The sequence below is a fragment of the Oryx dammah genome, unplaced genomic scaffold (genome assembly GCF_014754425.2).
Source record: "Oryx dammah isolate SB20612 unplaced genomic scaffold, SCBI_Odam_1.1 HiC_scaffold_2, whole genome shotgun sequence".
NCBI classification, from domain to species: Eukaryota; Metazoa; Chordata; class Mammalia; order Artiodactyla; family Bovidae; genus Oryx; species Oryx dammah.
This window is the reverse complement of record NW_024070186.1, coordinates 27,552,400-27,675,136: the sequence shown is the minus strand read 5'-3', so window position 1 is coordinate 27,675,136 and position 122,737 is coordinate 27,552,400. Positions and strand designations below refer to the sequence as shown.

Sequence of the window (122,737 nt, the reverse complement as noted above, 5' to 3'; positions counted from 1 at the left end):
AAATGAGCTCTGAGTGGGCAGGGAGGGGGAATAAAGACCCGCTGCTGCTTCTCTACCGGTGTGACCGTGAGTGCAGTTCTTAACCTCTCTGAGCCTTGTTGTGGCACGTAGGTAGACTAATCCTTGCCCACCTCTCAAGGTGCCATGCATCTTTGTACGATCAGGCCACTCAAGATGCCCCTTCTCTTTCTCTCCGGACATCCCCTGCCCGACTAGTGCCTGCTGCACCTACGCCCTCCGCACAGGATTAACCTTCCTGAGTGCTTGCCTCAGGCCCTGCTAGTGGTTGTTTTTATCAAAGAGGCTGTGAGGAGCGTGCCCCTCTGCTGGTTTCCCTGGTAACTAATGAGCCCACCTGACAACAATTCCCCTATAACTGGCAATCCCCCTTCCCCTGGGGAGCGAAAACTGCTGCCGTGTCCTGCCTCCGCTGCACACAGTGGGGTGTTGCTGTAAGTCCTTGCTTCAGATCTCTATTGCTAACTCTGGGCTCTTTCTTTGGTCTTGCAGCTGGACAGCTCTTGTGGGCCTCCTGGGTATAGCCTAACAATCTTCAAGAAGCTAGAAGATGTCATAGTCCTAAAATTGTGGGAGTGCTTCCCCTGAACTACGGTGAGGCATGTCTCTGTTAGGACATGCTGGGGAGTTGCTTGCCCACCCAATCCACAATTCTGCCCTGCGCACCTCCTAGTTCAGTCTCAAGTTTGTTCTGGGGCCCACTCAGCTCTAGGGAGAAACTGTGTTATTGATTCTGGGGCACCCTAATTGGCCCAGTCAGGCTGAAAGGATTTACATTTCATGACTGGGGAAGGGGACTCTTGCATTCATCCCCCACCCTCACAAGAAGACAGAGACTAGCCATTTTCCCTGCAGCCACCTTGAGATTCTGAAGAAAAGCATCGTGGGGGGATGTCCACAGCAAGGATGGCAGAGCCCGCAGAGCCCAGACACAAGGACAGCCTGCATTCTTGACGACATCACTGAGCCACCTGTAGTCCCTTGCGTGTGTAGCTGAAATTTGGCCTCTGTATCCCGACTCCAAACTGAATCTCAGAGACAGAGTTTGGGGTGAAGTAGAAAAGAATAGCTTTATTGCTTTGCCAGGCAAAGGGAGACACTGCAGCCTAATGCTCTTCAAAATTGTGTGTCCCAACCTGGAGTGAGGAATGAGGAGTTTTATAGAAATGGTTTCAAAGAGGGTGTGACCAGTTCATGGACCTTCTTCTGATTGGTTGGTGGTGAGGTAAGTGGGAGTTAGCATCATCAACCTTCTGGTTCCAACTGGTCTGTGGTCTGTGTGCTTATGGGCAGCACAAGTTAACTTCTCCCACCTGATGAGGGTTTTAGTATCTGCAAAACAACTCAAAGATATTGCTGTGTGTATCCTTCGATGGGAAACCAGGACCCTGCCCCAAGGCTGCACTATTTCTCCTTTGTGTCCCCACATCCCCTCCCTTCCTGATTAACAACTGTTTGAACCTGCCTTGGCACTCAGGGAAGGTCATGAAGGCTGAATGAAACCTACCTGTAATAAAAGAAACCTTGTGGGGTGAAGGGGGGAGAGGAGCAGAAAGGCTTTCACGCCCAGGAGCCCTATGGGGTCCTGCTCAGTTCCACCTGGAGCCTGCCTTCTCCTGTACCTCTAAAATTGTGAGAAAACAAATAGCCTTATGTTTCAAGCCTATTTGAATGGGAGTTTCTGTGACTTGCTACTTAAACATCTTAACTGCCACGGTGATGGTGTCTTTCCACACTAGTCACTGAAGCCATCCCGGGTGCTGCTGGAAACTGCCACACGTTTCCACACACACTAGGATGCAGAGCAGTGACGTGGTGGTGGAACAGAGCAAGGTCACCATCCCCCACCCAGGATCAACGGTCACTCTCAGGTCCTGCTCCTACCTAGGTCACCCCTCCTGCCAGCCTGCCTTAGGTCCTGGAATGCCTGCCCCAAATCTCTGCCCCCATTCTGTTCCTGAGTCTTCTCTAGACCTGGATTGAACCCTGGGCCCTGATGCATGAAGGCCCAGACCCTTGCCCTAGTGAGAAGGCTTCCCCCTTGGGCCCATATACTTGCTTCTACTCCAGACCCAGGAGTCCACATGACTCAGAGGGACCCTCCATCTTGCAGGAAGCCCCCACTCCTATCCTGGGGTCAGTGGCAGCCACTGAAGGGCTTCAAGTACTACAAAAGACATGTTTTTATAGCTCCATGTTTAGAAAGACCCTGCTGGTGGCCATGTGGAGGGTGGAGCATGGAGTGGGCCCAGTGGGCCTGTGTCTGGGCCTCCAGGCCCCAGGGTCTGTGTAAGGCTGTAGATTGATGGATCCTCTCTGGACTTAAAACTTTGACACTGAGCTATCCTTTTGAAAGGAATAGTAATATAGTAATAATTTATAGTAATATAGTTTATAGTAATATAGTAATAGTAATATGCCATATCATAGTATGTTATCTAGTGATAAAGGCTACCATTTCTGAGTACTTATATCTGAGGCACAGTGCTGGGCCTCTCCCATCCATTCCCTTACTGAGTCCTCACAATAACTCAGTAACCGTTTTTGGTCCCCATTTTATAGACGAGGCTCCCTGCTGTTCAGAAAGTTTAAGTAACCTGTCTAAGTGCCTCCAGCTGCAAAGCAGCAGACCCTTCAGTAAACCCAAACCCAAAGCGCCCATTGCTCTTAAGCAAGTGCTGGTTGCAGTCCTGTACAGCAACAGCACATTTCATAGTGTAGGAGAGGAGAAGTGTTGGCCAATGGGGCTTTTTGAGGAGCACACTGCCACATAAGCCTGCATTTGTTCACTGTTAACTGGGTGCAGAGCTTTCCCTGAAGAGGTCTCAGGGCCCTTCAGAATCCTGACCACCCCCTCCCCCGCCCCCGCCCGACCGCCCTGCGCCCTGAGCTCAGGGATGTGAAAGTGATACATGTGGGAACAACCAGCCCCTTTGTATTTAGGTCATGCTCTCTTTATGGGTGGGTATGATGCAGCCGGGAAAGGATGCCAAAAAGTCCTGAGGCTCTTGTGTATCCAAGAGATGGGCCCTGGGTGAGCAAACAGTTCAGTCTACAAGCAAGACACCTGCAAACACAGAGGAGGAAGAAAAGTTTACAGGTTCTGTCTCCTTCTGGATTTCTGAATGCCAATGGGAAATTCTGCTAAGAATCCAGCCAGACCTCAATCAGTAATGCTGTTAGCTCTCTAGAACCTTAGATTTTGTTTACATTCACTTGTCTTTTATTTTTGCTCATTTACCACTGTGCTTTGAAAATTGGTTCCATCCCAAGTCAAGGAACTGAGATCTCACATTTGACAAGGCAACTAAGCCCTCAAGGTACAACTACTGAGCCCATGAACTGCAACAAAGAGCCTGCATGCCACCAAAGACCTGATGTGGCCAAATCATAGTTCTTAATTTTTTTAAAAGAGAAAAGAAACCTGCAGCTGATTGCACAGCAACATCCCTGATCAGCCCATTTTGGCCGGGTCCTGCCATCCCCTGCAGTATTTCCTCTGATTCAGAGGCCAGGCAGGCCACCCCCTAGCCTGAGAAATCCCTGAAGAGTCTAGCTGAACCCACAGCTCCCAACCACAGGCCTTTCCCTCCCTGGTTTCAACTTTGTTAATTAAGAAAGCAGACCGGGCTTGGTGTGAGGGAGACTATTGTGCCTGCCTTTCAAAAGCAAAGGCACCACTGTAAGAACTAGTTGGCATGGCGACTGAGCCAGGAGGACGCTTTCAAAATGGGCCATTTAATTTAAACAATCATTGCGTTTTTAACTAAATGTCACATTCCCATAATTGTGAGGGCGGCTAATTGGGCAATTAATTGGAATCTTTTATTTCTGTTCTCTGGGTCCACTTAACGTCTGTGCATGTGTGTGCATGCATGCACACACACACACAGACACACTCACAGTATAGGCCAAGTACTAATCCCATATGAGGAAAATTCTGAAGAGCTCAGTCTCAATGATTGACCATTTGATGGTGGTTGATTCATCAGTGTCATCACTTCCTAATCATGTTCAACCCAAGACATTGCCCCTAGAAGCCTCAGTCCCCACTTCCCATACCAAGGATGTTGACGAGGGTCAAGGTATTGTCAAGCCCCGCTGCAAACACACACCCACTGGACAGAGGTGAAATTTACCTGGTGGAGGGACTTGGACTTGTAAAGTTATCACCTGGACCTTCATGCAATGTTTAATTCTGAAGCCCTTGGGCTAGGTACACATCTAGGTTAACTTGTATAGCCATCTTTTTAAATCACTGCATGCATGCTCAGTCACTCAGTTTGCCCAGCTCTTTGTGACCCCATGGACTATAGCGCACCAGGTGCCTCTGTCCGTGGAATTTTCCAGGCAAGAATACTAGAATGGGTTGCCATTTCCTTCTCCAGAGGATCTACCTGACCCAGGGGTTGAACCCACGTCTCCTGCATTGGCAGGTGGATTTTTTTACCACGGAGCCACCGGGGTAGCCGGTGGCTACCTCAGAAAAAAAAAAATGCAGATATTGTCCTCTGAGAGAGAAATTGCCTGGACAGTGTGCAGGTATGTTATTTGCTCTGGTGAATCCTGGATTCCATGGTTACAGCCTTGGGACCTGAACTGGAACTTAGCCGTTTGAGTTCACTGCTTTGATATAATAATTCCCATAAAATAATCTTTGTTTCGCATGCATGTTCAGTCATGTCCAACTCTTTGCGACCCCATGGACTGAATGTAGGCTGCCAGGCTCTTCTATCCATGGGGTTTTCCTCTGCCCATACTATATGGGCAAGAATACTGGAGTGGGTTGCCTTTTCCTTCTCCAAGGGATCTTCGGGACCCAGGGATCAAACCCACATCTCCTGCATTGGCAGGCGGATTATTTACCACAGAGCCACCTGGAAATCTTTGTTTTAAATGTTTCCAAAACTCTGATCCAGTGAACAACTCTGTTTTGCTGGGTTCCTGAGTAAGCTGACTTCAGAGGGAATATTTTCACCATGCCCTGCCTGAGACAGACTCTCCCTCCTAAAACAATGTGGAGCGCTGGTTCACTCATCTTAACTATTTTTAAAAATTCAAATTGCTATTCTGAATAAGCTAGAAGGAGCCAAATGTACTCAACTTGTGTTTCTGCCCAGGTCAGCAGGCTGACTCTGCTGTTTAATTGAGCTGAAATCCAGAGATGAAGAGGTGGGAAACAAGAGTCTATCACCCCGAGGGAGAAATGGAAACACTATTCACTTGTCTCTGATGACAAATGCCATTCTGACCTCTCAACATTGATTGTGAGCCTTTTCAGTGCAAAGCATCCGCTTTTGTTCTGATTTCCTGACAGCTGTTTAATCATAGTCTATTCATAGAAATTATAGTAGAAATCTCTTGTTTCCCACATATCAAACAAGATAATGCACAGGGAAATCAAGTTCTGGAAACAAATAATTGAGTTGAAAGTCTCCCATCAGGAGTGAAATCCTAAAGTGTGTTTAAGGCTAGATATGTGGATACAGACCAGAGGACAGGGAGAGCATTTGTCCTCCACAAACATTTCCACATAAATTTACCCTCAACCTAGGGTCCAATTATCAATAAAATAAAAAGAATCTAATTTTAGTGGCACAATGGAAAGACTTTAAAGAGGGAAACTGACATGTATTGAGTATCTCTCATGTAAATTATTTTATCTGATTCCTACAATGACCCTATAGCATAGGGTCTATTAAGTGCATTTTATGGACAGAGGAGGGTTTCTCAAGTGGTGCTAGTGGTAAAGAACCTGCCTCCCAATGCAGGAGACATAAGAGACATGGGTTCGATCCCTGGGTTGGAAAGATACCCTGGAGGAGGGCATGGCAATCCACTCCAGTATTCTTGCCTGGAGAATCACATAGGAGAGAGGAGCCCAGCAGGCTATGGTCCATAGTGTCCCAAAGAGTTGAACATGACTGAAGTGACTTAGCGCACACATGCACTCATGAACCGAGGAACAGAGGCTAGAGAGGAGAAATAATTGCCCAAGATTGCCTGCCCAACAGTTTCTGGGTTCTTTCTCTTTTGCTACCCCATTCTACTTTCCAAAACAATTCATCTGCCACAAGTCCAATGTCCCAACAGGCGTCTGCCTAGCTGGCCATCAATAGCTTTAGGTCAAGCAGCTGTTGCTGAAACTTCCCAAGGGCTTGGGGCTATAGAACTGTCCTAAGGCCAGACAAGGTGTTTGGCAAACTCACTACAAAGCAAACATTGACCTGGTCTCATTCTGTCTAGTCCATCTCATCCCAGATGGCTACAGGGACCTTGCCAGTCCCCTGAGCTCAAGAAAGGCAGAAGAGTGTACAAGCTTTTTTAAAAAATAAAATCAATACATATATGATGTAAAAGAAAAAAGTCAACTCAATACAGAGAAGTGCAGAGAATGAGAAATGAGAGTGAAAAATGAGAAATCCTATCATCCAGAGACAGCCATTGATAACATCTTAGAAAACACTCTCTTGGGCACTTTTCCAAATGTAAGCACACAACAGCAAGTACGTAGAATGTCATCAAAGGGGTCTTCCTTGGGAATTCCCTGGTGGTACAATGGTTAGGACCCCACACTCTCATTGCTGAGGGTCCAGGTTTGGGAAACTAAGGTTCCAAAAGCCACTCAGAAGGTTCAAAAACAAGGCAAAGAGTGTCTTGCTTTACATGTTGCTCCATATCCTAATTATTTTCACTCAGAAATGTTTTAAAAATGCAAACCCCAATAGTCAGTCTCAACATTGCAAAGTATTCCACTGTATGAATTTCTACCATTTATTTAACCAATTTTTGACTCTATAAATTATTTTTGTTTACTATTATAAACAACAGTAGAACAAATATCCCTGAATATATATTGTTTTTGTTTGCTGAGGGGCCCTTCTTTGAGTTTGTCCTTAAGCATGAATTGCCAGAAGTAGAGGGCTAATCAGAGATCTAAGACATTTTCTTCTTGTCTTTTTCTTTCATTGTTATAAAAATATGGTGAATGGCCAACTGGACAAAAACAGCTGCCTCAAAATGGCAGGAGGGAATTTTCTTTTATTCCTTGGGTTTTTCTTCTAAGCAATGTTCTTCATCTCTCCTTTGCCTTCTTCATGTTGCTTGCTTTCATATTTTCTTTTTATTTTGGTCATTATAATGTAGGCACCTCTGACAAAACTTCATTTGTAAACTCTGTCCCACTGTACCCAAAGGCTGTTTGTCTTCTCCAAGCTCTAGAAGCTGGGGTAATGCAAGTCTCTTCAGTCTTATGGGTACAATAGAGAGGAGGACTCATGGATGAGTTCCATGAAGGCTGGAGGATTTCATTTTTCTCTCCTGGGAGTTTATTTAAGCTATAGGCATCTCCCCTAAGGCTTTAGAATGGTCCCTCCTATACCCACTTCCCTGGTGGCTCAGACGGTGAAGAATCTGCCTGCAATGTAAAAGACCTGGGCTTGGTCCCTGGATGGGGAAGATGGCCCCTCCTCAAGAACGGAATGGCTACCCACTCCAGTATTCTTGCCTAAGAAATCCCATGGACAGAGGAGCTGGGTGGGCTATAGTCTGTGGGTCGCAGAGAGTCAGACATGACCGAGCAACTATCAATTCCACCCCTTCTTCATAAAGGAGCCTAAGAAATGTTGAGTCCTATTGCCAACGAGACCTTTCTAGGGTAGTTAGGGGCTTGTTTTTTAATACTCTACAGAATATCTGCTCATGATCTCAGTCTAATGTTGCCAGATTTAACGATAATAATAATAATGATGCCAGGAGACCCAATTAAATTTGAATTTCATATAAACAAAAAGTAATTTTTAGGATAGGTATGTTCTAAATATTGCGTAAAATAAAAATTACATTGTAATTTTATGAATTAAAATTATATTGCATAGATGAAGAACTATTATTGTTTATCTGAAATTCAAATTTAGTTAGAGATTCTATATGTAAATTGGCAGCCCTGCCTTGGTCAGTCTTGCTCCAGATAGGGAATTCTCAGAATTTTATTCACTCTGGAAAGTTTCCAAGTCATGGCAAGTCAAGTCATGTTCCTTGACCACCACTCTTTGGGCTTTTGGGCATGAAGTTGTACCCCTTTCCTTGATTGGTGGCTGCTGATTTTTATTTTCAGGGCGAAGATAGGGTGGGTGGCCGAGGTGGTTTTAATTCTGTGATTCTTTCATTAAGTATTCTGGGAAAGTGAGTTGTGATCCAACTTCATATTCTCTAGAGCTCAGGAGTTATATTCTTTACTAGAACCTTTAGAAAAAAACAAAGGTGAATCCAATCCATAATCCCCAGCAAGTCTCCTGGTAAATCTGTTTTCTCTGTTTCCTAATTCTCTTATATTCTACTCTCTCTGAAGCCCCTCACTAGCCAAAATACCCTCAAAAGTATGTCTCTCTACCTCCAGACTTTGAAACTTTTTTTTTCATCTCCTCCCTTCTTTCTGTCAACTCTTTTTACTCTCTTGGTGTGGAGGTAGAGTAGGGAAGGATTGAAGTAAGGATAAAGTGAAACCAGGTAGAAAATTAAAAGGGAGTGGGTTCTCTTTGGTGGGGTAGGGAAGAGAAATATCTTGAATATCTCCAAGCTAATAATTGATATCTCATCTCAAATTCAGTAGAGATCTTTACAGTTTAGTGATCAGGGAGCTTAAGTTGAGTTTTCCAAGGTCACATAGCTAGTCAGGGATACAGCTTGAACACACCTTTGGATTCCAAAGCCTGGGCAGTTTCTATCTCACAACCCTGCTTATCTTATATTTTAAGTGTACATCATAGTAGTGATATTTGTGTAACTTTCATTACCTAATGGCAGATATGGTGATCAACTCCCTAACATTTAGTCCACCTCTATTTTAGTGTGCTAGGGCTGCCACAATGAAGTACCACAAAGTGGGTGGTTTAAACAGAAGAATTCATTGCCTCATAGTGCTGGAGAAGTCCAAGGTCAAGGTGCCTGCAGGGTTGGTTCCTACTCAGGGCCATGAGGAAGAATCTGTTCCCAGCCCCTTCTTGAGCTTCTAGTGGTTTGCTGATAATCTTCGGGGTTCCTTTGCTTCTGCTGCATCTCTGCAATCTCTGCCTTCATCTTCACGTGCTGTTCCCCTGTGTGCAGGTCTGTGTCCAAGTTTCCCCTTTTCATAACGATAATGGGCATATTGGAGTAGGGGTTCACCCTACCCCAGTATAAGCTCATCGTAAGTAATTATGCTTGTAATGACCCTATTTCCAAATAAGGTCACATTTTAAAGTGCTGAGGGCTAAGAATTCAACATGTAAATTTGAGGGGTGGGAAATAGGGATGTAATTCAACCCATAACATCTTCCCCCAAATCGATATGCCTTTGCTGAGTATGGACTGCAATATCAACTTGGCTCCTTCCTCATCTGTATTGTTCATGATGAGTAAGACATCACTTGTGGGCATAAACTGCCATCCAGGGAGTGCTTTCCCAGGTGTCTCCCCATCCTCTGTCAGGCCCCAGGAAGCAGTACCTTATCTCTGCAGTGAAAAATGAAATGCTCGCTCATCTAGGGGGCTGGGCTGCTCTGTGATTTGTTCTGTTCTGCACACTTCTTTGTGTTGGCTTATTCTCAGTGTAGGGGTATTATGGCTGCAGAGTCCCTTGGACTGCACGGAGATCAAACCAGTCAATCTTAAAGGAAATTAACCCTGAATACTCATTGGAATGACTATTGTTGAAATTAAAGCTCCACTACTTTGACTACCTGATGGCTTCCAGACTCACTGGAAAAGACTCCGATTCTGGGAAAGATTGAAGGCAAAAGGAGAGGGGGTGGCAAAGGATGAGATGGTTAGCTAGCATCATCGACTGAATGGACATGAATTTGAGCAAATTCCAGGAGATAGTGGAAGACAGAGGTATCCAGCATGCTACAGTCAATGGGATCACAAAGAGTCAGACATGGCTTAGTGACTGAACAAATTCAACAATTCTAGATGTCATACCCAGACTTGTCAAACTGTGATAAAGTAGTCTATTTTTTGTGGCTCTTTCTTTAAGAACTAGGAAGTTTTTTCTACAAGGTCCTGGAAGGCTTCCCTCTGAGTCTCATTGACTGTTTCAAAACTACATGCCCACTTGTAAACCTGTAACTAACAAGATGATGCAGTTCCCACTCAGTGAAGACATACTAAATGTGCAGTCCCCAGCCAAAAGGAGGCAATTAAGTTAGATTGGTCTTTATTGTTGTTGTTCTCACTGCTTTCAGCTTGATGGAACTCACAGGAAAACTAGAAATTCAAGAAGGTGGGTTGCTGCCAAGTACCATTGTTCATTGGAAGCTACTGATGGTCAGCTGTTCTGGGGAAGAGAGCAGGTCAGTGCCTCTAGACCCTCAGGGTCTGAGTCCTGAGAAATGATTTTCCTCTAAGAAAGGACAATGTCCCCACCCCACCCCCCACAACACTTTGCAGGGTCGGGGGTTGTGCAGGAGGGGAAATAGGAACCACTCTAAATTCACTATCTGTCTCCTCTAGACTCCAGACGGACTCTTCTTGAAGGTCCTCTTTCCATTCAGAGCTGGACTACACGTCCAAGTCCAGGGCTCTAGAGAATCTGTCTCCTCCCTTTGATATTTATATACAACTACAACTCCTTCTTGACTTCTGCCATTTCTTCATTCCTGGACTGATGGAGGAGCTGAAATTGGAGCCCATGGCAACTATCTAGCTCAAGTCTTTCATTCTGGAGAAGATGCCCAGAGAAAGAATTTGACTTGTCCAAAGTTTCACAGGATATTAATGACCAAGGTGTGCTGAAGAAAAACCCTACTGAGGGCTGGTGTTGGATAAAAGCTGGCCAGGAGACACGTTTTAACCCAGCTCAGGTTTATGCTTATATTTCTTATTGAAGAGAGGCAGAGGGAAGGGTTAAGATAAATGTCACTTGAGGGGCAAGGCAAAGAAATACCACCATGTATGTACAATTATGTGTCTGTCTTCTTCCACTCCCCATGTTTTTAAGAGTCATTCAGGTTTTGTGTGTTCATACCTTTTTTTTTTTTTATTGTTGCATAGCATTGCAACTCACGTCCATCGAGTCAGTGATGCCATCCAGCCATCTCATCCTCTGTCGTCCCCTTCTCCTCCTGCCCCCAATCACTCCCAGCATCAGAGTCTTTTCCAATGAGTCAACTCTTCGCATGAGGTGGCCAAAGTATTGGAGTTTCAGCTTCAGCATCATTCCCTCCAAAGAAATCCCAGGGCTTATCTCCTTCAGAATGGACTGGTTGGATCTCTTTGCAGTCCAAGGGACCCTCAAGAGTCTTCTCCAACACCACAATTCAAAAGCATCAATTTTTCGGCACTCAGCTTTCTTCACTGTGAATTAAGCTGCTATAAACATTCACCTACAAATGGTGTGAGGAGGACTTATGCTTTCATTTCTCTTGGGTAAATGTTTGGATAAATTTCTCTTGGGTAAATAGGAGTAGAATTTCTAGAAATTAAATTAAGTATATGTTTAACTCTATAGAACCAAACTGTTTTCCAAAGTGGCCTTATGGTTTTACATTCACACCAATAGTGTGTGAAAGTTTCAGTTGCTCCATATTCTTGCCAAATCTTGGTATTGTCTTTTTAATTTTAGTCATCTAGTGGGTGTGTGATAGTATCTCACTATGTTTTTGACTAATGTTGAGCATCTTTTCATGTATTTATTTGCCATCTGTATATATTCTGTAGGAAAGTATTTGTTCAAGCCTTTTGCTCATTTTTAATTGGGTTGCTTGTCTTATTATTGAGTTGTGAGAAAGCTTTCATGTATTTTAAGTCCAATCTATTGTTAGACATACACTTTGCAATCATTTTCTACCAGATTAGACCATGATATTTCATTTTCTTAATAGTGTCTTTTAAAGACTCTGTCTTTAATGAAGTTCAATTTAATCATTTTTTCTTTTATGATTCATGCTTTTTGTGTCCTATTAAGAAACTTTTGCTAACCCAAGGTAGCTAAGGTCTTAGTTTATATTTTCTTCTAGAAGTCTTTTAGTTGGCTCTTACATTCAAGTCTATGATCAATTTTATGCTAATGTTTGTATATAGAGTCACATAAGGGTCAAGAATTGTGTTTTTACATAAAGATATCCAATTGTCAGTCCTTCTATTCTTGAGGCTCCTGATACTCAAAAAAAGAAGCTACACCAAAACAGAATTTTAAAATATTTTCACATATTTTAAATGTTCACATTAAATGAGTTAGTACTCAACCTCAAATTATGAAAGGACAGTGATTATATGTATAATCTCACTTGCTCAAATGATCTCAAGGTCCCTGAAGACAAGCCCCACTTGCAAGCTTGTTTCCTTCAGCCAACTTGTAGCTTCTCAACTTGTGGCTGTTCACACTAGCTGAAAAGTGAGATGCTACCCTTTTACAGTTGTATAACAGCAATGATGATAATCTAAAGTATTGACTGCTTGCCAGGAGTTGGGGGAAGTTGCAAAGAGTCACCAGAGAAGTTTAGTCCTCCATGACACTTTGGTCTAGGAGTTGCCAGGTAGAAGTGGAGAGAGCCATACCTCCCAGCCTTCCCAGGACTAGCTGAGCCCTAGGAATCAGAAGCGGGAGGGATGCATGAGGTCACATGAATTTCTTGGTAACAAAGGTTGTGAAATGTGGAGACGTAAAAGGTCCATTGGCAGGGAACAGGACAGGCATCCAGCAGACCTGGCTTCTAAGCCCAACCACCCCTAATAGCAGCCTGCTTTCTTGGACCTTCCTCCCAGTACACAATATGGGATATACCCAGGTGATCTCTATGTTTACCAAATATGACCTTATGCATGCATGCTAAATTGCTTCAGTCTTGTCTGACTCTCTGCAACACTATGGACCATAGCCTTCCAGGCTCCTCTCTCCATGGGATTCTCCAGGCAAGAATACTAGAGTGGGTTGGTCCTCCTCCAGGGAGCTTCCTGACCCAGGGATCCAAATGACTTTATGGAAGGCTCAAAAAATGGAGCATGTGATAAGAAGCACAATCAACTTAAAGGCAACCCCATCGATCAAAACTGAAACAAAATGAGAAATAACTAAAGTAAGAACTGTATTATAAAATAAAATAAGTATACATGATTCCATATTAATATAAATTTTTATTGCATAAGTAAATTAAATGAGAGGAAGGGATGACTTTTCTATAGGGAAGAATCCCAAAAAATAAATGTAGAAGAAATGAAAACTGTAAAAAAAAAAATCTTGTAAATGAATTTATACTTCAATTTTAAAAAATAAATGTAAAAAAATCATGATTAGGAAAGCACCACAGCAACAGTTATTACAGGCAAAACCTACTGATGGATGCTCAAATTAGTATGAGAAAGTTTGAGGATAAACAGAATATTTGCATAGTTTTGAAGTATTTCCCCCAAGATATCTATTAGTTATAAAGGTAAAAATAGAAATTTTACACTAGAGAAACCCAGGAGACACCCCCTCAACCAACTGCTCAAGGTTAATTATCACCAGTAATAAGGCATATTGACATCATATACCTCCAGATATATATACTGAGAAGGTCACATCACTCTGAGCTATTCCTGTCAAAAATCCATAACCTCAGTCTAATAGTGAGAAACTTCCAATAAACCCCAAATGACAGATAATCTACAGTATAACTGACTAGTGTTCTTTAAAGTAGCAAAGTCACAAAAGACAAGGAAAGACTAAGAAACTTGTCACAGATTAGAAGAGATTAGGAGGCCTGGCAACTAAATGTAATGTGAGCTCTACTTTAGTGGAAGAAATTCAGATCAGGCCTATAGTTTAGTTAATAGAAATTAATAGCACTAATAATCACATTCATAGTACCAATGTCAATTCCATGGTTTTGATCACTGGACTATGGCTAGATAAAGTGTTAGCATTTACTTTCGGGGGAACTGAGAGATGGGGACTATTTTGGCAACTTTTCTGTTGCCAAAAATTTATTTCAAAATAAAAAGTTTTTCAAAAATACTGCGGTGTACTTAAGTGAAGCAGAAGTTCCCCTAGACACTGCAGTCTGAGGGACACAGGTAGGAGTCCCCTGTCTTTCCCAGTTTCCTTTGCAGCCTGTCAAGATGTTGAAAGCCCATCATTCAGGATGCACACCTTTCAACTAAGGTTTTGAATCCCATGATTCAAGATGCATGCCTTCCAACTAAGATTCAAATAGTCATGTAGCAGACATTTGTTAAGCACGTTTTACCCCCGGGCACCTGCCAGGTACTAGGGATAAGCAGTGAATAAGACATGGGGGACTTCTGTTCCCTTGGAGCTTATAGTCAGCCATTAGCATCTTAGTGTGAATTAGCTGGTTTGAAACCAGGCTACTAAGGAGGGGGGATATTTTACTGAGTAAAAGAGAGAAGGCTCAGAGCAGGGAGCAGGTGCCATGTGCAGAAGGTAGGTCTGCACAGGGGCTTCTAGAAGTTCTAAGATCTGCGTATGGCCCTGAGACAGACAGGATGGGGCACTGGGAGGCAGTTCACCCCATACCCTGCATGTTAAGGCTGGCTATGAGGCAGATTCCTGTGAAGCCTGAATTGAACCTGAAATAATAGGAATAACAACATCTGGTGGAGAAGGCAATGGCACCCCACCCCAGTACTCTTGCCTGGAAAATCCCGTGGACGGAGGGGCCTGATAGGCTGCAGTCCATGGGGTTGCTAAGAGTCGGACACAACTGAGCGACTTCACTTTGACTTTTCACTTTCATGCATTGGAGAAGGAAATGGCAACCTACTTCAGTAGTCTTGTCTGGAGAATCCCAGGGACGGGGGAGCCTGGTGGGCTGCTGTCTATGGGGTCGCACAGAGTGAGACATGACTGAAGCAACTTAGCAGCAGCAGCAGCAGCAGCAGCAACAACATCTGGAGAGCACTAACTATGCAGCATGTATGCTCTCGTGACTTTAGTGCTGATGACGCATTCAATCTGCCTAACAACCCTGAGGTAAGGTACTATTACTATCCCATTTTACAGATAAAGAAACTGAGGCACTAGAAGTTTAGAAGTTTGCCCAAGTTCACACGGCAGATGTGTGGTGGATCTGGACCACAGACTGGGGCAGTTTAGCTCCTGAGTCTGTGCACTTAACATTCATTCTCCAATGCTTCTCCCAGAGCCAAGGGGAAACACAGGGAAGGAAGATGAAGAGTGGCACAGAGCCAGAACGAAGTCCTTTTCTGCCTCTAAAGGAACAACAACAAAAAACCCCTGAATCTTGTTTTGTATGAGTGCCTACAATGTTTTAGACAAAGCTGCCTAGGGCTTTCCACATATTAGGCATGTAACATTCATACTTCTGAGGGCTATCATTCCTAATTTACAGATAAGGAAGCTGAGGCTTAGGGAAGTTAAGTATTTTTCCCAAGGTCACATGAGTCTGATATTAGGGCAATCCAGAATTTAGCCGATTTGTGGAAAGTTTTAGACTTGGCGACTATCAGTCTCACCCATGGCTTGGTACTAAATAAGCCCTCTCTTCCGGTCTCTCCCTCTCTTTCTCTCCTCCCCTTTTCTTCTCTCTCTCTCTCCCTCCCTTTCTCACAGGAAAGTTAATTATTTAATGCCCACAGTATAGATCTTGAGTATGGCATTTTGCAGCGCTGAGCTTTAACAGTGCAGGTTTAAATACATTTAATCCAATGAATATTTCAAGGTAATTAATCTCCACAGGGTGAGAGAATGCTCAGGTTTTCCAGCACATCATAATACATCTGAATCAGCTAAGGAAATGATCTGCGTACTCCGCAGTAGGTTGAGAAAGATTCACTTCAAGACTTTTAGAGCTGACTCCCCGTGGTTAAAGAGCAAAAATGCTGCCACTGAGAAGTACTTAGGCACCGCCTAGTGGCTGAAAGTATTTATGCAAAGAGAGAACATGGCTAACAACTTTAGGACCAGATACCAACTCTTTAGGGCTACAAGGTGGTGCTAGTGGTAAAGAACTCGCTTGCCAATGCAGGAGACATAAGGGGTGTGGGTTCAGTCCCTGGGTGGGGATGATCCCCTGGAGGAAGGCATGGCTATCCACTCCACTATTCTTGCCTGGAGAATCCCCATGGATAGAGGAGCCTTATGGGCTACAGTCCTGGGGGTCCCAAAGGGTTGGGCTTGACTGAAGGGACTGAGCTTGTTTGGAGATTTTTGGAGGGGTTGCCCTGAAGCTATCTGTTTTATGTTATAATATAAATATATAATATATAATATTTTGTATTATTAATTAATATACGATTCAGTTCAGTCGCTCAGTTGCGTCTGACTCTGCACAACTCCATGGACTGCAGCCTGCCGGACTTCCCTGTCCATCACCAACTCCCAAAGCTTTCTCAAACTCATGTCCATCGAGTTGGTGATGCCATCCAAATAATTGGAGAAGACTCTTGAGGGTCCCTTGGACTGCAAGGAGATCCAATCAGTCCATTCTGAAGGAGATCAGCCCTGGGATTTCTTTGGAAGGAATGATGCTAAAGCTGAAACTCCAGTACTTTGGCCACCTAATGCGAAGAGTTGACTCATTGGAAAAGACTCTGATGCTGGGAGGGATTGGGGGCAGGAAGAGAAGGGGACGACAGAGGATGAGATGGCTGGATGGCATCACTGACTCGATGGACGTGAGTATGAGTGAACTCTGGGTGTTGGTGATGGACAGGGAAGCCTGGCGTGGTGCGATTCATGGGGTCGCAAAGAGTCGGACACGACTGAGCAACTGAACTGAACTGAATATTATAATTACTTTTATAAGATAAAAATAGTATTTTATTATGTATATAATATATCAAATATACATCACCATTTTTCATGGGAATGACAGTGGGATATGGATAAGAATGAGTGAGAATTATGGTCACACACCCATGTCTCCCTGCCTGAATCCTGTGAGCTGTTGAAATAACTGTGTTTGTTGAAGGCTGAGTTTGAGGCCATGGAATTCCAAGCAGCTAATAGACCTTCAGTGGTCTCCAAATCATGACATTAGTAGTCATAATGGCTGCCATCAACTGAAGGCTTTTGGTTGTGACCCTGTGTGTATATAGGTATGTTGTATGCCATATATACATAAATGTATATGAAAGATTTAAAGCTTTTGTCAGTCCTGTGAGAATTAATATCATTATCCCATATTGCAGATAAGCAAACTGAGGTTCAAGGTCACACAGCCTGTCAAAACCAAGCCTACTAATCTCCATATTACACTGCCTTTGTAACACATATTAGATTTCAGTAAGCTTGTGCTACCAGCATCCAATCAACTAATATGCATTTGTATCTGTCCACCTGATGCATGATATTGTGCTTGGTACTGTTGGGAGAATACACACACACATAGAGTATGATGTCCATCCTTGAGAATTAAATGATTTTATTGCATAATGTTAGAGAAGGAAATGGCAACCCACTCCAGTACTCTTGCCTGGAGAATCCCATGGGCGGAGGAGCCTGGTAGGCTACAGTCCATGGGGTCGCAAAGAGTCGGACACGATTGAGTGACTTCACTTTCATTGCATAATATAATGCATAAAGGCTTAAAAATTAAGTAATAGCAATATATATATACTCATATATATTCAAGCAGACAAAACAACCTTAGAAGATAAGACATTAAAACGATGCATTGGCTTGTTTAATTGCCAAATAGTATGACAAGAGGGCTTCCCTGGTAGCTCAGCTGGTAAAGAATCCGCCTGCCAGGCAAGAGATCCTGGTTCAATTTCTAGGTCAGGAAGATCCCCTGGAGAAGGGATAAGCTACCCACTCCAGTATTCTTGGGCTTCCCTGGTGCTCAGACGGTAAAGAATACACTTGCAATGCGGGAGAACTGGGTTCAATCCCTGGGTTGGGAAAAAGCCCCTGGAGGAGGGCATGGCTACCCACTGCAACATTCTTGCTTGGAGAATCCCCATGGACAGAGGAGCCTGGTGGGCTATACAGTCTGTGGGGTTACAAAGAGTCGGACATGACTGAGTGACTAAGCACAGCACAATATGAGAAGAATTTCCATGGAAAAGTTCACGAGGGGGTCTCTGAAAGCTGGGTAGGATTTAGGTGGACTGTTGGGGGACAGGTAGCGCTTTCCCAGGAAGAAGCTACCCCAGAGGGTCATGAAACATGGTGAGGTAGCCACAAGACAGTGGGATGGGGGCTCAGAGACCCAGAGACTCAGTCCCTGGCTTGCTGGGCACATTGAGACCAAGAATCCTTCCCTATCTGTCCCTCAGTTGGCCCACTTGTAAATTTAGGGTGTTGGCTCCTCTAGGAAACTCGTTGGTCTGAAACTCTATCATTTCACAAGTCTGGAAGTTTGAGTCTCAGTCCATAAAGAACTGCATGATGTTTGGGAGTTTTATTGTTGTTGGAGTGGCTGTATTCCTTCCGCTGCTCATCACCTCCAGGTGATGGGAGAGGCGTCTCCCCACCCACACTCATAAACGTGCCAAGGATGCCCCCTTGTGGTCATTGGCAGCACACCCTTGGGGTGGTCTGGAAAACCAAAGACATGCAGCATCATTACCCAGATGGTGGGTATGGCATTTCATAAAAAGATCATCCCAGCTTGGTGCACTGCAACCCATGTGTAAAAGAAGGAACACAACACAGTACAGAAGGGAGCCCCACCTGACAAGACAGCCGGTGGTGCGTACTTTCCCATGAGCGTTCTGCAGCTTCCAAAATGCACGTGCTTACATCTATCTTCAGGCTTTGAACATGCTGCTGTTTCTGCTCAGAACAAACCACACATTCACACATTCACACACTACTAGGCATATATATATACATATTTGTTAACAATATTCGATGACATATATTCCATTATTACCAACGGGGATGAATTTCAGCTCAGGAGCATAAGAAATGTAATCTTTATTTTGCTCTAACTCAAAATAGATTTGGGTCTGAGGCCCTATTCTGCTAGGTGGAGAGCCAATTTGGACGGCCCCTTGAACACCCTGATTGCATCTAGATGTGGGGGCAAAATGATGGGGATTTGTGTAATATCTTGGACATTGCCTGTTCGTGCTGACTGAGAAGTCTCCTGACCTCTAACCCTTGAGTTGCACAAGCCTCTTTGGACTTATGTGGTTTTTCCCCCAGGGACACTTCTAAAAGTTCAGGAGGGAAAGGACCTTGCTTCACAGGACCCAGCAATAGCAGTGAATTCTCCCACCACCACCCACCACCCCTTTCTTTCCCTAGGAATCCTTTCCAAATTTCAGAAGCTGAAAACTTTCGATGACTTCACAGCACAAGGGCCCAGTCCAATCACAAGAAGATAGGCCTGCAATTAGAAACATTCAACAACAACAACAAAAAAAAAAAAAACTTTGATTTTTGGTGATGTCAAGATCGTGAACAACAAGGAAAATCTGAGGAACAGTTAGAATTAGTCAGAGAATAGGGGAAATAATAACCAGATACAACATGGGATCCTGAGCATTAACAAAAAACTGAATGGGGTCTTCAATTTGGTTAACAGGATTGTAGCAGTGTTAATTTCCTTGTTCTGCTAACAACAGATGTTTATACAAAATGTTAATAATTGGGAGTGTATAGGTGAAGGATATATGGAAACCATGCTATTTTACAATTTCTCTGTGAATCCAGAGGAAATTCAAAATAAAAAGTTAAATAAAAATCTACTTGCTTAAACTTCTAGGACAATAGTTCTCAATTAAAGTAAGTTGCTTTATAAATAATAAAAAAAGAAATTTTCTTGCATAAAGCACTGGTACTTTTAATTAAGCTTTTTATTTTGAGGTAATTGTAAATTCACACGCAATTGTAAGAAAGAATACAGAGATCTCATGTGACTTGCTCATTTTCCCCAAAGTAACATCTTGTAAAACTACAGTACAAGATCACAACTGGGATATTGGTATTGATACAGTTGAGATATAGAACTTTACCGTCACCACAGTGATTCCTGCTGCTGCCATTTTTAGCCACACCTCCCTTTATCGCCCCCATGGTCCACTCGCTCCTGGCAACCACTCATCTGTTCTCCATGTCCACAAACTTGTCATTTCATCCACACATACTGTAAATAATACAGTATATAACCATTTAGAATTGGCTTTTGAGCTCAGCATTGTGTGCACATGCTCAGTCACGTCTGGCTCTTTGCAACCCCACGGACTGTAGCCCACCAGGCTCCTCTGTCCGTGGAATTTTCCAGGCATGAATGCTGGAGTGGATTGCCATTTCCTCCTCCATGGGGTCTTCCCAGCCCAGGGATAGAACCCGCTGTCTCATGTGTCTCCTGCATTGGCAGGCAGAGTCTTTACCACTGCACCACCTGGGAAGCCCAGCTTCATTCTCTGGCAGTTCATCCAGATTGTCATGCGTGTTATCAGTAGCCCCTCCATTTTTATGGCTGAGTAGTGTTCCATGGTGTGTATGTGCCACAGATTGTTTAACCGTTTTCATGCTGAAGGACATCTGGATTGTTTCCAATTTGGGAGTTAATACAAATAAAGCTGCTGTAAATATTTGTGTACAGGTTTTTTTGTGAATGTAAGTTTCATATCTTTGGGATAGAATCCTAGAAGTACAGTGACTAAATTGTATGGTAGATGCATGGTTAGTTTTTCAAGAAGCTGCTAAACTTTTCCTGAAAAGTCTCATTATTTTACATTTCCATCAGCGATGTATGAGTGGTCCATCTTCATCAGCATTTTAGCCATTCTGACAAGTGTATAGTAATATCTCATTGTGGTTTTAATTTGTATTTTACTAATGGCTAAAGATGAACATCTTTTTATGTCTTTATTTCCTTCTGTATATTTTCTTTGGTGAAAATCTCTTTTAGCAAGATTCTCTTCATCTTTTTTTCCCATTTTATAATTGAATTATTTGTTTGTTTTACCGTTGAGTTTTGAGCATTCCCTGTATATTCTAGTCTTTTGCAAGACATGTAGTGTATAAATATTTCTTTCAGTCTGTAGTTTATCTTTTTTATCCTCTTAACAGAGTCCTTCACAGAGCAGAACATTTTCAGTTTTTATGAAGTCCCATTTATCAAATTTTTCTTATTTGGATTACACTTTTGTGGTCAAGTCTAAGAATTCTTTACCTAGCTCTAGATCTGCAGACTTTCTCCTGTTTTTTCTTTAAAAAGCTCTATAGTTTTACATTTTACATTTAGGTCTATGATTCATCCTGAGTTTATTTTTATGCAAATTATGAGACAGAGTGAAATTCTCTTTTTCCTCTCTAGATATCCAACGGCTCCAGTATCATTTGTTTAAAATCCTGTATTTCTTCAATTGAATCGTTTTTGCACTTTTGTTAAAAATCAGTCCAGCATACTTGTATGCGTCTATTTCTGGGTTCTCTATTCCTGTTCCACTGATCTATGTGAATATACTTCTTCCAACGCCATGTGGTCTTGTTACTGTAACTACATAACAGGCCTTAAAAAGATTATTCCTCTCACTTTATTTGTTTTCAAAATGGTTTTATCCATTGTAGTTCCTCTATCTTTCCATACAAATTTTAGAATAATTTTGTCTATATGTACAAAATACTTTGCTGGAATTTTGACAGGAATTGCAAATATATATAAATCTGTGCATCAGTTTGGGGAGAGTTGACATCTTTTCTATGTTGAGTCTCCTAATCCATGAGCAAGGATTGTCTTTCTATTTATTTTAGTTGTTGTTTGGTTGCTCAGTTGTGTCTGACTTTTTGCCACCCCATGGACTGCAGCACTCGAGGCTTCCCTGTCTTTCACCATCTTCTGGAGCTTGCACAAACTCATGTCCATTGAGTCAGTGATGTCATCCAACCATCTCATCCTCTGTCATCCCCTTCTCTTCCTGCCTTCAATCTTTCCCAGCATCAGGGTCTTTTCCAGTAAGTCGGCTCTTCCCATCAGGTTGCCAAAGTATTGGAGCTTCAGCTTCAGCATCAGTCCTTCCAATGAATATTCAGGGTTGATTTCCTTTAGGATTGACTGGTTTGATCTCCTTGCAGTCCACAGGACTCTCAAGAGTCTTCTCCAACAGCACAGTTCAAAAGCATCAGTTCTTCGGCACTCATTTTTCTTTATGGTCCAACTCTCACATCCATACATGACCACCGGGAAAACCATAGCTTTAATTATACAGAGCTTTAGATCTTCTTTATTTCCTCAGTGTTGTGTAGTTCTCAGCATACAAGTTTAATTTTTAAAGCAATTATAACTGATAGTTTGGGCTTCCTGGTTGGCACTGGTGGTTAAAAACCTACCTGCCAATACAGGAGACATAAGAGATGCAGGTTCAATCCCTGGGTCAGGAGATCCCCTGGAAAACGGAATGGCAACCTACTCCAGTAGTCTTGCCTGGAGAATCCCATGGACAGAGGACCATGGTGGACTACAGTCCATAGGGTCACAAAGAGTGGACATGACTGAAGAGACTTAGCACACAGCATTGTATTTTTAATTTCACTGCCCCTGTGTTCATTGCTAGTATATAGCAATCAATTGTTTTGTATGTTTGTCTTTATCATGCAAACTTGCTAAAGCCACTCATTTGTTCCAGTTCCATGGAGATTACTTGAGATTTTCTACATAGACAACCATGTCATCTGTAAATAGGGACAGTTTTATTTCTTCCTTTCCAATATGCATGCTTTTTATTTTTCTTTTCTTGCCTTAATGCATAAATTAGAACGTCTATCACTATGTTGAATAAGAGCAATGAGAGTAGATATTTTTGCTTTGTTCCTAATCTTGGGGGGAAAGTATTCAATCCTTTACCATTAAGTATAATGTTACTGAAGGTTTTTAGAGATGACTTTTATCAACTTAAGGAAATTCCCTTTTATTCCTAATTTTCTGAGAGATTTTATCACGAATAGGAGTTCAAGTGATATCATCGTGTGATTTTTTTGGTCCATTGATATGGTGTATTACACTGATTGATTTTCAAATATTGAACCACCCTTGCATCCCTGGTGAATAAACCCCACTTGACTCTGATGTATAACTATTTGTATGGATTGCTGAATTACATGTGCTAATATTTTGTTGAGGCTTTTTATGTCTAAGTTCTTGAGGTCTTTGGGGTTTTTATTTTTGGTATTAGGGTAACACTAGCTTTATAAAATGATGTGGAAAATTCTGTTTCCTTTTTCCTAAAAAAAGACTGTGTAGAATTTGTGATAAATCCTCTTTAAACATTTGGTAGAATTCTCTGGTGAAGGCATTTGAGCCTGGAGACTTCTCTTTGAGGAGTTTTAAAATTATAAACTCAATTTTAAAAATAATAATAAAGGTATTTAAATTGTCTACTTACTGGGCTGGGTAGCCATTCTCTTCTCCAGGAGATTTTCCCAACCCAGGGATCAAACCCAGCATTGCAGGCAGATTCTTCACCATCTGAGCCACCAGGGAAGCCCTTAATTTCCTTAATAGTAATAAAGTTATTCAAATTGTCTACTTCATATTAGGTTAGTTGTGTATTTTTTAGAAATTGATCCACTTCAGCTTCATACTCTTTTTTCCTCTCCTTCCAGGACTCTGATGACACAAATATTCTTCTTTATGTATTTCGTTTCCTTGCTGAAACTTTCTTTTTTCACTTTTTATTTGTTTCAAGCATGTTCATAACTGCTCACAAAACATTTTTAAGATGACTGCTTTAAAATCATTGTCAGATAATTCTAGCAATTCTGGCATCTTGGTGTTGACATCTATTGATTGGATTTCTCCATTCAGTTTGAAATCTTTCTGATTCTTTGTATGATGAGTGATTTTCAATTGAAATCTGGACATTTTTGGTATTGTGCTTGACTTTTGACCTTATTTGAACCTTCTGTTTTAGCTGACTTCCTCTGACATGCTCCAGTGATGTGGAGAGAAGAGAGGCATCTCATTGCCAGATGCAGGTAGAAGTTCAGGTTCAACTACTTAGCCTCCTTTGACACCTAAGAGCAGTATGGGGGAGCTCCTTGTTACTATTAGGTGGAGGTAGGAGTTACAGCTCCCCACCAGACCTCCACTGACACCTGTCTAGCTAGGAGGGGTAGGAATGTATCATTGTTTTTCCCTAATGGGCTCCACTGACATCATGAGGGTCAAGGGGACAGTGGTCCCCTCACTGCTCACTCTCCGTTGATATCACTCCAGCAGGATGAGGGACACCTCCTTACTGACACACAGAGGGGAAGTCCAGGCGCCTCACATGGTCTCCACTGACACTGTGGGCGGGGGTGGGCAGGGATGAAGGATCCAGCTTGGCGCTGGCCTTCCCTGACACCACCACAGCAAGAGGGTTGGGACACCTCGTTATGGTCTGGCCTGGGTACAGCCTAGGCTCACTACTTGTTCTTTGCCAGCATGAGTAGGGTGGGGCAGCATTTTTTTCTGTAGTGTTTGGCTAGAGAAAAGTGATTATCATCTAAAGCTTTTCTGTCTTTCTAGACTTCCTATTTCCTAATCCATTGGTTAGTAAGAATAGGCTCTTATTTGGACTTATTTTTGTTTGTTTGTTTGCTTGCTTGTGCCCACTGGCATTTCCAGATTGCTGGCTTTTTCAGTTGCAAAGAAGCTGATGATACATAGTGCAAAAAGGCCATCCAGGGAACTCACCATTGTGTCATTATTTGGGTCTTGGGTCCCTGGCTGGTCTGTTATACTTAGGAAGAATAGTAGGGAAAAGTCTGTCTACTTAATTTTCCTGGAAGTGGAAGTCAAGTACTGATATTCACAAATTTTAAAACATCCAAATTGTTGAATTCTCTAGTCTATGTCCTGTGTCCTTTCTTTCCTCTCCTCACCTACTCAGTGACTAAAGAGGACATCTCATAAGTCTGTTTTTTATACAATACATATTACCCCTGGGGAAGTAATCATAAAATAGTTGACCATGCATGAGGGGATGGGGGGAGGAATTTTAGTACACACAAAAAAGGAAATATGAGGTAAAAAAAAATTGGGTCAATATTTTAAAAAATGGTAACCTCATTTCAAATGTATTATTTTTATAGCACCTGCAGCAATCCATAAGTTAGGTATTATTATCAGTTTACATTGAAAAGACTGAGGTTGCTAGAGGTGACAAATTTCCCCAAGGTAAGAAGAAAATGTGAAGAGATTGAGTTAGCTATATCTGCCCCTTTATTAGGAAAGTGAAGGCTTTCTCAGAACTCATACTGACTTCCACTAGCATATCATTGGTACAATACTATGTCACAGGGCCATTCCTCACTGCAAGTAAATCTGGAAAAGCTAGTCAGCGTTTCAAGTGGATAACTATAAGGAGAAGGTTGAGAATGGCTGTTGGGTCCACCACCCTGCAGGTTTAGCCATAATCCATAACTGTTATCCAGGGGCCTCTCCTTATGCTAACCGGCCCAAATTTCCAGGGGATCTACTTCATTTTAAAAAGTATATTCAGTATGCTTTCATATATGGGAACTTTAAAATAAATAATAGGTTGAAAAACTTTAACTTAACATCTTCCTCACCTCTGGGAATCTGAAACTATAATGACCTATATATGGTAAGGGAGAATTTTTATATATAACCAAAGAGAACATAAATTTAAGCAGATTGAAAAGTCTGATAACAGAAAGTGAGCACCTTGGGCACTATTAAGAGGTACCATCTGTATTAATCAGGGATCTTTATGAAACAAAGCATACTTATGTATGTGTGTATGAGTGTGCATGCATGCTTAGTCGTGTCCGACTCTTTGAGACCCCACGACTGTAGCCCACCAGGCTCCTCTATCCATGCAATTTTCCAGGCAAGAATACTAGAGTGGGTTGCCATTTTCTACTCTGGGGGATCTTCCTGATCCAGGAATCAAACCTATATCTCTTGTACCTCTTGCTTTGGCAGGTGGATTCCTTACCACTGCGCTACCTGGGAAACTATGTGTGTGTGTGTGTGTGTGTGTGTGTGTGTGAGAGAGAGAAAGAGAGAGAGATGGGCGGGGGGGGGAGGGGCGGGGAGTTATTATGAGGAATATAATTATGGAGGTTTCAAAGTCCCAGACTTGCCATCTGCAAACTGGAAACCCAGGTAAGTTGGAAGCGTGATTCAATCTGGGTCCAAAGGTCTGAGAGCCAGGGAAACCAATGGTTTCCATCTCAATCCAAGGGCAGAAGACCGACATCTCAGCTCAAACAGGAAGGGAGCAAATTCTCCCTTCCTTCACTTTTTGGAGGAAAGGGAGGCCCTCAGCCGATGGAATGATGCCCACCACGCTGGGGAGGGCCACAAGCTTTACTCAGTCCAACTCAAACACTAATCTCATATGGAAATACCTTCACAGACACCTCCTCCCTACCCAGCTAATGTTTATTTAAATAGCTGGGTACCCGGTGATCCTGTCACATTGACACATAAAATTAACCATCATATTACCCAAAATGGGCCTTCCTAGTGGCTCAGATGGTAAAGAATCTGCCTGCAGTGCAGGAGACTCGGGTTTGACCCTTGGGTCCCCTAAAGAAGAGAATGGCTACCCACTCTAGTATTCTTGCCTGGAGAATTACAAGGACAGAGGAGACTGGCAGGCTATAGTTCATGGGGTCACTAAGAGTCAGACACAGCCTAGTGTGCGACTAAAAGTGACTTTCACTTTTACCAAATACCCTGAAAGTTATAGGGGCTCTAAAGGCCATATACAAAGATGAATTGACTGCCCTCTTTGTCAGCATCAGCTCATCTATTGAAAGGGGTCAGTGAGTTCTCTGGACCTGTCTAGAGTCAGGATGTAAGTGGTCACAAACAGTTTTGTGACAGTGTCACATGTTCCTGAAGTGCAAGGAAGACCCACAGAGGGAGGGAGAAAAGAAAACATATGCTGTAAACCATGGCCAGAGCTAAGGGCCTTGTTTGGTTATGCTTTGCTTCAGGGTCACTTGGCATAAACAGTAGTCAAGCTCAGGATTGGAGGAAAAGCTCTTCTACTCTACTGGATCGCTAACTGTCCAAGGAGTAAAGCACAGTAGAAATAGCAGGCAGATATAAGACTCCAGATGTTGGTGATAATTGTATTTAACCTTTCCTAAAGGAGCATTAAAGAGGCTTTAATGCTTTGGTGGGGGTGAACCCCAGTGTGTGAAAAAGGAAACAGCAATTGCTGACAGGGTCACTTTCCATCTGAAAGAACCATGCCAGAATCAATTTCTGATAGGAAGGAAGGGCCATGAGAGTGCACTGTGGATTACGGTCACGTTCAACATCACATGCTAAATCTCTAAAAGCTTCTCTGGACAGATTGTAAATTACCCTGACCTTAAAAGAAAATGTTCACATTAAGGCTTTGGTTTTTTGAACATTCCACCTGGACAGTCTGACCTGGCTTTCAATGAAATAAGAAACGAGCCAAGAAACCAGCTGAGTCACACAGAACCAAGGGTCAGGCTTGGTTTGATGATTGATTCAGACTGTTTCCTTGCCACCCATATGTTGAGGACAGAAAAGAGCATTATTTCCATAAATGATGACCAAACCCAGGGCTAATTTGGAATGACTACTTGCTACCCTGGGCTTCCCTGGTGGCTCAGGGGTAAGGAACCTGCTGCAGTGCAGAAGATACAGGTTCTATTTCTGGGTCGGGAAGATTCCCTGTAGAAGGAAATGGCAATGAACTCCAGTATTCTTGCCTGGGAAATCCCACGGACAGAGGAACTTGGTGTGAGTCAGACATGACTGAGTGACTACACAACAATAACAACTTTCCTCACCAAATTTGCTGCGGCTACTGTCAAAAATCAATGTGGGAGGAGAACAAGATGGTGGAAGAGTAGGTGGACGTGGAGTACATCTCTCTCCACAGATACATCAGGAATACACCTTCAGACACAGAAGTGCATGCAGGACACCAGCTGAGAGCAGGAGTACCTGACCTGTGAAAAAGAATATATAGAACCTTGCAAAACTCGGTAGGGGGAAAAACAGGAGTGTTAGTAGGACTGGACCTGCCCTCAGCAGGTGGAGGAACTGAAGCAGGGATCCGATCCCCACATGGGGCAATTGTCTGAGTCGGAGGAGAAACATTTAAGGCTGAGAGTGAAACAGTTGACCCGTGACAGCCTATATGGAATGAGAATCAGACAGTCCTTGCTGCAACCATACGTACCCCAGACAGGGATGCAGTTGCCCTAGAAAGCGCAGTGGCTGGGAGCTGGAGCTGAGGGATTGTGGAGCAATCTCAGGGTTAGGGCTGCTGTTGACTGTGGAGAGATGGATTGAGGGGGTGTGAGGGAGGAGATTGTGGTGGGAAATGCCATTGGAGGAAAGCCAGGCAGCCATGGAAGCAAGGTGATACTGCTGAGTCACGCATAGAGGGTGGAGCGAATACCATAGTCTCTCTCTCCCCACTCGCCATTATCTGCAGCTGAACAATAGAGAGGCTGGCCTGATGCACTGAACTACAGAGTAGGACCCCAACCAGGGTGCCCCTTTAAGTGCCTGATTTGCTAATCTACAGAGTAGGATCACAGCCAGGGAGGCCACTCTATGTACCTGCTGCATCAAACAGCAGAGAAGGACCTCAGGCAAGGTAGCCTTCTAAGTGCCTTAACGGGTGGAGCTACGGAGAAAGACTGGCCAAAGAGACCTTCTGATCACCAGCTATAAGAGCCTCAAAAAAGACTCTGATAGGGCCATAATTCCTGCAGCAGAGAAAGTCCGCGTCGCTGCACACTGGACACCACCAGGATCCTGCAAGCCAAGCACCTGTGCCATCTTCACGCTCAACTCTCACTGGGGCAGAGCTACCACAGGCAAAAAAAAGTCACATCTATGCATGTAGGGTCGCTTTGGTAGTGTCCAACTCTTTGCAACCCCATAGACTGTGGTCTGCCAAGCTTCTCTGTCAGGGAGTGGGTTTCTCCAGGCAAGAATACTGGAGCATATTGGCCAACACTTGTTGCCATATCCTTCCAGAGCATTGTATTTTCTGCTGCCTTAGCTGCCAACTCCCCTGAGTACCTGGTGCTGCCAGAACCCCTGTGACCCAAGCAGCTGCACCACCTCCACACCTGGCCCTCACAGGGGCAAACCCAAATCCCCCAGGGCAGCCTCAGGAGCAAACCCCAGTGGACGACCCACATGCAGAGGTGGAAATAAAATCACAATTGAAAGCCAGGGGCAGTGTGGCTAAGGAAGAAGACCTAAAACCTTCCCACCAGCTGTACAAGCTGCAAATTAAATCCACATGATCAACTAGGCAGATTCTTTGTCTATGGAACATATACAAGGTCATTGAGAGCTCCCATAAAAGAAAACACACTAGTTCTGATAGCTGTGGACATTGGAGGCAAGAACACACAGAGGTAGGACCAGATTAGAATCTGAGCTGCCTCCAAAGCAGGTCCAGAGATCAGCACAGTGTTTGAGGGCATCCTAGGGAGGTGAGATGGACTGTGACTCCCAGCAAGGGAAAGGACTCTGACAGCAGTGACTCAAGAAAAACATGTATTATTCATATGTTTTGACTTGTTCTGTAGATTCTTTTGGATTTTTTCTTTTTTTTCTTTCCTTTTTATTCCCCCCTCTATTGTAGTTGTCGGTTTTATTGGCACTATGAAATCTAATTAAGCTTTTGAGCTTTTTTTTTCCTCAGTCAAGTTTTTTTGCTATTGTTATAAACTTCTGCCTCTATATTGGGCTTTTGCAGTTCTGTGGAGTTTTCCTTTGCTTTCTTTTTTCTTTTTTAATTTTAATGTTTTAAGCCTATTATTATTTTTTATATAATTATTCCTTTGTTTGCCTTTCCTACTATTCTTTTCCCCTTGCACTTCATCTTTAATGTATATAAATCTTCTTCATTTACCTCTATTTAATTTTGTATATCTAGTCTCTCTTTCCTTTCTTTCTTTCCTTTTCTCTCTACATATTTGTTAGTTCTATTTTCATTGCTTTATTCCCCACTTGGCACCTTGCTTTAGTTTTGTTTTCCAGTTTGTGCTTTAGTTACCTTTGCTCTTAACTGGTAAATATAATTTTTGATTTCCTTTGTTCACTGGGTCAATCTACTGTACTTTACTTTTGTTGGACTGTTTTGACTTTGTTCATGGGTGCATATGTATATGTGTCTATTTCATTATTTTAATTATTATTTACCTGATTTTGTAACTGCCATGAGTCTGGGTTTCATCTTTCATTTCTCATTTTTGGATATTTGTTTCAATCTAATCACACTAGGACCACAGCCTTGTCTAACTCAATGAAACCAAGCCATGCCTGCAGGGCAACCCAAGATGGGTGGGTCATGGTGGAGAGGTCTGACAGAATGTGGTCCACTGGAGAAGGGAATGGCAAGCCACTTCAGTATTCTTGCCTTGAGAACCCCATGAACAGTATGAAAAGGCAATATGATAGGATAATGAAAGAGGAACTCCCCCGGTCATTAGGTGCCTGGTGATGAATAGGGAGGCCTGGCGTGCTGCGATTCATGGGGTCGCAAAGAGTCGGACATGACTGAGCGACTGAACTGAACTGAACTGAATGCCATAAGGAACCTCTTGTGGAATCTTCATTCCTGACCAGAGATAAAGCCCTGAGCCTTTGGAGTGGGAGCACTGACTCCAAGACCCTAGACAACCAGAGAACTAGCCCTAGGGAGTATCAGATAGTGAGAACTCACACAAACAAAACCACCTGAACACAAGACCCAGCACTACCCAGCCACCAGTGGCACCCTGTGCAGGATGCCTCATCTAAACAACAAACAAAACAAAAATACAAACCCAGTCATCAGCAGACTGGATGACCACCTCACTCAGCCTTGCCCATCAGAGGAAAAACAAACAAAAACTCAGCACAAATCTCACCCTATACAAGCTTACACAAACCACTGGACCAACCTTAGGAAGGCAGAAACCAAAAGAAGAAAGAATTCAACCTTGAAGCCTTGGAAAAGGAGACCTCAAACACAATAAGTTAAAAAAATAATAATGAAAAGGCAGAGAACTTCTACACAAATGCAAGAACAAACTAGAAACACAGAAGTCCAAATAAATGAAGAGGAAATAGGCAAACTACCTGGAAAAGAATTCAGAATAATGATAGTAAATAAGATCAAAAACCTTGAAAACAAAGTGGAAAAAATGCAAGAATCAATTAACAAAGACCTAGAAGAATTAAAGAATAAACATACAGAGACAAACAACACAATTATTGAAATTAAAAATACTCTAAAAGGAATCAATAGCAGAATATCTGAAGCAGAAAAACAAATCAGTGAGCTGGAAGATAAAAATGGTGGAAATAACTTCTGAAGAGCAAAATAAAGTAAAAAGAATGAAAAGAACTGACAATAGTCCAGAGACTTCTGGGACAATATCAAATGCACCAACATTCGAATTACAGTGGTTTCAGAAGAAGAAGAGAAAAAGAAAGGGTATGAGAAAATTTCTGAAGAGATTAGAGTTGACATTTTCCCCAACATGGAAAAGGAAATAGTCAATTAAGTCCAAGAGGCACAAAGAGTACCATACTGGATGAACCCAAGCAGAAACATTCCAAGACATGTACTAATTAAACTAATAAATGCTAGACACAAAGAAAGAATATTAAAAGCAACAAGGGAGAAGCAACAAGTAACATACAAGGGAAACTCCATATGCCTAACAGCTAATCTTTCAGCAGAAATTCTGCAGGCCAGAAGGGAATGGCAGGATATATTTAAAGTTCAGTTCAGTTCAGTCAGTTCAGTTGCTCAGTCGTGTGCAACTCTGTGACCCCATGAACCGCAGCACACCAGGCCTCCCTGTCCATTACCAACTCCTGGAGTCCACCCAAACCCATGTCCATTGAGTCGATGATGCCATCCAACCACCTCATCCTCTGTCATCCCCTTCTCCTCTTGCCTTCAATCTTTCCCAGCATCAGGGTCTTTTCCAATGAGTCAGCTCTTCACATCAGATGGCCAAATTATTGGAGTTTCAGCTTTCCAATGAACATCAGTCTTTCCAATGAACACACAGGACTGATATCCTTTAGGATGGACTGGTTGGATCTCCTTGCAGTCCAAGGGACTCCCAAGGGTCTTCTCCAACACCACAGTTCAAAAGCATCAATTCTTGGGCGCTCAGCTTTCTTTATAGTCCAACTCTCACATCCATACATGACCACTGGAAAAACAATAGTCTTGACTAGGTGGACCTTTGTTGACAAAGTAATGTCTCTGATTTTTAATATGCTATCTAGGTTGGTCATAACTTTCCTTCCAAGGAGTAAGCGTCTTTTAATTTCATGGCTGCAATCACCATCTGCAGTAATTTTGGAGCCCAGGAAAGCAAAGTCAGCCACTGTTTCCGCTGTTTCCCCCTCTATTTGCCATGATGTGATAAAAGGGAAAAATCTACAACCAAGATTACTGTACCCAGCAAAGATTTCATTCAAAATTGATGGAGAAATAAAAAGCTTTTCAGACAAGCAAAAGTTAAGAGAATTCAGTACCACCAAACCAGCTTTACAACAAATGTTGTAAAGAGACTTACATATATTTAATATACAAATGTTAAAAGGACTTAAATAGTCAAGAAATACAAGAGAAGAAAAAAGATCTACAAAATCAACCCCAACAATTAAGAAAATGGCAATAGGAACATATATATTGATAATTACTTTAAATGTAAATGGATTAAATGCTCCAACCAAAAGACACGGACTGGCTGACAGATACAAAAACATGATACAAAACATGGATACAAAAACAAAACCCATATATATATGCTGTCTACAAGAAATGCACTTCAGAACTAAAGACACATATCGACTGAAAGTGAGAGGATGGAAAAATATATTCCATGTAAATGGGAAGCAAAAGAAAGCTAGAGTAGCAATCCTCATATCAGACAAAACAGACCTTAAAATAAAGAAGATTACAAGAGATAAGGAAGAACACTACATAACGATCAAGGGATCAATCCAAGAGAAAGACATGACAATTGTAAATATCTATGCACCCAACGTAGGAGCACTTCAATACATAAACACTGCTGCTGCTGCTAACAGACATAAAAGGAGAAATGGACAGCAACACAATAATACTAGGAGACTTTAACACCCCACTCACACCAATGGACAGCTCATTAAAACAAAATTAATCAGGAAACACAAGTCTTAAATGATACATTAGGTGAGATGGCTCTCATTGATGTCTTCAGGACATTCCATCCAAATGCAGAAGAATACACCTTCTTCTCAAGTGCCCATGGAACATTCTCCAGGATAGATCACACCTTGGGTCACAAATCAAACCTCAGTAAATTTAAGAAAATTGAAATCATATCAAGCATCTTCTCCAACCACAACACTATGAGACCAGATATCAATTACAAGAAAAAAAAAACTAAGAAACACAAACACATGGAGATTAAACAACACATTTCTAAATAACCAACACGTTGCTGAAGAAATAAAAAAAATTCTAGAAACAGATGACAATGAAAACATGACAACTGAAAACCTATGGGATGCAACAAAAGCAGTTCTAAGAGAGAAGTTTATAGCAATACAGTCCAACCTCAAGAAACAAGAAAAACATCAAATAGACAACCTAACTTTACACCTAAAACTGGAAAAAGATTTTTAAAAAATTAGTAGAAGGAAAGAAATCATAAAGAACCAAGCAGGAATAAATAAAAAGAAAAGAAAAAAAACAGTAGTAAAGATGAATAAAACTAAAAGCTGGTTCTTTGAGGAGATAAACAAAATTGACAAGCCTTTGGCCAGACTCATGAAGAAAAAAAGAGAATAATCAAATCAACAAAATTAGAAGTGAAAAAGGAGAGGTTACAACAGACAGTGCAGAAATACAAAGGATTATAATACAAAGGATTATAAAAGACTATTATGAAAAACTATACGGCAATACTTTGGCCACCTCATGTGAAGAGTTGACTCATTGGAAAAGACCCTGATGCTGAGAGGGATTGGGGGCAAGAGGAGAAGGGGATGACAGAGGATAAGATGGCTGGATGGCATCACTGACTCAATGGACATGAGTTTGAGTGAACACCTGGAGTTAGTGATGGACAGGGAGGCCTGGCATGCTGCGATTCATGGGGTCGCAAAGAGTCGGACAAGACTGAGAGACTGAACTGAACCGAACTGATATGGCAATTAAATGGATAACCTGGAAGAAATGGACAGTCTTAGAAAAGTTCAACCTTTCAGACTGAACCAGGAAGAAATAGAAATTATGAACAACCTAATGACAAGCACTGAAATTAAAGCTGTGATAAAAAAAAATCTCCCAAAAAACAAAAGCTCAGGACCAGATGGCTTGACAGGAGACTTCTACCAAACATTTAGAGAGGTGTTAATGCTTATCCTTCTAAAACTCTTTCAAAAACTTGCAGAGGAAGGAACACTTCCAAACTCATTCTATGAGGCCACTATCACCCTGATACCAAAACCAGACAAAGACAACACAAAAGAAGAAAACTGCAGGCCAATATCACTGATGAACATAGATGCAAAAATCCTCAACAAAATTTTAGCAAATAGAATTCAGCAACACATCAAAAAGTTCATACACCATGATCAAGTTGGGTTTATTCCAGGAATGGAAGGATTCTTCAATATATACAAATCAATCAATGTGATATACCATATTAACAAATTGAAAGATAAAAATCATATGATAATCTCAATAGATGCAGAAAAAGCCTTTGACAAAATTCAGCACCCATTTATGATTAAAACTCTTCAAAAAATGGGCATAGAAGGAACCTACCTCAACAGAGTAAAGGCCATATATGATAAGCCTACAGCAAACATTATTCTCAATGGTGAGAAACTGAAAGCACTACCCGTAAGATCAGGAACAAGACAAGGGTGTCCACTTTCCCCACTATTATTCAACATAGCTTTGGAAGCCCTAGCTACAGTAATCAGAGAAAAAAAAGAAATAAAAGGAATCTGGATTGGAAAAAAAGTAAAGCTCTCACTGTTTGCAGATGACATGATACTATACATAGAAAACTCTAAAAATAGTATCAGAAAATTACTAGAGCCAATCAGTGAATTTAGCAAAGTTGCAGGATACAAAGGCAATACACAAAAATCTCCTGCATTTCTGTATACTAACAATGAAAAATCAGAAAGAGAAATTAAGGAATCAATCCCATTCATCATCACAAGAAAAAGAATTAAATATCTAAGAATAAACTTACCCGAGGAGACAAAAGAATTTACACAGAAAATTTTAAGACACTAATGAAATAAGTCACAGATGACATAAACAGATGGAGAGATATTCCATGTTCCTGGGTAGGAAGAATCAATATTGTGAAAATGACTATACTACTTAATGTGATCCCTATCAAATTACCAATGGCATTTTTCACAGAACTAGAACAAAAAATTTCACAGTTCATATGGAAACACAAAAGACCCTGAAGAGTCAAAGCAGCCTTGAAAAAGAAGAATGGAGCTGGAAGAATCAACCTTCCTGGCTTCAGATTATACTACAAAGCTACAGTCATCAAGACAGTATGGTACTGGCACAGAAACAGAAATATAGACCAATGCAACAGGATAGAAAGCCCAGAAATAAACCTGTGCACCTATGGGTACCTTATTTTTGACAAAGGAGGCAAGAATATACATTCTTGGGGCAAAGACAGCCTCTTCAATAACTGGTGCTAGGAAAGCTAGACAGCTACATGTAAAAGAATGAAATTAGAACACTAACACCATACACAAAGATAAACTCAAAATGGATTAAAGACCTAAATGTAAGGCCAGAAATATTAAAACTCTTAGAGGAAAACATAGGCAGAACACTCAATGACATATATCAAAGCAAGATCCTCTATGACCCACCTCCTAGAATAATGGAAATAAAACAAAAGTAAACAAGTGGGACCTGATTAAACTTAAAAGTGTTTGCACAGCAAAGGATTCTCTAAGCAAGGTGAAAAGACAACCCTCAGAATGGGAGAAAACAGTAACAAATGAAACAACTGACAAAGGATTAATTTATAAAATATACAAACAGCTCACACAACTCAATGCCAGAAAAACAAACAACCCAATCAAAAAGTGGGGAAAAGACCTAAACAGACATTTCTCCAAAGATGTACAGATGGCTAACAAATACGTGAAAAGATGCTCAACATCGCTCATTATTAGAGAAATGCGAATGAAAACTACAATGAGGTATCACCCACATCAGTCAGAATGGCCATCATAAAAAAGTTTACAATAAATTCTGGAGAGGGTGTGGAGAAAAGGGAACGCTCTTGCACTGTTGGTGGGAATGTAAATTGATACAGCCACTATGGAAGATGGTATGGAGATTCCTACTAGGAATAAAGCCACCATATGACCCAGCAATCCCACTCCTAGGCACATACCCTGAGGAAACCAAAACTGAAAAAGACACACGTATCCCATTGCTCACTGCAGCACTATTTACAATAGCTAGAACATGGAAGCAACCTAGATGCCCATCAACAGATGAATGGATAAAGAAGCTGTAGTACATATACACAATGAAATATTACTCAGCCATAAAAAGGAATGCATTTGAGACAGTTTTGATGAGGTGGATGAAACTAGAACCTATTATACAGAGTGAAGTGAGTCAGAAAGAGAAAGAGAAATATTGTATTCTAACACATATATAAAGAATCGAGAAGAATGGTACTGAAGAACTTATTTTCAGGGCAGCAATGGAGAAACAGACATAAAGAATAGATTTATAGACATGGGGAGAGGGGAGGAGAGGGTAAGATGTATGCAAAGAGTAACATGGAAACTTACATTACCATATGTAAAATAGATAGCCAATGACAATTTGCTGTATGGCTCAGGAAACTCAAATAGGGCCTCTGTATCAACCTAGAGGGGTAGGATGGGGTGGGAGATGAGAGGGAGGTTCAAAAGCGAGGGGATATATGTATACCTATGGCTGATTCATGTTGAGGTTTGACAGAAAACAACAAAATTCTGTAAAGCAATTATCCTTCAATAAAAAAATAAAAAGGAAAAAAATCAATATGGGACTTCCCTGGTGGTAGAATGGATAAGAATCTGCCTGCCAGTGCAGGGGATGTGGGTTTGATCCCTGGTTCATGAAGATTCCATACATCATGGAGCAACCAAGTCCGTGTGTTCCAACTATTGAAGCCTATGTGCCTAGAGCCTGTGCTCTGCAACAAGAGAAGCCACCACAGTGAGAAGTCCATGCACCACAAAAAAGAGTGACTCCTGCTCACTGCAACAAGAGGATGCCAGTGTGCAGCAAGGAAGAGGCAGAACAACCAAAAATAAATGAACTAACTTAAAAAAAATCAATGTGACATCTGGAGCTTTCTTACGGCTTTCAAAACTACAGTTGAGAGCACCATACCATCCTTCATTTGTGGCCCAGTTACTAGATACTATATAGGTAGGGTTCTAGATTGAAAACAGCAGACACTAACTCTAGGTATGTATTCGATGCATATTGTCTGGGGAAGAAGGCCAACCTATGTTTCTACCAGGGATCTGTGTGTGCAGCACAGTGCTATGGGCACTGCATAGGCATCACAGACCTGCATCCCATCCATTGGTGCTACTTGCAGCCCATCACTTTGGACATACCCTCTACACCACTGGATTCCGCTGTGAATTATCACCAGCTGACAAGTCTCTCAAGCTGCAACTTGGACAGGAACACCTTACAGTTGGTACTGAGACCACAGGGCCATGCTTGAGTTCAAGCTGCCAGGGGGTGTGCAAGTTCCCCACATACGAAGGATATATTAGGCAGTCAAAACAACAATGCTAACTGCGGATTTGAGGTCCAGGTCTTTCATATATTGTGATCTTGAGAAGTTATTTAAACTTTGTAACCGCCAGATTTCTCAACTATAAAATGGAGATATTTTCAGGATTGTTGGCTGAAGGACCAAACTCTGTGACACAAGGCCAACAGTTGTTACTACCCATCAGTTGAAAACTGTCCCAGTCTTAAATGTCTCCTCCTCCCAGGAGAGTTTCTCAGTCTCCCAAGGGAGCTGGTATCCCACACTCCTCCTTTTTGTCTTTGGTTTTCACCTTCTCTGCAGAGCTCAACACAGGCAGTCCACACTATTGGATAGCAGGAATCTTTACCATATCCCCAGTAGCACCTAGCAATGCCTTGCACACAGTGGGTCTTCTATAAAAAGTCATTGAATTGAAATAGTCAAACTGAATTCTTCATGGCCAACTATCCATTTAACAACCTAAATGTGCTAGTGAGTTGTCTAAATTGCTTTTTCTCAACAGTAAAAAAGGAGATGGTTTGTACTTAGAGGCACACAAGCAAGGTTTGGATTCTCCATTCAGCATATTATACAAAATCATGACGAGATAACCTTTTAAACACATCCTTTAAAAGTAGCCATGCTGGAGATCTACATACAACCTTGCCATAAATCTAAAACAGCCATTTCCACTTTGATTTCTGAGTTAAGAACTACAGGAGACAGATGGGTTACATTTAAGGACACGTGACAGAAAACTCACCTGTTTTTAAATCCCAGAATCCCACAAGAGAGGGAACAGGTCCTCATCATACGTATAAAGGAACTGAGATGTTTGGAAGGAACAGCAGATTCACTCCTGGTGTGTGTTCATTCCAAGAGAAAAAAGATGCTGTTAATATTATTTCTTTATTTCTTTTTGTTTGTTTGTTTTATGTTTTTATTTCTCTAGGGTATATACTAGGTGTAGAGTTGCTAGTCACATGGTAATTCTATATTTAACCTTTTGAAGAACCATTAGACTTTTCCAAAGCATTGCACAATTTTACATTTCCACCAGCATGGCAGGAGGGTTCCAATTTCTCCACATTCTTGCCAACACTTGTTATTATCTACCCTTTATTATTATAACCACCCTGGTGGGTGTGAAGTGTTTTTTAAAATTAGTTTGTTTATTTTAATTGAAGGATAATTACTTTACAATATTGTGGTGGTTTTTGCCATACATCAACATAAAGCAGCCATGGGTGCACATGAGTCCCTACATCCTGAAACCCCCTCCCCCCTCCCACCCCTCCCCATCCCTCTGGGTTGTTCCAGAGCACTGGCTTTGAGTGCCCTGCTTCATGCCTCAAACTTGCACTGGTCGCTCAAATAGTTGAATTTGTAGAGATTTAGATGTATGATGCAGTTTTGGTACATAGTCACAGGCTACAGAACTCACTCTATCTTAACTCCCTGTTGAATCCTATTCAGGGTTTTGTTGTACACACTAACCTTCCAGCAAATTGCAAATAAGAATGGCAGAGAATAAGACGGAGGGAATAGATTTGATCTGAAAATGTTCTAAAGCTGTGTTAAGAACCCTCCTCATGGTAATCCTGATTATTGAAAGACATGGCTAAATTTCTAGGCTTCCTGCCTTCTCCCCTAACACCAAATACAAGATTGATGTTCCTCCATACCCAGGGTTCTTAAGGGCTGTGAGTAGCTTGCATTTCTCATTGGTGTCACATGGATGCCCTCTTACCACTGCCATTGGTCCCAGCTCCCTATGGGAACATGGCCTTCCATGTCTAGGGCACAGGGGTGGAGCCTCTTGTGTAAGCACTGCTGGGACCTGTCAGGTGACCACTGCACTGTGTCCTTCGTTCTTTACTTATTCACCTGTGGCTACCAGTCACTAAAATCTATAGCTAGTCCCCTACTCCTTCTCCTGTAATTGGATTTATAATGCATCCAATCTTCCTGGGTTTGGGTTTCTTTAAAACACAGGCAAAACAACTGTATAGAATCCCTTTAAACAGTGCTCACCCTGGATATGTTTGTGAGGACAATGTTTTTATTACCACAGTATGCTCAAGACCTTTAGAATAGGGATGGTATCTTTTCTATCTAGATCTAGAACTCGACATGATTCCTAGCACAGAACAGGTCACCAAGAAATACTTGTCGAATTTGCATTGTCTGTATCGTAGGCTTGGTGCTTGAACTTTTTACATGGGTTCCATGAAGTCTTGAAACTGTATGAAAAGTATATACACATACACTCTTTTCCCTTTGGGAGAATATTCCATCCTAATCTGGGAACGCCAGTGACTTCTGTGAACACTTCCCTCAAATACTGATCCAGGTGAGGAAGGCAGCAGTGTTGGAGAGAATGGAAGGAGAACCTGAGACAGATGATTAAACAGAAGTTGTTGGAGAGTCAAGCTGAGAGATGTAGGGAGAAAAGAGGCACATGAAGGAATGTGGGGAAAATTCTTGCCAAATATGTCAAAATGTTATCCTGCCACAGCACTAGAGATGGGGTCAACTTTCAGAAGCACTGTAAAGGGTGCTCTCTCACCTCCTTTGAAAGAGTAGATTTGGTGTGTGCTCCTTGCCACTTCAGCATACAACTCTTCTCTCCACTGTAAATCAGAATGACTTACCACCATTATTGTTTTTCATACTCAAAATGCCTTCACTAAGACCCAATTATAAAATCGCTCAAGGCTTCTGGTTTCTGTTAATAGCAAGCTGGTATACTCAGATAAAAACTCTTGATGAGAAAAGAACAAATACCATATATTAATGCATACATATGGAATCTAGACAAATGGTACTGATGAACCTATTTGCAGGGCAGGAATAGAGACACAGATGTAGAGAACAGACGTGTGTGCACAGTGGGGGAAAGAGAGGATGGGACAATTTGAGAGAGTAGCATTGACGTGTATACACTACCACAACCATGTGTAAAATAGACAGCTGCTGCTGCTGCTGCTGCTAAGCCACTTCAGTCGTGTCCGACTCTGTGCGACTCCACAGATGGCAGCCCACCAGGCTCCCCCGTCCCTGGGATTCTCCAGGCTAGAATACTGGAGTGGGTTGCCATTTCCTTCTCCAATGCATGAAAGTGAAAAGTCAAAGTGAAGTCGCTCAGTCGTGTCCGACTCTTCGCAAACCTGTGGACTGCAGCCTACCAGGCTCCTCCATCCATGGGATTTTCCAGGCAAGAGTACTGGAGTGGGGTGCCATTAAGTTAAACACAGGGAACTAAGCTTGGTGCTCTGTGACGACCTACAGGGGTGGGATGTGGGTGGGCAGTGAGAGGCAGGACCAAGAGAGAGGGGATATATGTATACTTATAGCTGATTCACGTTGTTACATGGCAGAAACCAACATATCATTGTTAAGCAATTATCCTCCGATTAAAAAAGTGAACAAAAACAACCTTGGGTCAATATCTGAATGAAAACCTTTACGGAAATGGTAGGAAGGAAGACTATGGGATGATCAGAACTCCTAAGATCATCTGCCGTTATTGCTGTGACCAGTAGGAGCTAGATGGGCACATGTCAAAGCCTGAGACCCACCGAAACTGAAGTCTTACAGGACACTTTCCCCAAATCAATACACACACAGATTGAGGATAAACCAGATGTAAATCTGCCTCCTCCTACCCATCAACCTCAGGGGACTGCAGGAAACCCAACCATGGCTATAAGCAAGGCAAAAGAATTAAAAAGAAAAGGAACTAAATGTCTTCAAGGGGTGGCCACAGAATACCCTGTTGTGGATTTGTACTGTGGGTACACTTGACGTTGGTGGGACAGAGGCATTTAAGTAATGAATTTGGTGTGAATAGATGTCAGTTGCTATCAGGTGCATGGCAAAACCAAATAAAGCCTCTCTGAAGGGCATGCATCTAAACTAGGCTTCAGATATCCCCCTAAATAATTTAAAAATGGGCTTGCCTGGTGGCTCACAGGTAAAGAACCTGCCTGCCAATACTGGAGATGCGGTTTGAATCCGTGGGTTGAAAAGATCCCCTAGAGAAGGAAATGGCAACCCGCTCCAACTATTCTTGCCTAGAAAAGCACATGGACAGAGGAGCTTGGTGGCCTAGAGTCCATGAGATTGCAAAAGAGTTGAATACAACTTAGCGACTAAACAACAACAATTTAAAGGTAGTGACTAGTTATCCAATCAAAGATAACTAAGCATCAAGGGAACAAGAACCAGCAAAAAAACAGAGAGAAGAAATAAACCCACACATACTTCTGCTATTAAAGCCAGATTTAAAAACCAAGGCTTCCATGTTCATGGAAATAAATAATAACCATGAAAATAACTACTCAGAGACTATGAAAAATTATATACTATATCTGAAAAAAAGAACCAAACTAAAAATAAAGATAATAATTGAAAATTTAAACTCAATGATCACATTTACAACATAGTGACACTATGAAGGAGACATGAAGAACTGGAAGGTGGGGTCAGAGGACCTTATACAGAACGCAGGACTGAGAGAAGAAAATGGAAAAATACACACTGGCAAAAGAAGTGTGTAGAAGCCATGGAAAATGTGGTACAAGGTTGGTATAAACATTGGCATGCTAGGAAGATATAAAAGAGCGAAAAGCAGATGGAGTTGAGAATTTTTCAGGACTGATGAAAGATACCTATTCTCAGATTTAAGAGACTCAGTAGATTCCAGAAAAATAAAACCCATTCCTAAACAGCTCATATTAAAACTTCATAAAGTCAAAACATAGCGAAAACCTTAAAACAACCAGAGGAAAAAAAGATTAACTTCAAATAAGGAACTGACAATGGACTTTTAACAGCAAATCAGAAAAGGGAAGACTGCTTTAATGTGCTCAAAGAAAATTAGTGCTAAACCTATAATTCTATACAAAACCACAGATGAATGAATTTGGGAAGAAAAGAAAAAAATGAACTTGGTCCCTTTCCCTAGAATGTGGTCCCCTATAAAATTCTTGACACTCTGAGAGGGACCCGAAAAACCCATGTTGATTGATTGCACTTTAATATGATGGGCTAGGTGATGAGTTTTGTTTGAGAAAGTCATAGAACAAGGCCCTGTAATGGCACACAGAGTTGGTAGGAAAGGGAGGAGAGGATACCTGAGAGGCTGAAGTGGCTGCGAAAGACCAAACAGGCTTACCTTATAATTTAAAGTACCTGCTTTCTCCTTTCATTAATTCCTCAAATAGATGCAGCAAGGACCAGCTCATTATCCTTACCTTACAGGCAGAGTTGATACTCAAAATACTAAGGCATTAGCACTCATCAATCAGAAGAGATGCCTAATACCAGACCAGCTGCTGGCTGTTGCATAAGTTCAGGGGTGTATGTAGTTACTCCTTTAGTGGCTACAATAGGGAAAAACTCAGGGGAGACACTTGATCAGCTTCAGCTAAGATGATGGAGACATTCAAGGTAGCAGCTATCTAATAATTGGTATATTAATACATTTGTTGGCATCCTAATACATACCTGCTAAATATAACCCTTCTAGCCCTTCCACCAGGCTCCTGAGTGGGTCTCATTCTTCCTCTCCTCCCTGATCACTGCCTCACCTTGCCCCACCCCCACCCACAACTTCAAACGTTTCAACAAAGCTGCTTCCATGTGTTCTATGAAGAATACACCTTAGCAAAAAACCTTTCTCAAAACCCTCAGACAGATATTGCATATTCTGCCTTGGCAACTGCCTGGGTATGACTATACCATTTTGTTGCAACTCAAATGGACTTTATAAAATGAAAAGCAAGATTTATGCAGAAAATAAGAGGTATTTATTTGCTTTATAGTCAGATTCAAACTAAGCTTCTTTCATATGACAAGCTCCTTTGTTACATTTTATATTTGCATAAAGTAACTTATTTTCTTTATTATACAGTTTACATTGATAAAAGTTAGAAAATATGAATAACCAAAAACACCTGTAATTTTTTTCTATCTCCCTCAGATATTGACTTTACCTCTATATGTACATACATCTGTATATATGAATGGATATATATATATGTGATTCAATTAACATTCACTTTATATGTAAATCTTTTCAGGATATAGTTATATCTGTATTCATTGTCAATGTCAGAGGCACCAAAGTATGGCCATATTTAGCAAAGAAAACACTTTCTTCTATTTGGATTTTAGTGAATGGATCAAGCGAAGTTGCTTTGACATCAACTGCAAAGTCCTGTAACAGTGCAGCTCAATGTGATTTGGATTATCATCTTCAGGTACAAAAACATATCCTGAGTTCAGAGCCCAAGGACTTCATTTTTAAACCTTGGGGCTTGAACTACATTTGAATTCAAATTAAGTAATGCCCTTAGATCAACTTGAGCTGACAAATTCTTTAGAAGTAAGTGGAATAAGGCAATTTGATGGAAATTATACTGTGCAGTGCCTTGTCACTCCAGATATTTCACCTTTACATTAAATTTTTTTCAATTAACTTAAAGGTAACTGCTATATGCCTGATATTCAGGCTATCTGTCATTTATTTATAAGCAGAACTATCATTTACAAGGACCTAATTCTTAAGGAAACATAATTGTTCTTAACTGATCAATTTGCTTATATAAAACTTTGTAAAATCTTTCCTCTGGAAAGAAAGTTAAACACTGGTTGTCAAAGCATGTTCCCTGGGGATCCTCAAGTTTATACAGCATTGTTCCAAGCATAATAAAGCTTCAACAAAAATTTGCTGACTTAAGGTGATTTCCTGAAAAAAAAAAAAAAGAGCAATGCATGCTATAAAATATGTAGAAAGAGCTACTTCACTGGCACCCGAATGAAGTAAAAAAAAAAAAGTCTATTAATATATGCTGCACCCACTCCCTTCACCCATTTCATTTGGAAAGAATATAGAATCACAGACTTAAAATTCTAAAGAAACTAAATAGAAAGGGAGTTTAGAGTTCATTTTTCCAAAATAAATGTATTTTGTAGGTAACGAAATTGAGACCCAGAGAGTTCATTACACAAGACCACCCTGAGCCAAAAAGAGTCTCCAGAACCTGCTGGTCATGACTTAACCATGGGTAGTCTTAGCACCCCACATATGAAGAACTGATAGAAAGTCTAATGTGTGGACAGCTGTACAGGTCACTGAATGACAAACTCCCAAAACTCTGCTGCCATATTTTCAATGTCTAGCAATTCCCACCTATGAAATCACCCCCTTTATTCATTCAAAGCTCACTTTAAACTCTGTCTCCTCTAAATATGTTTATTAAAAAGATATGAAAGTGAAAATTGAAAGTGAACTCACTTAGTCATGTCTGACTCTTTGCGACCCTATGGACTGTAGCTTACCAGGCTCCTCTGTCCATGGGATTTTCTAGACAAGAGTACTGGAGTGGATTGCCATTTCCTTCTCCAGGGGATCTTCCCAACCCAAGGATCAAACCCAGGTCTTCCACATTGCAGGCAGACACTTCACCATCTGAGCCACCAGGGAAATCTAAAAGATATGAGGTAAATGCAATTTTTAAGAAGGTAAAGCTATACTTGTATCAAAACATGACTTACGATCTGGATATTTATGCTTTCAGGTAAACAAAAGAAAGCATTCCATCTACCCCAAATCCCACAACAAGCTCGCATGGAGTAAATTTAATAAGTTTTAAAATTTTGGAAGGTAATCATACTAAGTGTACAGCACACTGTAGTCGAACAATGCTTTTGCAATCAGTCGAAACTTTGCCTCTAGTGTCAGGCAACCGTAAGTTTCATTCTTCTTAGAAGACAACTCAGTGGTTCTCCAACTCAATTTAGTCTCCTGCTGGTTAGTATGTGACTATGTGGTCAAGACTCTCATTCATTTCATGAAGAAATCCACCTGAGAACCTTAACATTTCCTTTAATAGGGAAACTAACTGACATGCAATGATGAATCAGTAATAGAGCATGACGATTACCCTACTTGACATTCTTCAGTGGTTCCCTAGAGCCTTCAAGGTAAAGTCCTGACTTCTTACAGTGGCAGTCAGGGACTTTCAGGATCTGAGCTTCATCTATCTTCCTAGTCCCATTTCTCAATCCTCTCCCTTCTTACTCTTTGGCCCAAGCACGCTTAACTACTTTTAGTTCTCTGGAAAAATCAAACTCTCAAGTCCTTCCACTTAAAATGCCCTACATATACCCTCTTGACATTTGTCTTGCTAGCTCCTACTCAATATCGTAAAGGTTTACCCCATCCGTGTGGAGTAGTTATCACGAAGTAATTAATGTCAACTACACCCCAAATACAGGAACAATCAATCTACTTTCAGTGAGACATCAACATTTGTCTTTTCATGACTAAATTTTTGGTAAAATATTTTATACTCACCACTTTCACTGCTTTATCATCCAATCATTTCTTAATCCTTTGCAAACCTATTCCCCCTAGCATTACTTGACTGAAAAAAAATTTTTTAAGGCTACTAGTGTCCTCATAATCATTTAGTTCACCGACAATAGTTTTTTTCCCCAAAAAACCAAGTTTCCTTAAATTCTCTAAAGCCATCTAGACTATTGTCAATGAACTAAATGATTATGAGTCACCCATTATATTCTACCTCCCTTTCCTTCTGTAGCATATAGTTTTTCTTGCTGTCTTATTCTAATTGTGCCTTTTCTGTGTCATTTTCTGGCTCCACTTCTTCCTCTAATTAAAGATATTCCTCTTGGTTCACTAGATTCAAAATATTATCATTAGAATATCTCCCAATCTCTTAACTTCAAAACAAAGTCATCATTTGTCTATCTTTTTGATTCTAACTTCTTAGTGAAAAAGGAAAAACTCATAGTCCAGTAGAAAGAGCGGTCATTTTGGAAATAAACTTGGGTTCAGATCTCAAGTATGTCACCAGCTCTTGAGCAGTGTGGCACAGAGCTTATTATTTAACCCATTTGGGCTTCATCGTCTCATGTATTGGGGGCTACCCTGGTAGCATTAGCGGTAAAGAACTGCCTGCCAGACATAAGAGAATGGGTTCAATCCCTGGGCTGGGAAGATCCCCTGGAGGGCATGCTAACCCACTTCAGTCTCATCTATTGGGGTTCCCTAATGGCTCAGACAGTAAAGAATCTGCCTGTGAAACTATAAATTGAAGAAAATAATGACTCTATGTTAGTATTACTATATAAATTGTAGCATGCAAAGTGCATATTTCAATTATAAAAGTAAGCACTCAATGAAATCTATTCAATATTACTGTTATTTCCATACCACTTCCTCCAAACTTGTCTCACTGTTCCAATCCATTTCTTCATACATAACAATGAAAGATAAATCATACAGAGTGCATACATAAACATGTTTCTTTTCTGGCTTAATTGTTACCAACTGCTTACTGAATCAAAGTCCAATTCCTATTTCAGTAAATTTTCAGATTTTAGCACCATCCTTTCTTTCTAGCCATCTGCTTCATGCAGATGCTATGACCAACCTAGACAGCACATTAAAAAGCAGACATTACTTTGCCAACAAAGCTCCATATAGTCAAAGCTATGGTTTTTCTAGTAGTCATGTACGGATGTGAGGGTAGACCATAAAGAAAACTGAGCACCAAAGAGCTGATGCTTTTGAACTGTGCTGTTGGAGAAGACTCTTGAGAGTCCCTTGGACTGTAAGATCAAACCAGTCAATCCTAAAAGAAATCAGTCCTGAATACTCATTGGAAGGACTGATGCTGAAGCTGAAACTCCAATACTTTGGCCACCTGATGTGAAGAGCTGACTCATTGGAAAAGACCCTGATGCTGGAAAAGACAGAAGGCAGGAGGAGAAGGGGACGACAGAGGATGAGATGGTTGGACGGCATCACCGACTTGATGGACATGAGTTTGAGCAAGCTCCGGGAGTAGGTGACGGACAGGGAAGCCTGGTGTGCTGCAGTCCATGGGATCACAGAGTCGGAAAGGACAGGGCAACTGAACTGACTGAACTGACTTCCTCATTAGTAACATGGAGATAATTCAGATTTGATGTGAAGAATTAGAGAGGAAAAGTATTCTGGCACATAGCCGAAGATTGATATATAATTATAAATGAATGAACAATGCGGTCGATGCTCAACAAAAGGAGATCCTGCAGGCCCTGATGATACTCCTATCTCCTGGGGAGCTCCAAAGCTGAAGACTCTTCTTTGCTGCCCTCCGATCTCAGAAGTATGAAGCTCAGCCCTGAAAGTCACCCACATCTTTCCAACAGAAATCGGTGCCCCAAGCAGGGCCGGGAAAGGACTACATGGGCCTCATTCTCAGGTCGACCAAGGTCCAAGTGGGCTGAGAGCCTCGCTTCATCTTCCCTTCTCTCCTCCGCCCTCTCCCTCGGACAGCACTTCTCAGCTCCTGTGACACAACTCCACTGTGGGGGTGTTTCTCCGGCCGTTAGCACTCGAAAGTAGCATTTCGCTTTTTCTTATCGTTTTTAACTCTCGGTTTGTTTCTACTCCACTCTCAGCTACCCCAGGGCACTGCAAAGGATTCTAGAGGCCACACCCCGCCTTCTCCCGAGGCGCCAGGTCGGCTTGGGGCAGTTCGGAGGCCCTGTTGCCTAGGAAATTGGGGCGGGGCTTAGGAAACCAGCCCTGCGCTGACTTTGCGCAGGCGCTCGCTCTGGTCTTTACTATCGCGAGAACTTCTCCCGGAAGTTCCACGTCAGTCAGTCGCCTGGTCAGCGGGTCGGTGGGTTTCTCCAGGACTTCTTGGTCTGTAGCGAGTGAGGGCGCCCGGGCTCGGACCGACGGAGCCATGGTAAGTCCAGGCCTTGCAGGAGGCAGTGGGGCCCTATGTGGCCAAGGGGCTCCTGGCCTGGGACCCGCAGTTGTCCGCGGCCTGGGTTCCCGCTGCAGCCACCACCTCAGGCCTTGAGGGGTCCTGGTCCAGTTTGAATTCTGGAAGGAAAGAGGCGGCAGGTCGTTTGGGGAGACAGTGCCTGGAGCGTCCCTGATTTCGGTGCTTACGGCGTTTGCTAGAGCTTCTGCGGTCTGCAGTGGGGTCCTTGGTGTAGGGAAATATAGGAAGCCGAAAATGTTGAATTCTGTAGAAGGTTTTGATGAAACTACCTCATTGTGCCTTTAAAACGGTGACAGCTGATTTTGCACTCTTCTGCTTGTTTTGGTATAGTATGCCGCAAACTAGGAACTTAAACAGGCAGGCGCCCCCATCCCCCCGCTTTTCGAACTGTGAATGGATCCTATAGAGTCAAAAGTGGAATTTCAGATGCTTTGGAATCCCAGCTTAAGTGTCAAGGGAGAAGCGAAGAGTTGGGACGTATTTTATAAAACTGGTTGGCGTGCTTGTCTTCATTTGCAAATATAGTGACTAAGAATGACCCTGAAAAGATCCTGATGCTGGGAAAGATTGAAGGCAGGAGAAGAGAGCGACAGAGGATGAGATGGTTGGATGGCATCACCGACTCAATGGACATGAGTTTGAGTAAACGGGAGTTGGCGATGAACAGGGAGGCCTGGCGTGCTGCAGTTCATGGGGCTGCAGAGTCGGACACAACTGAGAGACTGAACTGAAGAATGACAGTCACACAGCATTTTTGACAAATGACAAATCATCACACCATTTTTTAATTATCACCCCCAAATATGTGCTAAAGTATTTTTGCACTTAAGTTAAAATAGTAAGAAAAACAGTGCGATAGTGTGAGAATTTCTTTCCAAAAGCATGTAAGAGATTGTGTATTTTGTATTTAAACATTTTCTTACCTTTTTTTTTTTTTTTTAACTTGTTAAGCAGCACAGGTTCAGAGATTTTGGAGCTTGAAGATCTTAGGGATTAATAAGTCCAGGTCCCTCACTTTGCAGTTAAAAGGGGGAAAAAAAGTTTAAGGCTAATTGCTACAGAATTTTAACTGCAGCAGAAGTTGATTCCCTGGGGAAACTTGTGAACGTTATGAATATTTCCATAAAAATGCATAGAGAAACACAACATTGCATTAAAATTTAATAGGCTCACTCACAGATACTCTCACCCACCAATACTCATTCATGAGCTTTCTTGGGTCCCCAGATTAAGAGCCCCAGAACAAAACTTAAGTCCTACTACCTTGTATTACCAAGGACCTGCTCTGGAGTGTGCTTTGGTTTTCAAAATGGACATTTTTGGAAACAGCCCCTTGCATCTGCCTAATTTTGTTTTCTTTTGAGATTTTTAAGAGTATTTTTATAATTAAATATTTCATTCTTTAACACATTTAAAATCTTTTACACAAGATTTTAAATGTAAATTTGTTCACTCATTTACCATTGAGTGTTTACTGTGTGCCATGGATTTGGCTAAACATTTGCTTCCTAATTCTCATAGCAGGTGGGAGAGTGAGTTATAAATGTTCATGGAGTGGTTAAATTAGGCAAGGCACTGTTCTTACTGCTTAATACTGAAATTAATTCTCATTACACTAAGGGATAGATAATAGTCAATAGTTTTATATACATCAAACCTGAGGGAAGTTAAGTAAACTTGCCCACTGTCGTGCATTTGAGATGAGCTATGGAACTGAAGCTTGAGTCCATCATGATTCTTTAGATCTTGATTATCCTCTCTGTTCTTAAACCTCTTTTGTTGTTCTTTAGTCATTCAGTCATGTGACCCCACGGACACACCGAGGCTCCTCTCTCCATGGGATTTTCCAGGCAAGAATTCTGGAGTTAATTGCCATTTCCTTCTCCAGGGGATCTTCTCAGTTCAGGGATTGAACCCATGTCTCCTGTATTGGCAGGCAGATTCTTAAGTGCTGAGCCACCACGGAAGCCTCCCATACCCAAATATATAAAGTGCTGAATATTGCACATGAATGGGCTCTTAAGGAGCATCTACTCTAGAAACCAAAAAGAGACATGTGCACAAATATTAAACGTTAAATTCTGTAGGATCCTGTAGGAAAGGATACTTCTGGTAGGGTAATCCAAAAGATTATATGATGGCAGTAACATTTAAGCTAAGTCCTAAATGCCTTCAGCCTTGGGGAGATACAAGGAGATGTTTAGAGTTAAGGCTGCAGTATGAGTATCTTCCCTGATAGCTCAGTTGGTAAAGAATCAGCCTGCAATGCAGGAGACCCCGGTTCGATTCCTCGGTTGGGAAGATCCCGTGGAGTAAGGGAAAGGCTACCCACTCCAGTGGAAAACTCCATGGATGGAGAAGCCTGATGGGCTAGAGTCGGACACAACCGAATAACTTCACTTTCATTTTCACCCACTCCAGTATTCTTGGGCTTGCCTTGTGATTCAGCTGGTAAAGAAGCCGCCTGCAATGCTGGAGACCTGGGTTTGATCCCTGGGTTGGGAGATTCTCTGGAGAAGGGAAAGGCTACCCTCTCTAGTATTCTGGCCTGGAGAGTTCCATGGACTGAATAGTCCATGGGGTCGCAAAGAGTCAGACAAGACTGAGCCACTTTCACTCACTTTTATGAGTACCTTACTCATCTTGGTATTCCACAGTCCCTAGTACGATGTCTCATTCAAAGTAGGCACTAAAATATTGGGAGAAATACAGCAAGAGCCCTTGGCTGTGCTTTCAAAAACTGAGATTGTGCATTAGGGGCATGTTGTTATACTGGTGTTGCTTTGTACCTTGGGCCACCTTCACTTTTACTCAGTAATCAATCATTTAAAACATTTTTTAATGGTAAAATATGCATAGTTTAAAAGTGTACAATTTCCTCATTTGCTGGAGAAAAAGTATGAGATATGCTGGCTTATGTTAAACTCCCACCATGATTCCTGGCATATAATAGACACATCGTGTTTGCTAACTATGGAGAGACCAGAAAAAAAGTTAATATTGGTGAAGGTACTTAATGGGGCAATATTCAGAAATAGATGAAGTGAAAAGTCCTGCTTCAGGAAGGAATGTGAAGATAATGGTTTGAAAGTAGAAAGTTTGAGATGGAGAAGATATTTTTGCGGCGATTTTGAAGAGCCAGAGAACTTAGATCTTTTAAAGGAAAGTAAGAGGGGGAGGTTGTTGCCAGAAGTAGGGGAGGCATTTATAGAAGTGAGAACCAGGTTCGAAGTAGTCAGTGACCCAGATTTGATAGATGTCCGAAACAATGAATAAGAGCCTTGTGAGGTCTTTGCTTTGTCTCCGGAAATTACCTCTGCTGAAATCATTTAGCAGGCTTCATTTGTGTAGAAAAGTAATGTTAAATTTCTCTCTCATTCATGAACATCATGGAAGATAGCAAAAATAAAAATTTATTGGTAACTCAACTTGCCAAGTAAACTCTTAGGTTGTGTTTAAAACCTGCTGAAGGAGAAACAGGTTTTAAATCAGTCTTCCTCATATCTGCTTCCAGGAGAGAACTGAGACTACTGCCATAAGCCATCAGTGTGTATAATGAATTAACTTCTCTCCTGAAAAGCCATCCTTGGAAGAACTGAGAAAATAGTTATTCAGATCATTTTTTTTCCTGTGGTTTGGATGACAAATCCAGGTTGAAAAATGCTGTTTTAAACTATTAGTATTTATGACAAGAGAGAGTATTTTAGCTTTGGTTCAAAATTCTCCTAATTTCCATTTGGTTATTATAACTTAAATCCATTAAAATATTATAAACATTCCCATTTGACTCCAGAGCCCTTCATGGACATGGCCCTTAATGATCCCACATTACATCATCTAGCATTTACTATTAATAACACTATTGCCGAAATAAATCTACTATTCTCTGAAGAACTCAATTTTAAAAAATAGTAAAAGTATAATTGACATTATATTAGTTTTAGGTGTCTAATATAATAATTTGATATTTATATATAATAAAACAATCACCACAATAAGTCCAGTTAACATTTGTCACCATACATAGTTACAAAATTGTGTGTTTTTGTGTTTTTTTCTTGTAATGAGAACATTTTAAGATCTGCTCTCTTAGCAACTGTCAAATATGCAACACTGTATTAACTGCTTTGCTGTACATTACATCTCCATGATTTACTTTATAACTGGAAGTTTGTACCTTTTGACCCCCTCTACCTATTTCTCCCTCTTCTACACTCCACCTCTGGGAGCTTCCAATCTGTTGTTCTCTGTATCTATGAGCCAGGTTTGTTTCTTTTTTTTCTCATATGTCAACCAAAACAACATATCACAACATATTGAGGGCCGAAGTAGATACGAGAAATGAACTGTCTTCTGTTAAGTCAGAATTTCAAGAGTTCTGAAAAACTGTAAACATTGCTACTCTTATCACTAAATTTCTTTCAAAGCTGTAGTTATTTATTTAATTTAACGTGAATAGGTTTAGTTTGTTTTTGAAAATGAATTAATACATGAATATTTTAAAGTTGTCTCAGTTTTAATTTTTAACATGATAAATATTAATAAATATAATCTACATAAATAAGGTGGCTCAAATGTAAAGAATCTGCCTGTAATACAGGAGACTCGGGTTCGATCCCTGAATTGGGAAGATCTTCTAGAGAAGGGAATGGCAATCCACTCCAGTATTCTTGCCTGGAGAATTCCATGGACAGAGGAGCCTGGTGGGCTACAGTCCATGGGGTTGTAAAAGAGTTGGACACAACGGAGCAACTAACCCTTTCACATTTTACCCTTTATATAAACAGAAGCTTTTTAAGTCCTCAAAAATTAATACTATAAAAGTGTCTGTAAACCAAAAAGATTGACAAGTGCTGCTGTAAGTTGAAGTTTTTTAAATACTCGTATTTTTTGTATTGTATGAGTGAATAAGTAGGTGCTTTAGACTTTAAACTGTGGCTGCAGTTTCGCAAAGTAAAAACTGAATTGTTTTGTAGGCATGTTAATGCACTGTTTTTACTTAAGATCACAAACATGTTTCATTTGACGTAGCAATATAACATTTTGTTTGCTTGTTTTTCATGTTGTTTGTCCTTAGCCGCTGCGACTTGATATCAAGAGAAAACTTACTGCTCGATCTGATCGAGTTAAGAGTGTGGATTTGCATCCTACAGAGCCATGGATGTTGGCCAGTCTTTACAATGGTAGCGTGTGCGTTTGGAATCATGAAACACAGGTAGAAATTTTTACGGACTGTATTAGAAATACTGTCTTAGACTGTTTATAATGACAGAGGATAAATGGTAGTGTGTGTGTGTGTGTGTGTGTGTGTGTGTGTGTGTGTGCTGCTTTTCCAAATAAATTGGTACAAAGTATTTTTAATAAAGATAAGCTAACATTTATGAAGATAGAGCTTGTGGGAGAAACTGTTCTGGACTCATTGTATCCAATATTGAAATATTAAGTTCTCATGTAGGTAGTATTAGCTCTTCTTTGAAGAAACTGACCAATATAAGATCACTTGCTCTAGATAATAGTATTTAATGGTACTTAATTTTCCATTCAGTGAGTATTCTAAAAATCTTAAAAATGGGATTTTTACTTTTACTAATTTTCCCCCACATGCTTAATATAGTGCATGGTGCAGATAACTTTCAGGCAGCTATACAGATTATAGACAATATCAGAGAGGTGTTTGCAGTCAGCTTTTCATTACATGTAGAAATATGTCTTTTACAGATTATCTGTCTTAAATGCTTTCCTCTGAGTAAGTAATATATATTTCAACTTAGTTTATCTTTTCCAGTCTTTTTTGGCCATCCTTAATCTTTTTCTTTCAACGTATAGAACATATAGTCAGCACTATGCTGTACACTTTTGTGTCTATTTATACAGTAATTATCCCCAACATCCGAGGTTAAGTTTTTAAAATCCAGATAAAATTCACATTTGAGGGGTTTAAGATGGCAAAAATAGGCCTTAGGAGGAACCAAGTTCAAAAGTAAACTTAAAACCACCCTTTCAGCTTATATCATTCTAATGAAAGAGTAAGGACTGCACATTCAACCAGGACCCCACCTGTGATATTTTATCCGCATGAACATTTTGTTCTCTGCTGTATCCCAGGGCCTGACGGTACCTGACACACAATAGTGCTCAGTAACTGTGTGTTGAACTACTGGATAATAAACTTTCCATTTATCAGTATGTCACTAATTCAGAATTTCTGTCCTCTGCAGTTTCAAGTCTTATGAATTCCTTTTGCCTTGATTTAGAAAGGATGTTTGCTAAGTGCTTTTGGTGGGGTAGAGGGTCTATTCTATCCAAATGTTAAAAATCTTTCTGATTTTGTGCTTAACAGATATATTGGTGCCTCCCCCACCCCCGCCATGCTTCCTAGAGGTTCCCTCTGTCAGCTCCATTTCACCATCTCTCACTCTCCTTCCTCTCACTATGGTGTGCTCTAAAGCCCAGGTGTACTTCCCTTATTTTTACTATAATGTAACTGCTTGATTCAGGTCATCTACTTTGCTTCATCTTTGTTTTTGTACCCTTCTGTGCCCTTCTGCAGGGCCATCTGCTTCCCCCTTTATAATTCATCTCATTGGTAATTTTTAAAATTTCCTTCTTTCCTTCAAGAAAAGATGGTTCTGAAGGAAACCCTTCAGGTTTCGGAGGAAAATCCCTAGTGATTTTCCTAGTGTTTTTCCTAGTGTTACTTCCCATTGTTATTTCAAGTGGGCACCTGACAGTCAGGCTCATAGTAGATATTCAGTAAGTCTTGTTGAATGGTTGATTTGTTTTGGATCTCCCTGCTTTTCTTCCTTTATCACCAACAAAAGTTACTTGGCACTCGTGTATATGGAGAGCAAGATGCTTGAGAGAGCCGAAAAGGTTTTAGGGAGTAAATTCAAATGTTCTTGAATTTCAAATGAGGAATTATATACTCTTTGCAGTGATGGGTGCAGCAGTTAAAAAATCAGTATGTTAGAATTTGAAGCCATCCTGCTAATTAAATGATGTGGGCAAGACTTAACCATGTTGAGGCTTGATTTACTTACCTAAATGAAAATGATATGTTGCCTTTCTACTTCACAGGATTGTCAGAATGATTAAATCAAATTAGATAAAATTGTGTATGAAACCTGTCAGGCACGATACAAGTATTTATTTACTTACTTCTTATTGGTGATCTATATGTTGAGTGTGTAGTATTTCATCCTCTTTATCTTGTTTAGCTTCTGGGGTAGGAAGACCATCCCTTAGGTCATTTGTATCAGCAACAGCACTTAACGTAGGCCTGAACCATGACTGTTAGTGCTGTGGCTGCTTCATTTTTTACTGCTCAGCAGATCCCTGAGTTTGTTGCCTCCTTAAGAGGCCTTACAAATAGCTGTGAAAAGAAGAGAAGTGACAAGCAAAAGAGAAAAGGAAAGATATACCCATTTGAATGCAGAGTTCCAAAGAATAGCAAGGAGAGATAAGAAAGCCATCCTCAGCAATCAATGCAAAGAAATAAAGGAAAACAATAGAATGGGAAAGGCTAGCAATCTCTTCAAAAAAATTAGAGATACCAAGGGAACATTTCATGCAAAGATGGGCTCAGTAAAGCACAGACACTGTATGGACCTAACAGAAGCAGAAGATATTAAGAAGAGGTGGCAAGAATACATAGAAGAACTATACAAAAAAGAACTTCACGACCCAGATAATCACAGTGGTGTAATCACTCACCTAGAGCCAGACATCCTGGTATGTGAAGTCAAGTGGGCCTTAGGAAGCATCAATATGACAAAGCTAGTGGAGGTGATGGAATTCCAGTTGAGCTATTTCACATCCTGAAAGATGATGCTGTGAAAATGCTGCACTCAATATGTCAGCAAATATGGAAAACTCAGCAGTGGCCACAGGACTGGAAAAGGTCAGTTTTCATTCCAATCCCAAAGAAAGGCAATGCCAAAGAATGCTCAAACTACCACACAATTGCACTCATCTCACAGGTTAGTAAAGTAATGCTCAAAATTCTCCAAGCCAGGTTTCAGCAGTATGTGAACCATGAACTTCGAGATGTTCAAGCTGGTTTTAGAAAAGGCAGAGGAACCAGAGAACAAATTGCCAACACCTTCTGGGTCATCGAAAAAGCAAGAGAGTTCCAGAAAAACATCTATTTCTGCTTTATTGACTATGCCAAAGCCTTCAACTGTGTGGATCACAATAAACTGTGGAAAATTCTGAAAGAGATGGGAATACCAGACCACCTGACCTGCCTCTTGAGAAACCTGTATGCAGGTCAGGAAGCAACAGTTAGAACTGGACATGGAACAACAGACTGGTTCCAAATAGGAAAAGGAGTACGTCAAGGTTGTAGATTGTCACCCTTCTCATTTAACTTATATGCAGAGTACATCATGAGAAATGCTGGGCTGGATGAAGCATAAGACGAAATCAGGATTGCCGGGAGAAATATCAATAACCTCACATATGCAGATGACACCACGCTTATGGCAGAAGGTGAAGAACTAAAAAGCCTCTTGATGAAAGTGAAAGAGGAGAGTGAAAAAGTTGGCTTAAAGCTCAGCATTCAGAAAATGAAGATCATGGCATCCAGTCCCATCACTTCATGGCAAATAGATGGGAAAACAGTGGCTGACTTTATTTTTCTGGGCTCCAAAATCACTTCAGATGGTGACTGTAGCCATGAAATTAAAAGATGCTTACTCCTTGGAAGGGAAGTTATGACCAACCTAGACAGCATATTAAAAAGTAGAGACATTACTTTGTCAACAAAGGTCTGTCTAGTCAAGGGTATAGTTTTTCCAGTGGTCATGTATGGATGTGAGAGTTGAACTATAAAGAAAGCTGAGCACCGAAGAATTGATGCTTTTGAACTGTGGTGTTGGAGAAGACTCTTGAGAGTCCCTTGGACTATAAGGAGATCCAGCCAGTCCATCCTAAAGGAGATCAGTCCTGGGTGTTCATTGGAAGGACTGATGTTGAAGCTGAAACTCCAATACTTTGGCCACCTGATGTGAAGAGTTGACTTATTTGAAAAGACCCTGATGCTGGGAAGGATTGAGGGCAGGAGGAGAAGGGGACAACAGAGGATGAAATGGTTGGATGGCATCACCAGCTCAATGGACATGAGTTTGGGTAAACTCCAGGAGTTGGTGATAGACAGAGAGGCCTGGTGTGCTCTGGTTCATGGGGTCACAAAGTGTTGGACACAACTGAGTGACTGAACTGAAGTAAGAGCTTTTGTGCATTACCATGTCATCTTGTAGTTGCATGTTCTGCCTGCTCACGTGTGTCTGTATCAGAGTCAGCTGGTAATGATTGTGCAGGTTGGAGCTCATGTCCCCACTTATTCAGTCTTTCTGAAGAATCTTTGAGGTCTTGCTCAGGAAGCCAGATTGGGCTCAACACCAATTCCTATTTTTAAATTTGGTACACATGGTTAATCAATCATAATATGCTCTTTTCACTATTCTCTAGTACAGAAACAGATATAGAAAAGTGATAGTTTGGGGCTTCCCTGGTGGCTCAGTGGTAAAGAATCAACCTGTCAATGCAGGAGACATGGATTCAATCCCCGATCCAGAAGGATCCCACATACTGCAGAGCAGCTAAGCCCGTGCACCACAGCTATTGACTCTGTGCTCCAGAGCCTAGGAGCCGCAACAGCTGAGCCCACGTGCCACAACTGCTCAAGCCTGTGCACCCTTGAGCCTGTGCTCTGCTTTAAGAAAGGCCACTACGATGAGAGCCCCATGCACAAAAACTAGAGAAGAGCCCCCACTCTCCACAACTAGAGAAAAACCTGTGCAGCAGTGAAGACCCAGAACAGCCAAAAAATAAACTATATATATAAAAAAAAAATGAAATAATTTTTTTAAAGGGATAGTTTGACTTTTAGAATATCAAAGTGGGAGGACAAAGAAATGTATTCATTGCTGTTCTTTCTGGCACGGTCTTCTAGTTTTCCACCTTTATCCTGTGTGTATAATTCTTTTCTGAGCAGCTTTCTATCCTGTGTATATAATTGTATTCTGAGCAGCTTTAAAGGACGTCTTAATCACTGTGAAGAATTAGGAATCACTTAGTTCATCACTAAAAAGAAACAGCTTCTGTATGGAAGTATCTTGCTGAAGTATACAAAAGAATGTATATTGTTTATGTTTATTTTACAAGTTTATGGGTTTAATTTTTAAAAGAAAACTAAGAGCTAATTCGTTCAATAAATACTTATTACACATGGGTGGTTTTTCATCTGCTGTTCTTAGGTTCTAGGTATACAGTGGTGAACAAGATTCCCACCCTCAGGGGGCTTAGCAGGAAAGACTGACATTAAGCATATAATTATGAAAGTGCTATGTTGTGAAAGTGGAGTATAAGGTTCTTTGGGTGGGTTTTCAGGTGGAGGGAATGGGAGCAAAGGTAAGGCTGAGAGTAGCTAAGGATGAGGCTAGAGAAGTAGGGAAGGACTGGAGCACAGAGGATGGGGAACTTCATCTTGTGGATATTTGCTTTCTTTTTTCTTTTATAAGTATTTTAGGTTTGAATCTGTTAAAGAAAAGATGATTGGTCAATGTTTTCCATTCGACTGCTTTTATATTTTAGCTAGAGAATATTTTTAAGATTAGAAGTGATCTAAATAATTGGATGTTTTAAATATAACAGAATAGATTTTTCAGTTGTTTTTTCATAACTCAAAGTGGTATGTTCTTGTTACATTTTTAAGACACTGGTGAAAACATTTGAAGTATGTGATCTTCCTGTCCGAGCTGCAAAGTTTGTTGCAAGGAAGAATTGGGTTGTAACAGGAGCGGTAAGTAAGCATGTGAATTTCTAATCCCATTTATGAATTGGTCAGTGATTACCTAAATGAGTTGCAGAATTTTGATTCTTGCTTTCTTTTGTTAATGAGTGCAGTGTTTTGAACCCTGAACTTTATACCTTGAGCCTGTAGTGTATTTTTTTGTGCAGTTTACTTCATAAGAGTAATGATGGTTTTTAAATTTTCATTTCTAGGATGACATGCAGATTAGAGTATTCAATTACAACACTCTGGAGAGAGTTCACATGTTTGAGGCACATTCAGACTACATTCGCTGCATTGCTGTTCATCCAACCCAGCCTTTCATTCTAACCAGCAGTGGTAAGAGATGACCCCTTTTGGTCATGTAGGTCTCTTTGAGTAATTCATTTTCATTTTGTGAGACATGCAATTCATTTACTGCTGTTACAAGTAGAGTTGTGATTCCAAGCAGCCTTTAAACTATTTAAATCCATTAACATGCTATCAGTGCTGCTTGCTTTTGTATTTTAATGAATATCAGCTCTACTTAGGATTTGTGTAGCAGTTGCTCCAGTTCCTGTCAGGGAAGACCTGAAGGTCTAGATGCCGGAACATCTGCTGAATAGAAAGCTGATTTATGTGCTGAGTGAGTGAGTTTTTGGCAGATTGCCATATACTCTAGTCAGTTTTATCTTTATATTCAGACTAGTTTGCACCTTGATATTATGTATAAAGCAGTGGAGCTTTTTGGAAGGCGGTTAAAACAAGTTGCACTGAATTGGTAATAGCGCTTTGAAACATTTTTAAGTTAGAAATTGAGAAGTAATTCAGAACTTTTTTTAACCAACTGAAGCCTGGCGTGCTGCAGTCCATGGGGTCGAAAAGAGTCAGACATGACTAAGCAACTGAACTGATTAAAAGAGAAATGCTTGTTTCTGAAATAGTCATTGTCATCATTATTCAGTCATACTTAGACTCTAATTAAACTTGTGTTACTCTTTCATCATTCTGTAAAACCCATTGAGTTTGTTTTAAATTTCTTCCATGAAGTTTGTATATTTGCTATTAGTAATCTCTTTTATCTCCATTCTTCAGAAAGTTAAAACTATTCTTAGAATAAGCATTTTGAAAAATCTGTTCAATTCTGATTCTGTGTCTGTAAGTCATGGAATATATGATTTGTGTTAGATTTTCTTCCTTAAAAATGCACAGAGATTCTGCACCTTAGTTCTGAATGAAAGAAATAGATATTGCAACTAACTGGAGACTTTCTTTTGGTCTAGATGACATGCTTATTAAACTCTGGGACTGGGATAAAAAATGGTCTTGCTCACAAGTGTTTGAAGGACACACCCATTATGTAATGCAGATTGTAATCAACCCTAAAGATAACAACCAGTTTGCCAGTGCTTCTTTGGACAGGACAATCAAGGTAAGGTGCCCATTGTTTGTGTCAGTTATGCTTGTTGGTGAGATATAATTGTGTTAGGTATTTTTCTGCTGGCTTCCCATCTGAGAAGTTTCTCTCAAAAGCTCATTTTGAAGCAAAATAGGACTTCTTATTTTGATTCAGAAGGGCATATTCTGTTTAGAAAAAATGGTGTGGCAACTCAGTGCTCTTAATGGAGGGGTGTTTCTCCATGTGGAAGCAATATATAGTAAGAGTTTTAAACCTCTGCAAACCCAGAATAAGAAAATGCCTGTGTCTTCTCTAGGTCACTGTTTTCCTCTTTGTTAGTATATTTGCTGTTGCCTTCTGCAGATTATTAATCTATTTCATTTACCTCCATTCTCTTTTTCTTACTCCATTTCTCCATACCACTGCCAGTTATCTTTCTAAAACGTGGGTTCCATCTTGTCAGTTCCCAATCTAAGGGTAAAGTCCAGATGCCTTGGTATGGAATATAAGGGTTTGCAAGACCAACCTTAGCTAATGTTACGAGACATCTCCTGTAAACCTGGTCTCCTCACCGTTTTCTCGAGAAGCCGTGAATGTTCACAGAACCTTACCTCATTCAGCTGGTCCCTCTGCCTACAGTATTCTTTATTCTCCCTTATTGATTTCTTTTCCTCTGGAGAATTACTCATCTTTCAAGGCTTAGCAGTTATTTACTCTGAGAAGCTCCCTTCAGACATCCATTTCACCCCTAGACAGAGCCATTCTCATCCCATTCCTTGCATTTTGGGGCGCCTCTATTATGGCCTTCCTGTTGAATAATAATGGGAAGTCTTTATTCCCGAAATGTTGATGTTTGGGGCAGGAACCGTATGTTACCCTCCTCCCACAAGGAGACACACATTAGCAAGCAGCACAGTGCCCTGTCTGTATTAGATGCTTAATACATGTTGCAGTGAGTAAAAATATATTCCTTTTCCCAGTATAGTATTTAAAATATTTCTATATGCATAGATTTAACTTTGGTTACATGAATAGGCTTGCCTCTATATAACATTTTTATTAGTTTTCCTTTGACTTATATAAAATGTTATCTTCTGTTTGTCTGACAACTTACTATTAAATGGTATATGTTGACTATCTTAGGGCTTTGATTTACTTTATTATTTTTTTCTTTTACTGAATTATCCTTGTTTTTGACATACGTTGAAAACTTTGAAATTAGTTTAGAAGTTTCTTCACTAAATTAGATATAGCTTGAGGACAAAATTGTCTTACCTTTGGCTCTAGTAAAGTTTGTTTACATACTTTTATACTCCCCACAGGGCCTCCCATGTAGTAGTCATACAAAATAAATATTTGTAAAGATAAAGCTCAATAGCTGCTGCTGCTAAGTCACTTCAGTCGTGTCCAACTCTGTGCGACCCCACAGACGGCCCCCCTCCAAGCTCCCCCGTCCCTGGGATTCTCCAGGCAAGAACACTGGAGTGGGTTGCCATTTCCTTCTCCAAAGCTCAATAGCAGTCCTGTAGTAATATTTGACTGCTTTTTCATACTTTAAATTTTTTGATTAAAGCAGTAATTTTTTTCCTCTTAATACATCTTACTAAGTCCATTTTCATTAGCTTTGTGTTATTAATAACTCTCTCATAACATCATTTCCTACCCATAGAATAGTGTTTCTCAGAGTCAAGACACCTGGGGTGTCTGTTGAAAATCTAGATTCCTGAACTTCATTGTAGTTCCACTGAATCATAATCTCTAAGGATAAAGCCTGGAAATTGGCATTTCAGAGAATGCCAGAGTGATTCTGCTCCCTGGAAATTCAAGTAAAGGGAGAAAGAACCCAAACAAGGGGGTGAAAAAATGAGCATTCTTCAGCTTCTCTCCTGGGCTTTGGCATTTCTTTGACCTGTCAGGGGTGTGGTGAAGCTGCCTTCTGAAATGAAGGCCCCGTGTTGACTGGCAGATGCTGTTGCTCTCTGAAGGTGTGGCAGCTGGGCTCATCATCACCAAACTTCACTCTGGAGGGACATGAGAAAGGCGTGAATTGCATTGATTACTACAGTGGTGGTGACAAGCCGTACCTCATCTCAGGAGCAGATGACCGTCTTGTGAAAATATGGGACTATCAGGTACAGTTTTTTCATAGCTTACTTGCCTTATGTTAAATATACTTCTCACTGTTTCTTACAGGACAGTTCAAACTTGGGTTGTTGAACTCTGTTTTGAGCATAATAATAAGTTAAGGCATCATGAATTGCACCTAAACTGTAGTCTCAGAATTCCCCATGAAAATAACAACAAATGCTTATTAAGATTTTAAAAATAAAATGCCATCATGTTTATTTTTCATTTACTACTAGAAATGAGAAATTTCAAGGTTTTAATTAAAATGAATTCTTACATCCTTTAGTATCCTCATTGGCAGACCTCATTTGTATTTCAAAACTAGCACAGTAGTGACTAATGTCAGACATCACAATAGTGCTGTCATTTTGCCACATAGACTCTTGTAAACCTGATTATGAACTCTTGTTACTATACTTTTTATCTCCAAGATTTTAAATTTTTATTTTTTTGTTTCTCACATCAAAATAACCACGAATAGTTAATAAAATTAGGCTTAGAAAACCACTTATAGTGAGATACTCAAATCTGTGTTTAAATGCAGAATAAAAACATTAAAGACATTTTAGGAAATTGGGGCACTGATACTTAGATGAAAACCAGCTCTTTCGGGGGGGGTGTTTGTGTATGTTTTCTTCTTTAAATATGATAGTTACTTTTGCCTGTACTAACAAACAGTGAGAAAACATGTGCACGATAAGATGATTCTCTTTCAAAAATCTCTGTATTGAATATTGTTCAGATTGTTACGACCATTATCATTGATTGTGTATCTGTGCTCTGGGAAAATTAAGGATGAGTTATTGTTTTCCACTAATAAGAGTGTTTTCTCTGTATTGACTATAGAATAAAACTTGTGTACAGACACTGGAGGGACATGCCCAAAATGTGTCTTGTGCCAGTTTTCATCCTGAGCTGCCAATCATCATCACAGGTTCAGAAGATGGTAAGTTAGAAATGTATATTTATTCCTATGCTTATCATTCATTGCTGACTGGATATTTAAGCCAGCTTAAGTGCCCTGCATTTTCATTGGAAGTTTCAAAAGATTTTGATATTTTTTATTAGAGTAGATTACTTAAGCTATAAAAGAGTACAAGGACATTGTTATTATCATTATCATCATGATTCTGATGTGTTTTGACTCTGTTAGGTACATAAGAGGACACCCAGAAGTGCTAGGGGAAAATGGAAAAAGCCTGTGCTTTGGAGTCTAAAAGCCCAGGATCAGATTCAGGCTCTGCCACTTCATAAACGTGTGGTTTGGGTACATTATGAAATGGGAATAGAAATACCTACCTCATAGGATCGTAGTGAAAGAATGTGGAGAAATAACATAAGCATCTGGCATGTAGTAGGCACTGTACCCAGGAATCCAGTCATTACTTCACACATAAAAATTTATTTCTTTGTTTTAGCTTGTTATGCACTTTCTATTATATGTTTATGTTGCTTTATAAAGTCACAGACTTCAGATCAAAAATGAAGCTTCCAGGAAGTGTGTTGTGTTTGAATATAAAGACTTCCACGTGGCTGGTCCACCTGACAGTTCACTGTTGGGTATTCAAGTCAAATGGCTGATTCACATTGTTTTTTCAGGAACCGTGCGTATTTGGCATTCAAGCACCTATCGCCTTGAGAGTACTTTGAATTATGGAATGGAGAGAGTATGGTGTGTGGCCAGCCTGCGAGGGTCCAATAACGTTGCTTTGGGCTATGATGAAGGGAGCATCATTGTTAAGGTAATCTCATTGCACCGTCTCTGAATAGGGTATACAGGGGGAGCAGTTTTCTTCTAAGTCACCAGCTTTGTTAAACTGGCACTCTGTCATTGAGCTATGTACTTAAAAGAGATTAGGTACTGGTGAGGAGAGTTAAGTGGAAGAAAGGAGCCCTCCATTAAATGAAAATAGAAAATGTTTATTTTGTTGTAGTATCATTTGTTTTCTTTTTTGTGGCTAAAAGTCATTTGTCATTCCTCCAGCTTGGTCGGGAGGAACCTGCCATGTCCATGGATGCCAATGGAAAGATAATCTGGGCCAAACATTCAGAAGTCCAGCAGGCCAACCTAAAAGCAATGGGAGATGCTGAAATTAAAGATGGAGAAAGACTGCCACTGGCAGTAAAAGATATGGGCAGTTGTGAAATATACCCTCAGACTATTCAGCACAATCCTAACGGACGGTAAGCCACCACCAGAATCTCCCTCTGGGCCTATGTGTGTTTGCATATCCACAGCTTGTCCCAGCCCTGCCCTGTGACGCGCATTCCTCATTGAGCTTTTGCCCTGGCCTCACGGTCCTCAACATGGTGGCAGGCAGCCAGGCCGGTTGATCTTGTCTGCATTAACGGTGAAGCATAATTGTCTTCCTGGCCTTTCCCACTACACAGTTTTGAACAGTGGAATAGTTTTGTGTTGACTCTATTTCATATGTATTGGTATGCGTCCTTATGACATGTCCTTATGCTCCTTCAAGGGCAAGAATCCTGTCTTACCTGAGACTTAGTAGGTGCTGTCTAAATATTTGCTGATTCATTGCTCTTAAGAGTTGTGAGGTCTTTGTCTTTTGAAAAAGTTTTGGGAAAGGTAATAATTCTGCTTCTTCTCTGTATCATCAGCTTTGTTTCTCCCTTAAGATTTGTAAAGCGCTAAACATCTTGTGAAAAAAAGTTTCTCATACAATGAGTTTAAACGTGTAAGCTTTAAAAATTACTTTACAGTAGATCTGAGCATTTTATAATGTTGTCCTGAGTATTAAAAAAGACCAAGTATATAAACCAAGTATGCTGCCTTGTTCAGTAAATGGTCTCCATAATTACTTGCAATAAAGTTTTCTTATGAAGAGTAAGAACACATTACATATTTTCCCCTTAATATCATAAAACAATTTTTGCTTAAGTTTTACATTTCACCTTTGGCAGTCTGATAACAGCCAATGTCTGTTGAGAAAGTTTTGACTATGCAACATTCTTTTTTTCTTAACAAATGTTAAAAAATACCCTGTTTGTTATAAATATCATAAATTTAACAGTCATTAAAAAGTGGGATAAGATATTTTCATTTATTTGAATGATCAGCTTTAAAATGATGGTAGCCTTGCAAGAAGATCATGCCTTCTTATTGTATAGATGTAATGAGCAAAACTCCAGGTATCTGAATACTCAATAAATGCTAGTTGAATTATTGGAGTCCTCTCCTATACGTCTCCAGCCTTTCTTATCTTCCTGACCCTTTGTTTGTAAGAGAGGCCATTGCAATAATATTTTTAGCAGTAACCTCATCTTCATAATATGCTTGTGATTTGTTGGGTGTAATATTTATGTCTAGCTTTGTATTCCAAGAAATATATAACTTTAAAAGATATTAGGTTCATTTGTAACAGTCCACTGAAATAACATTTGTTATTAGAAATATTTCACCATATTAGAAACAAGATAAATCATTGTTTCTTAACTTCTGCATGTCATTGATCCTCTGTACTTCCCCCCACCCTGGCTTTTCTAACTTGTAGGTTTGTTGTGGTATGTGGTGACGGCGAGTACATCATCTACACAGCAATGGCACTGAGGAACAAGAGCTTTGGGTCTGCCCAGGAGTTCGCATGGGCCCACGATTCTTCAGAGTAAGTTTTGTCTGTGTCATATCAGCTGCCCCTGATTGCCAGTGGACATTCTGTGTGCAGCTGTATTGAAGAGGTCTGCAAGGCTCAGTAGGCTGTGCTGCTCCATGTTGAAGACCAGTTCTCACCAGACCTGGGTTGGAGGATTCGGTTCAGTTCAATTCAGTTGCTCAGTTGTGTCCGACTCTTTGCGACCCCATGAACTGCAGCACGCCAGGCCTCCCTGTCCATCACCAACTCCCGGAGTTCACTCATACGTAACGTCCATTGAGTCAGTGATGCCATCCAGCCATCTCATCCTCTATCGTCCCCTTCTCCTCCTGCCCCCAATCCCTGCCAGCATCAGAGTCTTTTCCAGTGAGTCAACTCTTCGCATGAGGTGGCCAAAGTATTGGAGTTTCAACTTTAGCATCATTCCTTCCAAAGAACACCCAGGGCCGATCTCCTTTAGGATGGACTGGTTGGATCTCCTTGCAGTCCAAGGGACTCTCAAGAGTCTTCTCCAACACCACAGTTCAAAAGCATCAATTCTTTGGCACTCAGCTTTCTTCACAGTCCAACTCTCACATCCATACATGACCACTGGAAAACCATAGCCTTGACTAGACGGACCTTAGTCAGCAAAGTAACGTCTCTGCTTTTGAATATACTATCTAGGTTGGTCATAACTTTCCTTCCAAGGAGTAAGTGTCTTTTAATTTCATGGCTGCACTCATCATCTGCAGTGATTTTGGAGCCCCCCAAAATAAAGTCTGACACTGTTTCCACTGTTTCCCCACCTATTTCCCATGAAGTGATGGGACCAGATGCCATGATCTTCGTTTTCTGAATGTTGAGTTTTAAGCCAACTTTTTCACTTTCTTGTTTCACTTTCATCAAGAGGCTTTTTAGTTCCTCTTCACTTTCTGCCATAAAGGTGGTGTCATCTGCATATCTGAGGTTATTGATATTTCTCCCGGCAATCTTGATTCCAGCTTGTGCTTCTTCTAGCCCAGCGTTTCTCATGATGTACTCTGCATATAAGTTAAATAAGCAGGGTGACAATCTACAGCCTTGACATACTCCTTTTCCTATTTGGAACCAGTCTGTTGTTCCATGTCCAGTTCTAACTGTTGCTTCCTGACCTGCATACAGGTTTCTCAAGAGGCAGGTCAGGTGGTCTGGTATTCCCATCTCTTTCGGAATAGTCAGGGGCAAATGTGCAGCATGAGCTGCATTTAACATTTTATACTCAGTTTTGAGCTGGCTCACTCAGTCTGACCCAATAATAAACTGGGGACGCAACAGCTGTTTTTCCTTGGTGGAGCCCACGGCAGGGCTGAAGGCAGGGTAGGCCCTCAGATAAAGACCTTGGCAGGTCCCACCCCCACCCCAGAACCTGTATCCTGAGCTGTCGCTGCTGCCCTCATCTGAGCCACTTGGAGAGATGCTATATTCTAATGTAATCATGATAAAAACTTAACATCATGAAAATGAGTTTTCATGATGTTACTTATCTCCCATTCTTAACAAATTCTGTCTGAATTAAAAATGTTCATAATTGTCTCATTAAAAACAATTGTCTCATTAAAACAATTGTCTCATTAAAAACAGAAAAAAAATCTACCTCTCAATATTATACTAGACATTTACTGACTGGTTCCTTTTTGATTCCTGTTTGGTGCATGTAATAAACATGGGGGTTTTGGTTTTTTCCAGACTACACACTGAATTACATCTTCATAGTTTTCTTGGTTTTGTTTTCTCTGTATTTTGTGTTCCCTCTTCTGCCAACAGTGGGTAACTTAGGCCTCAGCATTGCTCAGTGAGATGCATGCTTTTTAGTTTTTAACAAAAAAGTCACTGAGAGGTAAGATCTTTTCATCAGTTTCCTAAATAAACTCATTTATGCACAGTTCCATATAGTAAAAAGTACTTTGTTACCTTGAGCACAGTTATAGTTCGTGAATTGCCATACCTCTCTCAGCACACGTCTCCCTCTGTTTTGATAGTTCCCTCTTTCAGGTTTATCCAGCCCAGACCCTCCCTGTTCAGCATCCTTCCTGTTGGAGCAAAGTACTTATTCCATCCCTTTCTCATGTACTCTTGAATATCCAGCCATAGACCCCTTTTAAGAGAGAGGCCTGAGTCTACACAGTTTATTAAGTTGTTGCTAAGCATGACTGACTAGTGAGCCACTTATAAAAGTTTTTGTTTTTTTTTAAGTTACTTTTTACTGAGGAATAATTTATACAGAATAAAAGGCACTGTTTTAAGTGTATCAGCGAATTTGGACAAATTGATGTAACCTGTAACCACCAGCACAGTCAACATTTCTGTCACCTCAAAACCAGTCCCCTTGTTTCTCTTACAGTGAGCGCCCCACCCTTGTTCCGCGCTAGACTAGGTTTGTCTCCTTTAGGGTCTCGTCAGTGGGGTTGGGCGGCATACACTTGTCGTCTGCTTGCTTGGCTCAGCATAATGTATTTGAGCTGCATCCATGTTGTTACATGGGCTTCCCAGATTGCTCAGTGGTAACGAATCTGCCTGCAATGCAGGTTTGATCTCTTATCTGGGAAGATCCCCTGGAGAAGGAAATGGCTACCCACTCCAGTATTTTTGCCTGTGGAATCCCACGGACAGAGGAGCCTGGCGGGCTACAGTCTGGGGTTGCAAAGGGTCAAACACGACTGAGCGACTAAACAGCAGCTTGTTGCATGGATCAATAACTGGCTCCCTTTTTGGCAGAGTAGTATTCCATTTTATGCATAGACGACAGTTGGTTTACTCATTCACCTGTTGAAGGACATTTGGATCTTTTAAAATGATTTGTAAGCCCTAGTAATTTGTATAATAGACATTGTGAAGCCTGTTCATTATTTGTCCAGCTGTAAGCAGTTCACTGATCTCTTAGGAAAAAAATATATTAGTGAATCTTCAGATATTAATTTTATATTTTTGTGTAATTCACTAGTTAAATACATGTGAAGATACTTGTAATATTTGGTGGAATTACAGTTTAGTATATATGTAATAGGTTATGATTGCTTTCCTTTTCCCCACAGATATGCAATAAGAGAGAGCAACAGTGTTGTAAAGATATTTAAGAACTTTAAGGAAAAAAAATCATTTAAACCAGACTTTGGAGCTGAAAGTAAGTGCTGTTTATATATGATACAATTTTAGAAACTTTGTAATCGCTCAAAAACATCTAAAGATCTGAAAATATTTTGTTGTTCTTTGTAGGTATCTATGGAGGCTTCTTACTGGGAGTCAGGTCTGTAAATGGTTTAGCTTTCTATGACTGGGAAAATACGGAACTCATACGCAGAATTGAAATTCAACCCAAACACGTGAGCTTCCATCTTTGCTGTTGTTGGAATGTACCTCTTTGTGACAAACTCTGGGTCCCTGAGGCCAAGAAATACCCTGGTACCCTGCTGTCCCTGTCCCATTTTGCTGGACATGGGGCCATTTACCTCAGGATTGCTTTAAAAAGGAAGATTGGGGTATTTGAATAAGGCAGTAGATGTTGGGCTTTTTGAAAAGTATAAAGAGTTGTACAGATGCCAAGTGCTAGTCGTATTTTAAATGGCTTTAATGCTTTGAAGAGGAAAAGTCAATGAGTTCTTGGCGTGGCAAGACCTGCAAGTCTCCCACTCAGTTCAGAAAGCCTTTGCCTACGTTACCTGATAATGGCTGTTAAAACTTTAGGCGCCGTTCACCAGTGACAGTTTTCTACCTTTAGATCTGCCTGCTTCTTTGAGAGCTTTCATTGTCAGGAAGTTATCTTTGGAGACAGGTAGCTCCCAGGGTCCCAGTTCTGATTTCTAGAGTCTGCATTCTCAGCAAGGGGGGCATCATCCTTAAGGGGACAGATATCGGTTCCTGAAACCAGTCGATGAGAAAAAGTACTCTATTCTGTCTGTAAAGCATAGATGTTCATATGTTCATACATGTTATGTGCTTGTGTACTGTGTGTATGTTTATGTATTACACAATGTATAGATGGATAGTGGGCGTCCCTGGTGGCTCAGTCAGTAACGAATCTGCCTGCAATGTAGGAGACCTGAGTTTGATCCCTGAGTTGGAAAGATCCCCTGGAGAAGGGAACGGCTACCCACTCCAGTATTCTTGCCTGGAGAATTCCATGGACAGAGGAGCCTGGCAGGCTACTGTCCGTGGGGCTGCAAAGAGTCGACATGACTGAGCAACTCTCACTTTCAGATGTGTAGTATCTGTGATAATAAAACTTGATAAAGGAAAGTGATTGGGAAACAATGCCTAAAAAAGGTTTGGGGTGGGGGTCATAATGGGGGTGGAAGGGAGGGAGAAACACTGTTAAAGAGCAGCTGGGAATATTCTTGTGCTCCTCTGAATCTCAGTGTACCCGGCACTTACTGCCAGCGTTTCTTCCTGCCTCCCTTAGGGCTTTCCATTTCTGTACATAAAATAGCAGCACCCTGCCCACCCTCCCAAATGTGTGTGTGTGTACATATATATATATATGTCAGATTAAGTGCTTACTTATTATCCTAATGTAAGAAGATAAATCTTGTAGGAAACAGCATATGCAGTTTGTCACATTCACATAGACTCTAAAATCGTTTATCTGTTTTTTTGTTTGTCATGTCGCAGATTTTCTGGTCTGACTCTGGAGAGCTAGTCTGTATTGCAACTGAGGAGTCATTTTTTATCCTTAAATATCTGTCAGAAAAAGTCTTGGCTGCACAGGAGACACATGAAGGAGTTACTGAAGATGGCATTGAAGATGGTTTTGAGGTAATTGCATCAATAAAACTTCAGCTTTGTTTTTAAATGAATTATGTACTTACAGCTGAACTTCACTCATTGTAACATTTTATTATAAATTAGGGTTGGGAAAACTTAATAAACATTTAAGGAGTTACGGTAAAATGTGAAAATTAAAGTCTTGACTCAAAGATCAGGGTCTGAAAGTATTTGTTAAAAGAGATTTGTGCTTTGATTATAGGAAATCTTTAGACCAACTTTGAGTTTTTCAGTAAGGAAGTTAGAAGTTGTTACGGTCCTAAGACAGTTTAGCTAGAGTTATTTAAAATGGGTTTTCAAGCAGAGGGAGCCTAGCCTGGTGCTCTTTGTTGACTTAGAGGGGTGGAACTTGGCGGGGAAGGGATGGGAGCTCAAGAGGGAGAAGATATATATATTAATTATGGCTGATTCACTTTGTTGTACCACAAAAACCAATACAATATTGTAAAGCAATTTTCCTCCATTTAAAAAGTAAATTAAAATAAGAGAGTCTATAATTATCTTTAAAAAAAATAAATGAACTTCCAAATATAAAGATAAATCATCCATGGTGGAGGTACCTTAGAAGATTTTATGAAATACTTATTATGCCAGTCTCATGTATGTTAGGAATTTCAGTCAGCACTTTCTTAGATTATAGCTTTGACTCAACAGTGAGACTTTACATTATAGATGCTCATCCAGGAATCTGTTCTTAAATGAATAAAGAAGATAGACATTCCAAGAAAGATTTTCTTTCTTGAAGTAGGATTCTTTCTTTGCATCTCTTTTTCTATCCATCACCCCTAATTGTATTCAGTTTTTTGTTATTGACAGTTTGTTATTTGTTGTTGAATAAGATAATAACAGGCTTCATTTTCTTTCTGTAGGTTCTTGGTGAGATTCAGGAAATTGTGAAAACAGGGCTGTGGGTAGGCGATTGCTTCATTTACACAAGTTCTGTGAACAGATTAAATTATTATGTCGGAGGAGAAATAGTCACCATTGCCCACTTGGACAGGTAGCTGACTATCGTTTTGCTTTTGTTTTTAACATCCTAAATTTAAAAGTATACTTTAAAAATAAAACCAGTTGCTGGCTTGTAACAATGATAGGCCTCGTTTTTCAGTTTTATGGTTTTAATAGGTGGCAATTGCTAACTAAAACTGCATCAATCAAATGAAAAGATTATGAGCAAGAGGCAGAGTGAGGGAGGGTGGGAGAGAGTATGTACTGATTTGGGCTTAATTCTAAATTAGTTTCCATTTCTCTTACAGGACGATGTATCTCCTGGGCTATATTCCTAAAGACAACAGGCTTTATCTGGGGGATAAGGAACTGAACATTGTTAGCTACTCCCTGCTGGTTTCAGTGCTGGAGTACCAGACGGCCGTCATGCGGAGGGACTTCAGCATGGCCGATAAGGTCCTGCCGACCATCCCGAAAGAGCAGAGGACCAGAGTTGCACACTTCTTGGAAAAGCAGGTAAGGGGAGTTGTTTGTTTATTTGTGTGTGTTTTTAAAGCCAGCAATTTGAAAGAATGTTTGTATGAGTTTGAAGAACTTTATTTCTTAATTGTCACTGATTTCCTTATGGCAGCGGACTTTCTCTTATAAATTTAAGTCACTTGTTAATATGCTTCCTTCTCCTTTCTCATAGTCCTTCATATCCCCTTTATATGTTGATGGTGATTAATTAGTCTTCCCTTTCTGTAGACTTCTTTTCCATTCTATCAGTCTTTTCATTTCTATGCTGTATTTTTCTCTCTCTTAGCTAGCTTCTCTCTTTCTGTAAAATACACATAAAATTTATCATGATGAGTGTTTTCCTTAAAGTAGCATTTTCATTATCAAAGTTGGCTTATTCTTGAAACATAGTTGATTTACAGTGTTGAGCCTGTCTGCTGTATATGACTCAGTTATACACAAATATACATTCTTTTTTTATAATCTTTTCCATTGTGGCTTATTGCAGAATATTGAGTATAGTTCTCTGTGCTATACAGCAGGGTGTTGTCTATCCATTCTATACAAAATGGTTTGCACCTACCAACCCCAAACTCCTAGTCAGTCTCTCTCCCTCTCCCCTCCTAGGCAACCACAAATCTGTTCTCCATGTCTGTGAATCTGTTTCTGTTTCTTAAATAGGTTCATTTGTGCCATATTTTAAATTCCACATATAAGTGATCCTACGTGATATTTGTCTTTGTCTTTCTGACTTACTTCACTTAGTATGATAATCTCTAGATCCATTGGCATTGTTTCATTCTATTTATGGCTGTGTAGTATACCATTGTATCTATGTACCACATCTTTATCTAGTCCTCTGTCAGTGGACATTTTGGTTGTTTCTGACTTTTGTGAAAAGTGCTGCTTTAAAATCCAAGTTATATGCACAAAAGCTTTGCAAGGCTTAGGAAAACACAGCCCCTCTCCCTTCTCTCATTTAGGCTCGCTAGTGGTAATCACTTTTAATTCTTTTAGCTGACTATTGGCATTTATTTCCACATGTCTAACATGCTTGTTATATTGCTGTTTCTCAGTTTTAGGTATTTCTTGGGACTTCACACTCTGTAGAAAATGAAGAATTTATCTTTCTTTCACTCCCCCTGCTTCAGCAACCTACATGCCACTTAAATCGTTACATCATAATTTTTATTAGATCAGTATCCATTGTTTATATTATTATGACTATTTAAACCCTGTTCACAGCTGAGCCATATCTTGGGCTTCCCTGGTGGCTCAAAGGTTAAAGCGTCCGCCTGCAACGCAGGAGACCTGGGTTCGATCCCTGGGTCGGGAAGATCCCTTGGAGAAGGAAATGGCAACCCACTCCAGTACTTTTGCCTGGAGAATCCCATGGAGGGAGGAGCATGGTAGGCTACAGTCCGTGGGGTCGCAAAGAGTCGGACACGACTGAGCGACAAACTACTAACTACTACTTCCCTGTGTTAATAATTGATTCTTTTATTAACTTTGCTTATTTTTCTATGTGTTGAGGGTTATTCTTCCTACTCTGCTGCTTCTCCAGATATCCTTGCTATCTCCTTTCAGTGTGTTCAGTCTGCTTCAGACTCAACTGACTTTTTCCATCATCATGGGTATCCCCTCCCCATCATGTTGGGGCCTCCCTTTGGCTTGAGCCATTGTTTCCTATATCCCCTGTCTTCTTTGCTGGTTTACTCCCTCATTTTGCTGGAGTATGTCCTTCAGTAGTTTTCTGAGAAAAGGGTTTTTTATTGATAGGAAGTAAATGTTTTTGTGACCTTGCGTATCTGAAAGTGCCATTGTTCTACCCTAGAACATATCTGGCCACTTAACTGGATATAGAATTCTAAGTTGGAGATAGTTTTCTCTCAGAATTTTGAGGAAAAAATTCTATTTTGTCTTCTAGTTTCTAGTTATTGTTGAAGTCTAAACCATTTGTATTCCTGATTCTTGGTACCTGATGTGTTTTTTCTCTTTGGAAGTTTTTTGGATCTTGTTCCTCTTGTTCTGTAATGCTATCATGATGGTGGGCCCTGGTTTAGGGGTCAGTTATCATTCATTCTGCTGGGTATTAGATAAGGTCTCTTAATTGGAAGCTCATTCCTTCATTTTTGAGAGATTTTGTTGAATCATGTTTCTGTTGATTTCCTTCCTGTATTTTCCATATTCTCTCTGTGGAACTGTTATTCAGATGTTGGGCTTCTTGCAGTGGTTTTCTCATTTTGTTATTCTTGAACTTTTAAAATCTTGTTTATGGATCAGAGTTTCTCTTCATACCCTCTGTTAGGGTATAAGTGATAGCTGAAGTTTTCTTTTTCCCTTATTGGTATGCTTTCTTCAGATTACTGTTACTGGTTCTGCTATTATTGGTTTGATTTCTGTCTTTCCTTTTAAAGATTTTCCTCAGGTATCTGATGGTCTTTGGGCACTCGTTTAAGAGTGGAGGTCTAAGAAGCAGGTCAAAAGATCTGAGTTTATGGGTGAACTTACTGAGTATGAGCTTAAAATATGTGATGTGGCTGGGCCATTTGATTGGGAAACCTCAATGTCAGTATCTTCATGTAATGAATTTGTTCATTTAGTAAATTTAATGAGCACTTAATATTGTACCAAGCACTGCTCAGGCTGGTATATAATCCTCATTGACATTTTAGTATTTTTAAGTCTAGCCTCTTTGACTGGTTAGTTTACAGAGAAGCTCCCCAATCACCGTCATTCTGGTGGGGAGTAGAGTACAGCTTGGTGTCTCAGTATTTAGTATTTCAAACATTAGTTAAGTATGCATTCTTATAATCTCCTGTTTTCCTTTTGCCACTTAGTATTCCTTCGGGTTTGTAGGTATCCCTCAGGCTGGAGACCCTCTAGTTTACCTTCTCTAGAAAACAAGCCTTGTCTTCCATGTGTGTTGAGAGGATGTGGGGAGGCTAACTGTGAGGACCTGGGGTGTCTAACTGCTTCTTATATAGACCTAGGCAGTTTGATTTCTTTGCTGGCTTTAATACTGCCCTTCACAGGACACTGCTGAGGTGTGAATTGAGTTATTTCTATCCTGTCTTGACTCCAGATTTAGGGATTAGTCTTTTCTAGTGTTTTAACTCAGAGAAGGCAATGGCACCCCACTCCAGTGCTCCTGCCTGGAAAATCCCATGGATGGAGGAGCCTGGTAGGCTGTAGTCCATGGGGTCGCTAAGAGTCGGACATGACTAAGCGACTTCACTTTGACTTTTCACTTTCATGCATTGGAGAAGGAAATGGCAACCCACTCCAGTGTTCTTGCCTGGAAAATCCCAGGGACGGGGGAGCCTGGTGGGCTGCCGTCTATGGGATCACACAGAGTCGGACACGACTGAAGCGACTTAGCAGCAGCAGCAGTGTTTTAACTGAATGTTTATTTCAATGAGTTTAACTCCTTCACCAGCTTTCAAGCTTCACAAAGTGTTGTTATTAATACTGATTTCTCCTCTGCCTTTTTCTGTGTCCTTGGGAGTTTGTGCTTTAAAGTGTCATTTCAGTGGGGATTTGGAGGAAAACAAAAGTAAACATATATAGTCACCTCATTTCCTTTGCTTTGCCCTCACCTATATCTGACTAGTTCTATAGATTTTCTATCCTCCACTCTTGGATTGTATATTGTCTACATTAGTGCTAGGGGAGAAAAGGGGTAATGCAGATTATTCAGAATTCCTTGTTACATTGTACTCAGGAGTGAGTGGAGGGAGGATCAGCTTGTATAGTCTGGGAACTTATTTTGAACACAGTGATACAGCCATGCTGACTGAGTATCTAGTGAGACAAAACTGTCCAATTTCTGCATCCTGACCTAACAGAGCATTCACCCTCAGTCTGAGGAAGTCTTCTGCAGCTTGAACTTTTTGTCTCATTATATCAATCCCTGGAGCTAAAGAACTTGCCCATAGGGCAGACCCCATCAGCACTGTCTTGAGGGAGAAGCTAATATAGTGATTATAGTGGTTGGCTTAAAAGCTTGTTTCTGATGACTGGAGCATGGGAAGGAGGTTTTAGACTTCTGTCCTCTGGAATACTTGCTGATGAGTAAACTGGACATGAGACCAACAGTAAAGGTATAGGTAATGACACCTAATCAGTGTCTGTTCCTGAAAGCAAAATGTTTGCTAAATGACCTGCGGATTATTGAAAATTGTCAAGTTTTACATTTAACTTTCCTTTCTCTGAGCACTTCCCTGGTGGCTCAGACGGTAAAGTGTCTGTCTACAATGCGGGAGACCTGGGTTCGATCCCTGGGTCGGGAAGATTCCCTGGAGAAGGAAGTGGCAACCCACTCCGGTACTCTTGCCTAGAAAATCCCATGGACGGAGGAGCCTGGTGCAGGCTACTGTCCATGGTGTTGCAAAGAGTCGGACACGACTGAGCAACTTCACTTTCACTTTCTTTCTTTGAGGCCCGGGTCTAGATCTCTAAGGCCCAGCTTGGGCAATTACAGACAGCTAGGTATATACTACTGTGCCTTTTTTTAAAAAATGGTTCTTATTCAGTCAACTTTCCAGAATCATTTTCTTGTTTACTTTTATACTTCTAATTTTATATTTCTAAATTGAGTTTATCAAGCATTGGTCAGCCTCCATGCTTAGAAAACAGGTGTGCAACTGAATTTTGTCTGCCCTGTATGTTCTTACCAGTTGATTTAACGTCTCCTTAATTTTTCTGTCTTCTTATTGAAGAGCAGTTGTTGTTGTTGTTACTTTTGTTTAAGTAACGGGGCTTCCAGTGTCAGCAGTGCATTTAGTTTTGAGGGGAAAATGGATTATTTGCCGTGTGTATGCACTGAATATGTAGACTACACACACAGGTTTTGCTGTACATAAACACACACATATCTCTTATCTGTTCAGGGCTTCAAGCAGCAAGCTCTTACAGTATCCACAGACCCTGAGCATCGCTTTGAACTTGCTCTTCAGCTTGGAGAACTAAAAATTGCATACCAGTTAGCAGTGGAAGCAGAGGTATGTACTAATTTATGATTGTTTGTAACTGATGGAAAGGTCAGTAGGTACATGTTTATTGTAAGTTGTGTTACTAAAGTTTTCTGAAATGCAAATTAGTAACTCATTTTGGTGAGGTTATTGCCTTTCTTTGGTCTTTTTAAAAATGATTAGTTATTTCTATATTCTTATTAATATATTCTTAGCATTCTAATTAAAGCTAAAGTTTGTTTTTTTAATCTTACATGGGATCTATTTTGGAAGAGAAGAAAAGCTGGAAGATAGTAGATAAAGGAATCTGGAACTTTCAAAGAATGCAGACACAGCAGTAATTTGTCAGTAATCCAAGTTAGTGAGGAAGATGTTGGTTTTAAAGAAGGGTTCTGACATTTTGAGACAGTTTAATGACATTTTTATGGGTCGTATATTGAGGGCTTCCGTTCTGGTTTCAGTCTAGCTTTTACAGGTAAATTCATTTCAGATGTACTAAAGAAATTTTAGCTATGTTAAGATTATCCAAATGAGCAGCATTTTATTTGATTTCTGAGAAGCTACCAATGACAAAAATAATATTTCTTACTAAATATTTAAGGACATAAAATCTTTTTTTCTATTCTTTTAAAAAATAGTTGTAAATCATTCCTTAAATTACAATCTAATTACCTTAAAACTTATTAGTTTTAGTTTAACTGTATAGTTACAAAATAAAAATATACTGGGCTAATGATTATTCATACAGCATTAAAATTGATTTGTGTTTGAATTAATTTTGTATCTGAATAGTTTCCATTTCCTCATTATATATTTTGTCATTCCATTCTTATTTTGACTGACAGAACCAGCTTAACAAGCACAGCTCAGTATACATAAAACATGTATTTTATAATTATAGAAAATATAAAATTGTCAGCACAGTAATGCTCAGATTAACAGAATAATGTTGGTATTGGAAATTCAGATGTTTATTTAAAAGCTATTTTAATGTGGAAACTCTTTCTTACAGTCAGAACAGAAGTGGAAGCAGCTTGCTGAGCTTGCCGTTAGTAAGTGCCAGTTTGGCCTGGCCCAGGAGTGCCTGCACCATGCACAGGACTATGGGGGTCTGTTGCTTCTGGCCACTGCCTCTGGTAACGCTAGTATGGTGAGCAAGCTAGCAGAGGGCGCAGAGAGAGACGGCAAGAATAATGTGGCTTTCATGAGCTACTTTTTACAGGGCAAGTAAGTATGAACCCAAGGTCTAAAGGTGGGCAGAGTAATGAGAAGCACTGTCTGCATTGACTTTTGAGGGTGGTCTTTTGAGAAGAATGTGAAGAGAAAACCCTGGAGAGTGCACTGATGCCTGGCTAGGGGCTATTGCTGGTAGGAGCAGGCAGGGGGACAGGGCTGCTTCAGCAAAGGATGCTTTTACCACAGTTGGTCTAAATGTTTGAGCAGAGTTGAGCTTCAGGGAAGGTCAACTGGGAGAAATGTTAAACCCCTTTCTCAATAGCCCTGCCACTTCCTGGCTAAGGTATTGTATTTAATGACAGCAAGAGGCTGTCATTTGGTACCTGAATGTTGCAGGTGATTTTGCCCAAATTGAATGATCTGTTTATAACAAAAAATAAGGGGGATCAGGATGCTAGTTACTAGTTACTAACTAGTAACTAGATTTGCATTTAAAGCATTAAAATGTCATATATTTTCAAAAGTGTAGCAGTTAGTACATATCAGATCTTTTCATTAGTTGACCATTATGGAATAAAATGCAAAAGTATTCATTAATTTTGCCTTATAGACTTTCTGAACCTCACAGTTAATCATAAAAACTTGGAATGTATATGTATTTTATAACATATGTATGCATACATTTATATACCTGTGAGAAAAGGTCTGGGCTTGCCTGGTGGCTCAGTAGTAAAGAATCTGCTTGCCAATGCTGGAGACATGGGTTAGATCCCCGGGTTGGGAAGATCCCCTGGAGAAGGAAATGGCAACCCACTCCAGTATTTTTGCCTGGTAAATCCCACGGACAGAGGAACCTGGTGGGCTTCAGCCCATGGGGTTGCAAAAGAGTCGGACACGACTGAGCAGCTTAACAAGAATAGGTCCACTATTTGCTTTTTGGCTGCACTGGTCTGTCACTGAGCAGGGCCTTTCTCCAGCTGCAGTGAGCGAGGGCTTCTATAGGTGTGGGGCACTAGCTTCTCACTGTGATGGCTTCTCTCACTGGGGAGCAGGGACTCTAGAGGGGCTTCCATAGTTGTGGCACATGGGCTCAGCTGCCCTGCAACATGTGCCCCCTGCATTGGCAGGCAGATTCTTAACCATTGGACCACCAGGGAAGTCTGGTCTACTATTTCTTATCAATCATTCAAAAACCCAGAAAATTCTGAAGCGAGTATCTGGTGGCATAATCAGACCTAAACTCTTTTAAGTTATTAGTTGTTTTTATGTTTTTATGCCACTTGGTATGTTTTTATTGTATTTAGTAGTCACGTGTTTTTTGCAGAATATTAACGTTTGTGACTTTGGTGCTGAGGATGTTATGCAATGTATGGTGTATTACTTTGTAAAATCCAAGTATTACCTTTTTAAAATCAAAAAAATTCTTAATTCTAAAACACATTATCCACTTTATCGAACTTACACAGAAAAAAACTGAAATAAAGAAAATGGACACTTGGATATTTTCCTACTGGGCACCACTGCATTGTCCAGTACTGTTCATCTTAGAGATGCTGCCCTCAATAATATACTTGTGAAACAGTTTCTCCTCTGTATCTCCTGAAGCCCTTAAATGTGTTCATATCAGCTACCTTGTCTTAAAAAGCCCCTTTAGAGTCTGCCTAGGACAGTTAAGGAGATTGAAAATGGTCACAAAAGCTGTCTTATTTCTCACACTCCTGGAGTCTATTATGTAGCTCACTGGTGATAAGTTAATGGCTCAGTGACAGAAAAGAGGTATACATGTGGGAGCTGGAAAGGGAATGCTGACTTCGCAGCACTAAATTCACATTTCTCTAATGTGCTAAGTGCCATTATTACAGCGTTTATTCGTGGTAACAGTGCCTGTCTTTAATCTGTAGGCTTGATGCTTGCCTGGAGCTTTTGATTAGAACTGGACGACTGCCAGAAGCTGCCTTCCTGGCACGGACTTACCTACCCAGTCAGGTTTCAAGGTACAGACTTTTCTTTGGGAGGAAATATTTCAGATAAAAACAGAGTCCTTACCAATCTCCCTCTGGTTCCATATCTGTAACAGGGTGGTGAAACTCTGGAGAGAAAACCTCTCAAAAGTCAATCAGAAAGCAGCAGAATCCCTTGCTGATCCAACAGAATATGAAAACCTTTTCCCTGGATTAAAGGAAGCCTTTGTTGTAGAAGAATGGGTGAAGGAAACACATGCCGACCTGTGGCCGGCCAAACAGTACCCTCTTGTCACGGTGAGTGCCTGGGGCGCCTAATTTTGGGTAACTGCAAGTAGAAGGGCATTCACAACTTAAGGTTTTAAACTGTACCATCACTTCATGGGAAATAGATGGGGAAACAGTGGAAACAGTGTCAGACTACTTTTTTGGGCTCCAAAATCACTGCAGATGGTGACTGCAGCCATGAAATTAAAAGACGCTTACTCCTTGGAAGAAAAGTTATGACCAAGCTAGATAGCATATTCAAAAGCAGAGACATTACTTTGCTGACTAAGGTCCGTCTAGTCAAGGCTATGGTTTTTCCTTTGGTCGTGTATGGATGTGAGAGTTGGACTGTGAAGAAGGCTGAGCGCCGAAATTGATGCTTTTGAACGGTGGTGTTGGAGAAGACTCTTGAGAGTCCCTTGGACTGCAAGGAGATCCAACCAGTCCATTCTGAAGATCAGTCCTGGGATTTCTTTGGAAGGAATGATGCTAAAGCTGAAACTCCAGTACTTTGGCCACCTCATGCGAAGAGTTGACTCATTGGAAAAGTCTCTGACGCTGGGAGGGATTGGGGGCAGGAGGAGAAGGGGATGACAGAGGATGAGATGGCTAGATGGACATGAGTTTGAGTGAACTCCGGGAGTTGGTGATGGACAGGGAGGCCTGGCTTGCTGTGATTCATGGGGTCGCAAAGCCGGACACAACTGAGTGACTGAACTGAACATACATTTTGGTTTAATTGAGAGCTAGTATTTGGGATTTGGGCTAAGTTCATAGATGAATTATACTTTCAGAATATTTCATTTCATCATTGCTTCATTCCCTGATAGCCAAATGAAGAAAGAAATGTTATGGAAGAGGCAAAAGGCTTTCAGCCCTCAAGATCTGCAGCTCAGCAGGTCAGTAGACTACTACACAAGATAGTCTGGTTGAGATTTGTTGATTTTAAGTACCATCTCCCACTTCCTAATCCCGATCAGTTTTCCCTTTGGGGAAAACTTCGAATTCCTGAACAAATTCCTTTGTTTCGTGGATTTTCAGGAACTTGATGGGAAACCTGCTTCTCCTACTCCTGTTATCGTGACCACCCAGACAGCCAACAAAGAAGAAAAGGTATTGACATACCCAGCTTCCGGGTGGACCCCAGCCTCACCCTCTCTCCACGTGAATGTGTGCTAGCTGTGCAGGCCTGTGTATTAAGTGATGTAATCAGTTGCAGAGCAGGAGCTTTGAAATGGAAAGATACCCTTTTCTGACTGTTGGTTTAGTTCTCTTTGGATCATGAATCGCAGGTAACTTTTCTTTAACACAGTACTATAGAACTCACCCTCTTCCTTTCGTTTGCAGAATTTACTTGAGCTGGAAGAAGATTTGGATAATTTGGAATTAGAAGATATTGATACAACAGATATCAACCTGGATGAAGATATTTTGGACTACTAAATAATGTTTCCCGTTTACTCAGCTAAACAGATCATTATTATGGACAGGTATTGATTGTCACCCTGACCACCATGCTTTGGACTCTGAGAAACTCCTTACATTTTTTATATATAGACGTTGTTGCCCACTAGGAGCACAGTCCCCTCATCTTCGGAGGAGTTTATGTGCAGCATCTAAATCACTGTTCCCTTATTAACTAAAACAGCTGTGGGCTTTGATTTTTTTCATACTGTCATTGGACCATATCTCATAAAATCTTTTGAATTAATGAAGATACTTCAGAGTTTCCTTTCTGCAAAATGAAAACAGGACTCGAGTTTGGCTGAGCCAAAACTACACCTTTTCTAGGTATCAGCCCATGTTCTACTTTCCCTTGACCTCACTGCATTAGTCCCCTCATTCTATGTAGCTTTCTTGTGCCTTCCTCTTACTTTGTCTGGTAGTACCTATTTCTAGAGTCAGCTCCCCTGACCTCATTAAGCTGGGCTCTGTTTAAATTACCAACTGACCCATTTGGTAACACAGAGACATAGTACTTTTTTTCTTTCTTTTTATGCTGTACTCATCTGACACGATTAGAGAAATTCATAACCAGGCATTTAAATATACTTCTTGGTTATCCTCTCATAGCCTCGGAAAGTGAGTGGAGTAAACAGTTTTTTCTTTGTATTTCTGACAGAGGCACTATTTGGAGTCTAAAAAACAATTTTACAAAGAACTCTCAGTTTTGACATTTTTTTCAGTATTGATAGAAAACCAGCTAGAATTTAGTAAAATGAAGTTTATTTAAAAAATATCTTCAGGATGCTGCAGAACTACTAATGAATGCCTCTTGGTAAGCTTGCAGTGTCAGTTCTATATATGCTCCCTTCTGTGCTTCTGTTTTTGCAAAGACCTGTTTAAAAAAAAAAAAAAAAGTTTTACAATGGAGAATATACTATTGATAAAGTTCCTAGTGAAGTCCCAGTTTAAAAAACCCTCCACATTTCACAATATTTTTCTGATTACCAAACAATAAGCATACTACATGGACAGAAAAACAGTATCACAGTTAAAGCAACCTAATTCCAAACACCAGAAGTTTCCAAACGTGACTGTCATTTTTCAGAAAAAAATTAAGAAAACCTGACACTGCTGGATCAAAATGAGAAGCATTAGGTTCAGGAGAAATCCAGAGGATGGAAGTTAGCAGTATGGTTTTTCACTTTAAAGAATGGGCTTTACCTACTCTACCTACAGTGTCACCACTGGTGGTTTTTATCCTCAGTAAGCTTTCTAACTGCTTTGCAGTAGCATAAAGTAGTATTGGGGCAGAAGCCAGATCCACAAATACATGTCTATTCTGAGCATTAGAAAAGATGAAAATCATACGGTGGTTTCCCCACATTCTGAAAAAAATTTCAACATTTACAGAGAAATCTGTGTAAGCCCACAGTTTTGAGAGCTATACAGTTCCAAAATGAGAACGCACTATCCTCCCAACTTCTGGACAGGAATGTGACCAAACTGGCTGACATGTGCTCCAAAGAGCACAGGAGCTGCCACCCACTATCTGAACTTCGTGGACTCCAGTGGCAGCTGTTTCTATTGTCCAGGCTGAATAAATAGGGGCTCTAATCACTCTGGTTTAAAGACCACGAATCTGTGTGTGTTAGTCACTCAGGTGTGTGCTACTCTTTGCAACCCCCACGGGGTGTAGCCCTCTAGTCTCCTATGTCCATGGGATTCTCCAAGTAAGAATACTGGAGCGGGTTACCATTCCCTTCTCCAGGGCATCTTCCTGACCCAGAGATCGAACCCTATGATTTCTTCACTCAGTCACTAGATGATAATGAATGTGAAAGAAGTCCCTTTACCTTAATTAACTGTAATCCCTCAGCAGCCTGCTCTTTGGCCTCTTGAGCTGACTGGCCATCAGGATGGAGGATGTGATAGAGCTGGACCAAGCTGGCGGCATCATCAACTCTGGAGGGAAAGGGTTTACTGTTAGAAAGGGTTTGTTGTTTTCATTTTCTTTTTATATATTTAACTTTAGTTTATAATTTTCTTCTTTGGCTTCACAGTCCTATAAAAGTATATGCTGAACTTTATAAATTACATTTCAAACTTCCTTTGGGCCAGAAAAAAACAACTTTTTTACAGCCTTCAGTTTCATATTTCCAAAGCGTTTTCAGGAATATTGGCTAGTTTAGGTTTCACAGGGCAAGAGTCACTACAGGCAAGTACCCAGTTTATGAAAGTGAATATATTCAAAATGTGGCTGTATCCTTTCTGAAAGTGGAGCATCATTTCTCATAGAAACAGTGTTCTAACAGTGGATGATTTCCAGGCTGGCCCACATCACCAGCAGGTAGTAATACAACTCAGAGGGTGGGTCTGTACCCTCATCCCACATAAGCCAGAGGCTGGTGGGCATGGGGATGCTCAGTCCACTTGCCTTCAGGTGCACTAGCAGTAACATCTGCTGAGGAATTTTCATTGAGACTCTGAATTAGTGGATAAATGCCTCTGAGAGGCATCTAGAAGTCCAAGGAAAGACTCCCAAGCCACCTGTCAATTCACAGGATCCCATTAGTTAAAAACCAGCATCCTAGGGAAGCAAATGTGAAATTATGCACTCTAGACAGAAGAGAATTCAGGTTCTCCCTCAGCAATCTGTCTCATGTGTTGTCACACAGCTACCCATGATGAAGCCAGAATAAGAGCTCAGTTCTTACAGTTAGTACTTAACCTTTTGAGAAACCTATAGACAATTTTTATCAACATTGAAAGTTAGCTTTCCCCAAACTAAATAACCTCTATCCTCTTACACAGTCAACACCTTCTATTTGCCACCTCAAAGCCTTTCTAGAGTGGAGTGGGAGTGGGGTAAAGAGTTTCTTAAGCCATGGTAACCTTAGAGAAATGCTCTGGGCTCATCCCAAAGCCCGTTCACCCTAAAGGTCATCTCTTGGTAAAACTGAGAAAACCAGAGCTGAGAAACCAAACTTTCCAGAGGAAAAATATTTGTTTAATGTTCGTTATCAATCTATTGTGTTTGTTGTACTCTAATAGTTCAACAAATGTGGCAACAAAAGACAACAGTCATTCTCTTAAGAGCTAAGCATGTGAGTCCATAAAGAGCTTAACTGGGTTTCTATATCTTGGTCACAGCAGGGCTTCTTTACGTTCATGCTACTGTATAATACCTGTTTCACGGAACGATTTAGCTTTACTCCCAGCCTGTATTTGAAATTAAAAGCAGGTAAATCCGCATGTAAAAAAGATTTTAAAGCACCTCAATTCAAGACCAACAGCGGAACTTGAGTGTGAAATAAATCTGTGCAGAATTCTGGCATGGGCTCCATTTGCCAAGGATATGCACCCTCTGCTGTTTAACCTGGGATTTGCAGCAAACTGTCCTGAGAATTTTCACAGGAAGTTTTAACTTACACAGAGCAGGAAAGGTTAAGTACTCAAAATTCCCTCCCAGTATGCAAATGAATTGCTTCAGAGGTAAAGCTTACATGTGATAAGCATTACTATAATAACTTATGAGTACACCTTAATAAATAACTAATTTTCAGTGAAATACATTCTGTGGTGCTCTAATTTCTTGCAAAAAATGTTAAATAATTTCAGAACATTTACAGCTGAGCAGCTTTAAATTCATTCACGGCTGATGCACCTAAAGGCAAGTCATTTTTGAACATGCTCATGATCACCAGCAGCCTCCTCCTCACGTGGGATGAAGGCATATTTCTGCCCTCTGAATTGGATTACACGATTACACCACACATGCTGGTGAAGAGGGCTGGCCTGGAAATAATTTCCCATTATGAATGTTTCTACGAGAAATGATGCTGTTTCCATATGGACTTTCTTAAGACAATGTGGGACTTTCTAGTTCCAAAGCCTTTGTGCGAATGGATCAGATTACATGGAGGATAGATAGACTGAGTCAAAACTCCTTACATTAAAGGTGACAGTAATCACTAACCCTTCCTGTGACCTTCTTACTACAGCCATGCTTGTTTCTTTTCCTTGCCATTTTGATCTTTAACTCAACCAATGGAAAGATACTCAAAAGACAATTTTCTCTTCAGTGTCATCACAAGTCATAAAGTATTATCTCAGCTAGAAGGCACGGCACACAGCAGTTGTGTACTAAAATACAATAGACATTCTTTGTTTTATTCAACTTTGAAAAAAACCTGTAACCTTTTTAACACCTTAAAAATCTTGCAAAAACAAGGAGGATCAAAAGCAGGAGTATTTTCATAAATGATGACTTTTACTGAAAAGCACCCAGCAGACCTTATGTCTACTTCTTTGCATTTCCTGTCTAATCCCCTTGTTCATTGGCAAGTTCACTGGCACCCAGAAGCATGAGCAAGGCTAGGGATAAGTCAACATCCAGGGTACACACAGGTCCAGAGTCATTTACTTTTTCAAAGAATCTAGCCATGTATACATGACACAGAAGCAAAGACTGAGAAAACTGGGTTATACTGAAAAAACAAATCCATAAGTAAACTGAACTAAGTGAAAGCTATCACTGGGCGTGCACGTGTGCTCAGTTGCTTCAGTGGTGTCCAACTCTGAGACCCCATGGACCGCAGCCTGCCAAGCTCTCTATCCATGGTATTCTCCAGACAAGAATACTGGAGTGAGTTGCCATGCCCTCCTCTAGGGGATTTTCCCACTCCTGGAATTGAACTCATCATGTCTCCTGTGTCTCCTACATTTTAGACAGATTCTTTACCACTGAGCTACAAGGGAAGCCCTTATCACTGGGCAGTACACTGTTATCACTGGAAAAATAACATAGATTAAATACAGGTTTGCCAACAACAAAGGTCCGTCTAGTCAAGGCTATGGTTTTTCCAGTGGTCATGTATGGATGTGAGAGTTGGACTATAAAGAAAGCTGAGCACTGAAGAATTGATGCTTTTGAACTGTGGTGTTGGAGAAGACTCTTGGGAGTCCCTTGGACTGCAAGGAGATCCAACCAGTCCATCCTAAAGGAGATCAGTCCTGGGTGTTCATTGGAAGGACTGATGTTGAAGCTGAAACTCCAATACTTTGGCCACCTGATGCGAAGAGCTGACTCATTGGAAAAGACCCTGATGCTGGGAAAGATTGAAGGCAGGAGGAGACGGAGATGACAGAGAATGAGATGGTTGGATGGCATCACCGACTGGATGGACGTGGGTTTGGGTGGACTCCAGGTGTTGGTGATGGACAGGGAGGCCTGGCATCCTGCGGTTCATGGGGTCCCAGAGTGGGACGCGACTGAGTGACTGAACTGAACTGAACTGAAGTACAGGTTTACTGTAATGATAATGAGAATTTCTTTACTTACTAAGATCATACTTACAAATCTCTCTGAATTTGGTCAATCAATAAACCATCAATCTTTTTCTTATTTACAAAATACCAAGCCATTCCACCGAAGTGTCTTGTTGAACGTAACAGGTTATACTTTCCGTATTTATCTATATCTTCATAGGTCTGATGATGAATCTATCCATACAAAATGCAATTTTTCAGAAATACAAAAATAAAAGTGAGCCAACATTACTGGATATACATCCACTAGCATGCGAGGTGTCCAAGAAAGTATTAGTAAACCAGGTCTCCTGATCCTGCACCCACTGTCAATCATTAACTAGCAGGTATGATTAAGGACAGCTCGCCACTGCAGAAGTGTGTGGAACCTGGAACAAGTCTGCCAGACATTTATAGCCAGATCAATTACTCTTCAGCAGCCATGCACTATATATGAAGCACCTATTATATATATGGACCACTAGAAATAATGGACTTCCACTTCTTTCCCCTATCCAATCAACTATCCCATTCCATCTTACTAATTAATATTCCTTCAGTTCTTCCAGACTGATTTTAAATGAGGACTCTGATGAGGGCATTCCTGTATTAAAAAGGCTGCTGACAAGTCCAGATTCGTCAGCCTAGCGTCTGAGGTCACCTGTGACATGGCCCCATCTACTCTTCTAGCTTAATCTTGAACCACGTCCCTAGGTATTCACCGCATGTACCAGCAAAACAGATGACTGTCTATTTCTCAAGTCTACTTTTGTGTCCTGCCTATTGTTCATACTTTCCTCTCTACCTGAAATACTTCTCCATCCACTTGCCACAATGTTCCCTATCCTCCTAGAGCCCTCTTAGGCCTTCCCTGAGAGCATGTTGCAGCCTTCTCTTAGCACCTAACATCTTAGACCTATGGTGGTGATTACACTTCCCCACGATCTCTCCTGGACTGCAAGCTTCGACAAGGCTCCCTATCCTAGTTCACGTCATCATCACCTGTACCTCCACAGTAACACCTTACACACAGAAGGTACTATATGATTATTAAATTGCAACATAAGACACATACACTGCATTTTGGCAAACTTTAGTAAACAACTTTCCTGTACAATAAACTGAAGAAAAATCTGCCATCAAGTTTGGGTACTAACTCTATCACTTATTAGCTGTGCAACTTTCAACGAGTTACTTAACTCTCTAAGCCTAAGTTCTCATCCTTAAGGGTTCTTGAAAGGATGAAAATATCTATTTGGTGTACATCCAGCACTGGACAGGTGTTCAGGAATTTCCCTTTTCCTCCCCCTGTATTGAAGCTTATAACCTAACTCATTGTGTTGGACTAAAAAATCTTACTCATAACCATACTTACACCCATACTTTAAAAGCTATAAATTATACTCACTTTGATATAGTCAGCAGAATCTGGCTCAAACTGGGCAACACAGAGATTGAGGACATCAACATGCCGGTCCTGACTGTACATGGTCTAAACCCACATAGCAGAGTTGGAATTAGATGAGAAGAAAAGAAAGTGCCGGACACCTGTCCAGACACCATGACAGCCCTGCCCATCCACACACAGGCCATATCTGTGCCCAGCATGAGGGAGGCAGAAACCACATACAAACCACATGTCACATCTGGATTCAAATCCCAGCTAACCCAATTACAAGACAAATGACCCTACTTATCATTAGAAATGCCTGTGTTTATCAAAGCAAAATACCCAGCAGCACCAGAGTCAACTGGTTCAACAAAGAAATCATCACCACTGCCTCTATGACCCCAAAGTCATCTTACCTGAAGATTTTCTTCCCTGAAAATTACTGGTGTTAAAACTCTACGGCCTTCTTTTGGGAAATAAATTTGAATCATGCGGTCCCGTTCTTCCCAAGAGGCTTTGCGTAGTGTGCCACTTGGTTCTCTGACAACAATAAAACGCTCCTGAAATAGAAAACACAAGGATGAGTTTGTGAGGGCTGATTTTTAGTTCCAGTGTCCCACTATGCACCATTACAAGAATAATTTGCAATCAACAATATAAAATGCAATGGGCAAACAAAATGCAATCGTGTGTATGATTTCAATAGTAATTTTAAAGCTCAGATTTGGCGAGATTTGATAATCATTGCAGTGCCTCTGACAATCAAAAATCTAATGAAAGTATTTATTAAATATGAACTACAGTCCTATGAGTTGAATACATAAAGTGATTCAACTAAAAAAAGTTGAGATTCATCTAAATCCATTTCAGAAAAAAGAAGTGCTATAAACCTTTTTAAATTGTTTTCTTATCCTAAAGTCTCACCCAGATAAGACTTGACTGTTTTATGGTCCATATCACACCTCTGCGATTCCTCATTCTGGCAAGAGACAAACGTGTCAGAGAGACTGACTGGTGCACCTGCCTCTGGTCTCTTCACTCTCTTAACTGCCAAATCCCAGGCCAAAGGATGCTTCTTTCACCCACTGGGTGAATTCCACCCACTGTCTGTACCACTCAATGGCAATCTAATTTAACACAGGCAGCATTCTTGATACCTCTTAGATACTGTTAATTGTTTCAGAACTAGAAAAGGTCAGGAACTGGATATTAATTCTTTACAAAACCCAGAATGACTTACACAGAGTTTTGCAAACAGCTGATAAATGCTACACATCTGATTAATGTTTAAATTAACCAGATGGTAGTGACTCAACTCTTCAGAACTTTAATGAGAGTCTCTGAATGTGTTTTGAGCATAATATAATTAAAACTTTCATCAAGCACTGCAAACAGAAAAAAAAGATGGTAAAGTAACACAACTGTTCCTCAAACGGATTCTGGCAATTTGAATTCCAAGTTCCTTTCTCCCTTTCAGGTTATAGAATGCTCCCATAACCAGCCTTCACAGCACTGCAAACGTATATCAAAATACTTCAAAAATTCTAATAAAATGAAACTCTGATCCCATTCATTATGTCAGATATACAGGTGACTAACACAGACATGGACACTGCTCACATTGTGTCTTCTAACCGTAATCAATATGATAAAAAGATTAGTATGGGGTGGTCCTTTTTTCAACCCTATCACTATTCAATATTCTACTGCAGCTTGTGGGCTGAAATGTAAATTACTCTTTTCACTCATTACTTGAAAAGGTTCAAACACAAAACTAATGTATTTTATTTTGTAAGTGCTAGAGTGTTCTTTTGGAATTGCCAATCAAGGGAAGAGGAGCTAGACAATAAAAACTACAGCAGATGAAGTGGTGCCTAAAAATTATCTGGGCAAGTGTGATATTCTTACTGCAAATTCTGAAAAGTGAAAATCCTTTGGGAAGTCTGAGATTTGGGGGCATCAGCAAGCATTTCCATCTTCTCAAAAAGACTGAGCTTTTTGATGTCAATCTAGCTTGGGCAGAATCATTTTGGGATTAGACATAAACTTACCCGATGTGGTATGCTGTATGATATATCAGTAAACACATATTTGGCTGTTTCGGTTCCTTCCAAAATCTTATCTTCGGCTAACACATCATTTATTGGTGTTCGCTCTTCCAGAACTGGTGGCATTTTTAATCGGACTTTAGCTGCCTCAATCGCCTGTCTTGTAGCCTAATGAAATAAAATATATCTTAGGGAAAGCCACAGGTTACAGACCAAAAGGATCATCTGACAAAAGCAGATACTAATAAAAAAAAGTGCTAAAGACTGCAGACAGAAGCTGTAGGTACAAATAAGTGAGTGAAAAGCCAAATTTGGGCTCCTGGGTCCTGGCCTTTGTCTCTGTATGAGGGCACCAGTCACAGGCTCAACCACTCTCAAAACAGCAAAGGGAGGCTCTGAGACAGAGCCAGGCCACAAGAGCCACCCAAAACAGGACAGAGGACTTCACTTACTGGGTGCTTACTATGTTCCAGACATTGCTCAAATACTCTGAGTGCATCTGGCTCCTTTAATGCCACAACTACCCATATGAGCTAAGCATTACTGTTTAGAGGTCATTTTATGAGAGAGAAAATAGAGGCACACGAATGTTATGTAAATTGCTAAGAAGCTGCAGCACTACAATTTGACCCTGGCAATTTAACTCCAGAGCCCATGCCCTTAACCACTGAGCACAGTGCTCCATGCCATACCGCTGACAGTGGTTACCTCTGAGAAATGAGAGGCCTTTCACTCTTCATGTGCTATATACTTTTCGGTATTTGAACTCTGCTATGGTTCTCAATGATTTTTGAATTGAAAGAAAAGCAACAATATTTCACATATTCATACATGAAAGGGTTTTCCACAAAGCACTCAATACCCATGACTGCAGGAGGACACCTGCCTGGAACAGAATACTGTTCAGAAGGATCTCACAATCTCACCAAGCCTCAGCCTTAAAGCAGCTCACAACAAATGTTTCTGCAGGAAGGAGGCTGGAGCAGGGAGGACAGAGGAAGGATGCTAGGCTGGTTTTGGAGCAGAGGTGGTTCCACCTGATAGCCAGACCTGAACCATATGTGCAGTCTGTCTAATTCTGGCAATCTTCCCTAGTCCTCTCTGCCAGACTGCACAAGTTTCTTTTCTCAGTTCTGTGCCTGAAACTCCCCCTCATTAGTACCTGTAGAAAAGCAACTATCAGAATCTGGAGGGACCCTGAAATTTTTGTTTAATCTTTTAAAGAAAGATATTCTACCAATATTCCTGCATTCACATACCTCTTCCAACTGTGCCTGGGTCATTAGCTTGTAAGTTGGTGGCTTCGTTTCTTGTATTGCTGGCTTAAAAATCTTCAGTAAATCCAAGCCTGTCATCTTGATGAGTATACTTTGGACTTCCTCATCCATAAAAGTAGGTTTCTTGATCTTTGGGCTCCCAGATTCTGTTAAATAAATTTTAGTAAATAAGATGGCAAAAATGACAAGACAACAAAACATCTAAATGGAAAAAGTCAATGATAAAAATGATTAACACCATGTCTACCTCAGTATGCATAATGCTAATACCTACAAGATTCACTCATTCATTCATTCATTTAAAATTTACTGGGCATTCACGATGATCAAGATACAGTTTCTGCCAAAAAGGCACTCAAAGTCTAGTGAAGGAAGCAACAGGAAAAAAGTAGTTAATGCAATATTAATGACAATAAAGGTTACTGCCAACCAAAGAATTGTTTCCTATCTGACAGGAGTTACACACATTTTCAGGAATGCTTACAACAAGCCACAAAGTATGTACTGATATCCCAGTTTTGTATATGAGGATACTGGAGCCTTGCTAAAGACAATTAGCTATTAAATGATATACCTAGGATTTAAACCAAAATTTATCTGATTCTAGAACCTAGATCAATTTCAATTTACCATCCTGTTCCTCAGAGTTAAGTGCGACATACAAGGGAGGTACAGGGGGTTGTGTGATAACAGAGACTGAAACTAAACTTAGCCTGGGAGCAGAGAAAGGCATGGTAGAGTCAAAGAATGCTTCCTAGGGGCCCTGAATAGGGCAGAGAAAAAAAGGGAAGGAAATTCTAGGCTGAGGGGTTCCAGTTAGGAAAGAGAGGCCTGGATCACTGGACACGATCCTGAAAAGGCCATGTGATGCTATGGAAGAAAGCTGGACAGGAGCGGACATGCAGATCTCAGCTCTGCCCATCCTATTATGCCTATCCCTTTGCCCAATCTCCATTTCCACTGTGGGTGGGGGAAGCCATTCCTTCCCAACCACCTCTTCCTCTGCTGGTCCTATTAATGCTGGGGTCCCACAGGATTCTGAACTAGATTCTTCTTCTCTCCCTTCTCACATTCTTGATGGATTATCTCCTAACCTTCTGTAACTATTAATTACCTAGAAACTCTAAAAGCTGAATCTCCAGCCAGATCATCTTCCATCCAACTACCCAATAAACATCTCACATGTACTTCAATACTGCCAAAGCAGAACTCGTAACTTCTCTTCTGTCACAAACCTGCTTTCCCTCCTATCCTTAGCACCATCCAATAGGTCACGTGGGCCAGAAACCTACAGAAACCTATTCTTGACTTCCCCACTACCCTCCACATCTAGCCGATAGCATCAGTAATAAAAACAGTAATGTTAACAGCTAACATCTGTTAGATATTTACTATGTGCCAGCACTGACTAACACTTTTACATACTTGGTACATTTAATCCTCAAAACAACCCCATGAATCCTATGATTAGTCCCATTTTTACAAAAGGACACTGGCACAAATCAACTGCCTGTTACATCTTATAAATCAGTCTTTAGCTCTCTCTTTCCCACTGCCTCTACCCTAGTCAAGGCCATCCTCTCTCCTGCCTCAGCCTTCTAACCTGTCTCCTTGCCTCCATTCTTACCATTCTCCACAGATCAATCACAGTCATCTATTAAATATGTAATCCAAACAACAGAAAAGATTAACAAAATAAAGAGGTGGTTCTTTGAAAACATAAACAAAACTGACAAACCTTTAGCTAGACCAAGGGAAAAAGTGGACCCAAACTAACAAAATTATAACTAAAAAAGACATTACAACTGATACTACAGAATTACAAAGGATCATAAAGGGCTACTATGAGTAACAATATGCCAGCAAATTGGACAACCTAGAAGAAATGGAAAAATTCTTAGAAACATACAATCTACCAAGACTGAATCAGGAAGTAATAGAAAATCAAAGCAGACCAATTACTACTAAGAAGACTGAATCAATAATTAAAAATCCTCCAGTGAAAACAGGCTCAGGACCAAATGGCTTCACAGGAGACTTATCAAATGTTTAAAGACAAATTAATGCCAATCCTTCTCAAACTCTTCCAAAAAACTGAAGAGCAGGAAGCACTCCCAAACTCATCTTATAAGGCCAGCATTATCCTGATACTGAAATCAATAAAGGATACTAACAGAAAGCTACAGGCCAATATCCCTGATGAATACAGATGCAAAAATTCTCAATAATTATTAGCAAACTGATTCAGCAGAACGTTAAAAAGGTCATTCACCATGATCAAATAAGATTTGGGATGCAAATACGGCTCAACATACTAAACCAATCAACATGAAACATATTCATAGAAAGAAGGAAGAAGATTTCTTTGATAGATGCAAAAAAGCATGTGACAAAATTAATGATTTTAAACTTCTAACAAATTAGGTATAAATGGAACACACCTCAACACAATAAAGACCATAAATGACAAACACACTGCTAACATACTCAGTGAGGAAAGGTTGAAAGTCTTTTCTCCAAGAACAGAAACAAGACAGGGCTGCCCACCCTCACCACTCCTATACAACCCAGTACTGGAAGTTCTAGTCTGAGTACTCAGCCAAGAAAAACAAATGAAAGGCATCAGAATTGAAAAGGAGTAAAACTGTCTCTCTCTGCAGACAACATGATGTTATCTATAAAAATCCTAAAGACTCCATCAGTAAACTATTAGATCAACAAATTCAGCAAAGTTGCAAGATACAAAATCAATATCCCCAAACCAATACTATTTCTATACACTAACAACAAATTACCTGAAAAAGTAATAAAGTACCAAATACATTATAATATTTAGTACTAAATTTAACCAAGGAGGTGAAAGATTGCTTTGCTGAAAAAGACAAAACGTTGATGAAAGAAATCAAACATATAATAAGTGGGCAGGTACTGTGTTCATGGATTAGAGAATTAATATCATTAAAATGTCCATACTACCCAAAGCTATCTACAGATTCAATGCAACCCCTATTGAGAGTTCAACAGCATTTTTTACAGAAGTGGAAAAAAACAATTGACAAATCAGTATGGAATTGAAATCACAGGAGACCCTGTGATTGCCAAACCAATCCTAAGAGGAACAAAGCAGGAGGCATCACGTTTCCAGACTTCAAGCCATTAACATGTAATCAAAACAGTATGGTCCTGGCATAAAAAAAGACACACAGACCAAGAGAATAGAGTGCAGAAATAAACTCATGTATATACAGCCAACTAATAATTGAAACTGTGTCCCCAGTAGACTTTGTGCTCTCCCAAGGCGACAGCCCTGTCTTGTACTGGTCTCTGGCACCGAAGGTCTCTTACAGTGCCTGATACACAATAGCGCTCAGCACTACATCTCACCTCAGACAACCTCACCCATTCCCCCCAGCTTCTGTTAACATTTTTACTCCAATGTTTCTCACCTTATATGTAACTGCATATCTGATACCTCCACTTGAATTTCAAAGGCATTTCAAATTTCAGATTTAATGCATCCAAAACAGATGTTTAATTCCACTCCCTTTCCCATCTCCTTACTTCATCCACTACTGCTTTTCCCCTCACTTCTCCTCCTCTCATTCCCTTCTAAAAAACTGTCCTATAATTAATTTTCTCTCTCCAAGTACAAATAGGACTTACTCTCCACTCAACTGCTCAGGCCAGAAACCTGAGAAATATTAATAATACTGATTTCTCCTTTTATATCCAGATTCACAGTTATAACCAACCTCATCAATCCTACCTCCAAAATGGGTTCCCAAACTACCTGGTTTCAGTCTCATTTCTGGACTTTTGCTTATGTTGTTTCCTGCACTTGAAATGTTTCTTGTTTTCTCAACACGATTAACCAAGTTTCAACTGTGATCACATTTTCGAGCTCCCCTGCCCTTCCAGCCTAGTTTGAGTGCCACTCTTCTCTCCATTGGAGAAGGAAATGGCAACCCACTCCAGTATCCTTGCCTGGATAATTCCACGGACACAGGAGCCTGGCAGGCTACAGTCCATTCGGGCGGATATAATCGGACACGACTGAGCGACCATCATCCACTCACTCCTCTATCCCCAATCACAGTCCAGGTCACACTGCACTGCCTCTTCCCACTGGACCACGACTTCCCTCAAGCAAAAACCCGCGTCAGTCTTAACCCCTAAACTTAACTTGGTGCTCTAAGAGCGGAGCTCAAGCAGTGCTTGAAACATTTCAAGTTCAGGAAAAATCACCGTCCTAGCCGGTGCGTACAGGAGAGAGCCGCCCGGGTCTAAGGGCGCGCCACGGGAAGAACTGGGGCCCCCGCGTGGGTCTCGTCATCAGAAGGGCTCTAGATCTCCCAGAAGAACGCCCCAGGGGACGCCTAGCAGGTCACTCACCGGGCTCGGAACAGAGCCTACGGCATGGCGTTCCCGCCCCGCAGACCCCGGGCAGAGGCTGGAACAGGTCGCCGGGCCGGGGCCGAGCGCGGGCCCGGAAATAGACTCGCCCGGCACCCCGAGAACCTGCATGGAGATTCCACAACGATAAACGCACTCTGAGGGTCGCCATGATTATCCGGGCCACTTACGCCGGAAACGGCTGAGAAAGATTCTGGGTCTCACGCGGTTCGCACGGCACCCTGGGAAATGTAGTCTGGATGAAGGAGGCGGAGGAAGCGACGCAATTCCTATTTATGAAACAGTAAACTTGTTTAAAAATAGATTGTTTCTTGTAAACAGCTTGTTCACACGTAAAAGGTGTTTATATGCTCTTTTTTTTCCTGGACCTTTCCTTTCTTTCCATGGCTCTAAATAACAAATTCCCGCTTCCAGCCCAAACCTTTTCTCCCAGCCCCAGGTTTAAATTCGACTGTCTAAGCATCCTACTTCCCCATTCAAACTTCTCACGCCCCCAGCCCCGCCCCCGCCCCGCCCCCACCCCGCCCCACTACTCCCCACAAATAACACCTGATTGCAGACCCGGATTGCCGTGGCACCTATCAGTTCAGTTCAGTTCAGTGGCTCAGTCGTGTCCGACTCTTTGCGACCCCATGAATCGCAGCACGCCAGGCCTCCCTGTCCATCACCAACTCCCGGAGTTCACTCAGATTCACGTCCATCGAGTCCGTGAAGCCATCCAGCCATCTCATCCTCTGCCGTCCCCTTCTCCTCCTGCCCCCAACCCCTCTCAGCATCAGTCTTTTCCAATAAGTCAACTCTTCGCATGAGGTGGCCAAAGTACTGGAGTTTCAGCTTTAGCATCATTCCTTCCAAAGAAATCCCAGGGTTGATCTCCTTCAGAATGGACTGGTTGGATCTCCTTGCAGTCCAAGGGACTCTCAAGAGTCTTCTCCAACACCACAGTTCAAAAGCATCAATTCTTCGGCGCTCAACTTTCTTCACAGTCCAACTCTCACATCCATACCTGACCACTGGAAAAACCACAGCCTTGACTAGACGGACCTTTGTTGGCAGAGTAATGTCTCTGCTTTTCAACATGGGACCTATCATTCCCCGTCAACTCACACACCTTTTTCTGTCTCAGAATCTTAAGTCTCTTTTGCAGCCCTTTTCTCAATTTGTGCTCAATTATTTTGCTCATTTATCTGCTTGCTTATTTTTCTCATGCCGTGAAATCAATGACATTATATATTGTGTTATAAGATCACCTAGCCTGGTACATATGCACACAGCAAACATTGGTTGAATAAATGACTAAATGAAGGATTAGAGGATCCTGTTTTGTTCTTCCCAGTCGTCCAGGATGTGCAGGTTTTATCCTCCCCTAGACTGGTTCCTGCGCTAACTTACTCCCAACATCTGACTAAAAAGAGGCGTTAAGTAAATGACTATTTGAATTTGCTAGACAGATAAACTCATCTTATAACCTCACCTCAGCACTGCCCAGTTAAAAGCTCTGTTTATGAACTCATACCCTATTTGGGCAGGGAAAGAGAGAGCCCTAGGCTTGGTGCTGTATTCAGGCATGACTGCTGCCCAATATGTCTCAACACTTCCTCTCACACCTACAAGATAAAAGGTGTCAGGGAGTGCTAGTGGGATGCATGCAAGTGTCTCCCAGTCATATCGTTTCTCTGAGAATATACCACCTACTTTCCCAGAGGATAGGTTTCTGTGGTTGTGTTTGTCTTATTAACATCCTCCTAGATAAAACTGATTGGACAATGAGTGGACACCTAATGCAGGAGAAATGACTCATTGGATGTTGCATTAGTTCCCTATAGCTTCTGCAGCAAATTATGACAAATTTGGTTACTTAACAGAAATCCTCTCACAGTTCTGGATACAAGTCATCTAAATTCAGTATCACTCAGCTAGGTCAAAGTATTAGCAGAGCTGTGCCCCTTTTGGAGGCTCCAGGGGAAAACCTGTCTCCCAGATTCTTGTGACTGCAAACACTCCTTGGTTTATGGCTGCATCACTATAATCTCTGCTTCACTGCACCTTCTGTTCTGTCTGTGTCCAACTGCATTTTACCTCACTCTGTAAGGTTATACATATGATTGCATTTAGGGCCCACCCAGATAATCCTGGATAATCTCTCCATCTTCAAATGCTTCATCATTTTTGCAAAATCCTGTTTCCATATAATATTCATAGGTTACAGGAACTAGGAAATAAATATCCTTTCAGGAGGAAGAACATTTTCAGCTGACCCCAGCTGTCCAGGCACCAAGCAGATTTTATCTCGATATTTCAAACTCAGAAACACAGTTGATAGCAGAAGCTTAAAATGGGTAACTGTTCAGAAAGGTTTGGAGCAGCCTTTTCCAGCATTATGCTCACTAATCAACAAGCAGAGAGAATGCCAGTCTCAGAGAAAGGCAGGAAAAGGATCAGAAACATAAATGGTAAACTAGGGTGCTTGAGAAAGAGAGGGAGGGAGAGTGTGCTATCTTGCCCAGAGATGCTCCCACCTTCCTGTATTAACCTCCTTTTCTTGGGCTACACTAAATTACTGATGAGATTATCAAGATTCCTAATTTCAGCTGTAACCTTGGGCAGATGCCCACATCTTTCGGAGTCTCAGTCTCTCACCTGAAAACTGGGTATGATGATAGTACTTATCTTGCAGACTCTGAGGACAAAGTACCTTCAGGATCTAATGCCTGGTGTTTCCAAAGGGGGTGCAAGAAGGTCACGTGGCAGCAAGTTGGTGGCTTTCTGAAGATCTTCACAAGGAAAGCTTTACAGCATTATATGGTTATCAGTTAAGATTCTCTGGTTGCAAGTGACAGAAATCTTTCTTACAAAACAGAGACAGAAGTGATGGGAAGGATGCTTAATATCTCACAGAGTTAAAGAGAAAGCTGAACAGCCAAGCCTCAAGAAAGACTTGAAGGATGGAAGCTCCAGCATCCCCAAAGGCAAGAACTTAAGAGAAATTGCTTCAGGATGTCAGAATGACTTGATTCCAACTCAGCTGGCCCTTTGAATCCACGGATTACAAATCCACAGGTTCAACCAACTGTATATCGAAAATATTAAACAATATTTTTAAAAGTTCCATAAAGCAAAGCTTGAATCTGCCACATGTCAGTAAATATTTACATATCATTTACATTGTATTTACAACTATTTATGTAGCTTTGGACAGCAAGGAGATCCAACCAGTTAATCCTAAAGGAAATCAACCCTGAATATTCATTGGAAGGACCGATGCTGAAGCTGAAACTCCAATACTTTGGCCACCTGATGCAGAGAGTCAACTCATTGGAAAAGACCCTGATGCTGGGAAAGATCGAGGACAGAAGGAGAAGGGGGTGACAGAGGATGAGACGGTTGGATGGCTCTATCAATTCAGTGGACATGAATTTGAGCAAACTCTGGAAGATAGTGAAGGACAGGGAAGCCTGGTGTGCTGCAGTCCATGGGGTCACAAAGAGTTGGACACAACTTAGCACAATACACAACAACAACAATATAGGATTTACAGTGTGTCAGGTATTGTAAGTAATCTAGAGATGATTTAAACTGTAAGTGAGAGTGTGTGTATATTATAAGCAAACAGTATGCCATTTTATGTAAGAGACTGGAGCATCCTTATATTTTGGTGTCTGAGAAAGTCCTAGAACCAGCCCTCTGTAGATCTTGAGGGATGACTCTACATGCTTCCCACCAAATTCAAGTTCCTGGTGAGAAAAGCAGATTGCCCTGGTGGGGCTCTGTTTACTCGGAAACAGGAAGTTGATCCTCTGACAGTTCCAAGACAATGTGGCTGCATCTAGTAGTAGGATTCATCAGGTAAAATACGGGAGAGGGATCACCAGCTCTGTGGAGCAAGAATGAGTCCTATTATTTGTAAAGCAAAAGTATAGTGATGTTTCAATTACTCAATTGTGATTTTACAAGGTCTGAACTTTTCATTATTTCTCTAAAGGGACTAGGATTTTGCCCTGGTCTTTTAGAATTCTTCAAGATAAAGGTGTGAGGATAGATGTCAGGGAGAGGGATGACAGAGACTGAGGGAGAAGGGTAACCATTTGGACAATCCAAGAACCCTTTCAATCTTCAGCAACACCCTTGCAACTTCCACATAATCTTCAAAACCCTATCTTTGAAGCATGTGCCCCCATTTTTATCCTCACCCAGAATGTTTTCTCCTGCTCCTGTTCAAGGTCCAAATCTCCAAAAGGTTCCCACACACAGAAATTCCAAGGCCAGAGCCCCTCTGTGCACTGAGAAGGAACCATTAGCAAGGAAAAGAGTAAAGTGAGAAGAGGTACATGATGATGGGAGGTTCCCAAAGAAGCTGCAGCAAATAAGGTCTAAGTAGGGACAATGGCCATTGACGGGATGGGGCCTTTGTACCAGGAGGCAGGGAGGTAAAGATGGTGGCGTGTGGATAGGTTTTGAGTGGAGAATCAGAGGGCTTTCCTGATTCTCAGCCTCTTTTCTCTGAGCAGTGGAAAGCAAAGTCATTGGCTGAGAAAAGGCAGGTTGTATTGGGAGCTGCAGGAGTGAAAAGTCTGAAGGAGCTTGTGGGGGCTGTGCACAAGGCTCTGATGCTAGAACTTGAATCCACACAGTCCACCAAGTAGTGGGAGGGTCTGAAGCAGGGCTAGAAAGGAATCAAGATCTGGGAGCCAGGAAACTATTCCTCCTAGTTCCGGAGGAAAACGGAAAACATTTGAAGATGTGCCTGGAAGCCTGTGCAAGGCTGTATCTGAGCAGAACCGTGAGCAATGGTGAGGATGTTATCAGACATGGCAAAGCACCTTCCCACTCACTCAGAGTACTCACTCAGACAAACTTCCCACTCACTCAGAGCACAGACTTCTCATTAGTCCTGTGAGTCCTCATGGCAGTCTGATGAAGTAGACAAGGCAGATACTGATATTCCCATCTTCTATACACAAGCTGAGATTCTGCAGAGTTAAGGGTCTTGCCTGGGGCCACCCGATTTAGAGACAAGGGTATAAACTTTGTGGTCCCTGGCAGCTGTTACAATGGAAAAGCTCTGTTTCATGTGTGTTTAGTAGGGTGAGGGGAAAACACTGAGAGTTGCAGAAATAATAGAGACTGAACATAGCCCAAAGGAGAGCAGGCGGGAAGACTGTCCTCCCCCACAAATGATGGGGTGGATGAGTCAGTTCTTCCAACCATGGAATTATCTGTTTATCCTCAATTTTCCACACGACACTCTGTCTCTTTTCTTCCGACAGCACCTACTGAACTACAATTATACCCCAAACTGAACACTCAAAACAGAAAACGATTGCCCAAAGCCAAGGCTACATCTGTCTGTGATGACAGGTAGACTCTCTGTCCTATAGCACAAGGACATGGATATCAAAGGCACTTAGGCCAGTTCCTTACTGCCATTCTGGGGCCCCCACCATGATGCAGGCCCAGCGCATCACCGCCTATCACAGCCACAGTGGATATGATCTATGATAGCAGACACTTGGCTCCCCTACTCGTGAGAGCTGGCTGCTGTCAAGTTCGGTATGTGGAACATTTTGTCTGAGGGATATGCTGGCCTGGGTTGAAAGTAATTCCCATCAGCTCAGAACCGGGTGGTCTGTCACAAGGTTATTTTTCAGTTCGATCTGGACTCAGGAAGTCTTTCGGACTGAGAGCTGATATTTTCAAAGGTTAATAAGCCCATCAGAGATTTCTTTCATGGGAAAATGTGATGCATCTGATTGCCCTGACTTGCATGCAGTTCCTGGATCAGGACCCGAGCATTATTTCACTTTAGACTCAGGACTGCAGTGTCCTCAAGATGCTTGGGGCCCAGACTGGGAGAAGCATTGAAGCTACTAATGGAAAGCCAGATAGGGCAGACGTATGGTCTTAGGATGCCCTAAGCGTGTGCCTGTGTGTATGTGCACATGCAGTGTGTGTGTGTTTGGCTATATGTGTCACACAAATGTTTATCTGCATGTCTGTTTGTCTTCAAGGGACGTGTGTTTGTGCATATGTGTATGTCAGGGTGGCCAATTGGTGTGAAAGTGCGTGTTCAAATGTGTGTATACATGCATGTATGTATATGTTATTTTGAACGTGTGTGCATTTCAGTGGTCTTGTGTATGCACTGATGAACATTCAGTTCAGTTGCTCAGCCCTGTCCAACTTTTTCTGACCCCATGGACTGTAGCACGCCAGGCTTCCCTGTCCATCACCAACACCTGGAGCTAATTCAAACTCATGTCCATTGAGTCGGTGATGCCATCCAACCACCTCATCGTCTGTCATCCCCTTCTCCTGCCTTCAATCTTTCCCAGCATCAGGGTCTTTTCCAATGAATCAGTTCTTCACATCAGGTGGCCAAAGTATTGGAGTTTCAGCTTCAGCATCAGTCCTTCCAACGAACACCCAGGGCTGATCTTCAGAATGGACTGGTTGGATCTCCTTGCAGTCCAAGGGACTCTCAAGAGTCTTCTCCAACACCACAGTTCAAATGCATCAATTCTTCAGTGCTCAGCTCTCTTCACAGTCCAACTCTCACATCCATACATGACCACTGGAAAAACCATAACTTTGACCAGATGGACCTTTGTTGGCAAAGTAATATCTCTGCTTTTGAATATGCTGTCTAGGTTGGTCATAACTTTCCTTCCAAGGAGCAAGTGTCTTTTACTTTCATGGCTGCAATCACCATCTGCAGTGATTTTGGAGCACCCCCCCAAATAAAGTCTGTTACTGTTTCCATTGTTTTCCCATCTATTTGCCATGAAGTGATGGTGCCGGATGCCATGATCTTAGTTTTCTGAATGTTGAGTTTTAAGCCAATTTTTGCACTCTCTTCTTTCTCTTTCATCAAAGGCTTTTTAGTTCCTCTTCACTTTTTGCCATAAGGGTGGTGTCATCTGTGTATCTGAGGTTATTGATATTTCTCCCGGCAATCTTGATTCCAGCTTGTGCTTCTTCCAGCCCAGCATTTCTCATGATGTACTCTGCATATAAGTCAAATAACCAGAGTGACAATATACAGCCTTGATATACTCCTTTTCCTATTTAGAACCAGTCTGTTGTTCCATGTCCAGTTCTAACTGTTGCTTCCTGACCTGAATATAGATTTCTCAAGCAGCAGGTCAGGTGGTCTGGTATTCCCATCTCTTTCAGAATTTTCCATAGGTTTTTGTGATCCACACAGTCAAAGGCTTTGGTATAGTCAATAAAGCAAAAGTAGATGTTTTTCTGGAACTCTCTTGGTTTTTTGATGATCCAGCAGATGTTGGCAATTTGATCTCTGGTTCCTCTGCCTTTTCTAAAACCAGCTTGAACATCTGGAAGTTCACGGATCATGTATTTCTGAAGCCTGGCTTACAGAATTTTGAGTATTCCTTTGCTAATGTGTGAGATGAGTGCAATCGTGTGGTAGTTTGAATGTTCTTTGGCATTGCCTTTCTTTGGGATTGGAATGAAAACTGACCTTTTCCAGTCCTGTGGCCACTGCTGAGTTTTCCAAATTTGCTGGCATATTGAGTGCAGCACTTTCACATCTTTTAGGATTTGAAATAGCTCAACTGGAATTCATACATGTGTTCAAACATCTATGTTGGCCTGGAAATGGGGCAGTTTAATGGTTAGAGATTTGGAATCAGACAGATATGGGTTCAAATTCTATCTACAATTTACTAGCTATATGAGCCCTTGCTAGTCACCACCTTGGCTTCCTCCTCTCCAAGTTGGGATGAGAAAAGCTTCCTCACAGGCCCAGGGAGAGGGTTAACAGCCATAGAATAATACAGCCGTGGCACACAGTCAGTGCCCAGCAAGTGGTAGATAATATTACTACTATGAGTATCATCACCTCCACCATCATCATCCTTGCCTCTTGCCATTTTGTTCCCTGGCTGTGTGGCATTCATTCTGTCTCTTTAAAACCCACCCAGGGCTGCAAATATTTCAGATGTAAATGAACTGACTTGAACTAGAAGCCCAGAGAAATGAGTGACCACACCAATTCCCCTCACCCACTGTGACTCTGGCTACATCAGTAAATCTCACAATTTCCCTATCAGCCAAGTGGCACAAGTAACAATCCCCACTCAATGAGTTTTTTTTCTATGGTGGTACATCTTGCAGAGATGAAGGTAATTAAATGGTTGTCAACTGCTTTCTGCACACCCAGGCCTGGCATAAGGCTCCATGGAACCTATGAGAAAAGAATACACATATCCCTGACCTTAACAATTTCCAGTGGAGTTGCCCTATTGTTTTTTAAAAATAAACAATTAAACAGGCTTATTCAGGAATAATTGGTGTACAATAAACTACACATAGTTGAGCTATTTCAAATCCTGAAAGATGATGCTGTGAAAGTGCTGCACTCAATATGCCAGCAAATTTGGAAAACTCAGCAGTGGCCACAGGACTGGAAAAGGTCAGTTTTCATTCCAATCCCAAAGAAAGGCAATGCCAAAGAACATTCAAACTACCACACGATTGCACTCATCTCACACATTAGCAAAGGAATACTCAAAATTCTGTAAGCCAGGCTTCAGAAATACATGATCCGTGAACTTCCAGATGTTCAAGCTGGTTTTAGAAAAGGCAGAGGAACCAGAGATCAAATTGCCAACATCCACTGGATCATCAAAAAAGCAAGGGAGTTCCAGAAAAACATCTATTTCTGCTTTATGGACTATGCCAAAGCCTTCGACTGTGTGGATCACAATAAACTGGAAAATTCTGAAAGAGATGGGAATACCAGACCACCTGACCTGCCTCTTGAGAAATCTATATGCAGGTCAGGAAGCAACAGTTACAACCAGACATGAAACAACAGACTGGTTCCAAATAGGAAAAGGAGTACGTCAAGGCTGTAGATTGTCACCCTGTTTATTTAACTTCTATGCAGGGTACATCATGAGAAATGCTGGGCTGGAAGAAGCACAAGCTGGAATCAAGATTGCCAGGAGAAATATCAATAACCTCAGATATGCAGATGACACCATGCTTATGGCAGAAAGTAAAGAGGAACTAAAAAGACTTTGATGAAAATGAAAGAGGAGAGTGAAAAAATTGGCTTAAAGCTCAACATTCAGAAAATGAAGATCATGGCATCCGGTCCCATCACTTCATGGGAAATAGATGGGGAAACAGTGGAAACAGTGTCAGACTTTATTTTGGGAGGCTCCAAAATCACTGCAGATGGTGATTGCAGCCATGAAATTAAAAGACGCTTACTCCTTGGAAGGAAATTTATGACCAACCTAGACAGCATATTCAAAAGCAGAGACATTACTTTGCCAAAAAAGGTCCGTCTAGTCAAGGCTATGGCTTTTCCTGTGGTCATGTATGGATGTGAGAGTTGGACTGTGAAGAAAGCTGAATGCTGAAGAATTGATGCATTTGAACTGTGGTGTTGGAGAAGACTCTTGAGAGTCCCTTGGATTGCAAGGAGATCCAACCAATCCATTCTGAAGGAGATCAGCCCTGGGTGTTCATTGGAAGGACTGATGCTGAAGCTGAAATTCCAATACCTTGGCCACCTGATGCGAAGAGTTGACTCATTGGAAAAGACTCTGATGCTGGGAGGGATTGGGGGCAGGAGGAGAAGGGGACGACAGAGGATGAGATGGCTGGATGGCATCACCGACTCGATGGACATGAGTTTGAGTGAACTCTGGGAGTTGATGGACAGGGAGGCCTGGCGTGCTGTGATTCATTGGGTTGCAAAGAGTCAGGCATGACTGAGTGACTGCACTGAACTTAAACTACACACAAATAAGCTTATGATCTGATAAATTTTAACCTATGTATGTACATGCCACATAACCATAACCACAATCAAGATAATGAACATGTCCATCAGCCCATTTCTTCCTCCCATTCTTCCTGTACAACACCTTCCCTCAGGCAACCACACTTTCTTTCTCTACAGACTGGTTTGCATTTTTTAGAGTTCTATAAGCTCCAGATTATAATCATAAGCACGAATTCTTTTTTTAGATTTTTGCATTCAGCATAATTATTTTAAGCTTCATATATGTTATCATGTCAGCTTATTCCTTTTTATTGTTGAATAATATTCCATCATATGGATGTACCACAATTTGCTATCCATTCACCTGTTGAGGAACTTTGGGGTTGTTTTTCTCTATTACAAATAAAATGCCTATGAACTCTTATGTACAAGTCTTTGGACATATGCTAATATTTCTCTTGGTAAAGTATCTAGGAGTGGGATGGTTGAATCATATGATAGGTGTATATTTAACTTTTTAAGAAACATTCAAACTGTTTTCTAGGTAATTGTGCCATTTTACATCTCCATGAGCAGTGTATGAGAGTTCTGGCTCTTCAACATCCTCCCCAACACTTGATATGATCAGTCTTCCCATTTTAGCCATTTTCATATGTCTGTTGTGGTATCTCATTGTGGTTTTTAATTTGTGTGACCTACTGACTAATGTTCCAATTCCAAAGAAAGGCAATGCCAAAGAATGCTCAAACTGCCGCACAGTTGCACTCATCTCACATGCTAGTAAAGTAATGCTCAAAATTCTCCAAGCCAGGCTTCAGCAATATGTGAACCGTGAACTTCCAGATGTTCAAGCTGGTTTTAGAAAAGGCAGAGGAACCAGAGATCAAATTGCCAACATCCGCTGGATCATGGAAAAAGCAAGAGAGTTCCAGAAAAACATCTATTTCTGCATTATTGACTATGCCAAAGCCTTTGACTGTGTGGATCACAATAAACTGTGGACAATTCTGAAAGAGATGGGGACACCAGACCACCTGAGCTGCCTCTTGAGAAACCTATATGCAGGTCAGGAGGCAACAGTTAGAACTGGACATGGAACAACAGACTGGTTCCAAATAGGAAAAGGAGTATGTCAAGGCTGTATACTGTCACCTGCTTATTTAACTTATATGCAGAGTACATCATGAGAAACGCTGGGATGGAAGAAGCACAAGCTGGAATCAAGATTGCCAGGAGAAATATCAATAACCTCAGATATGCAGATGACACCACCCTTATGGCAGAGAGTGAAGAGGAGCTAAAAAGCCTCTTGATCAAAGTGAAAGAGGAGAGTGAAAAAGTTGGCTTAAAGCTCAACATTCAGAAAACGAAGATCATGGCATCTGGTCCCATCACTTCATGGGAAATAGATGGGGAAACAGTGGAAACAGTGCCAGACTTTATTTTTTGGGGCTCCAAAATCACTGCAGATGGTGACTGCAGCCATGAAATTAAAAGATGCTTACTCCTGGGAAGAAAAGTTATGACCAACCTAGATAGTATATTCAAAAGCAGAGACATTACTTTGCCGACTAAGGTCCATCTAGTCAAGGCTATGGTTTTTCCTGTGGTCATGTGTGGATGTGAGAGTTGGACTGTGAAGAGAGCTGAGCGCCGAAGAATTGATGCTTTTGAACTGTGGTGTTGGAGAAGATTCTTGAGAGTCCCTTGGACTGCAAGGAGATCCAACCAGTCCATTCTGAAGGAGATCAGCCCTGGGATTTCTTTGGAAGGAATGATGCTGAAGCTGAAATTCCAGTACTTTGGCCACCTGATGCGAAGAGTTGACTCATTGGAAAAGACTCTGATGCTGGGAGGGATTGGGGGCAGGAGGAGAAGGGGACGACAGAGGATGAGACGGCTGGATGGCATCATGGACTCGATGGACGTGAGTCTGAGTGAACTCCGGGAGATGGTGATGGACAGGGAGGCCTGGTGTGCTGTGATTTATGGGGTCGCAAAGAGTCAGACATGACTGAGTGACTGAACTGAAATGAACTCACTATGTTGTTGAATATATTTTCTTTCTTTCTAAAAAAATTGTATTGGAGTATAGTTGATTCACAATATTGTGCTAGTTTCACATGCACAGCAAAGTGACTCAGTTATACATATTCATATCTTCATTCTTTTTCAGATTCTTTTCTTATATAGATTATTGCAGAATATTGGATAGAGTTCACTGTGCTATACAGTAGTACCTTGTTGATTATCTTATATATAGTAGTAGTTGTTTAGTTGCTAAGTCATGTCTGACTCTTTGTGACCCCATTGACTGTAACCAGCCAGAATCCTTTGTCCATGGGATTTTCCAGGCAAGAATACTGGAGTGGGTTGCCATTTCCTTCTCCAGGGGATCTTCCTGACCCAGGGATCAAACCTGCATCTCCTGTATTAGCAGGTGGATTCTTTACCACTCAGTCACCTGAGAAGCCCATGTATAGTAGTGTCTGTATGTTAATGTGCATATTTGCTCTTCATGTATCTTCTTTGATAATTTGTCTATTCAAATCTTATGCCTATTTTTAAAGTTGGGTTATCTGTTTTCTTGGCTTCCCTGGTGGCTCAGAGGTTAAAGCGTCTGCCTCCAATGCGGGAGACCCGGGTTCGAACCCTGGGTCGGGAAGATCCCCTGGAGAAGGAAATGGCAACCCACTCCAGTATTCTTGCCTGGAGAATCCCATGGACGGAGGAGCCTGGTAGGCTACAGTCCACAGGGTCGCAAAGAGTCGGACACGATTGAGCAACTTCACTTTCATTATCTGTTTTCTGACTGAATTTCAGGAACTCTTATATATTCTTGATACGAGTCCCATACTTAAAATGTTTGCAAATATTTTCTCCCATTTTGTGGCCTGCCTTTAACAGTATCTTGTAAAGAGAAAGTTTAAATTTATCACTGTGTTCTTTTATGGGTTATGCTTTGCCCAACCCAAGGTCACAATGTTTTCTTTTAGAAGGTTCATAGTTTTATATTTCATGTTTAGGTCTATGGTCCATTTTGGGTTAATTTTTAAAATATAGTATAACGTTTGCTAAAATATAGCATTAGACATATCTTTAGGGTTTATATATTTGATGTTATTTATAAATGTTATTTTCATTTTGATTTATGAGTGTTGCTAGTCTATAGAGATACTATTGATTTTTGTACATAATATCCTGAAAACCTGCTCAACTCACTTTTTTAGTTCTACTAGGTTGTCTGTAAATTCCATCAGGTGCTTTACATAAACAATCACATTGTCTGTAAATAAAGATAGCTTTAATTCTTCTTTTACAATCTGGAGGACATTTTTTCCTTTTCTTACTTGATTGCACTTGCTAGAACCACTAGTACGATGTCAAATGTCAGTAGCGAGAGCTAACATCCTTATCTTGTTCCTTTGATCTTTGAGGGAAAGCATTCTATCTTTTCTATTAAGTGTGATGTTGCTGCTGCTGCTAAGTTGCTTCAGTCGTGTCCGACTCTGTGCAACCCCATAGACAGCAGCCCACGAGGCTCCCCCGTCCCTGGGATTCTCCAGGCAAGAACACTGGAGTGGGTTGCCATCTCCTTCTCCAATGCATAAAAGTGAAAAGTGAAAGTGAATTCGCTCAGTCGCGACCGACTCCTAGCGAGCCCATGGACTGCAGCCCACCAGGCTCCTCCGTCCATGGGATTTTCCAGGCAAGAGTACTGGAGTGGGGTGCCACTGCCTTCTCCAAAGTGTGATGTTAGCAGTAGGTTTTTCATATATGTCCTTTGTCGGTTTGTAGAAATTCTCTTCTATTTCCAGTCTGCTGAGAATTTCTTTCAGGAATGAATACTGGACTTTTATAAATTTTTTTCAAACTTGTTGAGATGATCACGGGACTTTATTTATATAGTTTAATATGGTGAATTACACTGATTGATTTTTGTATGTTAAACCAACCCTGTATTCCTGGAATAAACCCATTTGATAAGAAAGTATCATACTTCCATAAATATTGTTGGATTGATTTAATAAAACTTTAACAATTTTTACTCTATGTTCATAAAGATATCAGTCTATTGTTACCTTTTCTTGAGTGTTTGTCTGATTTTAGTATTGGTATGAGAGTAATGCTAGCTGCCTAGAATGAGTTGAGAAAACTTTTCAGTTCAGTTCAGTTGCTCAGTTGTGTCTGACTCTTTGCAACCCCATGGACTGCAGCACGCCAGGCCTCCCTGTCCATCACCAACTCCCAGTTTTATTCAAACTCATGTCCATTGAGTCAGTGATGCCATCCAAACATCTCACAATGAAGAAACCTTTTAGTCTCTTCAATTTTCTGGAAGAGTTTGTGTAGAATTTGTATCGTTTCTCCCTTAAATGTTTGGTAGAATTTACCAATTAAGCCATCTGGGCCTGGAGTTTACAGTGAGGGAAGGTTTTTAACAAAATTTTAATTCCTTTAGTAGAAATAGAGTTATTCAGGTAGCTTATTTATTTATTTTGAGTGAGCTTTGCTAGTTTGTACCTTTCAAGGAATTGGTCCATTTCATGTCAGTTTTCAAATTTATTAGTAATATTGTCCACAGTATTACTGGTAAATTTGTATTATCTATATATTCTATAATGATATTCCTTCTCTTTTTCCTGATGTTAGTAATTTGTATATCTCTTTTCTTTCTAATAAGTCTAACCAGAAGTTTATCAGTTTTGATTTCTCAAAGATCCAGTTTTTGGTTCTTTTTTTGTTTTGTTTTGCTATTGTTCTTCAGTTTTATATTGATTTCTGTGTTGATCTTCTGTTTACTCTCTTTATTCTGCTTCTTTTTCTAGTTTCTTAAGGTGGAAACTGAAGTTGTTTTGAGATCTTTCTTTTTCTCCAATATAAGCATTTCATGCTGTAAGTTTCCTCTTAAGGTCTGCTTTGTCAGCACCCCATAAATTTTTATATGTTGTTTTCTTTTTAATTCAAATCAAAATAACTTAAAATTTTTCTTTTTAAAACTTTTTCTTTAATCCATGGTTTATTTACTAGTATGTTACTTGGCTACTCCATATTTGGTATTTTTCCAGATATCTGTTTTTAATTTCTAATTTAATTCTATTATGGTCAGAGAATATATTTTGTATGACTTGAAACTTTTTAAATTTATTGAGACTTGTGTTTTGTCCCAGAATACAGTCCATCTTGGTAAATATGCAGTGTACATTTGCTTATCTTTTTGTTAACTTCTAGTTTAATTCCATTGTGACCTGAGAGTAGGCATTGTCTGATTTCTATTCTTTTAAGTATGATAAGGTGTGTTCTGTGGCCCAGAATGTGTTCTATCTTGGTGAATGTTCCATGTGAGCTGGAGAACAATGTGTATCCTGCTATTGTTGGAGGAAGCAGTCAACAGATGTCAACTATAGCCAGTTGATGGATGGTGCTTTTGAGTACAACTATGTCCTTACTGATTCTCTGCCTACTGGATCTGTCCATTTTGTTAAAGGGATACCGAATTCTCCAACTATAACAGTGGAGTCATCCTATTTTTTTCTTGCAGTTCTGTGTTTGGCTTCACACGTTCTGATACACACACACTAATGATTATTATGACTTCTTGAAGAATTGACCCCTTTATCATATGCCATACGCTTTTTTATCCCTGATAACTTTTCTTGCTCTAAATTCTGCTCTGTCTGAAATATAACTACTCTCACTTTCTTTTGATTAGTGTTAACAAGGTGTGGGGTTCCCAGGTGGCACTAGTTGTAAAGAACTTCCTGCCAGCGCAGGAGACATAAGAGACATGGGTTCGATCCCTGGGTTGGGAAGATCCCCTGGAGGAGGGTACAGCAACCCGCTCAAGCATCCTCGCCTGGAGAATCCCATGGACAGAGGAACCTGGTGGGCTACAGTCCATAGAGTCAAAGAGTCGGACGTGACTGAAGCAACGCAGCAGCAGCAGCAGCAGCAGCAAGGTGTATCTTTCTCCATACTTTTAATCTATATGTGTCTTTATATACAATATAAAGAGGGGTTTCTTATAGGCCACATATAGTTGTGTCTTGCTTCTTAATCTACTCTGACCATCTCTGTCTTTATTTAGTATATTTAAACCCTTGCCATTTAAAGCTTTTATTGATATTGCTGGATTAATATCAACCACATTTGTTACTATTTTCTATTTGTTGCCCTTGTTCTTTGTTCCTATTTTTGCCCTCCAGTCTTTTTCTGCCTTTAATGGTTTTAATTGAACATTTTATATGTTTCCATTTTCTTTCTAAGCATACAAGTTATATGTCTTTTTCTAGTGGCTGCCTTAGAGTTTGCAATATATAGTTACAACTAATCTAAATCCACTTTAAAATAACACCACACAACTTCATGGGTAGTGTGAGTATATTATAGTAACAAAGGTACTTCTTCCCATTCTTTGTATCACAGCCATCATTCACTTCACTTATACATTAAGTATATATAACTCCATAATCATATATAATCTACTATATTGTTGCTTTATTTTGAATAAACTGTTATCTGTTAGATCAATTAAGAATAAGAAAAAGGAAAGATTTTCTTTTACCTTCACTTATTCTTTCTCCAATGCTCTTCCTTTCTTTATGTAGATCTAAGCTTCTGACCTAATTTATTTTAGTTCTCTAAAGAACTTATCATTTCTTGCAAGGCAAGTCTACTGGCAACAAATTCCTTCAATTTTTGTTTTTCTGAAAAAGTCCTTATTTGCCTTCATTTTTGAAGGATAATTTTTCAGGATACAAAATTCTAGATTTATGTATTTTTCTTTTCCTCTTAACACAAATATGTCACCACACTCTTTGTTTGTTTGTTTGCATGGTTTCTGAGGAGAAGTCTGCTATAATTCTTTGCTTTTCCATTGGTAAGGTGTTTTTCCTCTGGCTTCATTCAAGACTTTATCTTCAGTTTCTGCAGTTTGTATATGAAATACTTCACTGTTAATTGTTGGAATTTATCCTGCTTGGTGTTTTATGAGCTTCTTGGATCTGTGGTTTGGTGTCCGACGTTAATTTGGGAGAAATGCTTAGTCATTATTGCTTCACATGTTTCTTGTACTCCTTTCTTTTTCTTGTCCTTCTGGTATTCCTGTGACACGTATGTTACATGATTTGCAGTTTCTCCATAGTTCTTGGATAGTCTGTTCTGGTTTTTTTTTTTTTTCGTCTCTCTTTTCTCCTTACTTTTCCATTCTGCAAGTTTCTATTGACATATTCTCAAGTGTAGAGACTCTTTCCTCAGCCATGATAAACCCAGTCTACTTAGTCATCAAAGGCATTCTTCATTTTTGTCACAGATTTTTGATATCTGGTATTTCTTTTTGATTTTTTTTTAGAATTTCCCATCTATTCTTCCATGCTGCCTACTTATCTATCAAAGGCCTCAACATGTTAATCGTTGTTGTTTTAAATTCCTCTTCTAATAGTTCCAACATTTCTGCTATATCTGATTCTGGTTCTGATGCATGTATTGGCTCATCAAACTTTTTCCCTCTTTAGCATGTTTTGTCATTTTTTCTTGATAGACATGATACACTGAGTAAAGTGAATTGTTGTAAATAGGCCTTTAGTAATGTGGTGGTGAGGTGTGGAGGGAGAGGAAGGGTTCTGTGATTAGGGATTGGTCTCTAAGTGAGCCTGTGCGTCTATGAACTCTACATGTACTTACCAGTTTCTCCTCTACACCATTAGGTGTGGCAGGATGGCTAGCAGGAAGTGGAGTTCCGTATTTTCCTTCCCCCAGATCATCTGATAAAACCCTAGCAGGTTCAGTTCAGTTCAGTCACTCAGTCGTGTCCGAATCTTTACGACCCCATGAATTGCAGCATGCCAGGCCTCCCTGTTTATCACTAACTCCTGGAGTTCACTCAGGCTCATGTCCATCGAGTCCGTGATGCCATCCAGCCATCTCATCCTCTGTCGTACCTTCCTCCTCCTGCCCCCAATCCTTCCCAGCATCAGAGTCTTTACCAATGAGTCAACTCTTTGCATGAGGTGGCCAAAGTATTGGAGTTTCAGTTTTAGCATCATTCCTTCCAAAGAACACCCAGGGCTGATCTCCTTTAGAATGTGGTTAGGTTCTGATAAAATAGTTTCTCTTGAGCTCAGGCCTCATAATGAAAACAGTGGGACTTCCCTAGTGGTTCAGTGGTTAAGAATCTGTGTGCCAATGCAGGGGACCCAGGGCAACTAAGCCCATGCATCACAACAATCATAGCCCACATGCCCTAGAACCTGTGCTCAGCAACAAAAAGAAGCCACCACAATGAGAGGCTCATGCACTACAACTAGAGAGTAGCTCCCGCTCACCATAGAAAGGCCACGGAAGCAGCCACAGAAAGGCCAAGTACAGGAATGAAAACCCAGCGCAACCATAAAGAAACAAATAATTAAATTTTAAAAACTAAAGAACACAGTGTTCGGGTAGATTTCAAAATGGTTACTTTCCCCATACTCGAGAATACTCGAGAAGGAAGCAGGTGGGGATTTTTCTCTGATATTTATTGTGAGAATGTAACAGAGAATAACAACTCTGACTCCATATCAGATCTATTTCATTAGCGCCTACCTTTGTGCTCTCTTGCCTGGGCTTAGTCTGCTGGTTCTGCACCTTTGTGAAGGAACGTTGATTATAGCCTGAAACACATAGGATAGTCCCTTCTCAGGGCTCCACCTTCCAGGATTGACCTTTAAAAGAATAACACTTCTCATTCATACAGAGATGAAAAGTTGCAGGTTTGAGAATAACATTTTTCTTGCTGGAAGTTTACATGAACCCCACGAACAGATCTATGTGGACGTGGACATCTGTAAGAACAAAGGATTATCACATCCTCTCTGAGTCTGGCTGACATCAAGGAGTCTGCAACAACCAGCCGCACCCCTCCCATTTTAGTACAAAACAAACCTGAATTCTAACTCAGGTAAGATTGTTCAGTGGGGCACGAGTCTACCACCTTGTCAATCTGCTGGGTTTCCTGAAAAAGTCACTATTCCTTGTCCCAACACCCCGTCTCTTGATTCATGGTGAGCAGTATGAGCTTGGACTCATAACAAGAACCTGGTCCAACTGCTGGAGGTAAAACTCACAGAAGTCTGAAGGTCATCCTATGATCCTGTCCACCTAGAGTTTTTAACCCTCATGCTTGTCCACACTGAACCTCCAGACATTTTTCTGACTTCTGTGCGGGTTCCTACAGAAGCTGTGATTCTATGTATCCACCTGTCTCTCCAATTTGGGGGTAGCAGTTTGCCCTGTAACCTCACTTCTCTGACATACCTAAGAAGATCTGCTGATTTTCAGTTTGTTCAGCCTTTTAATTGTTAGGATAGAGTAATGACTTCCAAACTCCTTACACACTAGACCAGAAACCTGTTAGGTTTTATTTGTCTAATCTGTTCATGATCTTTCTTTTCTGCTTTTTTCCAAAGTAATAATTTTTTAATGATCCACTTTATATCCCTTGCTGGCTTATCATATTTTTATTTTAGTAATTGTTTTGGGGTAGTATATGTCTATTACACAGCACATTCGTGTGATGTTACCTCAGAATATATTTGTTTTCTCACCTCCAGTATTTATGCTATTCTAGCATATATTTTCTGTATATATCTACATATATTTTACATATAACGCATGGTTACTATTTTTCTTTAAATTTCAATACTTTATTTTGAAAGCATTTTTAGGTTTATAGAAAAACTGTACTAGAAAGTACAGAATTCCCATATACCCTCTCTGGACTCCCACCACCAGTTTCCCCTATTATTAACATTTTACGTATGTTACCATTAATGAACCAATCTTGATACATTTTTTAAAAGCTGATGCTCATAGTTTTAAGGCTCACACTTTGAATTGAAAATTCTATGGGTTTTGACAAATGCATGTTACCCATCCACCATTACAGCATCATTTAGAATAGTTTCACTGACAAAAATGTGCTGTGCTCCACCTCTCCTCCTCCTCCCCCCAACCCTTAACAAACAATGCATTTTTCACAGTTTTAGACTGGCTTCTTTCACTTAGTAATATTCATTTAACATCCCTCCATGTCTTTTTTGTGGTTTGATAGCTCATTTCTTACCACTAAAAAATAATTCTATTGCATGGATGCACCATAGTTTTGTTTATCCATTCACCTATTTAAAGACATCTTAGTGAAGTCGCTCAGTCGTGTCCGACTCTTTGCGACCCCCATGCCCTGCAGCCTCCCAGGCTCCTCCGTCCATGGGATTTTCCAGGCAAGAGTACTGGAATGGGTTGCCATTTCCTTCTCCAGGGGATCTTCCCAACTCAGGGATTGAACCCCGGGTCTCCCGCATTGCAGGCAGACGCTTTACCCTCTAAGCCACCAAGGAAGCCCTAAAGACAACTTAATTGCTTCCAATCAAAGCTTCCTATATTAACATTCATATCCACATTTTTTGTGTGGACATAAACTTCAACTACTTAGGTAAATAGGAAAATGATTGCTGGATAGTATGGTGAGAATATATTTAGTTTAATAACAAACTACCAAACTCTCTTAGAGTGTCTATACCATTTTTCATTTCCAACAATTATCTTTTAAATATATTTAAGTAGTAAGAATATATACATATATACACATATAGCCATACATGCCGTTTCTAGCGCTCTTCATTTGTTTGTGGCTATCTAGATTTTCATCTGGCCGGTAGGAGGTGCTCTGGGGTTCGGGTCCAGCGCCCAGCTCTGCAGGATGACGGGATGCATGTTATCCCAGGACGACACTAGGTGGCGCTGTGGGACTGCTGTCGGGATCCAGGCCCTGGGAGATTGGTCTTCCCAGGCGACACAGCCCTGGAGGAATCCTTTCCCACCTGGTCCTCTGGGAAGCCAGGGCGGCCCCTCTCCCTGTTTCGCTTCTCTCGGAATGATGTAGCTCATGTCTTCCCTTTTCATGCAGCTTCTTTATTCCTTTTCCACCAGCCCTGTGGGCAGAGAATCGCCACCCTCTCTCCTTCCCGCAAAGACATGAGGTCTCTGAGGATGGAGGAGACAGTGGGAGCACACAGGAGCAGCGGTTCTGGAATAGCCAGGGACACGTCTACTTCCTAAATGTCCAAAGCCCACATCCAGGCATAAGAACCCTCTTTCTAATTTTGGAGGCTTGGTGATTAATTTCTGCAACCCTGTCTTTGGGGAGACTTGCTTTTCTAGAAGGGTCTGTTCTGAGGAGACAGAGGGCCACCTCCTCCCACCTCGCGTCAAGGAACCCTACTTCCACCCACAAGGCTTGGCTGTGGAGCTTTCAGTGTGGATTAACAGAGAGTGGGGGTTGGGGAACGTCAGCCCTGGAAGCAAGTGCAACCTCCACAAAGCGGGTCATTTAGAATCAGTCAGCATGACGACTCCTCTGAGGCTCCTGTGCAGAGTGGGGAGAAGAAGCCCTGTGCTGGAGGGCTGCAGTGAGGAGTGAGTGTGTCTCCTGGACTGCTCTGTCTGCTGGGAAACTCCGGACACCTATGTGATGTGGTTATCACAAAACAGTAATGAATTTGGACAGCCCTGAGACGCGAACAAAATGGCTGGTGAGGGCAGCTGAGGGCCAGGGAGGCCACAGGAGGGTGGAAGGGAGAGGTGGGTCTTAAGCCAGGCAGTCAGGATGAAGGGGCTGGGGGTGAGTTCCCAGGAGCAGGGGGATTGCAATGTGTACGGTGAGTGGGGCCTGGTCCATAGGCTGGAAGAGGAGGATAGAGCCTGAGATGGGGCCTAAGTGCCTGGCTGCTGACTCTGAACCATCAGAGAACTTGCACCCATGAAGGGCAGCCCTTGGAAAGAGCCGTCTGGCAGCAGGGGCGTTCGGGATGGGAAGGCGGCCTGGAGGCTGTGGTGACTGGTGCGCTTTTACTCTTTCCTTAATTGTGATTTTGGAAACACTGTCCCTCCTCTAACCTTTCCTGACTATGGAAACAGTCTTGAGAGTCGAGGCTTGCTGGGCTTCTCTGTCTCTGGGGGACAGGACTGGCCAGGAGGCGCCAGGCAGCCCTTGACAGATGACCCAGGGTTGTTCACGCACATGTTCCCATCTGCACTGACTCATGGACAGTATCTCTAAGGCTTCAGCCCTGCGTCCCAGCAAGGCAGGGAGCCCAGCTGAGGCCTGTCTGGGTTGTCTCAGGAGACAGGCTGGTTATGGAGCCCATGACAGTGCACCCCAACACACACACACAGACACACACAGACACACACACAGACACAGATACACAGGCACACACACACACACACACACACAGGCACACACACTCACTCACTCACTCTCTCTCTCTGATGAAATTGGGCTATCTCTGCCCTGAGGGAAAGCCATACAAACCACAGAGCCACATGACGTGCCAACACCCCTGGGCTTCACCTCTTCTGCCACCTTCCAGAAGGCACTGCAGCCACTGGCCCCTCCTGCGCAGTGTGGCAGGACAGCCTTCCTTGGTATCTCCTCCGCAGCAGCCTTATCGCTGAGCCTTGGAACTGTTGGCCATGAGACCTTGGCTGGCCAGAGGTCTGAGGCAGTGGGCTCTTCCCCTGGTGAGGCAAAGGAGGCACCTGAAATCACTTGCCTTTTCCAGCCCGTGGCTGATAATTTTTCTGAAAGACCAGCATTCCCATCACTGTTGGTGGCTTTGGGTAAAATGTCCCTTGAATGTTAACTCTGAACCCCAGCAACCCTGACCTGGGCTGGCCTCAGGATATATTTGAGAGCTACCTCCCTGGAGGAAACCTCAAATCTCAGTTTCTTTCTGTGCATCCTGGGCCTGTCTCCTTCATGGAGAAGACAGAGGAAGGTGGCAGACTCAGGATGATGGGAGACTTGATTAGTTGGGTTCTGGCTTAGTGAGATTTAGGTTCTGAGCTCTGGGAGCAACTCCTGGTGTCATGTGACTTTGCCTCCCCAAGGGAGGCAGGCAAGACCAGAAAAGAGGCAGAGAAGCCTCTGTGTGCATGGGACAGCCCCCTACAAGCCCTGTGCTCAATTTTCCCGTCTGTAATATGGGGATGACAGCACACAAAGGCACTTCATGGGGGCATCGTGGGGATTAATCAGTAGATGTAAAATAATTTGGAAAAGTGCAATGCACCATTTAGTGAAGGTAGTATTTATGTTTTCCAGTGGAAAAAAGCAACAGTATCTTCTCACTGCAGAGAAGTAAAACCTCAGTCCCCGGAGCCAAGTGAGTCCAAGAAACGAAGCCAAAAGCAAACCTGGAAGGCAGTGGCTGGAGTTCTCCGTGAGGAGGCCTTTGAAGTGAGAGCTGTCCCTCCCTCCAAGGGCTCCGGCAGCTCCCCGCTCCGCGCTTGATGAAAGGGGAGACGGGCTCTGTTGTGGTTTGACACATGCCCCAGATGTCAGGTTGCGACTCCACTTGGCAGTTAGCTCCCAGAGGTGGCAGCTGTGTGGAGGGGAAAGGCCTGGGTTTGGAATCAGGGTGCATGGCGCCAGTGCCAGCCGTGCCCCACGCAACTTCTCTGTGATGCCTTCTTTTGTGAATAAAATGGGTGTGATACCTGCTCAGGCCACCTCAATAGGGCTGCCAGGTTTAGCAAATGCAAATCAAGGATACCCAGATCAATGTGAATTTCAGATAATGAACATATAATCTTTCAGTACAAGCATGTCCCATGCAATACTTGAGACATACTAACACTAAAAAAGTTATTTGATGTGTACCTGAAATTCAAATGTTCCTGTATTTTATTTGGCAACTCTAATCCCTTGAGAGACTTTACTGGGGTCACCTGGGTGAAAGTGCTTCGAACTGTAAATGCTTTGAAAGTACATGCTGGGAGGTATTCTGAAAAGAGGGTGGACAGTTAACTTTGGTAACCAAAATGGCCTTTTATCTTGAAATTCCTAAGGCCTCCCTGCAACCACAGCCAGCCCCGCTACAGGGGAATCTCTTGCTCTCTAAAGGGCTCTCCCGCCCTTCTAACCCCTGCTGTCCTCCACTCTCATGTCTCCTTCGTCCCCACCCACTGGAGAGGCTCCTTGGGTTCGTGGAGGCTGAAGTCATTTTCTGCTCTGAGTCCTGCCCACTGGGCTCAATCCACCTTGGGTTTGCTGTGACTTTGACTTTCATGGAGTGTGTGATGCAGTGAGAGGCTCCTGGGTCCATTCTACAGCGTGTGCTCTGCTGTGGAAGCAGAGACCGTGGACGAGGTGTTTCTGTCTCAGCTTCAGAGTCCTCGTCGATACAATGGGAGGATGCTAGCCTGAGCTCGTCTTTAAGGCAGGAAAAGAAGATGACAGCAGAGCACCTAGGATGGAGCCAGGCCCCCAGTGGGCACACAGCAGGCTAGTTACCACTTCCACCTGTTCACTCTGCCCTCCACCATGCCAGGCTGGCCTACTGGCAGTCCCCCAAGTGTTCCATTTGAGGCAAGGCTCTCACTCACCTCCCCTTATAAGTTTCCCCACTCTCAAGGAGTCCAAGCCATCAGCTTTGCCAGCTTCTGTACCCCCAGTGCCCATCTGTCTGCCTTCCCCACACTGCGCTGGACACGCTCACTTATGACGGGAACCTGGTCACTGTTGTTGCCCCACACATGCAGCAGAGAAACAGACAAACTCGGCTGACATCGCCTCAGCCACACCACCGAGACTATTCCCTTCCCTCCCCACCCAAGACCTTTCAGCAATTCAGTCACCTCAGGGAAGCAGGGCAGGGGCCCGAGGTGGAGATGGGGCTCTCTGCCGCTTCCCTGTGGGACCCCAAGTGGCTTTCAGGACGAAGTGCATGGAAGGGGGGTGGGTAAAGGATGACGCCAAGGAGGAGGATTCGGGGTCCCCTGCCTCTGCTCTCTCAGCCCCAAGTGCTGTGCTATGCTAAGTCGTTTCAGTCGTGTCTGACTCTGCAACCCTGTGGATGGTAGCCCGCCAGGCTCCTCTGTCCATGGGATTCTCCGGGCAAGACCACTGGAATGGGTTGCTATTTCCTCCTCCAGGGGATCTTCCTGACCCAGGGATCCAACCCGAGTCTCTTAAGTCTCCTGACGTTGGGGCCAAGTATCCACTAGAAAGGGCAGGGGGAAGGGTTCGGAGCCCTGGCCCGTCCTTTACCCCCACTGGGCTGCAGCATCTCCACACACATGGACTATCCTCCAGAACTGTTCACTCATTCACCCAACACACAAACTTCTGGTGGGACTGGGGCACATGGAGGGGAAGGACACGTCACTGCTGTGGTGGGACCTCCAGGTCCCAGCGAGAGAGAGGGACGGAGATGAGGCAGATGCGATGCACGTGGGAAGAACCAGGATGGAGGGAGGCTGGGGTCCCTCAGGATAGTGTCGGGAGGATGGTGAGGCTCCCAGCGGTGTACAGACCAATGGGTGTGCAGAATAAGAGAGAAGCTACATACGCATCGATCAGCTGACAAAACTGTTAAAGTTGGCCATCACAAATGCTAGTAAAGATGCGGAGCAATAGGAATGCTCACACCTTGCCAGTCAGAGACTAGGTTAATAGAACTACACAAAAACCACCAGAGATGCCCATTCCCAGGACGGCAGGAGAAATTGCACTCCCAGGTCTGTGCACCAAGACGGCTGCATCAGGCCTCCCCTGGTCGCACCGTGCACCATAGCCTGAGATCCAAACAGCCACCAGTGCCATCAGCGCCAGTCACCTGTGGCAGGGTCACACGACAGAAGGCGGCACAGCTATGAAGATGCACAGGAGATAACAACCACATGCAGTAGCAGGGACGAACCTCACAACAGACACAAAACAGGACACGCGTGATTCCATTTCGACCAGATTTTAGCACAAGCAAAACAAAACCATGTTGTTTCAAGGATGCACATATGGGTGTTACAACCCTACACATCGAAGCTCTGACTATCCCTAGTCAGAATGGTAGCTTCCTCCAGGGCAGAGGTTTTGCACTGGGGTGAATTTGCCCTCACCTGCCCACAGAAGTATCTGAATTTCATGCGGGACGGGGGAGTGTGCTACTGGTCAGAGATGCTGCTAAACATAGGATGCACAGGACAGCCCGTCCCACCATACACACATC

The 122,737-nt window shown here is 41.4% G+C and overlaps 2 protein-coding genes across 2 annotated transcripts; one reads left to right on the top strand and one right to left on the bottom strand.

Moving 5' to 3' along the window:
* The first annotated feature begins 48,364 nt into the window (after positions 1 to 48,364).
* On the top strand, positions 48,365 to 83,114 carry COPB2 (COPI coat complex subunit beta 2). The gene is made up of 22 exons (XM_040233758.1): positions 48,365 to 48,489; positions 53,609 to 53,746; positions 59,249 to 59,335; positions 59,539 to 59,665; positions 60,589 to 60,737; positions 62,690 to 62,836; positions 63,678 to 63,777; positions 64,431 to 64,573; positions 64,816 to 65,015; positions 66,344 to 66,454; positions 69,496 to 69,584; positions 69,677 to 69,783; positions 71,069 to 71,212; positions 72,091 to 72,221; positions 72,478 to 72,685; positions 77,560 to 77,670; positions 78,653 to 78,867; positions 80,718 to 80,810; positions 80,894 to 81,074; positions 81,875 to 81,943; positions 82,086 to 82,157; positions 82,392 to 83,114. Exons 1-22 carry the CDS (start codon positions 48,487 to 48,489, stop codon positions 82,485 to 82,487), a joined length of 2,721 nt encoding a protein of 906 aa, XP_040089692.1. The 5' UTR covers positions 48,365 to 48,486; the 3' UTR covers positions 82,488 to 83,114.
* A 134-nt stretch (positions 83,115 to 83,248) lies between these two features.
* Positions 83,249 to 97,117, bottom strand: MRPS22 (mitochondrial ribosomal protein S22). Its single transcript, XM_040233768.1, has 8 exons — positions 96,905 to 97,117; positions 92,495 to 92,658; positions 91,239 to 91,403; positions 89,604 to 89,747; positions 89,206 to 89,289; positions 87,847 to 87,992; positions 84,344 to 84,452; positions 83,249 to 83,382 (listed from the first exon to the last, which is right to left on the bottom strand). The coding sequence occupies exons 1-8, from the start codon at positions 97,074 to 97,076 to the stop codon at positions 83,287 to 83,289; spliced, it is 1,080 nt and encodes a 359-aa protein (XP_040089702.1). The 5' UTR covers positions 97,077 to 97,117; the 3' UTR covers positions 83,249 to 83,286.
* Between the last annotated feature and the right edge of the window lie 25,620 nt (positions 97,118 to 122,737).

Bases quoted from the DNA above. Each gene is read 5' to 3' on its own strand.
- COPB2 (XM_040233758.1), top strand. The intron at 60,738-62,689 runs GTAAGGTGCCCA...TGCTCTCTGAAG, and splicing joins CTTTGGACAGGACAATCAAG to GTGTGGCAGCTGGGCTCATC. The intron at 82,158-82,391 runs GTATTGACATAC...TTTCGTTTGCAG, and splicing joins CAGCCAACAAAGAAGAAAAG to AATTTACTTGAGCTGGAAGA.
- MRPS22 (XM_040233768.1), bottom strand. From the start codon at position 97,076: ATGGCGACCCTCAGAGTGCGTTTATCGTTGTGGAATCTCCATGCAGGT. The intron at 91,404-92,494 runs GTATGTGAATGC...TTATTTCATTAG, and splicing joins CCCAGGCACAGTTGGAAGAG to GCTACAAGACAGGCGATTGA. The intron at 89,748-91,238 runs GTAAGTTTATGT...TTTCTATTTCAG, and splicing joins CATACAGCATACCACATCGG to GAGCGTTTTATTGTTGTCAG.